Source organism: Cololabis saira, chromosome 11 (genome assembly GCF_033807715.1).
Source record: "Cololabis saira isolate AMF1-May2022 chromosome 11, fColSai1.1, whole genome shotgun sequence".
Lineage (NCBI taxonomy): Eukaryota > Metazoa > Chordata > Actinopteri > Beloniformes > Belonidae > Cololabis > Cololabis saira.
This window is the reverse complement of record NC_084597.1, coordinates 33134618-33278796: the sequence shown is the minus strand read 5'-3', so window position 1 is coordinate 33278796 and position 144179 is coordinate 33134618. Positions and strand designations below refer to the sequence as shown.

General features: G+C 40.2%; 1 protein-coding gene across 1 annotated transcript; it reads right to left on the bottom strand.

Annotated features, from left to right (window-relative positions):
* Positions 1 to 23853: 23853 nt before the first annotated feature.
* Positions 23854 to 101821, bottom strand: LOC133455377 (ephrin type-A receptor 5). The gene is made up of 19 exons (XM_061734376.1): positions 101570 to 101821; positions 96067 to 96131; positions 85390 to 86110; positions 64756 to 64911; positions 64329 to 64667; positions 49309 to 49433; positions 47353 to 47442; positions 47171 to 47240; positions 46964 to 47066; positions 44052 to 44119; positions 43686 to 43811; positions 42960 to 43145; positions 41445 to 41506; positions 38783 to 38850; positions 38559 to 38700; positions 36701 to 36850; positions 31538 to 31731; positions 29925 to 30089; positions 23854 to 29279 (listed from the first exon to the last, which is right to left on the bottom strand). The coding sequence occupies exons 1-19, from the start codon at positions 101667 to 101669 to the stop codon at positions 29171 to 29173; spliced, it is 3039 nt and encodes a 1012-aa protein (XP_061590360.1). The 5' UTR covers positions 101670 to 101821; the 3' UTR covers positions 23854 to 29170.
* Between the last annotated feature and the right edge of the window lie 42358 nt (positions 101822 to 144179).

Genomic DNA, 144179 nt, shown 5'->3' with positions numbered 1-144179 from the left:
TGAGCAGTATTCGAGTTGAGGGGGGATGAGGGGTGATGTGATGGCACCCCCCCTGAAATTAAAACGGTCCAAATCACCCCCCCCCCTGAAATAAAAACGGTCCAAATCATCCCCCCTGTAAAACTGCCCTCCCTCCTTTCCATCCCTTATGTCATTTCATCAATGAATGTGGTTTTACTGCTATTTCAACATTTAGAGTCATAACCAGAAAAATAACACCAGAAAAATAACTTATTTGACAATTTTCACCTGTTTCAAGTAAATTTTCACTTGAAATAAGTAGAAAAATCTGCCAGTGGGACAAGATTTATCTTTTTTTGCTATTTTGTTGAAAGTAACTCAAAAGTAATACACAAGTAGTGTAACGCATTACAATTCAGATATAGTAATATTGTAATGTAACTAATTACTTTCAAATGACAGTAACTAGAAATATATAATGTATTATATTTTGGATGTAACTTGCCCAACACTGATTATTTGTTTATATTTTTGTCCATATACGCTTATAGCACTGATACCGTAATTTGCAAATCTTTCCACTAGATGGCGGTATTTCCTACCACATAATCTAGGGCTAGGCGATTTGATAAATGTCTTTCAAATCCTTTGACCGGTGTTGTGACGGTTTATCACTTTGCCACTAGTTGTCATCCAAGTTGAAGAGAAAACAAGAACGATTTTCACATCAACACAGATGAAAAAGAAGTTAAAAAAGAAAGTAGAAAGAAAGAAAATGCAGCTCATCAGTGTTACTTCCACCAATGTCCTCACTGTTGTTTTCATTGCTGTTATTCTAAACATTGCAACACATTACGGTATATTTTTACACATTGCTGAAAATTGAATCTAATTGTTTTTCAATGAGATTGATAAGACACATTACAGGAGCTCCATCGTGATTAAGGAGCATCAATGCAAAAGCCTTCATCTGACTGTTTCTTTCACAGGTGTGAGTTTTATCCACTGAATTGTGGAATACTGTGTGGAGAAGTAGGGCAAAAAGCGATAAGGTTTTAAACCCACAGTCTTCTTTTCAGCATATTCTATTTCCAAAGTGCATGCGGAGGGATGATGAAACCTGGCAAACACAGCGCTCTGCTGCTTGGGGATATTGTGTCAAGGCTGATGTCAATATTTTTGACACATAAAGAGAATATATGAGTTTTCTGAGGAGGAAAGACGTTTTTTTTCCGAGGCATTCACCTTTGGATGAACTCCTCAAAGTGGAGGCAGGATAGAAATGAGGAGGAGGAGAAGGATCATGAAAGGTAACAAAAATAGAGGAAGGATGAGGAAGAGGATGAGGAGGAGAAAGCAAAGCTTAGCTCCAAGTAAATCATCTGCATTGTTCTCCTAATGCGGCTTGTAGGCAGTAAAATACATGCACGCACACACACACACACACACACACACACACACACACACACACACACACACACACACACACACACACACACACACACACACACACACACACACACACACACACACAAAGAATGTTGGACACTTCCTTGTTCCGTGTCTTAGTCTGTCCCTCATGGAAATGTTTTTCTTTTTCTTTTTTAAATGCACCATAATCCCCTCTTTCCCTTGAACGCATAAAAAAAGATATCCTTCAATCTTTGTAAATGGTTCTGACGGCCACCAGCTCATCAAAAACACACGCGCATGGGCCCAGACGTGCACACCCGTGGAGCTGCCAGCTCATCAACATGCAGTGATTCCTTTGGCAGTGAGTCGCAGGCTGTTAATTGGCTGCAAAGTAGAACGTGTGCGTTTGTGTGTGCGCGGGTGTCTGTACTGCAGAGCTGGGATTGCTTAAAAATTCCCGTCACGTCTCAGAGCCTCGATTAAGACGTTGCTCCAGTTTTGAACAGACAGACGTGGGGAGGAGGGTAAGAGAGGAATAGTTGGGGAGAGGATGCAGAAGGGGGGGGTGAAGATGAGAGAAAGCAGCTAGAGTGGGAAGAGAAGGAGGGAGGTGATGAGGCAGGACTTGGCAAAGGATAAAAAAAAAGAAAAAGTCAAGGCAGGGGTGTGTGTGTGTGTGTGTGTCGGAGAGAAGTAGAGAAATACTGCAGAGGTGTGTGTGAGACCTGTAACTGATAACGTAATCTATTTGGTGCTGCAAACCTTTCCTATGGATCACAAAGTTAATACAATACCGAGGTTAAAATACAGAGTTACAAAGTAAACAGATGTGCTCCAGCGGTGGAAGTATTCTTTAGTTTCTGCAGAGACACCATCAGGTGCCTGACACTAGAAAGATCACTCTTCTCGTTAGTCTTGTGAAGGGAAGCGCATGTTTCTGTGATTACAGAGTTACGGAGAGAAAACATTTAAACACTATGCTTCAACCTATTTGATGGTGTGCTAACACTTGTGATTCAGTTTTCTGCTCTGGATGAAAGCAAAAGCGTCTTCTTGACTTGCTTCACTATTTACGCTGGCATTCTTTGTGTGTTGAGCTAGAGATAGTCTTAAGTGCATTGATGGAAGCAGCTCCACCGATGCTGTTGCATTATTACATCCATGATGACACCAAAGGCTTTTCTACTCTTTTCTGTTCTAATATGCTAGAGAGAGGACATAAACTTGAGATCACGCCTTGACAGGACAAGTTTGTCTGACATATCATTTATTTATATCTTACAAATTAGAAAAGCATGCTTAAAAGCATGCATAAGTGTGTTTCTTGGATTACAACAGGCTATATTTATGTCAACAAGGCAGGACAGAGACCCTTTACAATAAAAAGGAGTTCCCGTGCAAGAAAACAATGGGAGCCAATGTTCATTTATATGTTTTTTGTGCCACATTTCAATCAAACAGCAGGGTTCATTCAGGGTTGATGTGTTTGTTTGGTGTGTGTACCTACAGTAGGCTTACTGGAATCATTTGCATTTCTTCACATGAGCTCAATTGTCAGCAAACATCCATTCAGTTTCTGCTCACATGTTGAATTCTAAAGCGCTGCTTCATGAAAAGTTTGAATTAGTTCACTTTCAGATTCTTGATGAGGTTTAGATAATGTTCAAGCTTAAAAAAAAAAAAAAAAAAAAAAAAGATAATGTTCAAGCTAACTCGATGGCGGATTCAAAGTGAAACTTGTCATAGTTTTGGCATCATCTCCACGTAGTCAAGGAGCAGGAAAACCAGTACAAATACATATTCTGCTTCAGTTTTTGATACATTTGCAAACCATGGGTCAATATTTGGTTTGCAGTTGGAGCAAAAAACATGAATGCAACATTAAATGACCCAACACCAATACAAGCAATAGTAGTGGACAGAAATCAGCCACATGACCACCACATTTCATCTTTGTGTCACCCCAGGACAAAAGACTCATTTAAAGTATGGCTTAAAGGAACTTTTTCCAATCTTTAGCTTAGAAGTTCCCTCTATAGCCTTGTGCTTTAAAGAGAGAGTGAAAGATGTACTCTTTTTAAGGTCTCTCACTTTTCTTAGTCACCTCTGCTGCGATGTCCACTTTAGCTCTGTGAGCCAGTTTCATCAGTGTTGATGTTTGACACGGAGCAGGAGTGTTAAACAATTGCTGAAAGAAAATACCAAGAAGAGGGTCCAAAGGGTTTTTGGGTTACTTTTTGGTAATGGTATGGACAACAGACTGCACAAGCTTGATAAAAGTAACAAAGTATTAATTGAAATGAAGCTGAAATGTATATTTTAACTAAAAGTTAATTGAGTTTCAGGATGGAGCCTCTTATGAATCAGACTTGTTCTGGGCACATCCAATGGAAGCTCATGTCTCTGTTCTGGGAAGTGTGGAGGCTTCGCTAAAGCACTTTTAGTCTACTGTATATTGTATTACCTGAGCTAAACGGATTAGCAGTGCAGTGGGGCTGTTTTCATCTAGTAGTGACTCATGGCCACTGGGGCACACTTGGTTTGCAGCAGCGCGTAAGTGGGTGGTACATGTCAAAGTAGCATTTATGTTATTGGCAGGAACTATGGGTTCCCAGTACTACATTGTACTCTAATCCAAAGTTAAAAAATACTTTAATAATCCAAAATTGAAGTTAAATGTAATACAAAGTGATCAATTACTTATTTTCTTTCTTGGTTTTAATGTTCACAGTGAAATGTTGCTAAAGTAAACAAAACAAACATTTTATGTTTATGCAAATCATAGATATCCATATCAATGTTTCTGAGGAGAAGGACTCAAGGTGCATTCAGAGTGCACCATGAAGTATAAGATGATCCAATTGGCAATGGGGTGTTACGGTGAAGGACATTCATGTTTCATACAGACCTGGCTTTGACCTATGACGCACGATTGAAAATAAAAGAGGTTTTGTCTCAATGCCGTTCTGTAATAGCGTTGGCATGTGATGAGCAGCGAGTTTCACCGCACAACTTTGATCAATACAAGTGGGCCGATCAAAAACAGCAGCTGCCATTATTTTCAGGGGAAGCTTTGTTGGATGTTTACTCATATTAACATAAGCCACTGTTACATTTCTCTACACTGATGCCTGTCATCTCAAACAAAAACTAAGCAACAGATTGATTGTAATCATACCTCTGATCTGATTGTAGTGGTTACTAAACACTTGATTCTCTCTGTATGGTTCAGGTGGTGTGAACAACAGAAGTTTAAAAAGGAAATGAATAACAATGGCTGCTGTGTTTTAAACAGCTCAGCCTTCTATTGTATTTGAAGCTAATAAAAATGACGGAGCATGTGGATATTGAAATAAACAAATTATGTTATAGGTATGTAAAATTGTAATATTATTTATCAATAAATAAATCATAAAAGGCCTGGGGTCATGATTCAAAAATTCATCTGAATAAATTTAAAGGATTTTCAATTTTTTAAGGATAAGTACAGGACTGTCTCAGAAAATTAGAATATTGTGATAAAGTTCTTTATTTTCTGTAATGCAATTAAAAAAACGAAAATGTCATACATTCTGGATTCATTACAAATCAACTGAAATATTATAAGCCTTTTATCATTTTAATATTGCTGATTATGGCTTACAGTTTAAGATTAAGATTCCCAGAATATTCACATTTTTTGAGATAGGATATTTGAGTTTTCTTAAGTTGTAAACCATGATCAGAAATATTAAAATAATAAAAGGCTTGCAATATTTCAGTTGATTTGTAATGAATCCAGAATGTATGACATTTTTGCTTTAGAGAAAATACAGGACTTTAACACAATATTCTAATTTTCTGAGATAGTCCTGTATGTATGCAAAGGTGACAAATATAAAAGTGGAGCAGGGGATTAAAGAATAAATACAAACACACAAAAGAAGTGGATGAAATTTATTATAGGCATTCAGCAGACTACTACTACACACGAAAAGATCTCAGTTGCTGGAAGGGAGACGGGTAATAATTTGAAGGGTAGAGAAGGGTAGACATTTTTGAACTTTAGGTTATGCCCTAATGAAGCCATGAGAGATGGGCTGTTTCTAGGTCAGACAAGTGCACAAACTCGATATCAGCTACATACACATATAGTACATGCATGTACACACACACTCGCTCTCTCTTTCTCACAGACACAGCAGATTCCCTTGTTATGTAATGATGCCAGAGAGGAAGTGAGTGAGACAGGACAAGAGGCACTGATCAGACACACATGCACACACTCCTCACAGCTGTCTGTCAGACACACTTTTCTGTTGTTCTTTTCAAGGTGCAGCTTTTCAGCTTCCCAGCTTCACCAGCAGTAGCAGCATGGCTAGTGCTATTCTTACCTAATTGTGCTCGCATGTACCTGTGTGTATCAGATAACAGCTGCAAGGGCAAATAATATAAAACTGATTTGGGAAAAAGTTACCCCGTCGGTCACGGACCTTTAAAGCTGTGTAGCTGATATCAGAACAAAACCAAAGCTAATACACTTCCTTGAATAATTACATAGTATTCCACCATAGTTCTTTGACTGCCACATTACAGATGGAAATATTTCACTCTGTACTTGGGCCTATTCTGTGCTACATTTGTCACTTATGACACAAGAGTTGTATTGGCCAGAAGTGGTCCTCGAGGTCACGTGCTGATGTTGATCAGGGTAATGGAAAGCCGTGTGAGGGCCCAGGCAAAGAAAATAAGGATTCAGGTCTTTGTAAATGAGCCATTCAATGACAAATGTAGGCCAAAGAAAACTGTATGGAATGTTTAGGCCAGACATTCTTTCCCCTCTGAGCTGATGCGATTTAACAGTGAAGCTATGGTTAGCAAAATCTTGTTATACTGTAGGTTGAACCGTGTGCAGCTGAAGTTTCATTGCAGATGTTTCGGGGAAATAACCCCCCACTACCTTCAAAACCCCATTCGTGGTTTAAATTTCAATGTTGCAAATGATCCAATATTTCATTCAAAATCCAAGATTAGAAGTACACTGTTCCAGTATTTTAATTGGGACTTAGCCTCTCAGATTTATCAAGTATCCAAGTCTTCCTAACTATAACTCAATGTAGTTAAGAGCAGCTTCATCTCTGCTTAACCAGCTAGAAGGGTGCTTGGGCTTGTAAGAGGCAAAGGGTACCACTCCCTATAGCCCATATAGGCAAACACAGTTAGGGCTAGGGCTAGGGTCAGTAACAGACATGGACATTCATTCATCATCAACACAGTCTAATGAGGAAAGCTATAGTAACAAAGCCATCATTTTGCCTTATTCCAGTACTGCATGGGATTGCTGTACATAGTATTGATCTTGGAGGATTTAGAGCAGGGGTGTCAAATCATTTTGCTTGGCGGGCTGGATTTGACCAATTTTTTTCTCGCGGGCCGCACGCTCAAAATAACCAAAACGGTGCGAATGTTCTTTTTTCTAATTCTTTTTTTTTTACTATTGTTATCTAATCCAATATCAGTTTAGTTAATTTTAAAGGAAATATGCACTTTGTTTTGTAATTATTCTTTTCTTGAAATTTCTCGGGTTTTTTTTCAAATTATGTAAGATAATTAAATTAGATTAATTAGATTAATATCATTTTACAAAGATAAACAGAAACAAGTATGTTTTTTTTATATTTCGCTTTTTTATAGGAAATTTAATCAAAAGCAAAATCTTTCTTATTACATCGGTGAGTGTTTCTTTGTGATTTAGAGATTTTTACAGAACAATTAAGTGTATTTATTTTTAAAAATTGGCGCGGATATTTACGCCAGTGTGCCGAAAAAGTCAGCACTTCTCTTTTAACTGTTTTACTTTGTCACTATCCTCATATTCAAAACTGAAATTATCCGAATAAATATCTTCTATAATCTTTTTTAGTAGTGATATAATAGTAGCCAGTTAATAAAAATAAACGACCGTCTACAAAGAAATAAAATCGTCAAATGTATTCTAGAAAACTAAAAAAAATTTAAAAACTGCTCTCTTTGTGGAATAACAATGGATTTGTAGAAAAAATTTATTATCGGATATGCCGCGATTCATGGCAATTATTTATGCCTTCCTTTTTAGTATATTAACATTTCAGCTTTTTGCGTTGGAAACTTCTCGCGGGCCGCATGAAAATCTCTCTCGGGCCACATGCGGCCCGCGGGCCGCACATTTGAGACCCCTGATTTAGAGGTAAAAAATCTACAACATTTAGCAGGTATGGTCACATGACCAAATGTTTTCTAGATTGGGATTTGGTTTGAGCAGAATAATCTTGTCAGATATTTCGAGTCCAACCCAACTGCTATTGTGACTGATGCACAGACAGGGGCCATATATGACAGCTGCAAAATGGTTTTGAAGCAGACAAATAAACAAAGCTGCATGCCCTCTGGTGCTTGAGACAGCACGCGTCTGAAGTGCAATGAGGTCAGTAGCAGCACTAACTTTAATTTCCACAACTAAAGAAAATAAAACTGACAATTTACACTGAATTACTAGAAAAACTGAATAATTATCTCTCCTTTAACTCACCTCATTTGTCACCTTTTTTTAAATATCTGCTCTGTACTCAAAGGTCACCTGAACAGAGTTAATTAAAAAATCTGCTATCTTTGCTCTCTTCTGAAGGCATTTGTGTCATGACCTTCATTTTTCATTTTTCTACGTTAAGTAAAATTGACCCTGGACTTCTGCAGACCGCCTCTTCCTCTTCGGAGTAGTGTGTGCAAATGCGAAGGACTTCAGAGCAAGCCAGCTCATGGCGCGATCATGTTTGTTTAATGGAGGATAATTAAATAGCATTAGAAACCAGCCGGCTCTCATCGCTATCGATTCATTTGCAGCACTCAGACACACACTCCCGCTCATACACACGCCGAAACACCGATGCTCGAAAGCCTCAGCTCTCTAAGAGGAGATGCCTGATACTCCCACATCAGCAATCAACAAACTTTCATGTTTCAGTGGGATTATTTAACCAAATCCATAGTAGCCCTGGATCTTTAGTGCTCACAGCAGGATAAATCTATATAGAAGGCTTCACTGAAAAGTGCTTGTTTGAAGAAAATCAAACAAACATTCCTTCATCTCGATTCCATTAATAAGGCTTAAGACAGTAAGCGCATTAAATTAGATGAAAAAAATCCAACACAAAACAAACTGCTGCGTTCTTAAGACCACAAATTAAACTATGACAGCAAGAAAAAATTAATGCATTATTTTATTTATGTCCAAGTATTTAAAACAGAGACATTCTGAGGATGATGCAATATGTTATCAACACTAATGCAGACCAAGAATCAGGAAACAGATGCATATAGGGGAAAAAACTAAGACGTGATAAAGATGTTTCTCCATAATCTGGGCCATTCTTTGAGGTAGTATTATTGGCACCATCTGACATCACTCTTTCTCCTAACAGATATGGAGTTGTATAACAGCAACTATTTAATTTCTATATTTAAAAAAGTAATCTTCTGTGATCCTGTCTGGTGGCAGCAGGAGCTTCGGTGGGATGTGAGCCTGATGACTTGTCCCCATCATCACAAGTGTAATTAGTGTTCTGTACAGCTGAAAAGTGGTTCAACTGTGTCCTAGTCAATATAAACATTAATTTACATTTCACAGCTTTACTTTTTGAATATAGCATCTGTTTCGCTAATGAAATAAAGCATCTTTTCTCATTTTACATCAGCGCCGTATAGCACATGTGCTCCTTTGTTCTCTGTGATGTGTTTTGTTTTGTCCGTATCTGTGTGACAATGATTAGCTCTGATGGATGATAGTGACCGAGTAATTGCGACAAGGACACAACATTAACATTGAAGGGGGGACAATGCCAGGACCGCTGCATGGGCGCTGCATTATTCAGACGGGATGGCTGATGTGTGGAAGAAAAGGGGGAGTAGTAGGAACAAGTTGGTTGCAGGAAGGAAGAACAGAGAGAGGGGATATGGTTTGAGCAATCTATGGAACGCTATGCAGAACAAAGACAGACGTGTAGCGCAGAGAGGATTTTGTCAGACAACAAAACATTTTTAAATGTTGAGTTTGGGAGACACCCGGCGATGGATCGTTAACCTGTCCACGGAGTAGCCCTGCCTTTCCCCTGAAGACAGCTGGGATAGGCTCCAGCTGACCCCCGTGACCTTGAACAGGAGGAAGGGGGAATAGATAGAGAAAGATGGATGGATTTGTGGCCTCTGACATATGGAGGAAACGTCTCAAATGGTGTCAAAGCCCTTCAAGAGACATAACTGACTTCTGAAGGGGAACTCAATGTTGGTTATTCTATATATTAAGAAAAACAAGGCTTTTTTTTTTATTTTGGCACAGCAATCTATTCAGAACTGTTATTTACTTAACCCAATAATACCAAATGAATCACCTTTTGCAGGTAATCTTCTAAGACCTCTGCCACAAAATCAAAGGTTTCCTTGAAAAAAAGTTTTCTACTATTAAAAGAGCATTAAAAATAAACAAGATTTTCAGTTAAATACCTTATGTGTGTATGTACATACATATAAGTGTGTTTGTATGTGTACATTCTATGTATACACACACATACACACACACATACATATATATATATATATATATATATATATATATATATATATATATATATATATATATATATTTCTCCCACTTATAAAGGAGAGGCCTGTCATTTTCATCATAGGTAACTTCAACTATGAGAGACAGAATGGGGGGAAAGGATCCAGGAAATCACATTGTAGAATTTTTACTGAATTCATTGGTAAATTCCTCGGTAAAATTAGCATTTGGTCAAGCAAGATTTCTAGCTTTCACAGGCCTGTACTTCTTCTTTAAGAGTTTCCTCTGTCCTCCACTCGTTACCTGTATTAATGGCAGCTGTTTTAACTGGTTATCAGTATAAAAGACACCTGTCCACAACCTCAAACAGTCACACTCTCAGGCCCCGTTTACACGGAGCAAAAACGGTGGCGTTTTCATGCGTTTTGGCCATTCGTTTACACGAAAATGAAGCTCTAAGTCACCAAAAACGATCATTTCTGAAAATTCCGGCCAAAGTGGAGATTTTCAAAAACTCTGTTTTCACGTTTGCTTGTAAACAGAGGGAAACAGAGATGTAGGCTTCAGAACGTCACATTATGCAACAGAAACGTCACCAGCATCATTTGTGCGACCTGTAGCCTATTTACAATTTGTTTGGCCACTGTCAATATTTTCTTGTATTTTACCTGTTTTATATTCTAAAGTCACACTTAAAAGTAACTCCACTTCTCTGTCACTCCAAACGAAAGACTCTCGTTCCGTCTTGGAATCAGCAAGGGCATTGAAGATGAAACGTGTCTGGGTCTTTCAGCATGACAATGATCCCAAACACACCGTCCGGGCAACAAAGGAGTGGCTTTGTAAGAAACATTTCAAGGTCCTGGAGTGGCCTAGCCAGTCTCCAGATCTCAACCCCATAGAAAATCTTTGGAGGGAGTTGAAAGTCCGTGTTGTCCAGCGACAGCCCCAAAACATCACTGCTCTAGAGGAGATCTGCATGGAGGAACGGACCAAAATACCAGCAACAGTGTGTGAAAACCTTGTGAAAACTTACAGAAAATATTTGACCTCTGTCATTGCCAACAAAAGGTATATAACAAAGTATTGAGATTAACTTTTGTTATTGACCAAATACTTATTTTCCACTATAATTTGCAAATACATTCTCTAAAAATCCGACAATGTGATTTTCTGGATTTTTTTTTTTTTCAATTTTTCTCATAGTTGAGATATACCTGTGATGAAAATTACAGGCCTTTCTTATCTTTTTAAGTGGGAGAACTTGCACAACTGGTGTCTGACTAAATACTTTTTTGTCCCACTCTACATATATATATATATATATATATATATATATATATATATATATATATATAAATATATGTATATGTACACAATAAACAAGTCACCGGTCCATCTCATAGGGCCATGTGAGCGATGTACGATAAAAAAAAAACAACATTGTTATGATTTTGCATTTTGGTATGATTTCTATAGTAGCTGTTGGTCTCCACCTGTGGGCCACCATTCTGTAATGGTCCATTGCAGTTACTCCTCTAACCCAGATCTAATGTTAAACCAAGTCCATCTATCCATAAGTTATAACCAGTTATTCTTTAGAGGGACATGGAAGGCTATCCCAGGTATACCCTGGACATTGGAAATTTAAGATATCAACATAAAATCCTCCCAACCGGTAGAAAATCCAGAGTTTTAAAGTCATGAGGCAACTGCTCTAACCACAGGAACGTCACGTTGCCCCAAAATAAAGTATTTTTGCAAAACTTGAGTTTGTTTTTCTGTTTTAATATCCAAAAAGGTCACATATAATCATGTACTGTACCTTCCAAATGAGTAATGCAAGATCAAAGACATACACATAATTCATACAATCCACCTTCATTGTCATAGGAGCAATGAAAACACAATGAGGATACCCAGATAAAACATCTATGGCAGAGTTCTGATGCAATCACTGTTGTCCTTTAACAAGGAAGAAGGTAAACATGACTCAGAGGACTGATCTATTGATTCTAATATATCTGTTCACTCTATCTTTGTGGTGTGCAAAAAAAAAAAAAAAAAAAAGACAACCTTAAGTTGTCGTAAAGCATTACACGTGCTGTGTTGATGTTTACATATCTAAATGATTATGTTGTAATTTGAAGACTTAATCAAATTCAGGTAAAATTTAGTTTTAAAAGGGTGTAAATAAATGTTTGTTATGTATTTCAGTCACTGCATGCCAGTTTTTGTCTGCATAGATTGAAATAAACATTTGGGTAGTGAGGTCAGGAGGTTCGGTTTTGCAGGTCTTGTGTTTGGTTCCTATCATGGTCTATTTTAAGTTGTGCTCTGTGTTAAAATTTGTTCTGTCTTGCCTTTGGTGTCAGTGAGCTGATAAAATATGCATGGTTTGGACTTTTCACCTTTCAGATTTTTATTCCTTGTATAAATCAAAGGAAAATGGAGCCTTTTATGGTTGGAGCTCATCCATGTTTGATGTGCAGCCAGGAGGGAGACCTAGATAATAGAAGCTATCAGAGACATACAGTGCTGTGTGTGTGTGTGTGTGTGTGTGTGTGTGTGTGTGTGTGTGTGTGTGTGTGTGTGTGTGTGTGTGTGTGTGTGTGTGTGTGTGTGTGTGTGTGCGTGCGTGCGTGCGTGCGTGCGTGCGTGCGTGCGTGCGTGCGTGCGTGCGTGCGTGCGTGCGTGCGTGCGTGCGTGCGTGCGTGCGTGCGTGCGTGCGTGCGTGCGTGTGTGTGTGTGTGCTTGCGTGTATTGGTGTGAGCGTGTATGAGTGTGTTCATGCACAAATGCGTGGCCTCTTTTGGATTCTGTTTCATTCAACAGCATTAATGGACTTGAATGTATTACAACATGCACTTTCAGACGGTCTGACATGAAGCTAAATGGGTTCCCATACACATGGCGATACGTACATTTCTATATATGCACATGTGTGCTTTTTATAATTGCATTCATAAAAAGCACACAGCAGTACATTTTCACAGCAGTAAATTGTAGCAATATTAGATGGGATCAGTTGTTACACCAAATATCTTCATGCTGTGGAGAATTCCTTTTCTTTCATACACTTGTTAAAATGGTAAAACATTTTAATTGTGTATTCTCTTATGTGTTCATCTTTATCTTTTACATCTTATGTTCCTTATCCAATCATATTAAAATATCAGTCCAAACTGTCATTGATTCTTTTATTGGGGAACGAACAATATAAAAAGAAAATACCTTTAAATGTATTTTGTGTGGTCTCAAAGGGAAAACTACAACAGGATCAAAGTAAAGCTGTGAGTGATTCATCACCTGCTGTGAATGATAATTTTCTGAAGGGATTATCCTTATATAAACTTCACTCATAGTTTGTATTTTGCCGTAGCCCTTGACAGCTAGGTTTCTCCATGGGAGAAAATCAATAGCCATTTTAGAAACATGACTTAATAATGACTTATTACACACTTTAGTGAGCACTGGTGGAATGAAGGTCAGACCAAAGAGCCTTATCCCTGAGATTTATGTTCATAGTGTATGTGCCCTAACTATTTTGTGTGTGCAACAATCACGTCACTGATAAAAACAGGCAAAGGACAGCACTTTTTTATACTCTGAACTGCAGTTCACTGCAACGTGCAGTGAACTCAAAGTACAAGTAAAGGTGAGCGTGAAGCTGATTGGATTTGTAGAGTGTGCGTCCTCACTGCACAACATCAGTGCTCAACTATGAACTATGAATGTGTGTGTGTGTGTGTGTGTGTGTGTGTGTGTGTCGTAGGGCATCTTTGACTGCAGCGTGTTGACCAGGTAACTGCTAATTACTTAAAATGCTTCTATATTTGCCAGCCAAAGAAAGATTATGCACTTGCTTTTTTTTCAGTAAAATTTGGCCCCAAAAAAAGTGTCCAACAGAAGAAGAGAGGACGATAGAGGGAGAGGAGGGAAAGATGGATGGAGTCGACAGAAAACAACAGCAATGTGAATAATACCACAGGGGTTCAGTACAAAAACACCCTTTACAAACATGTCTATAGCTGCAATTTTAAGTGGGTGGAGTTAGCTGCCAGGCTATTTGAAATTTGCATGATGAGAAATTAGGCTGAGATAAAAAAAAAAAAAAAAAGTTTCTATAGTACAGAAAAAAATGATATTTTTTTCTGTGTCTGTGCATGTCTGAGAAAAAATTGTGAAAATAATTTTCATATTACTGTTTTTTATCAAGCAAATAAAACAACTACTGTATAGAGATTTCTGAAACTGGTAAAGAATTGACCGGAAAAATAGCAATGAACATAATTTTCAAGGAAGAAACGCCATCAAAATAATATCTGGATTCAGAACCAATAATAAAAAAAAAAAGTCCAAAATGACCCTGTTCGAGACTGACGTGCACAGCAACGTAAGAAGAGCAGTAAATGGAGTGGCGCACACATTAGCCACTGTGCAAGCCCATGTAGCAAATATTAAAATTTGAGGCTGTTTATTGTTGGGATCTTGATTTATCAATGTCATTTGGCTAAAGAAACAAAGTCTGATTTACCGAGTTACCAAGATTTTCTATCAATGGGTTTTTATTTCCATGTATAGTACTAGCATATTCTGAAATGGCAGTGGCATGCGTCCTCTGGCTCAGATCGTGAAAAAGAGGTTTTGGGAGTATGAAACATATTAACTCATGGATTAGATCACCACAAGGCACCATTGAACATTTCTGAGATGGGGTGTGGAGATGATAGTACACTCTCTGACTCTTCCAACAAGTCAAGATCAAGCTTTAAAAAAAGATAAATGCAATTCTTGGTGAAAATAAATGTTAAAAATGCATTAGCTTTTGAAACTTTTTGGATTTGTCCCATCCTCATCTTTTCTATTTACTGTCAGATTGTATGGCAAGACACATCCTCAGATGTGAATAAAAGGCCAACTGAACATGGTTATTTATATTGTAAAGATGATATAACTTGTTGTGCTTTACCTGTATTGCTGAGACTGCTGTGAACAATTTTGGGTTGGCCTGAAAAGGTTTAAGTGTGAAGCTTAGTAAAACTCCTTGGAGCACCTCTCCCCTCTCACTTAAAGGCTGCTTAAAGAGGCTAAACATAGGACACCATCTGGACTACCGCTAACTCATCAGCTATCTTGCAGCAGCTTTCGTCTTTCCAGATTGACTAACTGGAGAACTGACTAACAAAATTCAAAATAACTGCAAAAACCAAACTGAGATCTAGCAGAAGTCTGTTGGGACCTGCAATTACTTGGGCCACAACTTGTGGGTTGATGCAGGCAACTGCAACAAGCCTAGTCCCGTTAGCGGTAGGCTGAGCAATGGCATGTCCCAGTGGAGCTCTGTTAGTCTTTGTTTCAGTTCTGGCAACACTTGTTTTAGATGCAGTTTCGATTGCAGCATTTGAAATGAGGATGTTTGAACAGATTTAATAAGAATGTAAAGTACTTGAACATGACAGGTTGGCATACACTTAGCCAGGTAAGCTAAAATAGCTAATCTGTGATAGTTGAACTCAGTGTTCCAGCTGACTTTCATGGCTGCTTCTTCCACACATTTTGTGATAGAAAATTCAGCCTTGGCTACTTGATTAACCCCAAGCTGCTGAGAGCAGCACAATAACAGCCAGACTGGGAGTCTGCTGAAAAAAGATTAACATTGACCTTAAAGATGTCTATAAAGGCCTATCAAATCAGTAGGCTATGCTTCCTCTGTTACGTTGTCATTCTGCATCGAGACGCCTGATGTTTGTTCTGACCCTTTTGCATGCAATTGTTTAATTACTGAGATCTGGATTGTTTCTCAAGTCTCATTCTTGGTAACGTAGACAAGTTTCTGTCCAGCTATTCACCTAGTTGGAAAGAACACATTGAAGAGCTTTTAGTGGTTTTTTCCACAACACATTTGCAACTTGTTGCCAAGCAGCAAGAGAAAAAAAGACTTCAAATGTATTCCTCAGAAACTCTATGTGACGTCACAGGGGGGTTTGTCCTGTTCTTAATATTGTCTATGCTCTATCCTGTCACTAAATGCTTGGTTAAGATGTGGAAGTACTAAGAGGAAAATCCACTCAAGTCTGTATGAATTTTAACCTGGCGTTTGTAATTTGGAATGAATTGGAATATAAATCGACTGAAGTGAATTGTGGTAATTTGACCATATTGAATTTGCTTGCTGCTTAAAGTGCTGTAAGAAGACTTTTGTTGTGAATTGGTGCTATACAAATAGAATGAATTGAATTGAAATAAGTTGAGGTTTAGGAGAATACACACCTTCGTAGCAAAGTGTATGGCTCTGGCTCATGAAGGCACCCACTATTCAAATTCACCATAAAGGCATTAAGGAAATTGCGCTTAAATGAGAACCCATTCTTTGAACATACATGAAGCGTAGCACATAATTCATGTCAAACTAACAAGTCTGCAGTGACAAATGAGGAAACGGACTAAGAGAGAGAAGCTGTGATAAACTGAAATAGTAGACACACATACATTCATGCTTTTCATGGAAATGCAATATTCAGGTGATGCATTGCAGTCATTACTGCGTCTGTGCCGAGCCCTGGGAATATTAAGACAGATGAGTTTTTTTTTTTCTTTACAGACGTCCAGAGATTCTCACAGCCATTAATTCAAGTTTATACGTTTATACGTAGAAGAACCACAATTTTTCATGGTCTATAACAGTAGTTCCCAGTGATTTTTGTTTTACTACAGTGAACCTGCAGTGTCACATAGACAAAATTACTCAATAAAATTATTTTTACTTTACTTGGGTAGAGGACTGAAACTGAACTTTTTACTGGAAACAGTCGGTTTTATGCTGATTGGATTTCAGTTTAACAATATCACAATCAACTGTTTTTAATGACCAGAAATAGGTCTAAACTTAATCAGTCTCCATCAAGTGAAATTTCTCTAATCTAAACTAAAAGGAACTGAGTTAACTCAGGAGATTTGTGAATATATCAGTCTCCAACATCAATAGATCAACTATTTAAAATGTAAATAGTCAATTTAAAAAAAGGGGTCATAATAATTCACGTATCAATGAAACTCTGGACAAAAAAAATCAAATGTCATCAAATATAACGTTTATGTTCTGAGTTTTTAAACAGTTTCTGGGGATACCATTCCCTTCTAACTCACATGGAACCTTTTTCTCTGCAATCAAGTGGACAACTCTGGTTTTCACTAAAGCTTGGTTAAAAGTTAATGGATTTCTGTTAACTCAATACAAGTAAGAGAAGAACATACCTTTAGTCAGCCAGGCTGATTACAAGAGAAAGGACACTTCCTGAACTACCACTTCATTAAGTTACTTTTATGTTTTCAGTAAGCATATTCAAATTAAAGCAGAAGAAAATTACACATTGATGGCATATAAAAACTGTGACTGTATCACTATTACAATTTGGTCAGATAATATGTTCTGATACTTAACTTGATTGTAGCTTTATTACAGGAGAGGAAAATGAAAGTTATCTTCAAGACACGCACGCACGCACGCACGCACGCACGCACGCACGCACGCACGCACGCACGCACGCACGCCGCACGCACGCACGCACGCACGCACGCACACTATACTCTTGCTCGTTGCCTCAACAAATGTATCCATGCATGGCAAGAATGATTATGGCAAATGTATGGCTGGCAGACGCTGTGGAGGGTAATTCCCTTCCAGCTCACAGTGGGTAATGTCAAAATAATTATCAGACGAGACAGCTCAGTGGGCAGGCAGCACCTCTTCATTAGAGCAAGGTTGAGGGGTCTAACAACGTCCAAATGTACCAGTATGTACACCATATAAGTCTTGACATAAGAATTAGCAGAAACTGTCAACTTTTATGCTTTTTAAAAAAAGATGTCTCTTCACTTTTCTAATTTCAAGTATTATTTAGGATGATTCCAACCTGATGTGTCTGGGTGCTTTTGATAGTCGTCTTAAATTGTTTTTATTTCTAAATGTGGAGCTTCATCATCGTTGACGTGTTAACTGTGGCAGACTAGATTATGTAACAGTCAAGGAGTGTCAAACGTGTGTTTGTGTATAATGAATCCGTGGAAAAAAGGAGGAAAGAGCTTCTGAGTTCAGTTCAAGTAAGTCTTTATTAAAGTGACAAACCTTTTCCGATGTTTTGTGCACAGCTCGTGTTTGTTGCTATAATACAAGTTATCAATAAATGATCGCCTTGTGTCTCAGGTTAACTGTGTTTTTAAACCAAACTTGACTGACCTTCACACAGTCATGCATGAATAAACACGTTCATGCTGGAACACACTTACTGTATAGATATCACACGAAAGGGACTTCAGACTTTGGAACATTTCTGCTCATATGATTGACTGTGTTGAATAAAGGACCTTGGAAAAACATCTGGCCAAGTGACTAATATGCCCCCCTCCCAGGCTGCTATTGTATGAAGGAGACAGATACATCGGGCAAAACGGCGATATAGGGAGAGAAAGAGAAAGAGAGAGAGAGAGAGAGAGAGAGAGAGAGAGAGAGAGAGAGAGAGAGAGAGAGAGAGAGAGAGAGAGAGAGAGAGAGAGAGTGTACTGTATGTGTGTGTTGAATTTTCTTTGGTGCCACACAAAGCCCTGCCAGGCTGCTGCTACTGGAAAGGGTTTGTACTGTATGTGTGTGTGTGTGTGTGTGTGTGTGTGTGTGTGTGTGTGTGTGTGTGTGTGTGTGTGTGTGTGTGTGTGTGTGTGTGTGTGTGTGTCTTTGCATGTGTGTAAAATGTGAGTCCTTGTCGGCCACTTGACATCACACAGCCCTCTCATGGCAGCTTTCTCAGATCTGTAGCAGAATGGATAAGGCTATTTACCAGCAGCTTATTTGGTCGGGGTCAGACCTCCAGTAACAGCTTAATAGGTGTTGAGGATAGCTGTTACACAGAAGAGTGGAGCTTTATCTGTCCCTGTGCACCTTGAGCTCAAATCTGCATGGAAAGGGATTTGAAAAAAAAAAAACATACAAAAAATAAATCCAGCAAAATGGTAACAGATACAGTACGCTTTCTTGGGGGGAAAATGGGAAATTTTGATTTATTTATTTTTAAAGTTGGCAATCTTATCTTGCAAAATCACACAGACTGGAATTCTGTATAATAATACAAGTTGGTGTGAAGTTCTATCTTCAAATGAAACTGTAAAGCTGTGTAAACGACTGACAGGCTTTCGATTTCAGTATCAAAAAAATATATATACAATTACTACACAAAGACACTTTATGAAATATAACAATAGGCAGCAATAAATAAAAAAAAAAAAAAAAAAGCTCAAATATGCATCTGCAGAAAAATGTGTGCTTGGACCCTTGGAGACAGCCGTGGTCTTACATATATTCTCAGTCACCCCCACAATCACACCTAAAGTGACAGCTAAGGTTCTGATGAAGGTCATTCATAATGATTAAAGAGGCATCTCTGCAATGATTTTCAAATGACCCTGGGGACGTCTCGACCACTGACACCTCTTCCAGAGAAAATTACTTTATCGTGCCCAGGGATACCTGACTTTGGTCTGACACGGTGACAGCCTCCAGCAAAACGTAAAGGAAAGCAGACAGACAGACGGTAAAACCTAATAGTCACAAACTAAATGGCATACAGACATGGAGATATATATTGCATGTGGTTAAAACAGAAACGGGCAGAAAGAGAGGTTTGTAAAGACAGAGAGGAACAGATCCCAGCCCCCCCATATCAGAAACTCTACCGTCCATACATCCAAAAACCATCCCAGTCAGCAGCAGTGGGAATAGGGCCACACACACACACACACACACACACACACACACACACACACACACACACACACAGATCAGGTAATTTCCTAAAGCCGCTGATACAGAAGTTTTGATAATAACTATGTTGATTGTATGATGGCTAATTTCACCTCCAAACACTTTCTGTGGGAATAAAAAAAAAAAACACCTTGAGGCAAGCAAGTGATGGATTTCCCAAGAGATCAGCTTGGTTCGATTTGACATATGCACAAACAGACAATAAACCGTGTTGATATTTACATATAAACTGCTCTAGCTTCGTTATCACTCAGTTTCACCTTCGCACAATGCAAGGTTATCACTCAAATCAAAAACACATGAATGAGGACTGTTTTATGTAAGAGAACTGAAGTAATTCCATTTGCTCTGAAAAAACTGCACATGCACCTATTATGAGAAGAATTTTCTGCAATATTGCATATTGTTCCATTATTTTTTATAAACAAATACCTGTACTTCCAAATCACTTGCAAAATATATTCACAACAATGATGGTCTTCTTAATAGATATGCAAGGATAGAGTAATACTGATGTGTAACAAACTCTCCAATACATGTATTGTTTTAGCAAGGTTTTCACCTCACTGGCTTGTTTGAATGAAAACGATAACATCCTCAATTGAACTGCTCACATCAGCAATTAATTACTCTGCATCTGACAGTCACATTATTGCCAGGACTTGCATCATCAGGTTTTAAAACATCATGCATTTACAGAACTTTGCAGCTAATTATCACAATAAACCAGTAATGATCTGTGTTTCCCTGGATTCTGTACAAAACACTGCTCACAATATGCTGGGCCATGAAGGCAACAAGAAGTGTTAATTAGGATGACTATCTTGGGCAGCGTGTGATTTTTTTTTCCTAGATCAAAAATTGTCTTTGTATTCATTTATCCATCCATCTTCAACCCTCCCCAACCCCCTCTAGTCTCCTCGTGCACACAGAGGGGGAAAAAAAGGGGAAGTTGCTCTCTCATTACCCTGACAGTTGGTATCACAGCCAATAAACCATGTCTAATTGTGTTGCCGGGAAGCATCTTTGAACAATTAAATTGTCTATCCAAATAAGCTGATCTCAGAGGAAGCAACTCGAGATAGATCTAAACAGGGCACATGTGAGTAAACTTTGCTGCCTGCAATTTGGCTAATAAAATGATGAATATGAACAGAAATAAAAGCAAAGGTGCAATAAAATACTGGGTGAAATATGTTGCATTCATTGCATTAAAAATGGGAAAGAATTTGTGAGTTTCAACAGAAACAATCTAGCCTGGTTGATGGCTTTTAACGCTTTTGATGCCTAACATATGAAATGTCCTTTTTTATTATTATATATTGAAATTAGAAACACCTTCAATTCTGTCTTAGTAGTTTTCTAATACAATTTTTTTTATTTATGAAAACATGAAGTCATTTTATTATAGGTTGAGATTTTTATTTATTTTTTCATCATAAAATCCTATATATGTCTTTTAATTGCTGTTTTGACCATGAGGCTGGTGTAGAAATGTATTTATCAAATATGATACATCAGGCATTAAGAGATTAAGTCCTTTTCAAAGAATCTGCATGGAATGAAATCCTATCACATTTTATCATATCATCACATATCTCAGACTTTTATAATGTTTAGGATTTTTTTTTTGTGACACGCCTATTAAAAACTGGAACATACACAGAAAAGTAATAAATATTCAAAAAACAATATACTCAAAATGAAATAATTTCCTATCTGTCAACTGAATTCTAAAAAACTCTTACACTGAATTATTATTAAATCAATGCAGAGCTGAGATGTTAACACACTCCAGCCTGATGTTGTTGTAGAAACATAATTGAACATCACAATGCAGGCCGCAGCATCCCTGACAGTTTTATTTGGTGCATAGTGTTTACCTGGCATACTCCCATACTCAGAGGATATACACTCTATAATGTAATGGGTTGATATTGTTTATTGCTTCCTCATGATACCAACTTCTGTCATTATTTCTCCTTTTTTACACTGTAGTAATTTTGAAGTGTTGTTTGCTAATAACTCATAGAACTAGTATGTCCTGTAACTCCTGATTGCAGTCAACTTTATTTGAAACTCCTGGAAAAACCCAGTACTGCTGCACAAAAAACCTTCATAACTCTTAGTGAATAACAGTTATTCTCAAACTGCTGTCCCTTTCTGAAAACAAACTACAGATCTACTGTAAGCTGAATAGTGAGCATGGACTCACACACATCTCAGAAAAAATATGATCCTCAGCCCAGCCTGTAGTTTGGAGAAACAGGAAGGAATGCAACTGCCATGACTGTAAAATACAATTTTACACAAAGCATCAGTTATGCAACACATTATTTTCCTCGAATGTTGCTCAAAGTTAGCTGTGGATACCAGCTTCTCAATATCTGAGTAGTTGCAGTGGTTCGGGTGGACGTTTATGGCAGAATATATGTGTTGTTTTAAAAAAGATGATTTAATGTTTTATGTTTAAAAAAAAAAGTTTGTTGGTTTTTCCCTAAAGAGGTGCATTTTATATGATTTTATTTTTTAACTAGCGGCCTAATAAAAATAATCTTGCCACAATCTCAGAAAAGCTGTTTGACAAAGCACATTTTTTAATGATGCAACAAATTGCTTAGAGTAATTAGGAAGGATGGTCATGATATTTGTTCTTCCCCATTTAAGTTAAAGGTTCCGTATTATGCTATTTTGATCCCTGTTCATATTGATCCACCAGAGAGCAGTTTTACTCTGACCGCAATTAAAATTTCTCTAAATCTGTCAGATTATGTAAACTAAAATGTCCTCAAATTTATATTTCTCTTTGTGCTCTATGAGGACTCTTTTGCACCCCTCTTTCTGCCATGATCAGTTACCTTATTAAACTAAATTGACACATTACTGTCGGTAAAATTGTACGTAAGACAATTAGCGTTCTTTTTCTTTTTTAACTGAATCACTAACCTAATGTGGGGGATAGATGCATGGGCGGGGCTGACCTACCCACTTAAATGAAACACAAAAAAAGCTTAGATTAATCATGCAACTCTTAAAATGGCAGCAAGACAGCCTGAAAAGTAGGCATATTACAAGTTAAGTCAATGTGGTACCTTTGAACGTCTGGAAAGGTACGTGGGGCATTTTACATGCTTGTTAGAATTTTAGTGAGCCAAGCGTTCCTGGAAACCTTTCTTCCTCAAAAGGAAAGGCATGACAAGAAAAGTTTGAGAAGCTCTGGTGTATTGAAAATCATGCAGACACACTTGGCCGAAGTGGAGAAATGCCCCCAAAAACCCAAGTTATGTGCTGCCTAGTGAAAAGGGGCTGTGTGAAGTACTTCTGAACAGCTAATGTCTTACCAGAACAGTGCTCATTTTGCAGAATCAGAGGAAATATGTGGGGTAGTAGGCTAATGCCTACTTAGGATGAATGTGATAACCTAACAAAATTTCAACATCTTAACTCAAACCTCAGAAATGTCATAGCAGTCAGATGAATGCTTTAAAACGTGCCCCTTTCTCATCAGTTTCAGATTGGGTCAAAACAACACCATCTACTTTTGCAACAGTGTTGCTACAAAGACCGTTTTGCACAGCCTGCAACTCATGTTGCAGCACAAGCCTTGTGTCACAGAGAAAGTGAGCAACCATCTGGCACAGCAGTTGTGTGGCGTAAACCTAGCCATAGTGTTTGCACAAACCTCTATGAATTTTTTGAAGTTTGATTAATTTGAGAATTACTTCTCTGTGGGCCTCAAGTCAGAGTAGCTAGTGGCATTAGCTGATCTAAATTTCTCCCTGTCGATTCAGCGTCACACCACGCAAATACTTTGCTCACGGTTTTTGGGATTACTGCTGATCAAAGAAAATTATACACAATAACTATTTTGACTATCGCCTGGGCTGATAAACGTCAGGGCCACCAAAGAAAGTGTTTTCTGCGTGTGCCAGAGCAGGGGACTTGCCTTCCTGATATTCCACCATTTGTTTGGCTGATAAAATAAAGTGAAACCTTTGTCAGGTTAAATAGGTAAAAATCTGTGCTGACGTTTATATAAAGGTAATGAAGCCCATAACTATGTGAATAGCAAACAGAGACACGACATTGAGAGTTGATTTTTTTTTTATTCATTTTTTATTGTAAAAATATAGAATTTGATAAGACACTACAAAAACATCAACACAAACATAATACACAACAGTCTCAACGACAAAACCAATAGCACATCAATAGCCAAGTATTTTTTACTGTGCTTTCAATGAATCACATGTCAGTTATTCACTTGTTCATAACTTTAAGCGCGAATTACTGATAACGTAATATTTGTTTATGATCTGACAAAACCTAATGACCGCAAACCTGTTTTTGTACAACGAGTGGAAGCTGCATATTTTCCCATGATCACCCAATTAGTTTTTTTTCCCATTTCCCGAGATCGATAATTGTGAGGTGGGCTGTAACAGAAGTTTTTTTCCACTGACAAGTCAAAGTTGAAAGTTTACTCCTAACAATATTTGTGTTAATGAAACAAACATGGGAGTGTGTGATTGCTTTTATAACACTTCACTCCAGACGTATTTTTCTTGAAACCCTCCATGACGTCTTTATTATATGGCACAAAATAGTACAAAGCAAGTTTGTGTGATGAAGATGCCTGCTAGAGATGTGAGATCAGTTCAAGTTTATTCCAAACATTCTTGCAACCAGGACAGAGTTGTACATGGACTCCAACTTCGTTTGCAGCTCATCTGGTTGGATGATTCAGCTGAAATTATTTTATTTCCTTGTCCTTGAAATACTCCGTAAGTAGTAATTATAACTATACCAACAGGACAATGTCAGTCCTGCTTGACCCATGACCCTGTCCCCTAATATAACCCACTATATTCATCAGGCTTTTGAAAAACAAAAAAAGCCCAAACCTGACAATCCCCACCCCAGGATTCTTAAGTATCTTAAAATCTTTAAGATGTCTCTCCATGCACTTGTGTATCGAAATAAAAGTTTTACTCTTGATACCGATGTGAGGCAGCATGTATTGGTTTTTAACATTTGCCTGAACCCATTCACGTGATGTTGTGCCATAAAAAGAAAATTGGGTCATACGCCAATTCTCGTCTTAAAAATATTACCAATACTTTTGTGCTTTACTGTCAAATGTCACATCACAGGAAGCATTGAAAATGTGAAATGTCAGAATCACCATCAAGGAACACAGTAATCGTATAGTAAATCTGGGAAAACTACAACATAAGCTTCGTATAAACATATCAGTCAAAAAAAGGGCAATCATTTTCTCATAAAGTGCAAATTAAATTGATTTTAACATACATACACTGTCTGACATTCTTCTTATTGCCTGTAGACATTGTTGGCAAACAGTAAATATTAAAGAAAGCGCGGGTACAATTGGGGCAAAGCATTTTCACAGGAGAGGAAACGGTGGTGCTCTTAAGATGCGAGGCACTTGTAAGGGTGTGTTATTCATCAATTGTTCATGCCCCACACATAGGTTTTAAGCTGGAGAGGAGAATGGACCACAATATGAAATTTTGTCAAAACCAAAACACTGAAAGTTCAGATATCTCATGATATTCATGTCACTCAAGATACATTGACGGAGAAGTTGCTGGTTGGTAATTTAGAGGGCACCCATTACAATTACTCTTTTGGTACATGCATTATGTTGTGCACCAGGTAACACATTCTTTCCCTTACCAAGTCAAATATCTGCATAGTCACAACAGTCTACATGTGCAGGTTTACAGTCCAAAATGACCCTGCATTTACATAACACAATAACTGCTCTTATTTAAAACAAAGAAAAAAAGATCAAATGTCATGTGGCTTATAACAAGGTACAAACAACATATGTAAAGTTCCTGTGGCTTCCATTCCCTGATAATTAAAACTAAAATACAGCATGCCACTTTACAAGCTGGAGCCACAACTCAGAGGTGATAAATGCAGACTACAGAGACTATGCACACATTTTTTCAAACAAAGTTTCACTCTGGCAAATCATTTCACCTCTCAGAGAATTTAAAACGTGTTCAACCTTTCTAACATTTTATCCTTTAATATCTCAACAGCAGAAGAAAAAGCTTTAATGTCTCATGTACAGCAACTTACTACCAACTAGGGGTGCGATACAAAAACGTCACGATACGTGTCGTGGAGGTGACAAACTGTAGCGCGATATTGGGTTATTAATATTAATGTATTGTGTTTACTAGTAACACGCATCGTATTGGTGCAGCGGGATCACGTGACGACCGCGCCTCGACCCGCGGACGAAAATCTTACTACGCTCAGAAAAACTAGTACCGTTTTGCGGTCCCGATCACGGGACTCTTGGGGGGTTTTGAAGCTCCGAACTTTTACTTATGAGGGGAGCATGAACCAATCTTTTTTCTGATGTAAAGATTGTGTCATCCCCAAAGGTGGGAGTGGGATGAAATGATAACGGGGTTCACCTTACAGCCTCAGCATGGGAGCATGTGGCTGAAGCTCTTAGCTCTGTCAGAAGATAAATAACTGTCATTTTGCATTTTGAGTTTGGGACTTTTCATAGTTTATTTATTTACTTTTATTCAATTTTAGTTGTTAAATTTCTGGAAAAGAAAAAAGTCAAATCATACATGAGAGAAACTATTCAGTTTGTGGCAAAATATTTGTACTTGTATCAAACTGAAGATGCATAATGCAAACCTGACATTTACTTTTAGTTCAGTTTCTGGAAAATAGTTGGCCTGGCTTTCTCTTTAAAACTTAAACAGTTATAAAGCATTACAAACTGTAACAATAGGGCACAGTATCTTTTTGTATTTTGTGTCTTTCAAATAAAAGAAAATTTTTTCCAGTCATATGTTCCTCATTCAAGGTTGTTAAAAAAATACTGCTATAATATCGTTATCGTGACCTTAATATCGTGTATCGTACCGTATCGTGAGATTAGTGTATCGTTACACCCCTACTACCAACCAACTCATTTTAACCTGCAAAAGCTAAACATGTTCTCTGGAAAAAAAAGAAATCCCTTCAAAACCTTACATTCTTGTGTGCTTTTCATAAGGTCAAGCGATACCACCTCTTAAAAAAAAAAAAAAAAAGACTACAATCTCATTTTATTCCAACGTTTTTTGCCCTGGCACTATATGGACCAAGAAAATATAAGTATGCCATCTGCAAAGATAGTTATAGTGTGAATTTCTGCTCAGGAGGATGCAGCAGTGAAAAATGGTCAATTTTTAGCATTAAAGCACAGAGAAGACATTGCTCCATACCAAAGTGAAGTACAGCACAGGCTTGATGACTGACATCATTGTTAACTGTTAAACCATACAACTGAAGCGCTTATCAGTCCCTAGGCATTCTTCTTACACAATCACCGATAACATAAGATGAATATCTGCTCTTTCTATGTATCCTTTTAGGGACCCTTATATGGGGGAAATGTGCAGGCAACCCCCATCTAACAGTCATGTGTTGAATAGCAGAAATGCAGATTTAGAATATTTGTCACTAACACTTTTGTGTACTACTCTGAGATGCATGATCAATACCGACTCGTCTACATGACGGTAGACAGAAGAATAAAGCTCCCTGCTTTAAATATATAATACAATATATACACAAAAAAAAGACATGTAGGCAGAGCTGCTTAGTAGTCCAAAAGAGAGTATTATGAAACATAACACATATTTTTTGCTATTTTTTTCATACAAGTGTAAATAAATAAATGATTATCAGGATGACCTTCTTATTTTCTGCAGTCCTGTTAGAGTGAGGTTTGTTGTGGTGTGGCAGTCATGTGAGCAAGAGATAGTCTGCGGCATTGTGAACAGAGTACTGAGGGTTCCCGGTGGTACCTGAAGTTTGTTGGTTCCAAGTGAAGGCTCAATGAGATCTGAGTGCACTTTTGAATGGTAAAGGCTGCTTTGGATTCCTTGCAGCAGTTTGGTTAGAATATCAGTAAATGGGCCAGTTGGATAACCCCACTCCCGAGAGACAGTTCAAATGCTTCACTAGGATTGACTGAACTTTCCATGATTTCCCTAAAAGGAATTTCAAAATCGATGGGGCCCACTGAAGCCCACCGTCAGCAACATTTTCCATTCAAAAACGTGTGACTGTTGAGTTCGGGTGTTTGGTCTAAAACTCTCCTAAAGATTCATCTGAGCTCGGGTGGAGGATGTGTTAGTGTCTGAGCAAATGTTCCAGTTTAATCTTTGTAAATAGTTTGACTCTGAAGTGAAGCTATGCAGGGTATGTGATGCTGTTCATTGACTTGAATAAAAAAATAAATAAGGTCAATGAAACATATAAACTGTGTGGTTAAAACAAAAAACAGTAGTAGATCAGAAGTCACATACTGCAGCTTTTGTGGTGATAGGTGGATGTGTCAGACTCGGTTTAGAGAATTTTACAATCTTCATTCAGTGACCGGTTTGTGGCACCTACAGTAACTGGTTATTGGCATTTTTATCAGTGTTACACATTCAGACAGAAGAGTATCTCCAGAGACTTTCCTCATGACTAAACATTTGCATCTTTTGACACTTTATGTTTCGATTTCCCTATCATTATCTTGATCAGACCCAGTTCTGAATTCCAGCATCTTTTAAACCGCAAAGTCTGCCTCATTTTCATCTGCTTTGTGTTTCTTTTGAAGAAAATTAAATGCACGACAGCAAATATAAATGTAGACCTTCCATGAGTTATATAGTGGGGCCGAAGCTGCAGTTTTGTGGCATGCAGACCAGTTATGAGACAAAAAACAAATAAACCAGAGCACATCAACATGAAAAGGATTGACAGTTAGAGGATTATGCTCTGTGTCTGTTACATTTGCCTTGCCTGAGGTTGTACCTCAGCTCTACAACTCCTGATGGAACTCTGCTTCCAGAGAAAACTGCCAAAGAATAAGCCATTTTTGTTCTGTTTTCTGCTCAGCTCACCTGAGACGAGTTAAAAAAAAGTTCAGTTCGAGCCTGCTGTGTGAAACTCCCTTTGTATTCCAGCCAAAAAATAAAAAAGATTGGCCAGATCAAGTGTCTTTATGTCATGTTTTATCTTGGAAAATCCTACCAAATTCACAAATTTTGGATAATTCGAATGAAAGGCATCCTTCAAGTGTAGCTCAGCTTGCCATCCTTACTCCTCCAAGGAGCACTACTCACTCCATTTCAGATTGGTTTTAGGGCAGCAATGTCCATTATCTCCAGTGGCACCACAAGCAAACTCCACAAAAACCACCAAGACGCGGATAATCCGGTGTAGATCCATAGATAGAGAATCCTTATTCTCAGAAAGTGCCAAGCCACGCTAGGTCCAACAGTTGTTTGATTACATACTAGGTCCATATATCGTCATGTACGTACGTGTGTATGGATGTGTAGATGTGTGCGCATGCCTGTACATATTCATCAGATGTTTACGGAGCTGGTGTTGTTCATATGAACTCTCATCTCTTGAATACTTGTGATAATTTTTTTCTGATGTCCAGCCAAGTTCACTCCTACTCTTCTCAGGTCTCTGAAAAACAGTACACAAACAAGATGGTGCATGGTTAAAGCAGCCTGCAAATAAAGAGGTTAGTTTCTGAAAACAAAGCCATCTTTTTCTTATGCACTCAATCCAAATACATATATTTTAGGCGAAACCTTTCGGTTCGTCAAATGCAAAATTCCCATTAATCACTGCGCAGTTGTCACACCAGGCTGTCATAGCGTCAACCTCTCCATACGAAGGAGAATGTTATTTATTCATCTTTTATAAAGGGATGCTAATAAATCTTTGATGCTGGGGTGGGCTATAGGACATTGCTTTAAAAAAATAAAATGGTATTGGAGTTCTTAAAATTTAGAGCAACTTTGTTTCAAGTAATAAGATAAATACACAAAATCAAAGATTTTTGTTCTTGCTTATTTAAACGTTATGGATAACTGTACACCAAATGTTTATGCTACAAGCTGCACAGAAGCATTCCCCTTTGTTAAGGGTGCTTTTTATTTCCCTACATTTTATAGTAATGCTTCTTTTACTGGAAAACAGCACTGCTGTTGTACAAAAAACAAAAACCAAAGACTAGACGCCTTAATGCCACAGGGTGTATACCTCATCCTATTTGTTGGGCCAAATGCCCAAGAAACGTATGTGTAGACATGTGAGTGGTCTTACTCTGATGTCATCTGAGCCACCGTTTCCAGCGAGGAGTATCCTCCCTGCATGAAGAGTTCACTATAGCGTCCCATTTTGATAGAGTCCAGCCAGTCTCCTACAGTCTGGCTCCGAGTGCTGCAGTCTCCCTCTACACTGGCATGCTCCACTAGCAGGTTGGAAACCCTAGCACACAAATGAAATGAAAATGAAGATTACAAATTTCACAAAAATCTGTCAAACACCATCTATAAAAATGAGTGAAAATGAGCTGGATTTAAAAATTACTTTTAAAGTCTACAGCAGAACTCAGCGCTGACAGTTACCTATTTTGAGGCATGATGTTATTAGTTTACAGACAAATTTTACACACAATTAGTGTTCACGTGTGGCTAAGCCAGGGATTAAAGCAAAAAAAAATCCCAGGACGGAAAGTTTTCAGACCCCCCCCCCCGTTGCGATTGAAGACGTAAATTTATAATCCATTCCTGAGAGTTCATCTTTTGATCCAGTGGCAATATCCGTGCTAGTAGATACTTTTTATGTAATAATGACAGGGGGTTCTAAACGAGGCACTGCAGTACAGACTCGCTACATAACTTTGAACAAAGCATCTGAAATTAAAATGCAGATATACAAGCTCACAGCGCGTCACATTCGTAATGCAACGTAGGCTTGTAGCTCCGCAGTGTTTACATTGCGGCACACCGACATGCAACGAGGTCTAGCGCTGAGTTATGGTTCTGCGTTACACCAACGCAGAACCCGGCGTAGGGTACGCGGCCGTACGCACCGTACGGCCGCGACTCACTCCACTGTCCGCCGGCGCGCGCCCGGCTCCTCGCCACGCCGACTCCGCGCTCATATATTTAATACATTTATGAAGCCCATATATTTATAAAGCCCCACCTGGCCGAGCCCTAACACTGAGGCCATGGTAGATTTAGGTTACACACGGACACGCGGCACTGTTGACTTTTTTTCCCTGCCGGCTCTGCTCACTGCCGCAACGTGTTGCCTCCAGTCATTTCAATGAGAAGCACACCGCACCGCAAAACACTGCATTGCATATTCAGCGCCGCACAGAAGCTCCCAAATGGAAATGATTTTTGATTTCTGAATGGATAGATACGTCGCTTATTTTTTGAATATTATGTTTTTCTTTTCTGGCCTGGTCCGTTGTTTGGGGAATTTTTTTTTTTTTTTCCCCCGTTCCGCGGAAATTTTTTGCTGAGACCAAAATCCGCGGAAGATTCTGATGCCTGATTGAAACACACGGTGCTTTACATGCAGAATAAAATAACAATCAAAAACACGTCGACGCAAACCACATGCGTAGGCACGGCGTCGTTTTGACGCAGAACCATAACTCAGCCTAGGCTGAGTTATTAGGTGTCAGGTTACGTGCATCTAAAACCAGAGGAGAACTTTACTGTGTGTGCACAGCCAACAGCTGATTGACTGCAGTGGGCGCCGTTCGACAAGTCACCGCGGCGCTACAGACACCCCGGTGTTCATATTTTTTGTCGGATTTGCGCTGATCTCATAAAAAAATATCCCCAAAAAATCCCCAGGACGGAAATCCGTACCAGGTACGGAGAACTTTAATCCCTGGGCTAAGCTGTCCACAATACCTGTGTGAGGAGTTGACCAGTTTTTTTAATGAGCTGGGGTTGCGAATAAGCTTGTCGAGTAGGCAAACAATCTCATCAAACTTTGGACGGTTGCTGCGTTCCCGCTGCCAGCAGTCCATCATTAGGTGATACAGGGCCTCAGGGCAGTCCATGGGACCGGGCAACCTATAGCTCTCCTCTACTGCTTTTATTACCTACAAATAAAGGATAAAGATAGGCAGGAGGAGACAAAAAGGGGGTCCGTTATTAAAAGTCAAAACAAAACAACTAGAACAAAAAAACAAGAAGAAAAAAAAAACATGAAATGGTGCATTGGAAATAAATTCCTGAAAGAGGCTTCAAACAAAAACGCTACTTCATTTTGTCTGCATACTGTAGATCTGCAAATGTCATTCATTTGTAGGTTACTGTTGTTTCACAGTAAAATAATGTAGTTTACTATACACCCAAATTAAAAGAACCACTTTATTTATTTTTTGGTAACTTTAAAATGACAGTCTGAAAATTCTTCTGTTGTTTCATTGACCTACTGAACGGGACCTACCACACTGTTGCGGCATGGAACTGCACAGTGCGATTTTATGGTCTAGCTCAGATCACTCTTGCGAGAACATGTACTGTGTTACGGCAATGTGCCGTACATAGTCAGCTCTCCATTCTCAGTTTCTGAATCATAGCAGAGGTAGCAAAGAGGATCAGATCAGAGGAAATGGTAAAGAAAAAATCCTGGACCTGTTATCAGTCTAAGACAGCAGATATGAGAACAAGTGTAAAGTTTCAGATTTGCTTTTATGCAGCATTGAACTTGTAAGTGGTGTCTTATTTTCTGTGTTCTTGCTGTGGTTTCTTTCCGTGGTTTTAATGCAACAATAACACTAATTTCGTCTTTGCCCGTTTTCCTGATCATCGACATCTCACAAATGTCTACACAACATAAGGAATCAACTCTGAATGTGATATTATCTAACGAAGCTAAAGTTTTGTGTATTGTCCTTTCAAGCTGTGTAGTGTATATTGACCCAATCAAGTTATACTGTGTCATGCGCAATTTAACCACCCATTGCTCATTCGGTAGTCTTTGTTGGTGTTAGCTTCACTTTTACGCTGGTTATACTGGGCTTCGGCTGATCTCTAAAGAGGCACACAGAGCAGAAGAGAGGAGCTGAGGATTTCTCCTCAGCCACCAAACCAAACTATCATTAACACACAAGCACAGACAGCACCAGAACTGTATCTCTACACTATTATCAGACAAACTGTGCCACCTATGAAAAAGGGGCCAAAAATATCTTCTTTAATTTGCTCACAAACCTTTTTTTTTTTAAAACATACTTTGCCTGAAGTTGCCAAAGGCTGGCTTTACTCTGAAAAATGATACTTTGGCAGCTTCCTTGTCTCAGTTCTATTAGACAGCTCTGCTTACTTCTTGACATGAGCTGCAAGATACAACGTGTCTAAAATAGGAGATAACTTTATTGTTTGAACAATAGGAGTTGACCAAGTTTGAGGTAAGATGTTGCAGACACATCTGCTTTAACATGACCATCTAATCTCAAAATGTTTGTCACTAAAACATGACCGTACGCAAGGGCTGCAACTAAATAGTTGATTAATCTATTGATTGTTAAAACGATTAATAGACTAATCAAATGACAAATTGCACTATAACTTAAGCCATTTTATTTGTAAAAGCAAAGAAAAACTGCTTGCAGGCATTTATGAGTCTTCATAGGGCCCTTTTGAAGTACAACCATGACCACAGACGTGTTACACACATGTTGCAGCTTTCACTCTTGCAACGGGAGAAAGGACGAAGTGAGACGTTTGCTCAAATTGAACTCTTTAGTGAAATAAAAAGGGTCAGCAAATTATTACAGCACGTGCAGCTATCAAAAGAGGTACAGCATCTTCTTCCCGCAACAGCAGACTCCCACGTCATCACGTCCACTTCCTGTATTTGCTTCTCAAAGCATCATGGGAAAGGTAGTCCATTTTAATGTCCTCTCAACCAAATGAACTGAAATTAGGTAATTCTGGTTTTAACTTAAATTTAAACATCTCTTTTATGAATTATTATCTTATAACTTTAACTTATTTATTCTCCAACAAAACCCGTTTTAACAAATAATATATGCTCTCAAATAAATTCTCAACAACACATATTTACAGTCTACTGTATGATCGCACATTTGTACCGTGAGCTTCTCACTACAGGTACTGGGGAGCTTTCCGATGGTATACTGTATGATACACAAGGCATTACAGTAAATGTATACTGAGCGATCCCGTAAGCTTCCAGCAGTGAGAGGGAGCCAAATGCTGGAATCACATGGCAGCCTTGCAGCAACGCACATCAGACTGTGTCTGATGCTTCTGGCAGGTGCTGTTATCATGGCTTGGGATTATCGAAGCTTTCTATAGTCGATCTGTCAACCCTCGTTTCTTAAGGTGCATTCTGGTCGTATAACACGCAGGCAGATGTCAGTTTCACTTTTGGAAGTTGCAATGTTGAGTAGAGGTGGGTGCAATTCAACGATGTGTCGATGCATCGCGATGCGTCACGTGACGATTTGTAATCGATTATGGTCCAGTAAATTTTTTTTTTTTTTTTTTTTAAGTTATCCTATCCAGATTCTAGACTGAATAAGCTGCGGAATCATTTCATTTTCAAGAATGCACATTTCTTATTAGTAACTTACACTAAGTACATATCTTGTTTACTTGAATTAATGAACTCATTAAATCCAGGGCTTGACTGTTTTCAGTGTTTTCGGCCAATAGAGGGAGCTCTCATGCAAGTGCAGCTTTCCCTGGTCAAAGAGCAAATGTTTACATAGTCATAAAATAAATTATTTTGTGTCTTTGAAAAATACATGTCAAATGTTCAAAAAACCTTGTTATTTACTTAATGAGTGTTGTTAGAGGAACTGAGTTAATTGATTGGCTATTTATTTACAAATGTAGCCACAGATGAAGACAAAATCAATCTTGTATGGAAAAAAGCATTACAAATCACAATAATCGAAGAATCGTGGCACCAATAATCGAATCGAAAATCGTTATAATCGAAGAATCGAAGCTCCAATAAGGTACCCTTGTTTGCACACCCCTAATGTTGAGTTGTGCTCCGATGCGTGTTCAAAATGACACTCTTTTGCTTTTGACTGGCCTCCATGTAAGGGTTCATTGACAAGGCTCCATCAGTGTAGACTCAACTTGATTGGCTGTCTAAAATAACACACACACACACACACACACACACACACACACACACACACACACACACACACACACACACACACACACACACACACACACACACACACACACACACACACACACACACACACACACACACACACACACACACACACACACACACACACACACACACACACACACACACACGATAAAAACCTCTCTCTTCTAAATGCTACATACCCCAGTTAGATTTCTGCAACTAAGATGCAGCAGCACAGCACTGAATCACAGGAAAAATAAATAAATATATTTATCTATTTATTATTTGGGGGGAGGATGAATAATGAATATACTCCAGCTCTTTCCGTTAGACCCTGCCGTGGAGAGCGGGCTGTGTTTAGATATTTTTTTTTACCCATGCAAGACGCTGCATGGAATCGATTTGTTGAAATCACGGCAGCCTTTGCTTGTGTTAAATTCACACAAAAGACCAATGTGATAGCGCTGCAACACACATGCAAGTGTGCTGGAGAAAAGTCTAAAGCGTCAGAGAGAAACACAGCATCAAATCATTGCTGCATGCTGAGATGGAGAAGAACACTTAGCGTACTGGCGGAGCGGAAAGATCAGAAACTAAGGAGGGGGACTGAAAGAGAGGGCGAACAAGAGGCAAGGAAGAATAGAAACACAGATTGCATTTTATAGAGACACGAGTAAAAACTGAAAAGGGAGAGGGAGAGATTGGGAAACATGAGGAGACAGCTTAGAGAAAGATTGTGAGTGCCTGCACTTTCTTCTGCAGATCAGAGAAAATCCAGCATAGCGCTTTCAATTAAACATGAAACCTCTTCCCCCCTTTCCTCTCATCCTCATCTTCTCTCCTCTCTTACTCATCTTTAGGTTTTTGAGACAGAAAGTCTAAGAACCAAAACAAGGTAGGAGTCTGACGCCGGGATGGAGAGGTCACTTCAGGGCTGTGAGCACATCTGTATTTTGCATGTGTGGCTGGAAGGCTGTTCTCTGTGATGTATCAATCAAACGCTCCACACTTAGAGCTGCAAATATGGTATCAACAAAATCAAACCAGTACAAAAAAAAAACAAAAAACAAAAAAAAACAGTTTGCATACTCTATATAGAGTACATGCACATGCCCAAATCAAAAATCAGAAAGTGTAAAGCAGGGGTGGGCAGTTCCTGGTCCTCGAGGGCCATGTCATGCTAGACACAACCCTGTTAGACATAGCTGTGTCATTACCAGGCATTTGTAGACCTTGACTTATTGATAACAATCTTCAATTGCAATCAGATGTGTTGAAGCAGGAAAACATCTAAAAACGTGCAGGACACGACCCTCGGGGACTAGGAATTGCCCACCCCTGGTTAAAAGCAATGTAAAACTCAGAAAACAATGATCCACCTTAAGTTTTATTGCAGATTATATGAGCCGGGGAAATTGTTCTGCCTCAAACTTTATTTAACTTGCTGATGTGCATCCACTTTTGCATTTCAAGCTAGCAACAATATTACAATATTATAAAAAAAAGTTTAGAACAGGGCCTGTGAGTTAGAGGAGGGGGGGGGGGGGGGGGGGGGGGGGGGGGGGGGCATTAACCATAGGTAATATCAGCAGACACGATTGCAATCTTTGTAAGGCACAGAGGCAATACGGATGAAAGACAAGTTTCTGAATAGCAATAGTGGAGTTTGACTCTGCAGTGTTTTAATGTATTCAAATTGGGACCCTAAAAGAGACATAGGAAAGCATTTGCATGTTGTATAAACAGTTAGCAGTTGTGAGAAGGAATCACAACACTATAAAGCTTTACTGTACAGGCCTTAAAATCAAAAGTAAAAAAGGAACACAAATATATTAAGCTCATAGTGTCTGCAATGAAACAGAAGTCAAAGTAACTTAAGCAATTATTTTTTCCTTATTCCCCAACTTTTTCATCAAACTTACATCTTGATTGGACATCTCCCAGTAGGGCCTCTCTCCATATGACATCACCTCCCACATGACTATCCCGTAACTCCATACGTCGCTAGCTGAGGTGAATTTCCGGTATGCAATTGCCTCAGGAGATGTCCAGCGGATAGGAATCTTTCCTCCCTGTAACAGGATAGAATGATACTTTTAAGAGGATTCAATTATTTGTGTGGACCTTACGCAGCAATCTCTCAAAAGTTTACGAAGACTGCTTTTGCGTCTTGTGTTGTTGCACTTATTTGATATTCAGCTGTGTTGCCAAAGTTGTTGAGTGGCCAGTTTTTGGATTAGAAGCCAAATCCGCCCATTTAGACGATTACCGCCCACCCTTAGCTAAATGTTTCAATGCTTATACGCTACTGCAGCTTCCAATTGTGGCTGCTTGATGGCTGCTGGTTGTGGGAATGACAAGCCTTGTTAGTGCTATATGTGGTTATCATTCAGTATTCTAAAGTTAGAAGAGCTTTATAACAATTTCATCATAGCTGCCAGTTCTCACACATTAAGCGTGAGACTCCCACAGCTCACAGTACTCTCACACCACATGTCTACATTTTCAGACAACTAATGAGGCATTCTTCATGACACCCTAAAACCGATCCACGCCAGTGAAGTTGGTTGTTTCTGGAACTTATCTAAGATGTCAGGCACTCAGGTAGGAAAATGTGTTTCAAACTACTTTGCAAAACATCTTTCTTTCCATCCAACAGTAGAGCTGGGTATCATCACTGACCCGATTCCGATACACTAGGTCCCAAAACGATACGATTTCCGATTCGATACGATATCGATATTCTGGTTACAATAAGGGAATAACATGATCCTTCCACGCGCCACGTCCGGCCAGAGAAGCCCCACCCTGCCTGGTGAAAAGAAGCAGCCTGCTCACTCCTCAAGTAAGGAGGAGACTTGAGCTCAGTGCAGGGCCTCCCGGGGTTGGTAGATGGAGCAATGCCCAGGACTGACTTAGGTAGGAGCACTGGTTGATAAAATGGGGGAAAAAAATCGGGATTAAAAAAAAAAAAAAAAAAAATTTTTTTTTTTTTTTTTTTTTTTTTTTAATCGATACTTGGATTTATGTATGACAAGTTTCACTTTCTTCCCCATTTAAACTGTCGGAGACCTGCTGCTGCTCTTTACTTGCACAGGAAAAACGGGTTTTCAGCTGACGTGCCTTGTGAAGTTAGCTCAGTGCAGGATTGATTAAGAGCGGCAAGATATCTTGGGGTCTGATTATTGACAAAATGTGAATTATGTTATTTTCACTTCTCAGGATAAGAGAATCTGATAATGACAGGGAAAAAAAAGATCTTGAAGACGTGGAAGTGAGTGACAGAATATTTGGCACAGAGACGGCGAGAGTTGGTGCTAATTAAGCATTGTGGAAACTGTGTCGAGTTGTAATGGGTCCGCTTCCTGCAGAAAGCGGCCTGTCTCTGTCGCTGACAACACCCCACTCAATCAAGGATACAAAACTCATTTTAAACCCTGGCATTGTTGTCAGTGTGAATGTGTGAATTCATAAAAAAGGTGCATGTTTTGGCTATGATTTCCCACTTAATCCAAAGTTTGATATAGCACCATTTAACTCAGACATACACGCAATATGTACACAAATGATTAAATATGTTATCTTTCTCCTCACACATCACTGCAGACAAAATTAGTTGATGACTTAATGCTTATAACATAAGCATTTTCTCTTCTTTCCATGTTTTAAATTGAATAACTTCAAATTCTCATCAATCACATCAAACAAGGAGGTTTAAAGGATCACACAAGCTTTAAATACTGCAGTTATCAGTTTAAGAGTAGCAATGTAGCGTCTTACCCGTGTGGTATATGCAGCCTCTGGGTCGTCCTCCAGGACTCGGGACAGACCAAAATCAGAGACTTTACACACAAGGTTACTATTGACCAGGATATTACGGGCCGCCAGATCACGGTGGACGTAGCCCATGTCGGACAGGTATCTACATTTACAAGCACAGTGGGAAAGAGTCAACATAAAGCACTGCATATGAAAGAAAGGGTTACGTGTGTCAGGATGTGTACCTCATGCCGGATGCAATGCCGCGCAGCATACCGACCAGCTGGATGACTGTGAACTGACTGTCGTTTTTCTGTCAAAAAGAAGGAACAAATGGAAAACGTTCTCAATGACAAAGTGTTTACACCTCCAGTTAAATCACTGGGCAATTAAACTGAAAATGAAATTAAAGAAAAGGTAGAAATTAACTAGAATAAAAGACAAAAGGAAGCCTGTCAATGCTCTTTCATCAAAGTAAAATAGTCAGTACTATGGAGCCATACTGAAACTAATGAAAATACCACGTAGTTAAAGCAACTGCCCTGCAAAATAGGTAAAATGTAATCATAAGCACAATGGCTCTTTAAAAACCATCTAAATAATCAACTTACAGTGTAAGTCAAATACACAGAGAACTCTACAAGTCTACCGTCTCAATTTTCTTTTCAAGAAGGACTTTGAGGGTAAACATGTTTGCATTTTACCCTTATTCATTTCCAGTTTCCACAAACTCAATGAGCCTCAAATGATCACAATTTTCTTACTGGTTCATCAAGTCCTCCAGTCATTTGTCAGTATGTTTAGAATCAGAATGCAACTTAGTCAAGCCATTTACAATTAAATAAACATTATTTACATGTATTGCTCCTGCCAACACCAACGGCAGAGTTTGGGATCTGTAGAATAGCATCTCTCCACCTTGATTCCCTGTCTCCACTGCCCACAAATGATCCATTTCATCCATCATACTGAGAGCAGAATCTACATCTCCAACCCTGCAGATAATTATCATAGGGAACCTCAAAGTAGGAATGTTTGGACATTGTGTGACTTGTGAAAGCAGATTATATGTCAAATTAGGTAAAACCTGGGTATATAGCAACTGAAAAACCAGCAGAGTGCTCATCTAGACACAGCTGACATGCTCAGTTGCCATCAGATTAATGGAGAGCAGCAAATGTTTAACTGGAGCTTTAGTTTTCTTCTGATGACGGCTCTTATTGTTAGTTTAAGCCTGAGCTCCTTCCGGTCCACATGTACAACTCTCAACCTTCCTCTCGTCCACTTTTTTAGTTTTCCACAAGATCCACACAGCTGCAGCAGAACAGTCCTCTTCCACTCAAGTTTCAACCCCAGTTTCCATCAGGAACAAAACTCCTTTGTCCCTCCATCCACAACAGAACATGCCACTTAGATGTGAAATTAAATGTTAAGCCAAAGATGTGAGTTACGAGGGTTCCACTACATTGTCTGGAGCAGTGACGGCTAATCCAGGATCCAGTCTGACCCCTGATTTTTTCATGCCTGTGTTATTCACACCGGCCTCAGTACACCAGCCATCCATGTAATTACTTCACAGGCACTTCTCTGCAGGTCTCCAACCTCCTCCGCTTCCCCTTTACCTGCCAGGTTTATGGCCAAAAACACTGTAGAGTCATGTCAGCAGTTTCTCCCGACCACACTCCTCTTTGTGTATATTGTCTCGCAGTATCTTCTGCTCTCCCACATAGACACACGAGAACATTACGTTCAGCTACAGTAAGAGCTTTGATCCTGTCCGCCTTTCATGCACTCTTACACCTCCCAATCATAAAAGCTTTTTTTGTTAATCTTTCTAACAGCCATCTGTTAGTGGAGTTTACTCTTTTCTCTCGTGCTCAATTGATCCCCAAGTGCAACCTGAGCATATTGGTATTGTAATCAGACTGAGGTGAAAGACTGAGGAGATCTGCCCGTCTGCCTCTTCGTCACAGTTCATCTTCTGCTCCCGGTGAAGTCAAGTTTGTCTGCACAGGTCAGACACCATTTCCAGCCTCCACTAGGCCAATGACTTTCACATTTTCTGACAAAATGATCTGCGCCACACTTAGGCAAGAGAATATTTCAAAAGTTGCAGAACCTGGCAAAAGCGAGTTCCATGCACGTACACGCTACTGCTTTCCGGATTATTTTAGTGCCATTCACTACTACCCTACTAAAAGTCCTTTTTCCCCAGAGTTTTTGAATCAATGGAGGAGTGTGATCACTGTCATTTGTTCGCAAGATGACATAAAAATCACAATGCTGAATTACATGAAACCTGGTGTAAACTCTGAGAAACAGAAGAAGATTCAATTCTGGTGAACGACTGGGATCACATCCATTAAATCTGTGAAATACAAGATTGAGTTTGGCAGAAGATGCACTCCTCCACACCCTGAACAAAGCATGTCCTTAAAGCATCTCTTTGCAGACTTCAAACACTGATGGCAATTTTGTTTTGTGCAGAATAAGAGCGAGACTTTCATGACTACATACTCATTTCAAATAAGCCTCTGTTTAAATGTGTATAATGAAAGAAAAAAACCCAAAGAAACAGTGTTGCATCTCACCAAAAAAAACAACTAACAACAACTTTGTTTTCCTTTCAAGTCTCCTTCCACCTCTGGATAACTGTATTCCCAGTTTGAGATATAGGTAGAGCCTCTCCATCATTGTTTGTATCCACCTGCATTGTTTTACAGCACTGGTTTCTTATAGCTTTGTGTAAAGTAAAATGTGTCATCAATCTCTTATCAGTATTTTGTCAGATTTATTTATTTATTTTTTAATACATTTCTTTCTCTTCCACCATGCTATCCAGTATCTGGCTCCTATAATAACCATAATGCCCTCTTCTGTCTCCTTTCATTTATTCATGTCCCTCACCTTGAGGAAAGTGTCCAGAGATCCGTTCTCCATGTACTCAGTGATGATCATCACAGGCTTGCCTGAGAAGCAAAGTTCAAAAACAAACTTTAATTCTAATATATATCATATATCTATGATTTATGAAATGACAACACAATAAAATGGCGTGCGACACATTTACATCAATTCTTCTCGTACTCTTTAGTTTCAAGTCTCAAATGATCTAGTTTTCAATTCTCTTTACTGTCAGAATTTACTAAAGCTCAGTGTTCTTCAACATCAGCTGTAACATTGGGTCATTTCTTAAGTGGTGTATTCATAACTGGGCCTGTAAACAGTGGTGATGGTTGTGTAACACTTATTGTATATACTAGATACACGAGCATTAAGAGCATAGCATATTCAAGACTGTGAATGTACTTGGAATAAAGAGAGGACGTCTAAAGCCTGGGATATCTAGAGGGGAAGGGTGTTTGGTGAACGACATTCTGGGAAAGAAAAAGAAAAAAAAAGAGTGCGTATGGAAACTTCCCGACATGCTGATGTGTTTGTGTCAGTCCCACTGTAAAAATAAGTTACGTTTTTCACAAAAAAAAAAAAAAAAAAAGCCTGGGATAAACTTGCAGGTTCAGACCACGTACGCATCATGGCCGCCACGCGTATCCTGCGTTCATTTGACGCGTCGACGTGTACGTTCTCAAAAAGACACTGAACGCGTACGCGACCTGCAGTTCTCGCTGTGACACAGTTTCACTAAAGTTCCCCATGAAAATGTGATTAAACACATCAATACAGCTCTATATACCAGGAAAAAACCTCCAAAATGTACCTCCATATCTTTTTTATACTTTATACTTGTTTAAAAAAAAAACTGTTTTTAGTCAATGATTGTAATAGTCTGTTAAGAAAATCATGTTTGTTTTTAGTAATTGACTTTTTGTTACAATTAAAACTCTGTAAACCCTAAGTAGGAAGACTATTTCTGCATTTCACTTTTAAGATTTCCTTACACTTAAGTGCGAAAGACACTAATTGGCTTTGGAGCGACAGTGGGCGGCTTTGCACATACAGTGTTGCGGTGGTCGTGGGATGATATAGAGCAAATAGCCCTCAAAGGATATTCCATTTGTGTAAGAAGCAAAATCAATTCCAATTATCCGCACTAATTGTGTGGACAACAAGAGCTGATTAATAAATGAAACCTCGCTACAACAGGCACCTCGGCTTCATAATCTGAGAATTATGTCTGTGTGCACCTAAGGCATTAAAAGGGTCTTCCTGCACTGTATGCCTTTCAAACTATATAATATCATCAACTCTGTTTGTGAGTCTGCATTTGGGCAAAATAAAAAGAGCCAAAATAATTCAGACAGATACATCAGAGAGTCTAGAACTACAAACAAAGAACTAGAACAAAGCATCTTAGATGTCTAAATGGAACAAACAGTTTTTTTCACATCGTGTCACATGATAAGAAGGGAATCCCCTGTCTGGTACCTAGAGCTAAAACACTGGAAGATGCTCATGACTCACTCTTGGTGACCACCCCCTCCAGACGGATTATGTTTGGATGGTTAAACTGGCCCATGATTGACGCCTCCCACAAGAAGTCCCGCCGCTGCTGCTCTGTGTAGCCGGCTTTCAGGGTCTTGATGGCAACCTGGATCTCTCTCTTGGCAGGCAGCCTCAGCGGGCCACTGCACACCTCCCCAAACTCCCCTGAGGCAAAGACACAAACTCAGTTTGGCAGCCAGCAGTTCAGGCAGCCTTTATTTGCAAAAAATAAAAACACAATCCTGCCACATGGTGAGTCAGATCTAACTGGTAACTTTAGCTGACCTAAAATTTCAACGTATATAACTTTATTTTTGAGGGCTTTAGCCATTTAATTTCCGTTCTTTTACTTACAGTATTACGACCAGTAAATGGAAAGTTTTCAACATTTCATAGCCAAAGTGCTTCTGAAGACAACAAATGTTGCAGATGTGCATCTTTGCCAGCATTTATAACTATGATCTTATTGTCTAAAAAACTACTTCTTAAACTAAATTTGACTTATAGCATTTTTCCTTTTTATTTAATATTCAGCTGTTCCAGGAAATTGACTATAGATGCTCACTTTAGTGGCTCACAAGGGGAATTCATATATTACATTGCATGATATATTATTACAACTATATTGGCCTCATTCAGCCCTGAATGAAAATCCATGTATCTACAGGGGGTACACACATACACACGCAAAACAATTTCACTTACCAGCACCAATGATCCTTTCAATGGAGATGTATGAGACGTCGATCTCCTGGGCAAATTCATGCACCGCCTGGTTGGGATCCTCATAGGTAAGGGGATCAATGTAAGTACGCACCCCAGGGAACTTTACTGCAGAGGCACACGCATAGCATCATTGTCAGTTACAAGTCATTTACCTTCATGTCAAATTTAAGATATGCTTGCATCCACAGCATAGCACATACATACATACCACATCTGAATGCATGCATGCATAATAATAATAATAATAATAATAATAATAATAATAACTAGACCGGGACTCTATCTGGAAGTTTGCATACAAAGACACACAGCTATATTAATGCTGAGGGGGTTTCCCTGACTTACTGTGACCGTTGTGGAAGTGCATCTTCTCCTCTTCTGGGTCCTGTTTTGCTTTGCTGTAGCCGCATCGCCTGAGGAGGAAATAGAAACACATCAGTGTCGGTGTCATGATGCAGACCTGTCTACAGTTACACCTATAGCAATGACTCACTGGTAACTGATAACTGAGGAGAAGACTGAAAACACATAATAGAAAAATAGACCTTATATCATTGAAATGTATACTTGACTGCAAAAAGGGTAGAAAAAAAACACGAGAGGATTTTCCAGCAAATACATGTTGAGATATCTGACCTGAGGGGGAAATTGTCTCGACAAATCATTTTCAATTTTCGGAAGTATCTTAGAATCCTTATCTTAAAATCCATTCTGCATCATTTGGTTGTACAATTTGTTGCAAAACAAAAAAACTACAAAACAACAGGATGTGTGTATAGTAACATAAAGTGACCAACACACTATCAAGCAAAGGGCCCAATCCTATTTGGCTCCAACTGTAAAATAAGCTTTTCATTTCCTCACAGAATCTGCAAGCACACGTTTCAAGCTTTTCAGAAGTATTGCAGAAAACGCATGGAACTACAAGGGTTTGAGACAGGACCTAAAGACTGCAGTTTTCATTTCCCAAGAAAGCCTCTCTCAACAAAATCAAGTCCTAGTTTTGGTGCAGGAGCAAGAGATCTGTGAGTTTTCAATAAAGGCTTTATTTTGTAGAAAATTAAGATTTTTATCAAATAAAAGTACTTTTTAGGGGTGTTTACATGTCCCTGTTATGTTCTGCAGGACAAAACCTGCATTGGTGTGTGTACTGTGGATGTGTGCACCATGCGCGTGTGTGTATATACGTGTGTGTCTGTACCCAAAAAGCTTCAGCATGTCAATATTTAGACAAATGGCATCAGAGATAATTACCCATGGCCCAGATTAAACAGGATGATTGCATTTAAATGAAATCCTTATTGCAAACAAACATCCCAAAGAACAAAAACAGACAGATTTTTTTTATATTTGTGAGGTTAATGAATTGATTAACATTTTAAAAAGTTAACCAAATGTTTTACACGGTGCAGTTAACCTCAGTTTATAGTTCTTGGAAAGACCACAAACATTTGCACAGTGATTCTTTCCAAGTTTCCCCCTTCATACTTTGCATAATCTCCATGCCCACATGGCTATCCTATGAAAGGCAAGCGTACGAGCACATGCACACGTTCAATTGTGCACATGTGCCAGTTTCTTTCCTCATTCACCTGAGTTAGATGCAAGCATTTGTCACATGGAGAGTAAAACATGATGAGGGATGGTGAGTGGTGAAAGGGTTGGTATAATAATATATTCAGAAATGTCCAAGCATTCAGCATATGTTAATATGAACAATTATATCTTTGCAGCATCACTTTCTCCATGATATTCAGAGAATTCTTGTTGTTTACTCATCTGCATAAGTCTGTAATAGCATCTGCCTGCAGACAGTAAACGTTCTCTGTGGGGGGAGTCATGTCAAAATGAGGATTTTCCATTCGAAAAGCAAAAAACAACCACTCTGTGTAGTGCCCATACTAGACCAGGAGGTTCTTACACTGGAAATTTTGATGAGTAATACTGTTATTTGTCACATGCAGTGCATAATCAAAAGATTTGCTCATTAGCTTGCCATGATGAGATTTTGTTTAATTACAATTGCATAAGTGCATAAGATTAGCAAAAGCATACAGTATGTTCTTAAAGAAGACCTATTATGGCATCTAATACCTATTTTTTACCTTGAATGTCTTAAAAACAAGCTTTTGATAGTTTTTGCTAAATAAATGAGAAATTCAGCCTCTGAGCCATGTCTTTATCTTCCCATTCTCTAACCTCATTATCTATGCAGGATTCTGAGTGGGCGGGGCTATGATAATGAGGCTCTGTGCTGATTGGCTGCCTGAATGACCCGATACACCGCTACGAAAAAATGGCGGAAGCTCCGGCCGGCGGAGTTAGTTGTGGCTGTGGTTTCACGCATCAGAGGCCAACCTGTGTAAATAGCATTTTGGTTACGTAACGAAAGGAGCAGAATCTGAACGGCTCGTAGAAGCCACATCAGACTGGACGGCTCATCCGGGAGGGCTGTACAGACACTGCAGAATTTGGTTGCTTTCCTCCTTCTCTGAGTTGGCAGGCTGAGGGGAGACCACTTTAAATATGTTAAAGCAAGAAAAAACCTGTTTTTCATAATAGGTCTCCTTTAAATGCTTACCATTTTGCACTTTGTACATATTTTAATTTGTTAAAATTGGATATAATGTACTTGATGAATAACATTTCTTTAGTGGTGAATATCCTGCTGCTGTCAATGTGAATGACCTTGTTGGACAACCAGTGGTAGGGTAAGCTTCTTGCCTTTATAATCTTCTAGCTCCAAGAATAGCTTAAGATTTTTTATTTTAATAGTCTAAAACATTATCGTCGTCTATAGGTCAGTTGCCAACACCTCGGTGACGCTGGGCATTTCATGCAGTCCCTGGATTTAGGTATATGGATTTGATTTAGCTGTATGTACTGTGAGAGACATGTTCTGTGTAACAGGTGTGCTTTATAGAGGTTTAAATTTAGATTGAAATGAATCAGCATTGCATACAGTTTTCCTGTATTCACTTTACCAGTTTAATCTCTTAAACTTTAAACTCATGACTGCTGTCATTTCAGCATTTTTAATTCTGCTGCTGTCGTGCAGAAATACACTTTTGCATTCTTAGCGTTACTGTCATCTATTTTAGAATGATAAAATATCCCAACATTCCTTTGTTTTACAGGACAAAGACACGTGTGGATGTAACCCCTGTACCTTCATGTGCTTACAAGTGCAAACACAGAAATATATACAGACATTCCCGGTGTATTTAAATTTCATTAGATGTGTATTTATGCATTACCGTCCACTGAGCAGAAATCCAGCAACCACTGCCAGCAGAACTAGAGCCAGCGTGATGGCCACCGCTATTATCGAAGCTTGAGCACGCTCACTGGTGGCAGTTACTGCCAAAGAAAAGACAAGGGATTAGATGCACGCAGTTAGCGCACAAAACCACACCTGGCATCTTTTGTTGACGGTATTGTCACGCTCTCTTCTGTGTACTCACAGTAAGGGCTTGTCTGGAATTCAAAACGCCGGCTAAATGCACCATAGCCTGCTGAGGTCCTGGCTCGCACCTGTGATTTATTATCAGAGAAAAAAATAACACCATTATACATGGAAATCTGTATAATTTTATTTATAATTGCTTAAAAAACATCAGACTTTGTATTATTATGATTGTGCTACCTGGAAAATATAGACAGAAGAGGGTTTCAGGGCTTCAACCACCATCTCAGTGTCCTTGGACTTTATAATAGTGTAACTTGAGTCTTGCTCCTGTAACAAGATGAAGAAATGTTGCTTCCATACACAGATTTGATGCTGTAAAACTGTATGTGCATGGTTTAAAGGTTACATTACATTTCTGCCTATACCCCTGTGCACTTCTGTAGCACCTGTGTTAAATGTGAGCATGAGCACTTTAAATCTGTGTGTAGTATCGGTTTCTCTGCTGCAACCACATCAGGTTTAACACAGCTAAACGTCTCTTCCATTAAGCCCGAGGCCATTAGCCAACCACTGACCACAAACTGTGCTCCTCTGTCTATTCTGACCTTCCAGAAAAAGAAGATAATGGAGGATGAGGGAAGAAAAAGAGGAAGGGCACAGCAACAGTGATCTGAATAACAGAATCAAATTACTATGCCAAACTAAAGCCATAAATATTCATTTATATCATTTTCACATGGATTTTTCTGCACCTCTAAATGTAATATTTCCAGCAGTCAAGTCAACAGACAACATTGTGTCCAGTAGAGCTCCGTTTTCAATTAGGGGATGAATTAAACGTGCATTTGCAGACAAAAATATTGAGTTCAACAACAAAACCGATGAGGAGGATTCTGTGGGCTGAAATATCGTCTATCCAATGGGAGGTAACATTTGCCTGGACCATAAAAGTTGACCCACCTATATTGTTTCATTGTTGAAATGATGCAACAACTGTAAAAGTTTGTCGGACAATACATACACAAGATATTAAAAACTGGCCAGATCTGAGTTAATGAAGTCATTCAATTTCTAATTGCATTCAATCTAGTTTGTTAACAAGAACACAAGTGTGTTTCCAATCAACCCCTCTCGTGGATTCAGCAGTAGATTTTTAGTTTAAGTGAGATACTGTACAAATGTAGAATAGGGCTGCTACCAACCACTATTCTGATTCTGATTAGTCGACTAATCGGAAAATTAATCTCAATGAAATAGCTCTTATTTAGGTCTCAGCTTTTTTTTTTTTTTTTTTTTTCTTTTCTATTTTTAACCGAAAACATGATGTCATTAGCAGCAACACGTCTAAAAAAATTAAAACAGGGACAACAAAAGTCTGGAAAAGTAACCGGCCCGGATTAAAAAAGCACCTGAAGGAGCATCGGTCACGTTAGCGAACAATAAAGGAACATTTCAGAGACGTAGAGATGGTTCAATCTTCAGCAAACCACGTCAAATAAATGTGGAAAAAATCTCTGGAAAATGAGAATCAGAGAATCCGGACGAATCTAGGTCAAAGGTCAAAAGGTCATCTCGATGAGGCCCTTGGTACCCTGTTTCCACCAAACTGGTTCCAGTTGTCTATTACTGTTTGTAACTATTTAAATTCGGGTTCAGTGAGCGAAAAAAAAAAACAAAAAAGCAAATTCCCTGTCTGGCATGTTCATACTTGGCCAATAAAGCTGATTCTATTCTATTCCAGGTTGGTTCTGGTTCTCAGCTTTTACATTTGAAATAATCTGCTAATTTACAATAAAATACTTCATTAAAAAAAAAAGTAATTTGATGAACTTTGCTGCCAGTTATGGTGGTGTTATATCGGCTAGGAACATATTTTTTACCTGGTGCTGTACTCTATTGTGCTTGTGCCACTCTCAATAGAGATAGGAAGCGAGGGTGATGCCTCACTCTTTTGAGGAATATGTGTGGTGACAATAGCGGCTTAATGCTATTGTGCATATGTAATTCTCAGCACAAATAGGAAGCAAGGAAGATGCCTCATTCTGCTGTAATTTTATTTTTACCCACAATAGTGGACAATTAAATTTGTTGGTGGCAATTTTTATCGATGTTGACTATTTGTTGCACGCCTAATGTACAGACATATACTCCTCTCACAGGCAGTAACTTAGAGGGGGCTATGTTTTTCTTTACCTTTTCAAAATATTTGATCTCATACTCTAGGATGATGCCGTTAGGGCGATCAGGTTCGGCCCAAGAAAGGGAGATACTGCTCTTCCCAGTGTGTCCTTTCCTGACCACACTGATCGGGGATGGTGCTGCACACAAAAACAAAACAATATTAAAAGGTTTTATACAGTTTCACAGTTACAGTTTATTGCTGTTTCATACAAAAGGAACCCAGTGGTTCTCTGATTCCCAGGAAATTAACTATTCAAGATAACACTGGTATAACATCCTGATAAACAATGGTTAAACACAAGACTAATGTGCGTAATGTTGTAAAATCTGCTGGGGCTCATCAGCATCCATAATGACAGATAATTAAATAACACCCTCACATGCTTTGATGTTTACATGCAAAAAAAGAAAAATAAGTTCTGCTTGCTGTTATTGATATTTAATATTTTATCCGTTGAAAAGAGGGTTTTCCCCCTGAAAAACAGCTGACATTATAATTCATATCTGTCACTGATGTGTCATTTCTGTATTTACAATAAATGTACATCATGTTTCATCATTTTTCTTCCATTCATGAGCTCAAACTCATCCAGAGATATTACTTTGGATTCTGAAGTCGTTCTACCTCTTAAGAATGCCTGCAATCTGGCAACAAGGTACATCTATGTCTAATTAAATAATCCCTTTATGTTTTGCTAATGAGCAGATGCGTGTAGAAGAGCCCTTGAGATCAGCTCAGTGTCTCTTCATGTCTGAGTTTGAACATCATGCGTACCCAATTTGGCAGCCTGAAGAGCAGATACACCATAAGCTGTGATGGCGAAACAAAACCAACAAACATAAGCTGAGCTAGGGCTGGGCGATATGGCAAAAAAAGTGATCACGATTTTTTTTCCCATATTGAACGATCTCGATTTTTAATCACGATTTTTTTTAAATCAGAAGATCCCCCCTCCCTTCTGGAATAAAATAGAAAGAAACCAGAGATTTGTTGTTTTTTTATTAACAAATAAAGCAAATAGCATGTTTTAACAAGAATCCAGAATGCTACCAGTGGTTCCACCGAAAAAACTAGGGATGCACCAAAATGAAAATTTGAGGCCGAAACTGAAGCGGAATAAAATTTAAAGACTTGGCTGAATACTGAGTACTGAATAGCCTACGGAATGCGGTTGTTCACAGTTTTTCATTTATTTTGCCATTTTTTTCACAATTGCATAGATAAAATTGCAATTATTAAACATTATTAAAAACAAAAACAGTAAACTAATATGATTTGAGCCACTGTCAAGCAGCTGGCCATGCGGTTGCTTAAATTGACCAACAGGGGGCTCTCTAACATCACAGTTCGTTTACTGTGCTGACTCTGACGCTGGTTGGTAATTAAGGAGTTAAAACTCACTCGCCACTTACAGGACTCAGTAGCCAGCAGAAACGGCAGTTTTATTACATTTATTAACTGTTATTATGCTATTATGAGAGGTTATTTCTCACAGTATTAGCCTAAAGGGACTTAAGGCTGATTTATGGTCCCGCGTTACACCAACGCAGAGCCTACGGCGTCATCTGCTGAGCTCTGCTTGTTGCCTCCGCGCTCCGACACATTCACTCCGCTGAGCGCGCGCACACACACGCGCACGCACACACACACCCATGTCGGGGCCGCGGAGTTTCTGAAGTCGGCGGTGATGAGTAATTGGTGGTACAAGCAGAGCGAATCACAACTTTAATGAGTGCGGTTCGAATACACAATACATCCATCACGAAGGGCATTTTGTGAATCCATCACACCCTCCTCCTGTACGCTCGGAAGAAGTTGTCCGGCGAAATAAATAAATAAATAACCGCTAACCGTGAGTCCCGGTCGGCTCGAAGCTAAGCTAACGCTAGCCTGCGGTTGTTGTCTTGTACCGTAGTTTTATTCTCTCTGGTCACGCTTGCTCCCACCAGTGCCGGGGAGGAAGATGTGACTACTTTACTGCCTATGGTCATGCAACTTGCCGCGGCAATTAATGCAGACAGCGCGGTGCCAGGAAAGCGGGTTGTGATTGGTTGTCGTGCACTTTGCTGCAGCATGTTTTGCACGTGATCGAGAAAGTAGACCCACAGCTGATCACCGTGATCGAACTTAATTTGATCGCGATCACAAATCGAGATCGTATAATCGCCCAGCCCTAAGCTGAGCTGAGCTTCAATTTCCTTGGATTTTCCTTTGTGCCACTTTCAAGTAAAAGCAGAGATATTTGTCTCTATCCCCTAAGTTTTCACTTTCATTTAATGTTTCTTTTTTTTGTTATTCTTCGTCTTTTGAAGTCATGTGAGCTCGGTTGTGAGAGTTTGCATCAATCAAAGAGCCATCCTGTTGTAACCTGAACTGTTGTGCCATCTCTCAGAGGGACAGTTGGAGAGTCTCTGACACATAAAGAGCTTTTAAACCAGCCAAAATGCTCCCTCAGGCAACATCCTGATAGTGTACGAGTGCAAAGATGTGTGTGTGCGTGTGTGTACATGTGTGCTATTGCCAGTGTGTGTCCACTGCAAATGCTAAATACCGTTTAGGTTTCAATAGCCTCAGCAGAACTCTACAGGGAATAAATCATTGTTACAAACACAGTAACTGTATCCTGAGTGGATGGTTGCACAGAAGTGTTATCTGCAACATCTTAAAAGCCTGAAACCAGAGACCGAATCTCACACAGACACAGACACAGAGACACACACACACACACTGAATGCTTTAAGGGTATAAATGCTGGGATTCAATCACGAAAGAGAGCTTATTTTCCCAGCAGCTTTATTGGTAACAAAGCACCAAACTCTAAGTTTAAATCCTCCAAAAATGGATGCAGTTTCCATGCAGTATTTAATCAAAAAGGTTGTATAGGAGGCTATCGTGGGGGCGCACACACTGCCAAATCCTAAACACAAGCTCCTGATTTTAGATTTCATGAATAAACTTGTTCTGGAAATAAAACATGATTTGGGAATTGGGGTTGTAGTTAAAAACTAAGAACTTTTAAAATGATCTGCAGATTTATGCGCAATTCTACTTATACATGGCCTAGATTACAACTATGGGTGATTTTCTTCAATAAAAAGGTATGTTGGAGATAAATTGTTATAGTATAATAGAAAAGTATCTGTTAAAGCACAAATTGTATGGAAAATATGCTGTTAGTTTATTGAAAGACGATATTGTCAGTAAGATAATGTCTGCATTGTTCCAGATGGCAGATTTTCTTCATTTTGTGCCCATATTAAATTTAAATAAATAAATAAATAAATAAATAAATAAATAAAATTTAAAAAAATAAATAAAATGATCATATTATAGCTCTAAAAATCTACAGTCCATGAAAGACTGAAAATAAACTCAGGGTTTGCTGAATATCTTACGCAAAACTCAAATGAGTTCATACTCAGAGTCTATTTAATAAAAAAGACAAATACTAATATTGGAATTGATTGATTTCCACCTTTTTCCTGCTTTGCATCAACTCTTCTCTTTCTATACCAAATGCTGCAAAACAAAAGTGCACAGCTCTTCTTGGTTGATGAATGTTGGGCGACAGTCCGATGTGAACATTGGAAGCCTCAATTTCAACTTTAAGGCCGAGCTCTGAGGCCTAACTCTCATCATCATCATCATCATCATCATCATCATCATCATCATCATCATCATCATCATCATCATTTATTTTAACTCACGACCATGATCACATGGTATGGAGCACAAACATTTGTACATTTACAGCAAGTGGCGGGCTGTACATGTTCAACTAAAATACTCAATTTGGCAAAATAAAAATCATTTAAACAGAGGAAGGACATTCTTCAAAAAGGCACCTAATTTATGAATAACATTTAACTTATTAGATTGAAGTAACAAAATCAATTTAAACATAGATGGTCGGTTTGTATAATACTTTGGTAAATATTTTTGTCGGAGATTCATTATATTTATTTATTTTTACATACAAACAAAATATGAAACTCATCTCCAATGCGGTTGACATTACAGAGTTACAGAATCTCTGGCTTCTATACAGACCTTTTGGTCCAGTGACTTTTGGGATTCTGGTGATATTCATCCTAAAATTAGAAATGGCCTTCTATAGTTTTGATTTTGACACAATAAGTACTGTTCTAGCTTAAACTCTTGCTTAAACTCTACATAAATATCACATGATGTCATCCTATAGAGTTCACTTCACCATTTTTGTAGAAATTGATCTTTCAACCTTTGCTCTGAGACCAGTCTCGATTTCTTACAGCTGACCGCATGGTCTTAAAAAAAAAAGGAAATTAAGGAATGACTCCAAAGCCCAGCAAGGTTTGCTGTTTATTGCCCTTAGAGGTGAAAAAAGGGGACAGGATGGAGGTCACGCGCAGACAGTAAGGACAGCAGACCCGTTTTACAGCAGGCCCTGCTGACGCGAAGCACGGCCCACTGGTGGTTAAATAACAGTGGCTTCCCGAACATCGTGCTCTTTTTCATCCAAGCTTCCAAGCTCTTCCACTGAGCTCTCTATGAGCTACAAATGGTACAAATGCTACATGTTCGCTAAACACGGAGACGAGGAGAGCAAGGAAAAGAGCCGCTCTTCACCAGGACCCCCTGCAGAGCTTAAACATCCAGCTGTTCACCAAGGAACGCTGGTGAAGGGAAACGTCTACTGTCCTTACGTTTTTTAAGGACTACACCTCATCTCCGAACAGCGTGACCGGCATCAGCTGAGGAGCCACCTGAGCTTGTGAAAGCCCACTCACCCACCCTTGTTACAACGGAGTTACCTGCAAACGTTCTGACACTTCGACGAAGGGAACGGGGACCGTGCGCAACGAGACAAAGTGACCGGGCTACAACGAGCAGGAAATGGGGACAGCCCGGCTGCCAGCGGAGCTGCATCATCTGTCTCTGACAGACAGAAAGAGAGAGAGGGAAAAGGGAGCTGCTCACAGCTGAACCACCAGCGGAGCGTAAAATCAGCAACCTGTGGACCGGGACCAGAACCACAAGTTCCACAACCACCAGGACAAATAGACTACCAGTAACGCAAAGCGATTAGCATTGAGTTTGCTGTTGTTTTGTTATCTTTAACATTACTGTGTAACGCGCCGACCGTCTCTCAAGCAGACCGATGGTCGTTATGTTTGTGTATTATATTGTTACAGGCCCGTCTAAGTGGACCCATATAACATGTTCCCTCACTGCCGAAGCGCTTCGTGCTCCTGTTTCCCTGTCAGAAGCTTAGAGCTTACAGTCCTGGGCTATACATGCCCCCTCTGGCCAACCGGGGCGCCAGATGGGGTGGGGAGGATCCGGCCGGAATAACGTGATCCTTCCACGCGCTACGTCCGGCCGGAGAATCCCCACCCTGTCTGGTGAAAAGAAGCGGCCTGCTCACTCCTCAGGTTAAGGAGGAGACCTGAGCTCAGTGCAGGGCCATCCTGGGGTTGGTAGAAGATGGCAATGCCCAGGATCTGTTAGGTAGGAGCACTGGGTGATACAATGGGGAAAAAACCGGGGATAAAAATATATAAAAAAAAAAAAAAAAAGCTTAGAGCGAGTGTTGTGGATTCAGCTCCAGACACTGACTCCTGAGTGGGAAACAGCAGAACGATAAAGGTACCGGTGGTGAGAGATCATGTTTCCTCCCCTCCTTACTAACTCAGACGAACAAGTTAGTATCCTGGCCATCAGGCCTCCGATACTTTCAGTATGGGTGAAGAAACCTTCCACCGCAGTTTAGAAAAGCGTGCGTGCGCTATCTCTCTTTGAAGTCTTACATGACATGACGTTGTTCTGACACACACACACACACACACACACACACACACACACACACACACACACACACACACACACACACACACACACACACACACACACACACACACACACACACACACACACACACACATGATCTGAAGTTTGTGTTTAATGTTTAGTTACTTGTTGTTTATGTGTAGTTTAGCCATCAGAATTCATCCCAAGTGATATTTTATTATCTTTTAACACTTGTGTAAATACATTCTAATTTGAATAAGAGAAGTTGTTTGTGTTTATTTTATACATATTTGTTACATCTGCTGGTTGCAAAGGTCTGTGCCCCCCGGGCAACAGGCTGACACGTAGGGAATAACAGTTGATTTTGCTGTTTAGTTATTATTTTCCTGATAAGTCAGGTGGTGCCCCGTTTTGATTGATTCATTTTGATAATTAATTTTGATAAGTAATCTCCTTTATTCATGGGCGTCAGTTTGATTTCAGAAGTGCTGGGGACATTTACCATAAACCTGAGTAAGGTTTGAAAAGTGCTGGGTACGAGCTAGGCCCATTACTTCCGAATTGAGGTTTCATGATAAATAATAGGGATTGCATTAGATGATGCGTATTGACGCGATATTGTCCCCATATTGAAAGCCATCTGCGCGGTCTTATTTAGGTCGTCGGAAACATCATATACATATTGCAAGCCTTTTATTATTTTAATATTGCTGATCATGGCTTACAGTTTAAGAAAACTCAAATATCCTATCTCAAAATATTAGAATATTCTGGGAATCTTAATCTTAAACTGTAAACCATAATCAGCAATATTAAAATAATAAAAGGCTTGCAATATTTCAGTTGATTTGTAATGAATCCAGAATGTATGACATTTTTAGACTCCAGAAAAATAAAGGACTTTATCACAATATTCAAATTTTCTGAGACAGTCCTGTAAACTTGTTTATGTCGTTGTGCTGAACCACTTGGGAATATCCATGGTTACTTTGTGTTAACGGAGCAGCAGAGAGCAGCGTCTTGCTGCTGCACGTAACTGCGCGCTGGAAGCAGATCAGTGACGGACACTGGCTGATTTATGGTTCCGCGTTGCAGCAACGCAAGTGTACGGCGTAGGATACGCAGGGATGCGAACGTACGGTACGCGACGCTGCGTAACCTACGCCGTAGGCTACGCCGTCGATTTAACGCGGAACCATAAATCAGGCACATTTGTCAGTTTTTTCAGACTTTTCGTCTTTTCAACTGAGCATGAAGACACATAAAATGAGGGTGCAATGCTGATGCACCCTCGTAGAACCGGGCCTGCGGAACGCAACTTTTAATTCCCAATTCCCAACTCCTACCTGGAGGTGAAGCTCAGTCCTCCCCGCAGCGCTGTCTGTCACACACATACAGATCTGGGCACAGACGCAGCAGGTGCTGTTGTCCCGCCACTAAGATTTTGCTGGCATTAATGTTTCCTGTGTTTTATTTTGTTCATTATTGATACATTTAGTGTTGATGTGTGTGTGACAGACGTGTGTATGGGGCGTTAATGAAAATACGGGACAAATCGCGTCTTACTTAATTATTATTATTATTTTTTTTTTTAAGTGGTGGGGACAAATCTGCTCGTCAGACAAAGTGGTGGGGACGCGTCCCCACCGTCCCCGGCGTAAATGACGCGCCTGCCTTTATTAATTATTAATAATAATTATCGTAAGACAATTATTAATAACTCTTTAATAACTGAACCAGCACCACCTTTGTGGCACAACATGAAAGAATGGAAAACTAACTGGTGGGATGTAAAAAAAAAAAGTGGGAAGTAAAATATCAGCGGCAACATGAGAGTGAGATGTAGAGAGAGTGTTGGCAGAGCCCCAGCAACACTTTTATTTTAGCAGCAAGTGTAGACGGTGTAACAACACTTTCTAGTTTGAACACTTCCCGTGCCTGTAAATCTGCTAATGAGCACCCGGAGTACAGTAAAGCAGGGCGAAAATCTGCATGAAATCCTGGTGAGCCGCAATTTCATCTATTTAGAAAAGATTTTGTTTGCCATCAGGCTACTGTTTGTAAGAAATGTTTCTCACAAAGAGAGAAAAAGGAAGGGGTTACAAAAGGGTGAGAAAGCACTTCAGTCGACGGGTTTAGACACTCCAGCGTAACAACTCTGGCCTCTTAAGCACAACATTATCACAGTGCTGAATAGAAGCCTTTCAGACTGCTATCTTTGTGCAGCATCACCAAAATCAATATGAGCCCTTCAACTATCTGGCTTATCGTCCAACAACTACCCTTGGAGAATGACAGAAAGATAGATTGAGAGACAGAATCAAAGACAGATGGGAGACAGAGATGCCTTTATTAGGGGCTTGCAAATTAACTTCTTGCGTGGTGGCTTTTTTGTGCCACGCTGGGAGCCTAGAAATGATCCATGGCCGCCATTCGGTTTATGCATCACTACCTGTACAATGCCTGAGTTGTTCCAGGATGCCAAAACATTTAAAAAGGAAACATTTTGTGGTATAGAGCAACATCTTCATCAAGAAAGTTAAAATCCCCTTGAAGTGGCTAGCACTCCCTGAGCAGCTTTTCATTGCCCCAAAAAGTTCATTCTGCTTCAATGGCCAGCTGTTTAAAAAAAAAGTATCAGATAGGAATTTAAAAATATACACTTTAAAAATAAAAGTTTTTTTTTGGAAAGCACATGAATGGATGTCAGCTTCTCCATCTTCATCTCCACTCAACTTCATATCGTATTCACCTTAACAGTGGGAGGTCAAATCTTTGCTTTACATTTTTGGTTAATGGTTAAAATCCCATCTGCAGTCATGCAGATGCGCGCATTGCTTTGTCGAATGTTTAATATATAAATTCCTACTGGAGTGGTTTCAGTCAGAAATACCAATTTTCCATTTGTCATTCAGTGTATTGAGAGTAGCACCACAACTGATACCCACATTTCATTTAAAATAAAACATACAAATACTTAGACAGATACAAATATGAGTTTGAAAATTGGTGCCCATATAAAGAACAGTAGAGTTCCTCATCAATTATCCTCCAGCTGACTGTTACATTACTTCAGCATTCCCAGTCAAGAAATGTTCTCTCTCCTTATCTACCTCAGGAAATGGTGTCAACTTAGTCTGATTTGAAACTCAAAATAAAGGCTATCTGGTGGCAAGAAACACTGTTGCCGGCAGAGGCCAAGGATTGAACCACCCACGCTCCAACTGGCAGATGAAGGCTCGACTGTACCTCCTGAGACAAAGCCGCTCCGAGAAAGATTTCAGTTTCAGAGTAAAGAAACAGCTCTACAGCAAAAATAAGATACAAGCTCATGGCACCAGGGATTTTCCAACAAGCACGGAGTAATGCATCATAATGTATTTGATGAATGGCTAAAAACAACAACAGCAATGTATGGCAGCACTTTGTGTGCAGTTAACACGCAACCGTCCAACATTGAACATACAAACAAAAACTGGAAATAAAGATAAGCACAGCTATGACCTACTGGGATACATCTGTAATCAAGCTTAGGGAACAAGTTATTTATGCAATTACTGCTTGTAAAGCTACTATTTTGGCAATCTCAAAGACAATAAATCCTAATTAAAAGTTTCACTATTCAGAAAAGGAATATTGTAAACTTCTCATTTTTCTTATGGAAACACTTACACAAGTTGGTTTAGTGTACTACCCAGGTGATATGAGGTGATTTAGGACCACATTCCCATATCATTTCCCACAGGTCTGATACAGGTCTGATTTAGGGGATTTTATAATACATTATATATTTGAGAGGCAACCCCCTTTCATTGACATGGAAAACATCTTTGTCACTGCCAATCAAAGTTTTGCAGTTTCAATGACGAGGTTTGAATACATGATAGTTGGATAAGATGATTCAATTACAACAGTGTTTTACTTTTTTAATATTTAACATTTATTTAAGCTTAACATAGTTCTAAAACAATATGTAAATGTAACTTGCATTGGTGTAAAAAGCAATGAAAAAAAGAAGCAAATGTTGCCATTTCCTTTTTCCTTGACCACAATTTCCCTCCCATCTTGTTCCCTTTTTTACAGCCTCTTTCTGTGACCTTTTCTTTCCTTATCACAAACTCCCTATCATTTCTCCCCCACCTTCCTCTACCTGCACACCATTATTCTGGACGCCTTTTTCCTGCCCATTTCTCTCTAGCGTTTCACCTGTCTTGATCTCCTCCTCACAACTACCAACACGTTGTTATTTCTCAGGGGATCATAGAGATACTGTAAAATCACCCATTTCATGGATCCCTTATTGCGCGTGACACTTTCCACACATCAAACAGCAGATCCTCAGAGTCAGAGAATTACTTTTGTCGCTGGTGTTTGTTTTTGCCTTTTAACAACCAAACACAGAAACAACCTTCAATCAAAGTCTCTCTAAAGAGCAAATGAAAGGAAAGAACAGCTGCTTACAGTGATGAACAAGGTAACTACATATGTGACAAAAAGGTGGGCTAATACTTGTAGGTTAAACTGCTGTTGCAATTAAGTTCTCACTGTTGACTAGACAACCATTTTACCTTGTATTCAAGTGCACGAAAAACCTAATTAAGAAGCAAAATGGTGGGGGGAGGGGGTTAGTTAAGAAGTTGAGATGCAATCATTTGCTTTTCTTAGCAAAGCATTCATTATTATTGCTATTGTATTGGCTTTGTATTAATTGCACATATTTAAAGGTATAGTCTGTGATCGTATTCAAAAACATTTATTGTTATACTGGGTGAAATGGTCCTTCCATCCTGAGAGTAGCCAGTGAATAATGTGTTCAGAAAAAGGAAAGAAAAAAATCTGACCTCTCTGACAGCTTTAATCCTGTAAAAACTCTGACCAATCGGTTTTTTGTGCACCGAATGAAACGGATTGGTCCAGGACCAGAGGATTGGCAGAGGGGAAAGAACCAATCAGATGCCTTCATTTTAAGTCCTGCCTACGCCCCCCTCTGTCCCATGCGCGCACTCGTCTCGTCACTGGGGGTCCGTGGCAGACCCCCAGTAGCGGAGCGCCGGTGTGCCGGTGCGGGTGGCAGTGGCAGTGGCTGCGGTGGCTGCGGTGGCTGCGGTCCCCTGCAGGCTCTGGAGGCACGGCTATGCCGCAGGGTACGGCGTAGCCTACGGCGTAGGGTATGCGGCGACGCGCACCATTCTGCGTTGGTGAAACGCGGAACCATAAATCAGCCTTCAGTGTGTTCTGTTCTGAACTTCTCTGTTGTGCTCATTTTGCTGGGACGTCGGGTCCCTCCGGGTCCCTCCGCCGTTCATTGTTGTGTCTAAAAATGATGCGCAGAGCCCACCCAATCAGAAACGGTACAGATATTCTGTGATATTTTTTTATATTTATAAAAAAATAAAATTATAAAAAAATAAAGGATCCCCATAACTTTGATTGGGTGGGCAGGATGCACGTTTGGGTGGGCACAGCCCGTCCCTGCACCCCCCCCTAAAACCGGCCTCGCATGGGGTAGTTTTGTTGAAAATGTGCTGTCCGAAATGTCCTGGAAAACTGGACTCCTGCAAATGCGCGTTTCCCAAAGTTTGTGGGGGCGTGGCTTTGGACGGAGCGCTGACGGGGGGGGGGCTTAGAGGAGGTGCCACTTTCAAATCTTGCTAGCTCTCCAAAATCAGGGACCCTACCTTTAACTTTATTGTTCAAGTGCCTTGAGATGACAAATTTTCCACTGTTCCCATCCACCTGCTATAAGGTTTAAATAACCACAGCACACTCATCATATTGAGGAGCACCCTGGCAGCTTGAAATGTTATGGTGGGACCTCAATGACATCATGAATTATACCACACTGGATGTACAGTACCGATGCAAATATAAAGAGTGTGTTGGGACTCTACGTCATGGATATGTCTACGACATTAAAGTGAGTGACCTATTTCTAAATGACAGCATGCCATCACTTTGAGAGATTGATGTAGTCATTAATGTTACATAAACCACCACTGAGAAGGGTGTCATTGTTGTGCAAATAGTGTATGCTCCAGCTTCAAACAGATGGACACTGAAGAGGGAGAGGCTGATTCTACCTGACAGTATATAATGGATTTAACACCATCATGTAAAAGTAAGGTCATATATTGCCATTTTCTTAGTGAATAAGTCAGAGATGTAAAGGCTAGGGTATGCGGGTCCGAGGCCAGGACATTTTGATTAGCAAATATTTAATTTCCTCCTATTTTGCAAATTTTATGGGAAATTACGCAATTTCGCATCTTTTTTTTGAGAAATCATTTTGCTGTAAAAGTTGTAATGTATTAGATGACAGTTATAGATGTAACTTAATGACCTACTGTTTCTCAGATTTAACTGAATTAATATCCGCTGCCAAATCAGCCATGGTTTAATTTAAAGAAAAGGACAATGACGTCCTCTTAATAGCATCACTCGAGACATTCTGGATAATGTTAAAAAAATGACTTACTTGGAGGTTAAGTTTTATTTTCAGATTTTATTCATGTACACATCATTTTCCAAATGTCTGTCTACACGGTCAACAAGATTCTCCATCTTTTCCTGCCGTGGACTTCCATGTGTGTCAGTGCTGCACTCATTAATATATTTATGTGAACTCTTCAACATGAGTTGATGCTATATTTAATTGGACTAGTCTCTGGAACGTTGTTTATGGTAATAAAATGGTATTTTAAAGAGCTCAAACAAAAAGTGAGAGTGAGAAAGTAAAGACTACAGCAGTGCACTGACGGTAGAGTGAAGGGGTCTCCCTAGCACTTAAGGCCCAGAAACCACCATGGACACCTCCAGCAGTGAATCTAGTGATGAAAAATTGTTTTGTAATTAGACGGCAAAACCAAATGTCCTCAAGCTAGTGTGGTTGCTCCTGATTTGACGCAAGAATTATGTTAAGCTGGGTATTTGTGAGGACTGGCTCTTGTCCTCATATGAGTGCTCTATCATAAGTGTATGTCGAAGATTTTGATAATTATGCAAGTCTGTTTCTGAACTTAAATGCACCCGATATAATTTGCTTGAAGAGTGTTGCCTGGACAAAGCTTTTGGTCTGAATTAGTGATGCACCGATTGTTCGGTAACCGAAATTGTTCGGCCGAAAATGGCAAAAAAACACTTTCGGTGTTCGGTGGAATAAGTGGGGAAAAAAAACGAACAATTAATAACAGCGTAAAATAAGGAAATAGACTGGCCGCTCCGTCCCGTAACGTTGCGCACTACATAAATCGTTGGCCAACCAAAAACTAACCCCATAAGAATTTTACCTAATAGACTGGCCGCTCCCGTAATAAATCGTTGGCCAACCAAAAACTAACCCCATAAGAATTTTACCTAACATTCACCAGGAGGTGGAACCAAAACAACATAAAGCTGGAAATGAAAAAAATTTCATTTTTTTATGTTCAATAAATATTTTCTACTTTGTAATTTTGTAAAAGATTTTTTTCTTTGAAAAGCATGCCTAAATCAAATGTATTTGATTTATGCCATGGTGAAAAAATTGGCAAAATAAATGAAAAACTGCTGAAGAACCATGTTCGGTATTGTTCGGTATTCGGCCAAGTGTTTATTATTATTTTCGGTTTCGGTTTCGGCCACAAATTTTCATTTCGGTGCATCACTAGTCTGAATTAAATACAACATTTTGGTTACAGCCCACATATATATTGTTCTTGATGGTGTGTGGATGAGAAGAAGCAAGATGTTGACCAACCTGTGCTCCTCTGCTTTGTCGTATTTGCTATACTATTGTATTGTATAGTTGTGGTCATTTTTTTACCAACTGCACGTAATGGCCCCAGATTTGAGAGAAATTAACTCATTCTAATTATAAACACCTTAAAAATCAATCACTATGTCCACATCTACAACAACTTCACCCAACAAATACCAAAGAGCATCACAGTTTATCCATGCATGACTCTGGTCACCATGTGTAATCTAACATAATCCTAAATCTCCATTTGGTCCAGTGACTCCCTAATCCAGCCACAACTCCAATAAACATAACTCCAGTTTTGTAGTGTGGAGTAATCCACTCAGTCTGCTGACAGCCAAAGTGACAAGGCAGTAAAAGGACTGTCAGCAGTCTTGACAGCCATCTGCCCCCCCCACCCCCCTCTCGCTATCTTCATATATACCTGCACCACACATACTGTATCTGCTATCTGCCCTATCACTACCTTTACTACTCCACTCAACACTGCTACTATTAACATCCACTTTCCTTCCACCATCAGTGTACCATCTGTTGAGCAAAAAGAAGCAAACTCAATCCTTCAACACTGCTTTTTTTTCTTCTGCTTTCCCTCCATCTGGAAGCCTTGGGGAAGAGAACAATATACTCATTCCTCTCATTACACTGTGCGCTCCTCATTTCATTACGAGCAAATTAAACTGCACGGGTGCATCATTCCTGAAAACAGGTTCCCAAAGCAGATATAAACTCTTATCTTCAATTCAAAGAGAGCCAAAAATACAAAATAGCTTAATCAACAACATAGATGTGAATTAGATTAACTTTTCTCAACATTTATCAGCATGGCTGGTTAAGTTGGGCCAGTTTGCTTAAGTGACATATTTGTTCAGAATTGATTAAAACAAAAATAATCTCTACTTCCCCACCTACAATCAACATGTAATCGGACTCATCGTGATTCATCAGTAATGACAAGTACTGAAAATAACACCTGCGGCCACACAAGAGCCTTCAAAATCAGAGAATTTCATCATGCCACAGGTTCCTGTTAATCTTCCTGACCGAGTGCGTTGCCCAAGCTGCTATTTTGATGACAGATCTGGATTCAGTTGCAAAAACAAAAAAAACAAAAAACACTATCGTGCTCGGCATGGATGGCGCCTAAGCGCAAATTAATACAGCGACAGATTTGTTGGACAAATACTGTGATAATTTGATCATCTGGTGTTTTTGTCATCAAACTCAGATCTTTGTGCCTAGAAGCAGTTGGGTTGATTGGTTGTAGCAGATTAAGTAAGGAGGTAAAAGGAGAGAGAAAAAAGAAAAGTCCAAAGAATCTGATTAATTTTCAATACTGCAGACCAAAATGGAACAGCTGGGTTTCTGTTTAGAGCACACATATCATTTATTCAATGGAAACTGTGCAGGAATGCTACATGTATTCCTTGCTTCTTGATAAAAAAAGAGTTTTAAGAGCATTAAGACAGACGAAGAAAGCAAGATCGATCTGGCACAACATACCTGCCTGATTGGTTGTCACATTGAGTGACACGTACTGTTTAGCGTGGCCTTTGGCGACCTCTGACACCCCGTTGACAGCCTCCAGCAGGAAGCTGTAGTTAGTGTGTGACTGCAGGTCCGCCACCATCACCGACGTGTTTGACAAGCCAACGCGCCGAGGCAAGAAGCGCACGCTGGGGCTGCACTCTTCCAAACCCCGACCGTCTGGCAGGACCCGTCTGCAGAGGATATTGTAGCGTATGTCTTTCCGACCACCGGTCTCCAAAGGAATGGACCACTCCAGAAAGACGCTGGTCTCGTTAACATTGGAAATGGCGTTACGAGGTCCAGAGGGAGGCCCTTAGACAGAGGAAGATGCAACCAGTAGTGAGAAACAAAGACTTGAATAGGAGAAAAAAAAAGTGAGTAAAAGACGTGGAATCCTCACGCGTGCAGGCCATGTTAGGAGGGTCAGAGTCAATCTTATAGTATCCCTCTTCACAGCTGCAAGCTGTGGCTCCCGTCTGCTTAGCCACGCTGTGAGGTGGACATTTACTGCAGGACGAAGACTCCAGCAGCGAGCGGTAAAAGCCCACTTTGCAGACTGAAAAGGAGGGAAAAGAGAAGTAGCCGTAAGGAATTTGTGGGTTGAAGAGAGATGAAAGTAGACGTACAAATAAAAAAGGAATGGGGTCATGGGGGGGGAGAGGGGGTTCGTAAAGAAAAAAACAACCCAGTTTTAAACAAATCTTTAGTGGTGGTTGTGCTTCATAGGGCTGGGCGATATGGACCAAAAGTCATATCTCGATATTTTCTAGCTGAATGGCGATACTCGATATATATCGATATTTTTTCTGTGCCATAATTGGGGTTTCCCCCAAAGCATTATAGCATAGCATCTCTGTTAGCTTCATTTTTTTCTGAGGCAAACCCTTAAAAAAACAGTCAGTTTTAATACAAAGCCTCGTGCCAAATGTCACACAGGTTCCTTTATTAACAGAGGTCTGCACAATATCAAAATGTATAAAACAAATGAAATAAAAATAAACTGCCTGCATATATAGAATAAAAATGCTGCTTGAATAAAATAAAACAAATATCCCTTTCCTGTATAACAATTAAATTAAAATACACTGTGCAATTAATACAATGTAGACAGTAGCAGGCAGACTTTTCCACTGAACGTTGACAGTTGTGCAAATGACAAAACATTTGTGCAAATCTCAAATAAAACATTCAAGTCAATTTGTCCCAAAATAAGCTATATCAAAATCATAAAAAAATTAAATAATCGATATAAACGATATTGTCTCGTACCATATCGCGTTTGAAAATATATCGATATATATTAAAATCTCGATATATCGCCCAGCCCTAGTGCTTCATTAATAGAAGTATACATTGGTTGGATTTTTTTTTCTTAATAATCACACACAATCTTACACCATCATTCAGGCTTCAGTGTATTTAACTGAGAATCGGTAGCAGACAGAACACTTGCATGCAAACACTTACACTGGCCTCACTTTCGTGGCCCATATGTGCAGCAGTTATAGTGAAAACAAATCAGACGAGCAAAGAAACGGGCCCTCTCTCAACACAAACAGACAGACAGCTGCTCTGAGGGCAGCAGGCAGACAGGAGGGCGATGCACTCGGAATGTTAACGCCCAACAACACATGAGCAATCTCTGTCCCCCCAACTTAATTTCCTTTCTGATTCCCACATTTCACCCAGACAGATGCAAAACACAGAGGCGGAAATACAAGGAGATACTAAAGTTTTCTAAACGCTTAAAAGGAAAATGTGTCTACATTAATAAATGACTAACTGGTGTTTCAATTAGAGGAGGACAAGCAAGAAGTAGTGAGGATACCAGATAGCGGTGCGAGACAAAGGAGCCGCACTTCCTCTGCCTTTGTCCACCAAAATTAAGAGCCGTTTCTTTTTTCTTCTTCATCCTTTGTTTTTAGCGTGGCTGTTGTTAAACCCACTCAGACTGCAGTCGTTATTAACAATTACATAATTAAACTTCAGGCATGAGGACGGCAGGATAAAGTCTATGAAAGAAGAACATACAAAAGGGAGAAGGGAGATAAAGATTGGAAAAAAATTGTATAATGATGGGAAGGGGGAAGTCACGTTTATCAGGATGAGACAGGGAATGGTGAGAGTAGAAAGGAGGAGACAAAAGGACGAGTGGTGGGAAGGTGTGTGTGTGGGGGTGTGTATGTTTCAGTCGTTAGGCAGCAGTGGCTCTGATTCACCTTGACAGAACCTTGGTCTGTTGTCATGGAACATTAGTCCTGAAAAATTCTCCTTCTGCCCTGGATCACTTCGAGTCTCACCTCCATCTCCCTCTCTCTTTTACACACACACACACACACACACACACACACACACACACACACACACACACACACACACACACACACACACACACACACACACACAAACACACACACACACACACACACACACACACCCTTCATCAAAACACTCCACTGACTATTCCTATTCATTTATAGCAGCAATGGTAACCATTTCATGCCTAATCCTAACCTCGATTAACATCTTATACCCGGTTTAATGATTTCTTACCACATTGGGACCAGGGCTCAGTACTCTTAAGGATCACTAGTCTCAACAGGACTGGTGTTTATGACATAAAGGCTCCAAAGGAGCACCAAAGAAGGATGCCTACAGAAACAAACTTGCACAGCCGTTTATTCTCTTGCCCCTCTGTAGAAGATTTACTGCCATTGTGTGGTCTGCAGCTCTCCTCCACTTCATCCTTCAAACCCCCATGGCCAAATCAATAAAAAAGGGGTGTCAGCTCATTTCAGTATACAGACACACAGACACACACAGTTATTTGGGATACTATGTGCTGAAAAGGAAACAATGTCACTATGACACATTTGTAGTATAGTTGCCCTGCCCCCCCCTCCCCCCTCTTTGTTGGTGAGTTTTCACATTCTGGTGCGTTGCACTGCGCTCCCCCATCCCCTGTCAGACAAACAGTATGGTGTGGGCTAAGTGAGTTACTAGGAAGGCTCCCTACAAGGATTTCTTGCTGAACAAGTTCCGACTTCCTATGAAATCTTTTTGTCTCGTCTTTTACTGTAGATACAGCTGTGGCCAGTTGTCACTCTTGCAAACAGGGATCCAGTTTTCCCATTTTCTCACCACACACTGGGAACAAAGGAGCTACAGATCGTTATTAGGGATGGGAATCGAAAACCGGTTCTTGTTGAGAACCAGTTCCCACTGTTTCAATTCCTTGGAATCGTTTGCCTTTTTTGCAAATGATTCCCGTATCGCAGGGCTATTCAAATGGTGGCCCGCGGGCCACATGCGGCCCGCCAGGAGCTTTTATGTGGCCCCTGGTCATATTTCAAAAAGGGGTTGTTTGTTGAAAAAAAAAAAAAAAAAAAAAAAAATCTTTTTTTTTTTTTAAATAATAGTGGTGCATCGAATGTTCGGCCGAAAATAGCAAAAAAAACCACTTTCGGTGTTCGGTGGAATAAGTGGGGAAAAAACCGAACAGTTAGGTAAGGTAAATCTATTTTTATTTTATTTTTTTTTGTAAATGAGTGATGGACATTGGACAATATGGCACACATTAGTTTGCACTACTGTACTTCAGTTCCGAGCTCGAGCTGTTTTCTTTTTATTTAAATTGTTTTTGAGAGAGTGCCAACTGCGCTGCGTAATTTTGTTGGTCCGCTGCACACCGCTGGCTGACGAGCCGCCTTGAGATACAGGCAGACACACAGGCAGACAGACATGCCAGGAATGCGTTCACACAAGGTGCGATTTTTTTGCAGAGAATGCATATCGCATTTAAGTTTAAGAAGCTTGGTAGCCTTTTTTTAGTTGTTTAACAATGCACAGTGTTTGTACATGTTAATCTCTGTTGGAGATGTTTTTTACTTCAGATTTTTTGCCAGTGTTGCACAGTGTTAATGTTTGTCACAATATTATTAACCTCCGTTGTATAGAGGACTTGTTGACATAGGCTTCTAGGATTGGCCTGACATTTTTTTCATTTGAAGAAGTGAGGACTTTGCATTTCAGATGGAACTTCTAAGCCTCCTATAATTTCATGCGATTGTTTTGTTTTGCTGATATAATGCACAGATGTGTCATTAATAAAGGAGCTTATGGTTAATATTTTGGTTCCTTATTTATAACATCAAACTGGCTACTATGGACTGAAATGCTAGTGCTCAATGCTTAATATATTATTCAAATAAGGAAATCTTGGTGGAAAGTGGTGCTTTGTCATTATGGCGTGTTTTATTGAAAGTAGGTCAATATCAACTTCATTAAGTTTGCACAATGCATGGTTTCAAAATGAACTTGCATTTAAAATAATATTTCTTTATCTGAATATTATATTTAACATTCACAATGACTAAATCTGGAGTCAATTAATACATAATTCATATGTAAACTAGATATATTCAAATGTATACAAATGTATTATATTTACATAAGTCTTCGTCTTTGAGTGCAAAATACATTTTGAAAACCCCCAAATTTTCAAATTGTGCGGCCCTCTCCATACAGTCCTTTTGCAGATGTGGCCCCCGGCCGAATATAATTGAATACCCCTGCCGTATCGATTCCAGTGGGCGCGAATGACGTCACCACTCACGCTGCGTGGTTACGCAATGTGTGCATTTGCGCCCAGCAGGAAAACATGGCGACAAAGCGGCATAAACACTCGAAAGTTTGGTTACATTTTACCAAAAAGGATGACAACAGGGCGACTTACAATACTTGCAATATGGACATTTCAACAAAGGGAGTAAACTCTTAGGGCTCGGCCGGCTGGTCTTTCCTCTGCAACCTGGTCGCGCTGGGAGCGTGGAGTCAGCGCAGCAGGAGCAGTAGCTCGGGGCGAGTTTGTTTTGTCTGTTTGTTTGTTTGCTTGTTGCTCTGGGCCATGTCATTTTCAAGTTCCCTGTGAGGAAGTTTTTTTGTACATCTCTCTGTGGATTCCCTGTGGGAGGTTTTGTGTTCTACAATTAAGCTCCAGTCTACCGCTAGCTTCTCCTTTCATCAAGACAGGGAAGAGTATCAGGCCAGAATAGATGAATGTCACCGAGCAGTGACTAAGTTTGTGGTGTTGAACATGTGACTGGAAATTCTTGTGTAATTGCCAGAGAATAATTTGTTGTATTTAGTTAATTTCTACAGAAGAATATTTACATTATTATTATTTTATATTTATTTTCAAAAATAGTAATTTTTTTCTGGGGACCTGCTGGCATACCATCGAGGAGCCCAAGGCTGGGGGCCTCTTAAGACCTCACTGTTGACCTCACTTTTGTTCAACGATATAAAACAAAGTTGATGCTAATCAACCTGTTTGTTGTCCTTTTTTCCAAATGAGAATCGATAAGAGAATCGATAAGAGAATCGAATCATTAAACAGAATCGAAAATGGAATTGGAAAAATCTGTATCAATTCCCATCCCTAATCGTTATGGTTTAGAACTTTTTCATCTTTTTTTATCCAGGGGAAAGAGTCGCAATAATATTACGTTACTTGACATTTAATGACATTCAGTAAACATGCAAACAAAATCAGCTTTTGTTTGCTGGAAAACTTATTCTGAAGTGGAAAGAGACATGCAGCCAGCCAGAGGGATGCACACTGGCACTGACAGACATTTGTTGATAATGCAGCAATGTCAAACACAATGTGGAATGCTCAGATTAAATAAAAAATAATACATGGAAATGTTGCTTCTCTCAAAGCTGCAAATTATTGAGAATTATATAAACATTTGCACCGAAACAATCAAACCAAAGTGGAAAAACAACCCCCCCCCCACCCCTGCATTCACTTCCTTAAAGATTATTCCAGCTGACTAATTAGCACCAACAGAGTGGATAAGATACTTATTATAAACTGTGGTCCATTTACATGTAGAATGAATTGAATCATCATGCTCTACAAGGAAATAAATGTGACAGCATTTAGTTATTTCATGTCAAGAACAGTATGGAAAAACTGGGTATGAAGGTCAGGAAAGGGTGCTGGAGGGTGAAACTGAGATAAAATGTTAAATATAGCGTTACTATGATGGTCGCCTAAGAACATATAGCTTTGGGATCTAAGAACAATTTGCAGTTTAAGGATTACAGTGAGATGCACCACATAGCTCTTTCAGAGTGTTGCCTTTGGTAATGTACTGCATATTTCTGCATCCAAAAAGCCAAACGAATCATCAAAATATATGAAGAGTGTTGAAAACCGATTTCACAAATTATTTCAGACATCTCATAACTGCAGGTCTGCTATGATTTGTTTAGGCTTGAAGTCATACATAGTCATACAAACATTTTTATACCTGAACACACGTAAACGTCTCCCGTGGAGAGAGTTATGGTCACGGCTGGATGACTGAAATTGCTCATTCTTCATTGTTGACGCACCATGAATCGACAGAGTAGATGGTATTAGCGTGTGCGCCCGAGTACGTATGCACGTCACCCCCCAGGAGAACTGTCTTTCTGATGCCCCGCGGCTTTTAATGCACAGCACAAAAGGCTAATAGGTAATTAATATGCAATACACACTGATGTGTCTGTATGGACTTGTGTGCGTGAATGCGAGGTTAATGCATCATTAATATGCATTCCACACTGGCATCGCGGGCAATTAAGAACCCAGAGGTGTCCGTTGATGCTTCTTAACCAACGTCCTCTTTAATTGGAAACATTTCACTGTGAACATCTTGATTTATATGTCTGGCTGTCATTTGGAGGGATTAAAAAGAGTAAGCCGTTAGAGCTGAGGGAGAAAGACATACCGAGAGGGGGAAGGGGGATATAAACAGAAGGTAAAGTTAAAGACCACATACTGTGAATCAACGCTGGATTTAAATCCATTTGTGTGAGCACAGACACATTATGGATCCAAATATTGGCTTAATACTTATAATACTTAATAACATGACAGCAGCATAGCAGGATGAAGTAGAACAAATTACATAAAATCTATACACTGCTGGTGCAGGTGAAAGTTTTACTCATTATAAAAAACTAAAGATCTGACTCTTCAATCTGCAATCTGTGAATAAACACTTCAGAAGCAAAAACTATAAATGGCACTCAAGCATTTTAGTGCATTTAATAGTTGCCCTCATAGGAAATGAGAATAGCACAATTAGACAAAGGAAAAGCAAACTACTTTTTTTACCATGCCATTGGTTATGTGATGACTACTTATACTTCCCTCACTTGAAATGAGCAAAAAGTCAGCAGGACCAATATAAAATTAAACTAATAGTGTAAATACAAAAAAAAAAAGCCAATGAAATGCCTGTATTGTCAGTTGATAGGACTATGAACTAATAAACCGGTGAAGGAAGCGAAGTAAATATCCTCTTCCTGCATTTGTCCCACAGCAAACTACTGCTCTAAGGAACATAAACACAACGTGCGTTGGTCTAATTCTGTGTGTGCATGCATGAAGGCTCCATAGTATCAGGTATTGTTGTTTTCATGAACGCCATTGCATGTGTGTGCACCATTCCTAACACATACTTGCAGAGATCTCTGTGTGAACACAAACAAAGACGGACAATAATACCATAATAATATACAATCAAGTCAATGGGTTCTTCCTGTCTGGGGGATAACAGAGTGGGTCATTGTTCAGCACCCGTTTATTCTCACAATCAAGCAATAAGCAGAGACTGGGGGGTCAAGCTGCTTCAATAGGTTCCGAACAAAAAAAGAAATTAGTGGCTTAGTGGAAGTTTAACCATTAAAATTCACAATGATGGAGAGAAAAACAAATCAAGTGACCAAGCGTGCAGGGTAATTAAACTAACCAGTCATCACTTTGTATCATTTAGCTATGTGAACACTTTGCTTTAGGTCTGCATTTACTTTCAGACATTAACGGTCTATTAACACTCCAGGAACTGCAAACAAAAGGCTCAATCATTTCGTTACATGCTAAACTGACCATGCGTCATGTGTCATCCTCTCATCACAAGATTTGCGGCTAGATAGAGATTATGTTCCTGGAAAAAGACCCTGAACTCCAAGCCCCTTTGACTGCTAGGCAAACATCCTTCACGCAGCTCCGCTGATGTTAGTTTTTGTGATGGCTCTGTTGGAAACAGGCATTAAACCATTGTAAAACTTCACCAGATTAAAAAAAAGGGACAATTTAGTAGCAAGTGGTAGCCATTTACCTTTTGTACTAATACAACCACAGTTCTTCAGAACTTTCATGCCTTTACTGTGAGGGCTATTGTCTATTGTCCAAGTCCGATAAGTTTCTTTGTTATATCTCACTAAAGATGTTGTCCTCTATATTCAAGCTTCTGCTTACATTCTTTAACAACGTTTTAGCTTGTAGTTTTGTACCTAGGGCAAATGGCCCATAGAAATGAATTTGTCGCAGTGTCCTGTCACAGAAACTTGAGCATATACCTCCTGTGCCAAATATCTAAAGCACTAGATTGATATGCCATAAAAATTAATTTGAATAATTAGTCAGCATATCAGTTTCACTGTCTTTCCAAATGCACAGAGAATATATACAAGCGATTTATATCCAAGTCCATAAATGTCACAGTTAGAAATTAAATAATTGCATGTGCGCACACACACACACACACACACACACACACACACACACACACACACACACACACACACACACACACACACACACACACACACACACACACACACACACACACACACACACACACACACACACACACACACACACACACACACACACACACACACACACACACACACACACCTTTTCATCCTCTGGTACAAGGAGAAGCGAATTCATGTGGACAACCATAGTTTATTTTATTATTTATCAATAAACTAGTATTATTTGGGAAACGTATCATCTGAGGTAATGCACTAGAAGAGTCCATAAATATCAGTCTCACCAGTCCTAAGCGCTGACTGGGACTCTGGAGACAACGGGGCTTTCATGGAACGAAGCTAGCAGTGCTGAATGAAGAATTTTATTAATATTTCACCAACTTCAGGACTGTGTTTCAATGTGAGTGTGTTAGCTCTTACACGTCTATCTTTGTGAGGACACTGCAGCTTAAAGCATTTCTTTAAAAACATGTCAGCTTTAAGGGTGGCGTCTAAGGTCGTTCTAGGGATTTTTACACCAGGGCAATAAATGAGCGCTAAGCATTCGCCATGGTGGTTAAGGCTCAAGTAAGGGGCCAGGTTAAAAGACTCAAAGAAGGTCCTCACAAATACTGGGGAAAAGGAAAATGTGACTGTGCATAAGCATCAATAGGGGGAAGGGTAAAAGTGGACGAAGCACTTCTGGGAAAGTCAGTTTACCCAACAAGCACTCAGGAAGCACTTTAGTTGTCATGACAGCATCACTACATTGAGATGATGGCGTGTTGTAGAGGGGGTTGGAAGAAAGGAGGAAGAAACTAAAAATGATGCAGGAAAATTGGGTGTGTTTTGTGAAAGAAATATTCACAGCTTCAAAATGAACGGACTGTAAAAAGATGAGTACATCTGTTTGGTTAATAAGTACAGCTTTTTATCATGAGAAGATTGCTTCCTGCCCCGTGCAGATTTGTATTCACCATGCTGAAGGATGGATCCATTTTCGATACGGTAATTGAATACAGTTTAGCTCAGATCAGAACAGTTTTAAAGACAGCTACAAGATGGAAAGCATTTTATGTACAATGCAACTGGATACGTCAGATCCACTGATTTCTGGTAAAATTAACAAGCACAAGGTCACATTGCTTATTTCCATCCACAACACAAACTGAATAACAGTGAACTAATACGTGTAGATAATATCTCACAGGAAATAAAGCACTAGGTGTGAAAGGAAAAAAATATTATAAATTGCATAACATGAAAACAACAACCAAAAAAACAAAAAACAATCCATGAGGCTTCGAAAAAAAATAACAAAATGAAAAAAAGAAACGGAAATAACTCCTGCACCAAAATGGTGCTAGAACCTATATCCTTATCAGAACATGCTTTTGAAATGACAGATGCTGCCAAGATCATGAGTGTATCTCTGTGCTATGCGAGCGGTTGCAACACCCTTGTCACCACATCATCGACCACAAGCCTCACATGGCAACTGTGAGCTGCGCCTTTCACTATCCCATAATTCCCCAGGGAGAAAGGGCAGAAAGAGTACTCATATTTGACTCCAAGAGGCAGTTTCTAATGGCAGCACCACAACTGTGACGAGATCAAGTTTGACATATGCTGCGGTGACGTCTGACAGGCACGCAAAACAAAGAGGAACATGAGGGATGCCTGAGCGCTCAAACAAAAAATTGTCAAGGGGAATCCTGCGCTACTCATGACACAATTAAACAGTATTATCTGAACAAAATACTTCAATGTTTCATTATTCCACCAGGGAAGGGCTATTTTTCTCTATTTTATTCAGACAAATTCTGTTAATTGATTACACCAACAGCTTTGTCTTCATTTCATTTATATTCCCCCCCTGCCCTTTTGCTTTTCCCTCTATGGCTGATCTTACCCATCCCCTCAATTTCTACTACTATCCTCCACAAACTTAGCTGCCCACAATCTGCCTCCAAGTCTTTTTTCTTTAGCCAAGGGAATTCTGTGTAGCCTGAATTTCCACATCACAAAGAGTTCAATCCCACAATTCCGTGGCACTCCTTTTCCATCTTCAAAATTGCTCTTATCCTCTCATTCCAATATTTTGGCCAGCCTTTTTTCTCCCCCTAGCACAAGACCCAGCCCTTTCTCAATTGCTGCAAATTCCTGTAAATCCCCCTCTCCATCGATCCATCATGTATGCCATTTAGCTTTTTAACCATTTTTACACTATTTCGCTAGGCTTGCATGGCTTTGAATACCAATATAAGTATTGGAAAATACCGGTCAACACTGATGAAAAAAAGAGGACATCAGTATTCAAATTCTATACACCATCTGATATACAGTTTTGATAAATGATATTCCGAGTCCTCTGTGTTGCCCTAAATGCCAACACAGGAAGTTACGCAGCATTCCCTTGCAGCTTCTTGTATTGAATCACCAGGTGAGGAAGCAGCAGCACACAAGTTATTGGATAAAATCATCAGTATAATCTCAGATAATTGGAGTAAATTTAAACTGGGACATGCCCCTCAGAAAAACTTTGAAATTTGCCTTACGCAAGGCTGTGGTTTTCAGAGGCGGCATGAATGTTGCAAAAACAATAAAACCAAACCTTATGAGGCATTTAAGGAACGATCTTGTGAAAAAGGATTAATCCATCAAGTCAAAAGGAAAGGGGGACATCCAACAGGAACAAACTAGAGTTTACTTTACAGACATGACAGCGATTCCCCAAAGAAAGCCAGAGACCCAGAACAACGACAGACAAATTTGTCGAATTCGTCTGTCAATGTGATTAAAAAAAAAAAAATTGGAAGTATTGGATTTCACTGTGTAATTAAGCACCTGGAATGATTGTATACAGTGCCCTCCATAATTATTGGCACCCCTAGTTAAGATGTGTTCTTTAGTTTCTAATAAATTCAGTTTTTTTCTTAATAAAATAGGACCAGAATGAAAAAAAGAGTAAAATCCAAGCTTTAATTCAAGTGCATTTATTCAGTAGGAAAAAAATCCTGAATAGCTGATGTTCATACTTTGTACAACCCCCTTTTGCCAACAAAACAGCATCTAATCTTCTCCTATACTGTTTCACAAGATTCACATCTAGTGACCTGGGTCCTCTCCTCTGCACTCTCCTCTTCAGCTCACCCATAGGTTTTCAATGGGGTTGAGGTCTGGGGACTGAGATGGCCATGGGAGGGGCTTGATTCTGTGTCCGGTGAGCCATTTCTGTGTAGATTTAGCCATATGTTTAGGGTCATTATCTTGTTGAAAGACCCAGTGACGACCCATCTTCAGCTTTCGGGCAGAGGCCACCAGATTTTGATTTAAAATGTCCTGGGGCCTCATTTAAAATGGACTGCGTAGGAGTCATACTAAAAGTGCACGTACGCTCAAAAGCCGAAAATGCCGGGCGCAAAAAAAAATCCGGATCAATAAAACCATGTGCACGCAGATTTGCACGCAACGTTCCTTTATGAATCACAGACCTGCGCAGCTGAATCCGCCTCTAATCCAGCCCTCTACACGCCCATAAATGCATATGGATGAGCCTACTGAGCATGCGCAGTGGCTTCCTGCAGCCTGTTTGGCGTCAGAATGAATTACAAGTAGCAGCCACCGTGACACTGACTTTCACGGAGACAGAGATGTTGTAGATGATGTGGAGGACAGAAAAACCACATTATTTGTTGGTCACAGTAAAAGTTAGAATAAGTATATAAATAGTATACAATAAAATAAAGCGAGTGAGTGGCAGCACGCCGTTGCTGCGCTAAACGCCGTGAGTTCCCCGGCGCAACAGGGGGACACACGTCCCCCCGTCTTTTCAAAATCATGTTTTTTTTCCCCCTTACTTTTTACAGTTTAAAAACTAACGGTAGGCTCAGCCTTAAATTGCAAATTATCAAGACACTGTATGAAAGCGATACGAGAACGGCCCCGCAGCCCCGCTTCACCCCCCCGCTCCTCCTCCTCCTCTCCCGTCTCCCCTCAGAGCTGCACAGGGCGGGTTTATGGTTCTGCGTCACCAACGCAGAGCCTACGGCGTAGGTGCGCGTCGCCGTGTACCCTACGCCGTAGGCTCTGCGTCGTTTTAACGCGGGACCCTAATTTAGGCACCATACACCTGCACGTAAAGGTTTCACGCGCGCGTAAAACTCATATATATGAACAAAAATCTGAGTCCCTTTAGGGGCTCCGTGGGGCTCCCTAAACGCAGCCCCTCATTTGTTCTGTCCTAAAGCGGGTGAAGAAGAGGCTGCAGCTCCAGCAGCACCAGAGTCCTGACTGACTGAGCTTCACACACAGAGGGACACGATCAGCGCTATTTTATTTTATTTTATTATTTTATTATTTTAAGTCTGATATATGTTGTGATGTGTGATGACATTATTAAGAGTATGACATGAATCTGGCTTCATTTCACCACCTCACAGCCTGCGTCGCCAGTTCCCCGTGTCTTAAGTAAATTCTTACGGGAGGGTCCAGGTTGCCGTAAAGATAAGCAGATTTTTCGGTTAGTTTTTTCTTTTTAGATCCGAGGATTTGCGTAGAAGGTGGCTTCCGCAACTTTCAGGCGCTTTTTCTGCGCAAGCAAGCTTTATAGATGAGGCCCCTGGTATTTCAAAGCGTTCATGATGCCATGCACTCTAACAAGGTTAGAGAAACCAAGAGAGGCCCACAGCATCACTGATCCTCCCCCATACTTCACAGCAGGCATGAGGTGCTTTTCTGCATACTCCTCTTTTGTGTTACGCCAGACCCACTTAGAGCGTTTGTTGCCAAAAAGCTCTATCTTCGTCTCATCTAACCAAAGCACACGGTCCCAGTTGAAGCCCAAGTGCTGCTTAGCAAACTCCAGGCATTTGCGTTTATGATTGTGAGTGAGAAAATGTTTTTTTCCGTGCATGCCTCCCAAACAGCCTGTTGGCATGTAGATAGCGCCTGATGGTTGTTTCTGAGACTTTGTGACCCCAAGATGCTACCATTTGTTGCAATTCTTTAACAGTGAGCTTTGGAGAACTTTTTATTTCTCTTACCATCCTCCTCACTGTGCGTGGTGGCAAAGTAAACTCTGGTCCTCGTCCAGGCTGGTTTACCACTGTTCCAGTTGTTTTAAACTTCTTAATAATTCCTCTGACGGTAGATATGGGCAGGTGTAGGCGAGTGGCTAGTTTCTTGTAGCCATTGCCTGACTTGTGAAGGTCAACACACATCTGCCTCACTTGAATGGTGTGTTCCTTTGTCTTTCCCATGTTGAAGAGAAATGGCCTCTGTGTCACGTCATATTTATACCCCAGGGAAACAGGAAGTTGTGAATTACTAATTACATGTTCCTACATAAACTGGTCAACTTTGTAAACTACCATGGAAGTTACAGGAATACTTTAATTTATTTATTTCTTAGGAATTGTTAAGGGTGCCAATAATTGTGGAACAGTTGATTTTATGAAGAATATATATTTCTTAGTCAGGGATTTGTTTTTCCCCTTTATGATTCACTTGAGTTGAAGGTTACATTTTTCTACAATTTTCAGTGTGACAGTATGCTTCTGCAATAAAAAATTTATTTATTTTAAGGCTTTTAACACATCTTAACTAGGGGTGCCAATAATTATGGAGGGCACTGTATTTCCCAAGGTTGCATGCAAAAGCAATATGTAAAATGTAATGCAAAAGGATCCATCGCATTATTCACATAGCAAAACAATTACTTTACATTTACTTAATGTATGATGTACACAATCAAGCAGATAGAGTTGGCCAAAAATGTATGATTCTGTGATACTTGTCATAAGCATTCACTTTTTCTAGTCTGAACTGTTCTTGAATTCCATCTTGTTCAGAGCTGAACAACAAATTACTTCTTGATTTGTTACAATGCCCTTTTCTGACAATATTGTCCTCAAAAGCTGGATACCAGTCACCGTCCTCTGCCCAGAATATTTCAGTTGGCTCATAATTCATACAGTCTCACTCCACTCAGCCATTATTCCCACATTCAGTTCAAGTCACATCAACAAGGCTGAGCTCAATCTGCACCCCCCCCCTCCCTTGTCATCATCATCATCATCCATCTTTTAATCTTTCTGCCCACTTCCACCCTCCGTTATTCTTCCTCTGTCACAATCATCCCCAAAACAACAGTCATTCATCTCTCTGCCCTCAAACCCTTTGGTGTGAAATCTACAATTTATCTTGTGTCCAATTGTTTAGCTCCCACTTCTCCTCTCTATAGTCATCCCTCGGGGCCGCAGAGCCTGTTGTTTTTAAAAGCAGGCTCAAGACTCGCCTTTTAAATTTGGCTTTTAGCTGATTCCTTTTTGTCTTTCTTGTATACCCTTTTATTAACTAACTGTTCTTGTTGTTTTAACCCAGATTTTATGGTTTTAAGTTGTTATTATGCTTCTTTTAGCATGTCTTGCTTTCTAGACCAACTTTTAGGATTGCATGTTATACTTTTAAACTCTTTTAGTGTGTATTTTAACCCCATAGCCTATTTTATCCTGCTTTCTTGTAGCTTTTATCTCCAGTGTTTCCTCATGGGGAGCCTCCATGCTGGGAGTGACTCTGGCCTGCAGGGGGTCGTCCTGGGGCTGGTTCTGGCCTGGATGGTTGTGGAGCTCTGCTCCACAACCATCCGCTGTGATGTGGACTCCTCTATCTGTCCGGGGGCGATGGTCTCTGTGGAGGAAACCCTTGTAGCAGCGGGTTATGAGACCTCCTGGCGTGGATGATACCTGATACCGTTTCCTCACCTGGATCCTCAGAGCTCAGCCATGTCCACACCCATATTTATATAGATGTAGGTTAGAGTTTGGGATGCTGTGAGAAAGTCTAATTATCAGACAATATTCAGGAAAATAAATAAATATTTATATAAATAAATATATTATACACAGACACAGCCACAGCCACACACACACACTTATTGAACAATTTACACTACAAGAGAAATGGTACTATCAATATGCTGTAAGCTGTAAAAATAAAAACAAAAATGCCCCAATGTTTAATTCCCAGCACAAAATGCGTGTTTATTTGTGGGAAGATGATTTGTTGTTGACTGAGCCACACATATGAGTAGTAAGAGCAAAAACGTCCCCCCCCCCTTCTAAAAACACAAAACACACCTCAAAACATCAGGCAATGTTTAAACTTGCAAAAAAGGTTCTCTTTGCAGACTGCACTCCAAAGCACAACTATTCACATGATTATTTCTCAGACCCATTCCAAATATGTCACATGACCAAGTATGTGACAGAAAAACACCAAATGAGCCATATGCACTGTAACAACTGAGGCAGTGAAGCTGCTTAATAACTGAGTTTAATAACTTTCTCCCACCAGCTAAGGTTTAAAACAGCTACAGCCTAAAATAACCTATTGGCTAGTATATAAGCCTAGGTAAGTTACAACACCTCTTCAAAATCCCCACAACTAAAGAGTGCTGTCCATGGTTCTGAAAAAGACTAAACTCCACCACGCCTCACGCTGCAGTCACTTGTAGCTTTGCTAATTTTCTATTTAGAGAAAAATATTCTAAAATTAGAGGCATGAACGCAAGGAACATTCTACATAAGGTTTCTAAAAAGAAGAAGAAAGAGCCTTAATACAAATCTGTCTTTTTCTCCAGATTTTCCTGATCTCTTATATTTTCAAAGTGGCAAAATTCAGCTTGAAAAATATTAGGCAGAGATTGTTTCAAAGCCTGAATTTTTGCACCATGAGCACCCTAATCCATTTATCCATGAATACTTGTACTATTCCAACCTTAAATCGGTTTCACAAAGCACATAGAATAGCACCCCCCCCTCCCTCCCCCACACTACACCCAATGAAGGTTCAATAAAACCACTCTGTATCAAAAATATTTAAGCTCTTACTTTCTCAAGAAGAGACAAAATACATGACTCCTCCTCACAGCATGAAGTCCAGACAGACAGCCTTTCAATGCCTCAAAATAAGAATTCAACACTTCACGCTCCAATGTGAGTGACTGAAATGCACATGAAAAAGTGTTTACTAAGGCAGTGAAGACATATGGTTACAAAGCTGCCGGAGGGAAAATCCTGCCATGCTTCTCTCTGTAGACACTTTCAAAGACAGTCAGTTTAACAGGCTAATCTGCATATGAAACTAAAAAAGAAAAAAAAAGTGGTTGCTTCATTAATTGTGAGCAGTGTGTTATACTCATTTGTTGCAAATATGGACCATTACACTCAAGATGTTTTTATCCCAAAAACATCCTTAATGACAAAAATTTGCATATCGCATAACTTCATGTTCTTGGAATGCAAAACACTCTGGAACTCATTAAAAAGAAAAAATAAAGAAAAGTAACAGGTAAGTCTGAATCTTTATTCTGTAACAGTCTCAAAATAAAATCCTCACAAACCTGAATTGAAGTATATGGGGAATTCCATTTCTACCTGTCTGTCTCTCTTAGCTTCAGTCTTACCACTGCTTCCCAGTCAGGCGCCACATGCTGCAAATCTCTTGTTGCAAGTGTTTTTAGTCCTAAATTGGAAACACCTGGAATCATTTAATTCATCTGTACAGACTAGAAGTGTAATCTTTGTTGTTTTTTTTTTGTTTTGTTTTTTTTAAACAGACAAATCTTGTGTCATTCTAAATTATTTGGAAAATGTATTACAATGAAAAATGTTTCAACTCGGTGGTTTTTGGTTTTACCAGCAAAATATGAGTCTTATATTTGCTTGCCCTGCCAAAACAAACGTATTCACATCTGATTGCATACGAATCAATCCATTCGTTTTGAGAATCATCCTGCAGCCATATTAATTGTACACAAAAGAGTTGCAGCCTACAGAATTTTATTTAAAATAAATATTTGCATGACAAGATAAACCTCAGCACAACTAAAACCAAACAACTGCATATTGCATTTGAGTAAAACTAAATATACTTCTCTCCTGGAGACTTCAGTTCACCCACTCATCAAGCCAAATTAGTCAAATGGTGGAAGTCTGTAATTAGCTCTGCTTAATTGTGAGGCAAGCTAATGGCTGGTAATCACAGCCCTGTTTGCAAGTTCTTTAATCTTTTGTGTCTGTTCCTTTCTCAGAACAACAACACTTTTCTCTTTGCTTCTAAATCTTCTTATCTATCCCATTATCTTGTCAAACCTTCTACCTGTGGGTGTACTGCTTTTTTGCTTGTGTCATACTGAGCTGAAATAGCGGAGGTGGTACCTTCATCAACAGCAAACAAGATATTGTTTATGTAAACTAAAAAAAAACACAAAAAAACAAACCTTTAGCTAAATTGGCTATTACTCCAGAAGTGTTATGCATCCTGATACACACAGGTAGTAGTAGTAGTAGTACTAGGAACAAGGGTATCATAACATAGGCATTGTCAGCCTTATATCAGTAACAATAGTCTGGGTGACTGTTCAGTCAGTGGCAGCATGACTCCAGGCAAACCAGCGGCCTACTGACAGCTGTTTCCTAATGATCTCCCCACAGAGATTCCCTGTTTGATGGAGTGAAAACTACTGCAGAGATGGCTCACTCTCCCTAAACAGCAGCCATGTCGTATTGTTTAATTGGCGGAAGCTGATCACAGCTTGGTTAGATTTTGGTTTTAAAAAAGGACTTTGTGGGGACCAAAGTCACAGTTCAGTCAAGATTTTGTAAAACGTATACTGAAATGCTGCATTAGGCTGATTTTTTTTCCTATTTAAGGTGATTATATATTGAAATGAAAAACACTTTCACCTTTGTATATAACAATTTCTAAATATTTTTTCCTATCATTATAAATACATTAAGTATGTTTATATATTTTTTATTTAGTTGTTTATATTGTATATTATATTATATATTATATATATATTATATATTATATATATATATATATATATATATATATATATATATATTATATTATATTGTATTGTATATTGTATACAGTTTATTTTTTTATATATTGTTTACATATGTGGTCCTGGCAACCAATTTTGTTAATGTTACAAAGACGTCCAATACAATCTCTTCTGATGACACAATAAGCTACTTTATTTGCAATGAAAATGACCTGAACTACTGTTTACTATAACGCCATACTTCATAAGTTTGTTTCAACTTTGTTGCCGTTTGACAGTTGTCATTTGATGAAAAGCCGTTAATTGTCAGATGGTATCAGAGGTGCTCATTTTCATGGAAGTTCAAGTAAAGACTCAAGCATTTTAAGATTGTAAAGAATACTTTGGTTAACATGCAGTTGATCATAGTCACTACATTGACATTACATTGTCAAAGAAATTCAAAGCATGTACAGTACTATCATCAGTGGTGCTATTTTCATTAATATCGTTCTTATAAGCTAATGACATTATAACATTACACTCCATAATAGATAAGCACCCAGCCTGTAGCTTAAGTTAAACCTTTAGAAAATGGACGCAAGAGCAAAGGAATAATTTAATGAGCCAAATGTTTCTATTGTTGTTTAAAAACAGCACTCAATGTAGAACAAACAAGCGTGTCCTGTAAATGAAAATTTGAAATAATCTTTAACATTTTCTAAATACCTGACTCGGCAAAATTTGAAATAATTCTAGCATAGAGATGTTATCGGACACCAGTCTAAGTTGCTAATGCTAATTATATAAACTGTTAACAACTAATCTCTTTTGAGGTTTTTGAATAAATTTAGATGTGGTCAACCCATCATCTTTGAATTCTGCAACTGCACACAGTTGGCACTTTTGTTATTTGCTTTGTGTATGTTTTTGCTGCAGCCAAAGAGAACCGTAGCCAAATGTCGGACAACAATTGTAGCTATTCTCATCGATGGGGCACAGATGCAGATTGTCATGTCTGATGAAAAGGAAGGAAACTACAAAATTTGGACTGGATATCCATCTATCCATTGACTTTCACTTATCCAATGTCAGGTTGCGGGGGCAGCAGCCTAACCAAAACGGCCCAAGGCCTCTCTTTCTCCCCGGCCAGCTTCTCAAGCTTCTCTGGGGGAATACCAGGGCGTTCCCAGCCCAGCCGAGATATATAATCTCCCCAGCGTGTCCTCGGTCTTCCACAGGGCCTCCTCCCATTTGGCGATGCCTGAAACACCCCCTGAGGGAAGCGTCCTGGGGCATCCTCACCAGGTGCCCGAACCACCTCAACTGGCCATCCTATTAGAAATCTTATTCTTTCGGTCACTACCCACAGTTGGTGACCTGAGGATAGGAACATTGCTCAACCAGGAAACATAAGACATTTTGGCTCAACTTCCTCTCCACCACAACAGGACAATAAGTCTGCATTACTGTACACGCTGCACCAATCCACCTGTCAACTTTCCAAGCCATTCTTCTCTCACTCGTGAATAAGACCTAAGATACTTAAACTCCTCCACTTGAGGCAGCACCTTGTTCCCTACCTGGGGAGGGCATTGTTTTTAATGGAAAAATTAAATAAAGATGTCTTTCAACTCTCCTATCAAGAGTCTGAGTCGAGTCTCTAGTCCTTGGCAACTCAAGCCCAACTAGTCATCACCACGGAATGACATGTGTGGAAAACCCAACAATACTCCACTAAACCTCACTGCTGCCGTGCTCAGATGTCCAATGCCCTCCTCCAACATTCAATTTCCATGTAAGATAGTCAAAAAAGGTAAAAAAAAATAATATATACATTATGCAAATATATGCATGTTTTAATATGGACCTTTTATATTTAAGTTAAATTGTGTCATTCACTGTGTCTGTGTTGATCTTAAGTAAGAAAAAAAAAGTGAAGAAAAAAAAAGACTCATGTGTTACACAATACCACATTTTTTAAATCTTTGTTTCACACAGGTTTATGATGCTGCAATGTTCTCTGGAATGTCTAATGTCTCCATTGTATTCAGAGCTGCTCTGGGTTGGATTAATAGAGTGAATGCAAGTGGGTAAAGTCAAGAAAGTGAAGAGTAAGTCTGGAGAGGATGCAAGGAGAAGAAGGGGAGGGAAACACAGAGGCCCTCGGTACCCGTGGAAATGGCAGTTAAGGTCGATGTTTGTTTGGGCACAAGTTGGAGCAGAACAGCGGCTTCAGGAGAGCAGCAAAGTGCTGCAGGACCCGGGGGAATACCCTCCACTAAGCAAAGGAGAAACAGGCTCGCACACACATACTGTAGGAAACACTCTTAGTGAAAGAATAAACAGATCAGTGCACACACCAGAACAGTGTACCAAAAATAAACATGTTCACAGATATGGAAAAAAGAAAGGATGAAGATAGCAACAAAAACAAATACGCACATCTGCCATCTCAAATCTAGGAAGTCACAAAATGTGAAATACAAAGTATGACAATTTAATTCATTAAAAAAATGTATGGAAAAAAAAAATAATAATAATCTTTGATTCACTCATAATGGAAATTGTCATTCCAGCACTGCTTAAATGATAAACTCTCACCTTGACACCATCCGCTAATTTCCTCAAATCCTGGCTTGCAAACACACTTCCCAATGGGCACCAGCCATTCTCCCTCTGTGCTGCAGTGCATCCGAGGAGGTTCGTATAAAGGCAGGGAGTGATTGACGCAGTGGCCCACTACCTCCACCAGCTGTGATGCCTCTGAGCCTGGGATGGTGTCGGGAAACTCAGCCAGGCTCTTCACCAATAATGGGCAGCGTTTGTAGAAAACTCTCACTGAGACTAAAGCGATGCAGGCCCCCAAATCCTGAAATGCCAAGTAGAAACCCTTTCGGATCAAAGGACCTAAATCACGGACTTCAGTATTGAGCTTCATGACGCGGTCTCCTAGGTCCAGCTCAGTGAAGCTCTCGTCAGCTGCTATGGTGTCAATTTTGATGTATCTGTTCTCTTTCATTGCCCTCTCTTCCTCCTCCGTCATGCCAACACCATCTCTCATCTCTCCATCTTCCATTTCGTCCTCATCACCATCTGTTTCATAGTAGTACATGTTAAAGGTCTCTTTGCAGGTCCCAACCCCCCCGGGCAGGCTGTTGCAGTCTCTCAAGGTGAATTTGAGCTCGATGTACACCCGCTGAGCACCCTCAGTCAGGATCCAGTTGGTGTGGAGCCAGTTGTTCTGGTTCTGCTCCATCACGCGGCACACTTGGTAGGTGTGGATGGGGGCATAATCCTCATCTACTTCACCGATCTCCTCCCACTTGGGCAGAAAAAACACAAAAGAACACGCTATTAGATAAAATGCTTTTTCAAGAAGCCATGAATGTAAAAGACATCTGAAATATGCCAAGGGACCCCAAGCAATCTCTTACATGTATTTATGGTCAAGATCAGCCCTAAACTATACATTTGGACTATAGTAAGCCTTTTATATTTTTTTCTGAAGATAAGCAGTTTTGTTCTGTATAGAGAAAAACTATTTATTTTGTGACAAATTCAAAGTACAGTATGAAGCAGTGTATCTATTGTATCCATTTTTAAAACTGTTTGTGTGAAGGAGTTTCAGTACTTCAGTAAACAAACTTATTCAGTTTGTTTTACACCAACAATGAATAACAGTCCAAAACCATTGTTTTTTTAACCATTTTTGTTGTTTTGTTGTGTTTTCTTGGCGGCGTATTTTTAATTAACCCAATCCCTGAACTTTTAGACAACAAAGAAACAACAACAAATAATAACGAGTATCAGTGAAGCAAAACATCTAAGGAAGTTCAGACACCATTGGGTCAGGTGAGGTCTGTTGCATTACAACCAACAGATTAATGCAAAGAATACAAAAAAAGTAAAAGTAACAGTAAAAAGAACATGAAAAACTGAAACACTGATTTTATGGCAGTTTCATCTTACTTGCATGCCAGAATCCTGTATCCTTAGATTCAGTTACAATTGTTTAGCTTTTACTGTGAATGATTTAGTGAGGTTTACAGTGTAGAAGACTGCTGTTACACATTCTAGGGTAAGATTTTTATTTTATTTTATTTTTTTTAATCAATTTCAGATTTACTTACATTTTTAATGGCACTATACATCACTGTGTGTACGTCTTGGTGAATGGGTTAAAAAGGAATTCACATTGATGTTCTTACATGATGACATGCCTATTGTAATATAGCTTATACAAGAGTAATTAAGACAAGTGACTCTTTAAAAGGTTTATTAATGGTCAAGGAATAAAACATTTTTAAAAGTTTGTATGCACATATGCCAAGATAGAGTAATCCTTATTCATTTTACCTCATATCAACTTACAGCAGCAGGCAAAAGAATGAGACGCTGATTACAAAAAGGTAGGCTATATATTAATTCATCATGAAGTTACTGCAAAAAAGTCGATTTGGAGTTATGGTAATCTGTATCACTATACCTCCAACAGTGAGTGTGGGAATAATTTCCTGCCTCTGTCTGCATATTTGCAAAACATTCTTTCAGTGTTCGAGGATGTGTGTGCACACGCACATTTGCATCCATGCCTGTGCGTCTGAGACAGCAGCATTAATTCTCTCTGCAAGTCTCTTGGGACGTGGCTATTATCTGCATCACTAGAACTCTCCCATGGCTAATTCAGGCGCTTCATCATGTCACCGTAATATGGCCAGAGGGACCAGACTATGATCTGGTGTTATAGCTTAATAGCCCATATTAATCAATCCTTGCTGGAGCCGTTGTATACAGCCCTCTGTCTTAGTCTTTTCTCTTTTTTCTCTCCGTCTGTTTTTTCAATCCTCATTGCTCAATGAGTATTTTTTGTTTTTGTTTAAACTGTAATAACTGTTCAGTTACTGAACTGTTTCTAAATGAATGTGGACATTCTTTTCCCTTATTATATATTTATGTGCCTTTAAATGCACAGGCCTTCATGATGACATCCGTATTGTATACATGTGTTTACCGTCGAGTGCTTCTAACTTTGTACAAAAAAGTTACGACATTTGTATCATCCAGTGAACAATGAACTGATTTTTAGACTTCCTGGTAAGACTTGCATTTAGTACATTGCATTAAAATGAGTCCTCACAAGATTCAAAATGAAATCTGTATACTAATGTGTGACAGGGCACCCATTTCTTTCAGACTTCAGCCCAGTCAGTCCCAGTAGAGACATTAAGCCTCTTACTAGTTAGATCACATAGATCCACCAGCCTGTTCTTAGTTGTACATGGCTCAACGCACACACACACACACACACACACACACACATACACACACAAGATATTATTGATAGACCAGCTGGGAATTAAACAGATGACCTTCTTTCATTTTTGCTGCAAACCAGATGGATTCAGTGTTCCTGTCTGGAACTGTGGTTGCCATTATTTCTACTCGCAGCCTTCTCATTATGCAGCTCAGCTGTTTTAAAAGTGTTTAATTACAAATGTAAACAGGATATTACACTAGAATCAGCCCAATTCTCTCAATTAAAAACACATATATAATTTTGCTCATTTGTAAATACTAACTAAAATGAGCGGCAAACATGAGCCAAACCAACAATGCCTCTCCTGTAAAAGTCCCTTAAAACGTCTAATCAAGGCATACCCAAAGTAAATTGAAAGCTGTTCTTGAACCGTTTGAAGTACGTGGATGGTTTTGGTCTCTTTTGAAAGGTAACACTGTCAGAATCACTGTAACTGCTACTAGCATTGAGTAATCCAAGTTTGAACACACTGAAATAGAAGGTTTTTATTTCAGTCGGAAATTTGTTTTGTAATCAGATGTCTGCAGAGGAGTGAATCTGTGACTTATTAGCTGGAAAACACAATGAGACCACAGCATGAAGCCTTATCTAGTGCAATTTCAAATTAGATAGCAATACCACAAAAAATTAGTATTTTACACGTTTTTGTAAGATTATGTCTAAACCTTTCCAAAAATGGCCATTTGGAGATGCCAAAAAGACACTTGGATAACCATGGGCATAACTCTTGAACCTTTCAACATACAGTCATAATTTTGGCCTCTAATGAAATGACACTTAGAGGTATCCAATCATATATCCAGACTATCAATATTGCTGAAATATATATATATATATATATATATATATATATATATATATATATATATATCTAATATATATACATATATATATATACATATAAAGAGTCAAAACACGGATGCACGTTTGATCCGAGCAGTGATTCCACTACTCTGAATTGAATTTCCCGGCTGTGGGTTTTATCCCCACCCCCTCGAGCCGCATATTGTTGTTTTCAGAATTTCATTGGCACTTCATTCAAAAATACATCTTCTTATGAACTTTGCTGCTGTGGTGATGCATCGGCAGCCGCCATATTGTTTACCTGGTGCTGCAATCTATTGACACGTGCAATTCAGAGGAGAGATAAGAAGAGAGGAAAATGCCTCAATCTGTTGAAGACCAATGCTCCTTTTGCACTAGTCTTTACTCGGCCCGACTCGGCTCGTCACGCCTCCACCCGTTTTGTCCCCGTTTGTTTTTCCACAGCCAGGGGAGAAGTGGGCAGGTTGGGGTGAAGCTGCTGTGACGTACTCGATTGCGGAACCGCTTTGTTCATGTCGGCGCTGATCAGAAATCAGCTGGAGCCGCGAGCGGCTGAGAGTAAAACAGCCTGTCTACATCCCTTTTTTAATTCTCTCGTCAGCCACCAGGTTTATGAACATCTGCACCTCAGAGTTGGATCATGAAACAGACATTTTGCGCTTTATAATAAAATCGCCGCGAGCCGCGGGTCGCTCTCGCTCTGACTCCCGCTTCCTGATTCAAACGTCTGACGGCCCCGCCCCCCGACCAATCAGTGGCGCGGAGGGTGGTGACCTCAGAAATAGTCCCGGCTCAGCCCGGATAGAACCTCGCCAGAATGGTTACAGAAATAGTATCGGCTTGGAGCGGCTCTACCCGTCTCAGCCCCTAGTGCAAAAGCGCAAGACGGGGCCGTGGCGGGTAGAACCGAGGAGAAGCGGGACTAGTGCAAAAGGGCCACAAGTGTGGTGACAATAGGGGCTTCACACTATTGTGCATATTATCAGCAGAGATAAAATGGAGGATGATGTCTCACTCAATTTTTCTTTTTGACAACAACTGTTGACAATAAAATGTGTTTTTATTATTGTCTTTTGTTGAAAATTTCGACTAATCCTTACATCCCTGTCTTACATATTGCTTTGTAATGTTGGAACATCAGACGTCTACCATTCACTCTCATATTAGAGCAAAGAACCATTGATGTCAGCATATCAGGGGTATATTTTGGTCTCAATCATTTAATTTCAGTCCCATGACTACTCAGAGAGGGTCATTCTTTTTTGTAACACGCCAGGAGAGTTTATATAAAAACATTACAGCAGCCAGAGGCTTGACCTTATGACTTCCTCATTCGTAATCGCTTAGCGAAGCAAACAGCAGTTTGTATAAACCCAGCGTCGGGTAAACGCGACTATCATTTTTTACTTTTGCCATCGTGTAAAACAGTATATCCTGCTAGATAATTCAGCTGGGTTCGGCTGGAGGAGCTGAGAGCAAAGCTAACTTTGATTGACATACAGTGGGGGTGTTCCTGACGGCTTTAAAGCAACGTGTCTGTGTCCCGTACAAAAAAACACAACAAGCTTCAAAAACTGGTCTTCAGAAACCAATAGATCACGTGACCTAATGCTTGGCCAATTTTTTTATATAGTCTATAGGTAGGATACAGTGCATCTTTCAAAAGCTGACTGAAGACTGAATGCTTCTCACACCTACATCTACTTCAGAACTGACTGGTTTTCTCTCAGTTTAAAGTTATTTATTAAGCATTGGGGTTTTTTTTAAAGCAAAATAATAAATATATATATGATTGTCTTATTATACCCGTTCAACTTAAATTCCAAGGAAAACACATTTTGACTCCTCTTACCTACATGTAGCCATGAAAGCATTTCGGGATCTACTGGGTTCCAGAAAATGGAAAACAATACCCTGGTGTTTCAGAAAAAACACAATTGCCCTAAAATTGGCTTAACTTGTGGTTTACTGTAAACAAGTAAAAAGCAAACAGTTTATTTCCAGTGTTAGTAAATGGTCCAAATACACAATCTTCACTCCCTTTTTTCCAGCCTTAACTGCTACATCATATCTGCATCTTCTCCCATCTACTGCCTGCCCTTTTCCTCTTTGCTCCCGACACAGACCTATCCCTACAGGCATGCCAGCAGCTCCTCAGCGTGCGCTTCTAGATTTATTTTTTATTTTTTGACAATAAATGTGTGGGTGTCTGTGCGACACATCCATCAGCAGACCCCCTGTGGCTGTACTGAGTGCTCTCCCAGCTCTAATTCTATAAAGCTGTCTCCAACTTATTATTACCACCCATTACCGTTGACCATCGTGACACTGTAATAGAACTGTTCCTTTTGCTCCTCACCCTGACAACACTCCCACTTCCCTAGTTCTGCCTCCATGTCATTCATTCTTCATATTCTGTCTTTTAATTTCCAATATGTCTATCATAATTTCCCCTTTGTGTTATCAGTCTTCCTTTTATTATCAAAACCTAAATCTAACCTAGAAACTTCTCCTCATCCCACTCCATTTTCACTTTCATCCAACTTGTCTTCCGCTTTGTCTTTGGTGTCTTCTGTTCTCCTTTTAATCTCTATTTCTCTTCTTATAATTGCTGTTATTCTCTTCCATTCTCCTAATCGTGTCTGTTTTTGTATTATCCTACATCATCCTTTGCCTTTCATGGTACTTTAAATCATCAAGGCAGGGGGAAAAAATAGACAGAAGTGGCAGATCGTAGAAGGAAATCCCTACCCAAACACACCTTGAAGTGTTTAAACACCTACTCTTTTCTTATTAGAAACAGTCGGTTTAGGATGACGACGCAAACCCGTCATGAGCCCTCATGCAGAACCCTAGATGACCTTATAGCTGGTCAATTCTGCACACCGAACCAATGGAGGCACGAAATGTAAGAGAGCTAAGAAGCTGTTCAGCCAGGCGGAACACTGATTACATCAGTACTGCTTGAATTTTAGTTTAATCTCCTTTTTTTTTCCTTTTCCTTAAAGGACCGTGTGTAAAACAGCTTTGCGAGATCTGATCGACTCACAATGTCAGGCAGGTAATTGCAGTTGTTTAATGTGAATAACAGGCAAGAATGTGTCTGACCAATGTTGTCGAAATCTCAGTTACATTTTGTGCAGCATATTTATATGTTCATGCTTTTCACCTGAACATTTTTTTAAATCTGCTCTTCAAATTTTTCAGTGGTGGTTAAAGTAAATGTTAAGTGAAAAATAACAAATCTGCAAGGTTTTATTATCTTCTTCTTTATAGTTTTAACTAGAGCAAGGCCAAATGACATGTTTCATTATTCCTCCTTTGTCACTACAAGGTTCCTTGAGGGTACAGGACTTTTGCAGACCCAGTAACCTTTTTTCTTCTTGAATGTTTAAATCTAGATGGAGAGAGAGATTTAGGTTTCATCAAAGTGATGGGTATTAATGGGCTGAAATCCAGCTGTTTTACTTATCCTCATTGAGGCATCTTTTAGTTCGTTTATGTTCGCTTATGAAGTTTGAAGCTACAGAACATAAAATAATCCACTAACCACATATACTCAGCAGTCCATTCCATCTCCAAGTGCACTCTTCTCCAATGCAAAGGGAACCGGAAGTGGTGGAAGTTTAGGAACCATTAGACAAAAGGACTGACAGCAAAATATTCAGAACCAGAAAAAAACAGGTTTTATTATCTTTTCTTTCTTTCAATTTCAATCTTTTTACTTAATGTATCTCACTTTTAGCAGTGATCTTTTTTCCTCCATGTCAAAATTGGACTTTTATTCTTATGGTCACAGGAAGTCTGGTTTCTCCATGTTGACTTGCACACTTCTAATCATCACAATCTGTCATTCTCTGACAGACTGCTTCTCTCCACCTTCCCATGTTCTCTACTTTCATCTCACATCACATTCATCTTCACATGGCCAGATTACCCAGCTACAAGATATCAAATAGATCTACTTCTGTCCCATCCAAGCTGTGATCCATTATGCCTTCAGATGAGTCTTTGTATTTTTTTCCCTTAAATTAGATCTGCATTTAAAGAAAACTTGTAAGTTCAAATAATTGATTGTCCATTTGCATTCTCTAATTTCTAGCCACTATCATACAGTACAATGCTGAGTGTTTCACTCTTGTACTTCATAACATTTGTCTGATAATTAGGCAGCACTTTGTTCACTGAAATGCCTCCAAAGTCATTAACATTCTACGCTAACCATAAAATCCCTCAAGAATTATTTTATCCTTTTTTTTTTTTCATTTAAAAGGCACGTAACTCTTCAAAGCAAATTTGAAGCTTCAGAAAAGCAAACTCAAAGGTACCTACAGGATGTAGTGGGATATGAAGAGGAGCTCATGACAAGGATAAGAAGAAACTGAGGAAGATGAGTCAACTTGGGATAGGAACACATTAGATGGAAAAAAAAGGAAGGGGGAAAAAAAGAGAATGGGCGATGGAGCAAAGACAAACAAGGGATCAAAGGAACCATCTTGAACACTCAAACTGAAACTGATAAAGTCAACCTGTGCCTCCTACAGGACTTATTCACCCAAGACTAGGGCTGGGCGATATATCGAGATTTTAATATATATCAATATATTTTCAAACGCGATATGGTACGAGACAATATCGTTTATATCGATTTAATTTTTTTTTTTTTTTTTTTTTTTTAATGATTTTGATATAGCTTATTTTGTGACAAATTGACTTGAATGTTTTATTTGAGATTTGCACAAATGTTTTGTTATTTGCACAACTGTCAACCTCAGTGGAAAAGTCTGCCTGTTACTGTCTACATTGTATTAATTGCACAGTGTATTTTAATTTAATTGTTATGCAGGAAAGGGATATTTGTTTTATTTTATTCAAGAAGCATTTTTATTCTATATATGCAGGCAGTTTATTTTTATTTCATTTGTTTTATACATTTTGATATTGTGCAGACCTCTGTTAACAAAGGTACCTGTGTGACATTTGGCACGAGGCTTTATTAAAATTAAAACTGTATTAAAACTGACTGTTTTTTTAAGGGTTTGCCTCAGAAAAAAATGAAGCTAACAGAGATGCTATGCTATAATGCTTTGGGGGAAACCCCAATTATGGCACAGAAAAAATATCGAGATATATATCGAGTATCGCCATTCAGCTAGAAAATATCGAGATATGACTTTTGGTCCATATCGCCCAGCCCTACCCAAGACTATAAACATCTGGGTGACTGCATGTTACAGATGGGCTGCTACAGTAGAAGCACTGAACTGATGATCAATTAAAACGGCAAATACACTCATGTGTACTATTAAATAATCACAAATTAAATCTGTCAGACACATTTATCCTGTGTTTTAGACAACAAGTTAAATATTAAGAGGGAAAAAAATAATCACCTTAAACAGCAGCTGAATAGAAACAGCTAATGGGGATATCATGATGAGATCTTCAGCATGGCTAATCATATCCTATTTCTTCTTTATCTTCCTTTACTGTAGTTGTTTACAGAGCTGGATACAAGCATGCAACATAACCATACCTTTATTAATATGGCATACACCTGATTTTGTCAGCATAATCTGTCCCATCTACACACGGTCCAGCCAGCCACAGAGGGGGTCATGATTTAAATACCCGGAGATGGAAAACACTGGTCAGCACTACTGCATCAAGCTACACATCTGCAGGTGGGAGTTGGGCCTATGTGAGGGATCTTTCCCATGTGGGTCAAATGGATACTTAAAAAAGAAAAACAATCTAATACAGCACAACTAACTCTACTGACATCAGGGGATTTGATTTTTCTGATGAGACATTGCACATTTACTCAAAACATCTTCTTATAAACATAAAAAGAAAATCTAAAATACCTCCAAAAGCACTATTTTGTTTTCATTAAACTACAGTACATCATACATTGAAATTACATTTTCACAACTGTAGTAAGTCAGTGCCTAATTAGCTTTCCCTTTAGGAATACTTGGAACTAGATATTCAACTCATGGATCAAGAATGATAAATTCCATGGTGACTTCCCATATCTTATTCATGAATTCAATTTACCTCGATAATGAACTGAGAGTTTCTGGAAATGAAATAACCTTTAACCTTGAGAAAGCAAGGCAAGCACCTGACTGCAAAATGCAAAATAAGGGGACAGGGTGTCCTCTGACACATTCTCTAAATGGGAAACTAAACTACTGGAATGTGAAGGCAGCTTTCTGGCTTAGTCAAACTAACGTTTATATCAAATGATCAGATCTTATATTAATAATACCTAAGATTTCACATAATTTGATCACTTCTGATGGTGAAATGACGATCTTCTGGAATTGGAAGTCGTTTTAATTTCATGCTGAATAGCTCACTAAAAAAATCAGAGCCTTATGTCATCAAAACAAAAAAAGGTCAAGAAACAATATAAGGATCAATGAGTACTTCACCATTAATAAAAAGGATTAAGTCAAGTACAGACTTTATGAATTTAGTGTAACTGGATTGTTGTACTGCGACACAGAGGGACATGACTTTCTTGTGACTGGGAGCTTATTGAGTTATTGTCAGTTCAGACTACGTGACTGATTGGCAGCAGGGTAAACACAATAAAAGATTCTTTCACGAACCTCAAATTACACATCCGTCATCCTTCATCAGTTTCAGCCGTCATAAACGTGACGCAATCAAGCCTCTTGTTGCCAATAATATTACACTGATACACAGATAAGATTAATTCATGGTAAATTAATCTCTTACGCTCATCTGGATGTTGAAGGGAACTGGATGTTTCTTTCCACGTGTCTCATAATTTTGTTTCTTAAATTTGTAATGATATTACATGGATTTAAACATGAAAGAGGCCTGATTGCCAAATGTTCATCTACTTTAGTAAGTCCTCTATTGCAACACGTTGTAAAACCTTCTGAATCATGTACTTGAAGTATAAACATACAAGGATTGATGACCGTTGATTGAAATCATATGCATCAACCTGGGTCAACTTAGGTTGCCTGTGATGTGCAAATTAGTTTTGCAAAGTGTGAACAAAGCTTTTGATGTTAATACAACAGCTGTAGGTTTACGTATTGTCAAATCTAACTCATTAAAAATTATTTTTATACATATTGGCAAGTTATACTCACGCCATTCTTCGGGTAAGCCACCCATCCTAGGTCTCCCATCACAGAACGGGAATCCAGAAGGTTTACTGTTGAAAATTAAAAATAAGTTGCAAAGAATCAATAAGACCAGGAGAGAACATGTACAATTTACAATCCAACTCATTTGACTAATTGCTTTTCGGTATGTGAATGACGGAGCTGTTTTATCCATTTCCACTTCAGTTGTACAGACATGAGGATATTTCAAAGAAAATTTGACAAAGTCTTGTTTCCAAAAGTAAGTAGAGAAACGAGGCAAAAGAACTGACATATTCCTTCTCGTGCTTTTTAGCGGAGCTGAATATTACTGCATCTAAAGGTTGAATTATGGTTCTGCGTCAAATCGGCGCCGTGCCTACGCCATCACCGTGACGCCGTCGTGAACCCTTCGGACTTCTCCGTCACTCCATTTCGCCGCGGTGCAGTACCCTCCGCGACCGCTAGGTCGTGATCTTTTCCTGAATGGTTCATCCGACTTTTCCGGTCACAGTGAATGAAAGAGATAAGGACAACTATTGTGCAAAAAACCAAAACCAAAAAAAAAATAAAATAAAATAAAGAAATCACACATACATGAAGAAAAGAGCGCTGAAAGTTCACGACTGCTTCAAACCAGAAACCGGAAATGCGTTGCTACCAAGCGAAACAATCACAGCCCTCTCGGTCTGCGTTTGGTCTGCGTTGCCTCGACGCGTAGTTACAATTTTTGGGAGGTGCGCGTCAGCGACGGCGTCGTTTTGACGCAGAACCATAACTCAGCCTTTAGTGACCAAAGACTCACTGTGTGAGCAAAACCTTAAACTAGTACTCAAACAATTCAGTGTCCGCATCACAACTAGAAACTCAAACAAGTCAATTAAAAACCACTTCCTGTTAAGCTTCTCTGCTGAAAGTGATTAAGTACAATTACTTTAACCACTCCATTCTTTAAAATCTCTTTCCATTTCCTCTTGTGTAGTCCTGGTAACAGTTGAGCCTCTTAACCTCTCTATCGGTGTAGTCCGAGTGCTTTATCTACAATAAAGTCACCAAGGCTCTTGGCAAGGAAAAATCACTTTGGCAACTGTGACCTAATAGTGTTTTTGGATACACTTGGAGGTAATATGCATATATAAACCAACTACAACGTTCTCTTTTCTGTCTGGATGGTTCACTGAAAGTACAGAAACATCTGATATTCAACAAGACATTTAATCAAGAAGTCAGTTGTTCTTGTGAAATATGCAGGTGTACAGACGTAAATGATTCTGACAAAGGCCAAAGCATCATTTTGAGATAACTGGGTCATAGCAAATGCTCAGCAACCTTTCAACAGGCCCCTCATAAATCACATGAAATGATGTCATGGCAACTTCAAAATGTGTCTTAGTGTGCGCCAATAGTGCCACAAACTTGACTCAAGTTCTTTTAGGGCGGAGTTCAGTTTGCTTTATCAGCTCAATGATAACGGTTGTACTACAAGTGCACAGTGCGTCCTCAATTAATAAAGAAGATAAGTCTGAGTAAATGATCCACTGAAATGCCTTAGGACCTGTAAGCGTTGGAGTAAGAGCAGCTTAAGAGCAAGACATTTGAGCATGTGTTGCCACTGAAACAGCAAAAAGTGTCAGTGTCTTAAATCTAGTTCTTTCGTAGTTTTAAACCAGGTTTCATTATGTAAATCCTCAGACACAGTCACTGTAACAGCTCATGAAGAATGAGGATGATAATTGAGACCGGATGCAGAAACTGTTTTGCCAATTGACCTTTAAAAACATGGAGACCACATCAGATCACCTTTCTGATCACTCTCACCTTTGATGTAATAAAATATCACAGTACACCGGCGATAAGCTATGATAAACAAGTACATAAAAACAGCCACTTCTCATTTGAGTCACTTCCAGATGTAAACAATGGATGGTCACAATTAAACCAAATGCACTGAGAAGGTCTACAGATGTATGCAGAGTAGGGCTGGGCGATATATCGAGATTTTAATATATATCGATATATTTTCAAACACGATATGGTACGAGACAATATCGTTTATATCGATTTAAAAAAAAAAAAAAAACTGTCAACGTCAGTGGAAAAGTCTGCCTGTTACTGTCTACATTGTATTAATTGCACAGTGTATTTTAATTTAATTGTAATGCAGGAAAGGGATATTTGTTTTATTTTATTCAAGAAGCATTTTTATTCTATATATGCAGGCAGTTTATTTTTATTTCATTTGTTTTATACATTTTGATATTGTGCAGACCTCTGTTAATAAAGGTACCTGTGTGACATTTGGCACGAGCCTTTGTATTAAAACTGACTGTTTTTTTAAGGGTTTGCCTCAGAAAAAAATGAAGCTAACAGAGATGCTATGCTATAATGCTTTGGGGGAAACCCCAATTATGGCACAGAAAAAATATCGATATATATCGAGTATCGCCATTCAGCTAGAAAATATCGAGATATGACTTTTGGTCCATATCGCCCAGCCCTAATGCAGAGCAAAACATAATGCAATACTCAGTTTTGTAACAAAAGACACACTCGCTCTGCAAGTCCTCCACACACACACACCTCGTCCCACTGCTCTGCAGAGAATAATAAGAGATGTCCTTAGGAGGTGATTAGACAACTAATTAGGCCATAAAGAAGAGATATGCGACATTGAACTAGATCATAAAGAATACCTTACCCCCTTCCCTCTCTCGCTTTCCAAGGATCAAACCACGGAACAAGCTGAAACTCAGCAATGACAAGGATCTACAGGATGGATTATGAAAAGTCATTGCCACTGAAGGAATGGAGCACCTTAAAATCTTGAGTGAATTACTTCACCAATTCCTGTGTCAGAGATGCTGAAGAGTAGGGAGATTTCCAGCTTTGGAAACGCTGGTAAAATTCTCCTTCCACTTACGGTATAATGAGTGTACTGCGAGGCACAAGACTCCTGGTGCATTTGCGTTCGACTTTTGGACACTTTTGACACCTGTAGTGGCTAATGGCCATTAGCTCCAGCTTTATTCCAGTGATCTTTAATACAATCTTCCCACTGGAACCAATGTTTAACATTTACTACATGCAATTTCATCACGATAGTCGCTCCCCCCATTTGTTCTTACCCTCTATGCACCTCCTGATATTTGAATGTGGCATTTACATGCTAGCTCTGATCGCTCTGGGATTAATGGCCTGCATATTCTCCCACACACAAAGATAAGCGTCACACATGCACTTCTCTCCAGCCCACTGCTATAACTATCCCTGTTTTATCAATAACATAACCGAGAAAAAGTAAAATGACAGGTTTTTAAATCCCTAACATGACAGATCACAAACCCTATATTATCCTCATACAAGGAATACAATTAATCAAATGCAATAATTGTTCGCACCAGATGTGAGGCGGCTGGCTCTGCATTCAGACATCCTCTGAAATTGATCAGTTTAATAAGAATGGATTAGCTTCAGGACAGGAAATTAATCAACGTGGCAAAATATGTACAGTTTCCCTCACAAATCATTCATCACTGCAGGAAAATGGTTTCCACTGTGGAAAGACCAATAATTCAATCCAAAAAAAAAATCATCAGGATTTTCTCTGCGCTGGTTTGATTTAAGTCTGATTGAAATAACAGCAAAGCTTCAAAATAAAAAAAAACTTGCACGAGGCAAGTATGCCATGTCATTTTAGGACACTATGTGATGCAGAGACTTTTCACTCTGACTAAAACAGAATGCAAGATTGAAAAGTTACCAAGACTTAAATATGTATTATTGTATATGTGTTGACCACTCATCCCAAGCAAATACTGTTTATTTTTTGTTAAAATTAAGGATTAAAACGAAAGAATAGTTTTAATTATGGGCTTTGCTTTTCCTTCAAATAAATGCGTGCAATTGTATGATTATACACTGCAATGCAAATATGTGCCAAATTAATCTGAAATTCAGCCTCTGGCCAGTGACTCTAGAGGGGTGGGTTGTTGAATACTTTTGTTAAGTAGAAATTGATTGGTTTTCAGGTCAAATCTGTGTGAGCCAGCTAAAATAGAGAGAGAAAAAAAACAAAAAACAGAGATGGGGCTTAATAAAGGGAGACAAAGAAAACAAGTGTGACTAATTTCTAGATGTGGGAGATGAAACATTGATGTGCTTTTGTGGGTGTCTGTCTCTTTTCACTGCGGCTTGGTGGCTAGCCTAAACAAAAGTGATGTTTTACCAACACAGCAATCAACGCAGGCACCAGCACTGGCCCTGATGGCCAACCTAAATAACCTTGAGTGATAAAAGTGGACCGTTCTTACAACTGAGACCATTTTCAGTCATTTAGAGAGCTGTGAAGCAATTGTGATTGATCCCATTAAGTATGAACTGAATACCTTAACCCCTCATGTCGTCATTTAATCCAGAAGACACAGAAAAACAAAGACATAACCTTCTCATAGTAGCCAGATTTTATGTGCTGCGGGGGGACGCCCTGCACACCCACCCCAGGACACTTGAACCTACCATGGCCACACGTTGGGAGCAACTTTTGTGAGTTAACTCTGACAAAATAAATCTGTCACGGGAATAATAAGCAGTTTGATGGATGTTTCTTTTTTTCCCCGGATATGCCGTCTAACAATACCATTCATCTGGAGTTACTACAATGTTCCCACTGCAGACAATGGCGTGGGAACAATATTTGATACACCGGTTTATCTCTTATTTTCCTTCCGTTAAATTATAACAGAGACTATTTTTAACACTTTACAACTGTCTACATCCCACATTTAGTAGGAGACATTTGGATGAGCACTGGTTCAGATAGGCCTAATATTTAAAAAAAATGCAGCAAATGTGAGAAGTTCTAATGTTAGTATTCAAAGAGATAAGTGGCAAAAAAAAACCCACTGTGAGTTATCTGAATTAACTGTGTAAGGATGGGTCTACTGTTGTATGCAGAGGCCAAAAGGAAACACATTTCACTAACACAACAAACTAAACCAAATGCGTTTAGATTTAAACTGAAACGATTCATTGTGTTTCGGTAAGACATAAACCAACGATACTCAAATTAATTCAAATTACAATGAGACATTTAGAATAAATCTAATCCAAGCCAGATCAAGACGGTGTTATTTCCTGCCATCTTTTGGGAAAACAATATTTCAGGTTGTTAAGGTCACTGTGATGTGACCACGGATACTTTTCCGTGGGATTTGGCAGCGCAGCGTGCGTCCATTGCTTATCTGGCAGAGGCATGTTCTCTATTCAAAGGTCTTTTTATGTCAGCTTTCAGGGTGTCGGACTACGGCTCGGGATCTACAGCTGTCATAAATTTACCTGCTCAGAATTATTATCCAGACAAGCTTTTTGACTGTCGCCTGGGGCACAGAGTGCATAAGGGATTCGTTTGTTTTGGTGTGCTTGGGACTTTTCGGTGCCAATTAGAGCAACAATCGCGTACTACCCATGATGAAGTGTCAATGAGCCAGTGCGCGCCTGTGCGCAGATTTACCTTCATTGGCGGGGATGCCCCACGCTCCAAGCCACAGCACACTCCAAGCCCACGTCCACGCCACCGACCGAGTGGCACAACTCCACGGACGAGGTTGCATGGCGTATCCACAAGAAAATAAAAAAAAACAGAACCGGTACCAGCGGCGGATTGGTCCTCAGCAACAGCACTCTGGGTCAACACCAGACCGTGGACCGCAGTGGAAGCATCCGTGGTGCGTGCGCTCGCTCGGAGAGGTGAGGGCGCATGTTCTGCTGCGGCCACGGGAACGTACTGAGGAGCGCAGCTCCGCTCCGGCGCGGAGCAGGAGGAGGCGGGCAGCGCGCCGGGAGGGGGGCGGGACGAGGCGGGACTATTGGCCAATCACAGCCCCCGCACAGGTGAACCCCTGTGGCTGCTGGACTGAAGCAGCGTCTCCAAATGATAATCGATTACTTGTCTCTTCTTCAGGGGCGTCAAGCTCTGCGTTGGCGTAACGCGGAACCATAAATCAGTCTTTAGTCAATGCGTCGCATCTAGCGCTTCTGTGTGCTTCACATCCAAGTCTCTTCGCGTCCCGCGGCATTGCTGCATGAGTGGCAGGCTGTGTGATTAAGTGGAAGCAAATAACGAGGCTGCTGCTGCTGGTTTAAATTCTAATGTCAGTCCACACAATCCTGACGTGCCAACTCAGGCTTGACTTTAAAAGAAAAAAACAAACCCCAAGGCACCCCGAGGGAGGCAATCCCATACCCTCCTGTCAAGAAGGCAGACTTTCTTTAGAATCAAGACCAAATGACCTGGCTACTGTCTTCGTTCAGGTTATATTGATGTAACAGTCTTTTGTAAAAGAGAACAAATAATCTCCTTAGCCTATGTTTATTAAAAGTGTTAAATGTAATATGTATCTACTTTGTGTAAGGCTTTTTCCTTTAAATGGATGTATTCTTTTGCTTTGGACGTTGATAGATAGAGTTTTAGTGAAGTCTTTGTCACACATTGGTCAATAAACCACACAAGATAGCACCAGCAGGTAAAATGATACATGTATTAAGAATGTATTCTACATACAAACTTTATTTTCAGCCTGCATTTGTGATGGGATGTGATTTGATGCAGGAACCCTTCTGTTAAGTACCGATGTGAACCACCATGCCACTTTCCTGCCTACTGTCCTCTTTATCAACTGATGATAGACGCCCTTTGGGAATTATTAAAAACACAAAAATTATATCTTGTTTTGAAACACAATGAGGCTGGTGTTTGTTGTAGTTTATTCTGATACACTTATATGAAAGTTACAAGAAAGATGTTTTGTCTTTTCTGTTGAAATATATCCAAACAGAGTGCCTGGTTTGAGCTCTGCACTCCAGCTTTACACATTTTCAGAAGGAGACCACGTGAAACAAACTGACAGGGTTGTTTTATGTCAGAGTTTTTGAACGTGTAGCCACTTCAGATTGCCCAAATATTTGTTTCCATGCTCATAAAAGAACATGTCTCTGTTCATAAGAATTTAAATTATCACATGGTTGTCAAATCAGAAGTCATAGTTTCTTTTGCTCCACTGATTCAGGCTGCTGAACTGGAACAGTCTAAATAGAAAATGTTAAACATTAAAAATAACTCTTAACTATTCCCCTAAAAGTCCTATGAGGTTTCACTTTTTAGCTGGACCAAATACACAAGCCAGCAAATACAGAAATATTATGTGTTCTTTGCTACTTTCTGGTTTAGATAAAACATAGTTCTTCTCTCTTTACGTAAAATCAGCTGTTTCATCATCACGATTTCTCAAAAGGATGTGAAATTAATTTACATTTCTAGGGAAATAATACTTAAAGATTTGCTTTGTTTTTCTCTCTGAATTCTTTTTGTTTGGTTTTTCTTTTGTGTTATTAGTTTTGTTTTTTCTTTTCTCCCCTTCTTTTTCACTCCCCATGGTATAATTAGAATGTTTGATCGCTGAATGGTTCTTGCTGATATTCCTGTGGCTCAACCCGCTGACACCTCCCACGCTCCTCGTGTATGCACAGACGCTATTTCACACATGCATACATGCATTCATGCATTGATTTACTGCTCTCTCTCTCTCTCTCTCTCTCTCTCTCTCTCTCTCTCTCTCTCTCTCTCTCTCTCTCTCTCTCTCTCTCTCTCTCTCTCTCTCTCTCTCTCTCTCTAGCAAGTTAGAAAACCTATTAATATTTCCAATGACCCCACTTCCACCTCCCCTAGTTCACAGATCTTCACCCCCTGTTTGTGCCAGAAAATTGTCATCATCCTTACATTTCGAGTCTTGTTTTCTGATAAATAATCCTTTTTTTTTGCCAAGCATAAACCTAACTGGAGGTGTATTGCCTGGGTGGTAGTGCTTTGTAGACGAGTAGGGGTCTGATCAGCCCTGACAGCGGGTGTGGAGGTGGTTCTGTTATGCCAGAAACTGTTGTTGTCTGATGGAGGTGTGAGTTTAATTTTATAAAAGGTCTGTAGAAGAAAGTGTAAGAAAATTTCACATTTTGCCATTAGCAGGCCCAAATGTACTGTATCTTCTTCCTTGCAGCATTGCAATGATTTCTTTGGTCATTTCCTTGCATCCTGGGGTGTTTGGTGAGTGCATAGATGAGGTGAGAGTTTTAAGATACTGCCGGTAATGATGAGGTCTTATGGTGCTCTAATTGACTTTTATTGAACAAGAACCGACAGATAAAGAATTAGAAAAATGTTTAGCATGAGCTACAGGACACCAAATCAAGAAACTAAATAGCAACACGTTTATTCTCCAAATGCACAAAAGTGCTTATGTGTAACAAAATTTCACTCAAATGATATGATCAGTGACAATTGGATTCATATAAAACAATCTTCATGGTAGTAACAAAAGCATTTTTTCTATATTTTTAATCAATGTAAATGTCTTATATAATTTGCTACACGCAATGCAAATTAGCATCTGAATCTGATTCTTGGTCCCCACCAACTTCAATTATCTGGAAGGTTTATCAGATCAGCTGTATTTATATAGTATAAAATCTGGACAATTGTCACTTCAAACCATTTCAAGCCATTTCGTAGCCATTTTATTTTCGACATCATAGATTAGCGCCCCCTGCAGTTATGGGGACGTATTACACTTTGCACACGCGCAGAACATACGCTCTAGTCGGGTTGGTGTGTTTTGGGAATATTCTTTTGACCAACTCGGGGAAGCGAGAGCCGAATTTCAGCCCGGCTGCTATTCTGCTTTTCTTATGGGGAAATTTATGAAGAAGAAGACAGAAGAAGCTATAACAGACAGAATAAGATGCAAACCAATGAATCGCCATGGTAATTCCTAAAGGGACTTGCCAGAAAATAAAGAATTTATGTGTCCTCTCACCTATACCCAATCATGTGGGGCAACATGAGATGCACTTCATGCCAGGCAGCATAACACTGGCAGCACAGCAGAATTTAGTTTTCAACAATGGACAGAAGTGATAGAAGTCAGTGGAGAGATGTCACCAGGAACAATGCACTCTCTGAACAATGTGTTGTCTGTCTCAATCAAATCTTCAATCTGAATCTGGTGCATTCACAGAGCTGATACATTCACATCAAAGTCCGATACAAGACACTTGTCGTGAACGCGATACATCAAGTCACATATTTACCAAGTCAGAAACAGCATCATTGAATGTGGCATGACTACAGACAATTTTTTATTATCAACAATCCCTATACCAAAAACAAACACTTAGATAAAGACTTTAAAGCTGGGGAAAATGTATTGTTCAGTTTACTGAAGTTAATTTAACTGCTAATTCCTTCATTTACTACCAATCCATATTAACACACTTTAGGTTTTATTGTATTATGCTTACTCCTGTGATGCGAAGCGAAGACTGTTTTATTCAACAGACCATTGAAGTCAAAGCCTGCTCTCACACTTTGCCCTATTTCATCAGCTGCATTGAATTTAGACTTGTGTACACTTGTCAGCTTTTGTCAAAATGCAGGTTTATATTGTCAGACAGCATAACTGAAAAAGGTTATGGCTTGTCCCTGTGTCTAAACCAGTAGGTTTTGAAATAACAAACCCCTTTTTTTTGTCTAACAGTACACAATATAGTTATGTCCTGTGACACACACAAAGAAACTGAAGTATGGTGTTCAAGTGAAAACTGAATCAAAAAGAGAGTGGGTTTTAGACAGCAGTGAAAGCCAGGTTTCAAAACAGACACCAACTCCCTCTTTATACCTTCCAAGTGTCAAATACTGCCACATCCAGTGCATCAAACCACTGCCACTGAAGGAGACCTTGTGCATTCTTCACAGACACTACTGGATTTGATAAAGCAGAAATAACAAGAAGAAACTGTTAACTGTAAAAGACAGAGCAACTACTGTATGTACTATGATGTAAAGTAAGAAAATAGGCAAATAAAAATTAGATTTTTATGTTGTTGTTTTTATTTATTTGTGTTTTCTATGTCACTTTATCTATTTAATAGGGCACATTAATACATTTTCCACATCCAATGGTTTGCTACGGTCACATGTGATGGCACCTTGGGGGCTGAACAGTCAGCTTTGATTTTGTGTCTATCCACTCATGACATTCGGGGAAAGGGAAAATAAGGTCGTCCATGGTCTGGGACACCACATGGCTGAGCCCTTGCTGTTGTGGGTTGACCTCTAGTACATGGTTGCTGGTTTCTTTTTATTTTTACATTTTTAATTATTTATTTATTTTGTTAGGGTACTAGTGGTCTTTATATTAACGAGTGAAAGGGAAGTGGACAGGGAGAAAAGGGAGGAGTCATGACGCAAGAATTCCACAGTACAAGAATTCATACCTGGATAAGCATAAGATATTTAATCTCCATGCATAGGGTGCCCACTCATCTAGCTGATGTGTTCAAATTCCTATGGAAGTTTAACAGGTTAAAAATTGATGTAATGTAAATGTGGAGACCTTTACTGTTCAAGCATGCATACACTTCCTTCACTCAGTATCTGTCTCTCAAAAGCAAAAACACCTATTTTGTGCAGACATTATTATCATTAGGGCCCGAGCACTTACAGTGCGAAGGCCCTTTTGTATCTGTAGGAATTTCCCTTTTCCTTTTTTTCCTTATTTTTTTTTTCTTCTTCCGACAAAATGAGGACCTTTTTGCCCCCCTAAACGTGCCCCAAAAGTCACCAAATTTTACACGCAAGCCAGGCCTGGCGAAAAATGTGATATTTAATGGTTGGCATTAATGAGCATGGCAAAATGTCTCAACGGCGCCCCCTAGAAAACTTCAAAATGTGCGTCTCCATCCTGCGACAAAGCGCATTACTTTTCTCAGTCAAAAGCGTTACCATCGCGACGCTACACGCCAAAAAGCGCGCCCACCCTTCATCTGATTGGTCCATATTTGATAGTTCTCCAAAAGTCACCAAATTTTGCATGCAAGCCAGGCCTGGCGATAAATTTCATGGTTTGCATTAATGTGCGTGGCCTAATGGCTCAACAGCGCCCCCTAGAAAACTTCGTGCCTCAAGCCCCACAATACGGTTTGACGTACATGCACGAAAATCGTTACACACCTGTATCAGGTCGCATCTTAAAGAAAAGTCTCTTGGCGCCATGGCCGGAACCAACAGGAAGTCGACCATTTTGAATGAATCGTGTAATTTTGGCGCAATTTATGCCATTCCTTCGGCAGTTAATACAGCCCGAACCGTAACGTGCACCCAGGTGTTATACATCAAAATGTGCGTCTCCATCCTGCGACGATGCGCATTACTTTTCTCAGTCAAAAGCGTTACCGTGGCGATGATAGACGCCAAAAAGCGCGCCCCCCCTTCATCTGATTGGTCCATATTTGATAGTTCCTACTTTCTGCCATAACTTCTGAATGGTGTGATATAAAGAGTCATGGGTGGTGTCATCGGAATCGGTATTGAGTACTTGACCTTCATTGTCATGAATTAGCACCGCCCCTTCTTCTGATTGGTCGATATGTGATAGTTCCTATTTTCTGCCATAACTTTTGAATGGTTTGACATAAAGACTCGTGGGTGGTGTCATCGGAATCGGTATTGAGTACTTGACCTTCATTGGCCTTAATTAGCCCCGCCCCTTCTTCTGATTGGTCGATATGTCATAGTTCCGATTTTCTGGCATAACTTTTGAATGTTTTGACATAAAGACTCGTGGGAGGTGTCATCGGACATGGTTTTGAGTCCTTGAACATAATTGCTGCAAATTAGCCCTGCCCCTTCATCTGATTGGTCGATATCTGATAGTTCCTACTTTCTGCCATAACTTTTGAATGGTTTGATATAGAGAGTCTTGGGTGGTGTCATCCGCTAAATGTCCAGGCCTGAAGAATCTACATGCAAGTCATACAAGCGCTTCCACTGCAGCAAGCCTGAATGTGCACAAGGGTGCGAGGGCCCATTCATCGCTGCTTGCAGCTTTAATCATTATTATTATTATTATTATTATTATTATTATTATTATTATTATTATTATTATTATTATTATTATTATTATTATTATTATTATTATTTTGCACAGTAAGAACTTCACGTGGCAAACTATAAAACTGGAACAAATTTACTGCTTGATCTTGATGTCTCTATTCACTAAGCAATTGAATAAGTATATCTTCATGTGGATTGACACTGCACATGTCAAGCACTTTTAATTTAGATATCTAAGGTATCATTTTCCCATGATGCACTAACACACATTGTCTTTTCTAAACCTCCCCAGACTGACATCTCCCTTAAAATCACCTAGTTTTATTTAAGATCAATTTTTTTGTATCATGGCTAGAGCTTAAAAATAACTTTTATATACATTTATACTCTTCATCACAACACAAATGAAAAACGCAACAATTTTTATTGACATATTAACTCCAAAAGGTTTTTGAATGTTCATTCAAAAGTTTGGTACCACCGAAATATTCGGACAAAAAATAAGCCTCTAAATGTACAGGCATATTTTCCACTAACATACGATATTGCTTGACCAATTTCTAAAATAATCCGCTTTGGAGCTTGACCAATTTGCCCTGGCTTCAAGGAACTGCAGGATTTTCTGGAATTCCAAAACAATATTTGGTGAAACATTGCAACACAAAAGGTTCAAAGAGAAATGTTTTCTTTTCGAGTCTTCGAGTCTTTCCTCTGACTTGACTTGGAAGTCTGAAGGCATGGCCGAGAGAAAATACATGCTCTTATTTATGACTGAGTTAGCAAAAGCATCAAAAAGAGTTGAATTGTTGTATTTTATATACTTTGCGAGGTATTTGACACCAGGAAGAGCCTGTGTTTAATTGCTAACATTAAGCATGGCAGCTTTCCTTTCAGAAGTTCCAGTTCCAGGACTTGACTACTGCGCACACTAGCTCACTGGCAAAGCTCACTGGAGTACATAAATAAAGCCATTATTAATTTTTTTCAGCTAAGCCTCTCTGTCCCTGAAAAGTGAACTGTGGGTTTACTGCCTCATTCACAGTGTGTAAGAGACTGTCCAGAGTCTGCCTTGCCAACCCCGGCCAACATCGTGCAGTAGAGGTAGAATCAGGGAGAAAGCATAAACTCTATTAGCTGTAGCTGATGATGAAACTCTTCAATTCAGATTTAAAAAAAGAAAACGTACCAGACAAGTTCATCACTACTCTGCAGAACTGGTTGCTTTACAAGATGTTTAAGCGAGACCCTGAAACACGCATACAGACTCAGGAAGAAACGATCACCTTCGCTCCTCTTGTTGAAATCAAAACAACCTGCTTTGGTTTACATAGTTTGCTATCTACTCGCTAAGTTATCAGCCCTGAAACAAAGTTCCCCATCTCAATTTTCTGGCCTGTATTTGACCCCTGAACATGGAGCAATTGTTTTGGGCTTACAAAAAAGAGAAGCGCACAAACACCCATACACACAGTGACACTGATGTGCTCATACACACACATATACAACCCCCTGGGCATCGTTAAGCCCTGCTTAGCAGCTCAGTGAAGCTGGCAGGCAGTGCCGCTTATATTCTTTCTTTATTTTGGCTGCTCCCCTCTGCATGCTGCTCCAAATCCTACTGCTCTCATTTCACACATTTTATCTCCCAACTCAAGATATATAGGGTATATACTTTATATGAAAAAGAGTGTTCAAGGGTTGAGGAATATACCAAAGACCAAATAGGACCAGAAAAACCCATTGTCAATAAGAGATGCTACAAACACACAAAAAAAATGCATTTGTTTACATGCAGCAAATGAAAAAGTTTTCATTGGACTCATATCACAGCAAAATGCCCTTTTTAATGGCCTTAAACGCCACACAGCAGTTTTATTTTATCTTAAAATATAATTCTCAATATAATCTGGAATATTTGATTTTTTTTAAGAAATGCTGTCTACCGTACTCGGTCTCCTGTCTGCATTATCCCCAAGATCCAGCCAGTGGATTGGATTCCCACCCCAGTGATCTCGTGCAAAAGTTGCATTTTGATTTCTGGCACTATGTTACTCATCAGTAAGAATAAAACTAATTCACATAGATACGCTGGTAATGATGAAAGAGAAAATTAGAGAGAGAGAACAAGCAAGATACTGAGCAAGAGTAAATCTCACCCTACATCATAGAGGAGCATCACAGTGGTGTTTGATGGTGGGTATGTCTGACCCTTTTGATTCCTGATGTTTTCGTCAGAACAATAAACAACAAATCAAATTTCTTTTAGATGCATAAGGAAGCCATTTGATCCCGGTCTGGTGGGCTGATTGCTCAGGGTAATACCCAGCTTTAACTTCATATGTCAACATACAAGTTCTTTGGCTGCCCCCATTGAACATGTCACTTGCTAACCATTTGATTGGCTGACATTCATTTCGCTGAACTTTTATAACTTTTAACATGAGCAGCCCTCCCAGTGCTGCAGCTGACCCACAATTCAGTACATCCCCTTCAATTGGTGCCCAGTAACATATAAAACACATACATGTGACCCACGGTTTAAGAGTGCTGCAAAAACCATTCAAACTCCATGTCTCTCGGAGGAACTGCTACATTGCAAAAGTTCCTTGAGGCCGTTGAGTATTTATCAGATAAAGGGTACAAAACTGGTCTTCACCATGGTGAAGGTGTAGACAAAAGCTGTGCCTGATGTTGCTTCAAGCTGAGGAAGCATAGTAAAAGGATTAATGAAGAACAAAAGAAAAACTGAGGCATTGACTACAAAGTGTGATTATGGGTTATCCAGGTTGCTAAGATAAATTGAAATAATAGTCAAATAATAGTCAAAATCAGGCAGGAGCATTGTTAATGCTTGACACTGAAAACAAAATGAAAACAAATGTAACTACTGTTGAGTAAATGTCAACTTTTCAGGGGGAATAAACAATATATCTGTTGGAGAAATGCATGTACATATGTTAATCACTTAACATACTAGCTGACCTTATCATCTGCAGTCAAGTGGAAAATTTACCGTGTCTCATGTCTAGTTGTGAAATCAGCTATATATCCTGTTTTTATGTCAGACCCGCTTGTGACCCCGAGCTAAAAAAAACTTTTGTAAAAGCTGTCTCACATGTGTACGTCACAACCCGCAAGGAAACATGAGACCGAAACGAGGCAAGTTCCCAGAACCAGAACACCCGTTTCAACACATACACATGGACTTCATTGAGCTGAACCAAAGCGGGCAGCACAAATATTGTCTAGTTCTGGTAGACTCCTTTTCTAAATGCGTGGAAATTGTACCAACTAAACATGCGGACGCTATATCAGTCGCAAAGGCGATCTGTAAAGTCATAATACCAACACACGGTATTCCAGAGATTATATACAGTGACAACGGTCCACACTTTGTAAACCAAGTGGTCACCTTGATGTCTCAGCATTTATGCATCAACCTAAAAAACCACTGTGCCTACCACCCACAGAGTGCAGGTTTGGTAGAACGGACTAATGGGACAGTAAAAAGCAGACTTAGAAAATGCATGGAAGAAACAGGCCGCCCTTGGCCCGAATGCCTGGACTTGGTGAAGCTCTACATGAGAATCACCCCCACATCAAGAGGGCTTACACCCTTTGAAATTATCCATGGCAGACCATACCGAATACCTATATTCTCAGCAGAAATAGAAAGAGCAATGCATGAAACCACATTAGCTGAGTATATGCGCAAAATGTTGAAAAATAAGGAAGTGGTAGATGCAAATTCACTGCCGCTAGATGCTTTTTCTCCACAGGACACGCCCATCAAACCAGGCGATTGGATCTTCATCAAGGTCATAAAGAGGAAGACCTGGTCCAGCCCACGGTGGGAGGGGCCATACCAAGTTCTACTAACAACCCCCACTGCGGTGAAGATAGCCGAGCGACCCAGCTGGATCCACCTCAGCCACTGCAAACTACAGCGAGTGCCTGAACCAGACATTTAGGAGGGACCACCCAGCAGGACCCCCTTTGAGTAGGTTGGAAGTCGGACGGTATCAAAACCTTTGTCCGCAGAAGAACTCACCTGAAACCTACTCACCAGCCACAAGGTAAGGTCAACTGTGGACCCAGGACGCTGGTCTCTCAACCACAGGGCAGAATAATCCCTGAGACCAGCTCCCGTGAGAGGTAGTCTACCCTCCACGTGGCAACTATGAGAATACTTATCCTGATGGGCCTCCTAGGCCTGTCCCAGCTCGCTACGACGACACCACTGCCCGCTCGGCAAAAAACGAGGAAGTCATGACATCGACCACCATGACCACAAGGACATTTCGTGGTGGTTAGCAGCACTCTGGATGTCCACCAGATATGTAAAATCTAGCTGTTATGTTTTGGGGAAACATGTTGTACCTGGATCCCAGATGGAAGCTCTAATATGACAGCTATACAGCAGCACCTTGATGACCTTCTGCGTCGACAACATGCTGAGAACTCAGGGGGGTCCACTTGGGATCCCCTATCATGGTTAACCAGTGGCCCCTGGTGGCACCTTTTGCTGAAAATTAGTGCACCGATACTGTGTGTACTAATACTATTCTGCTTATTCACCACCTGTGTTCTGCCTGTGTGAAATCCATGATAAAAAAAAACTATGGCAAATACTTTTGTCCAGTACCAACTGCTCCAACATGAATATTAAGCGTTGAAGCCAACCAAAGATAATTATGAGGATGTTAGAGAGGAATATGATGATGTTGTTTAAAGCCATACTTTATCTTTGATTATGATGTGATCATCGAAACTGTCCTGACATGTGATGATGTACTGATGTGTACAAGGATTTAGTATGTTAAATGATAAACAGGAGGGAGATGTTGGAGAAATGCATGTACATATGTTAATCACTTAACATACTAGCTGACCTTATCGTCTGAAGTCAAGTGGAAAATTTACCGTGTCTCATATCTAGTTGTGAAATCAGCTATATATCCTGTTTTTATGTCAGACCCGCTTGTGACCCCGAGCTAAGAAGCTATTTTAGCTAAAAGGAAGTGTATGACCTTTTATGTAAGTTTCTGTCTTGTCTGGAATAACAAGCGAATTAACAAGCTCAGCACTTTTGCCTAACTCCTATGTAAAAATGTACTCATGATGTGTAAAAAGTATACGCCCATGTACTGAATAAATTCAAGCTGAAGGGGGAAGCTGATTCGGAGTTGAGTGGAGACACCTTAGTGCTCTGAGCTCTCTCCCCTTTTGCAAAAGCTGAAAACTTTGAATTGTGTCTGGTTCTCATTTCTTTGTAGGGTAACACGAAATAACCCAACAATATCTACATTTCTTAGGGCCCGAGCACTTACAGTGCGAAGGCCCTATTGTATCTGTAGGAATTTTTCTTCTGACGAAAGGAGGGCCTTTTTGCCCCCCTAAACGTGTCCCAAAAGTCACCAAATTTTGCACGCAAGCCAGGCCTGAGGGGTATTCCAGGAAGCAGGTTTAGGGAAAATCCTGAGTTTGTTAACCCTGAGATGAGGGAAATCCGGAGTTTTCAGTTCCAGAAAGCGATGTAACTCAAACTCTGAGTCAGTTACTATGGCAACTGACCCTCTGAACCTAACCTGCTCGCTAGCAGGTTTACTTCAATAAAGCCTGAGCTTCTCTCCGTCTCCTCCCTCAGTGGCGTCAATTCAGCCAATGGGCCTTTACGCAATACGCATCCGTTTTCTGCACCACGGACAGCAAGCGGCAGAGTTAGAGAGCAGAAAAAGCGTATCTAACAAACGCAACATATTTTATTCACTATGTCAGTGCAACAATAACACTGGGACATCCGAGTTTAACTTCAAACAGTTAAAGTCCAAATGCAAAAAGGAGAGGGAGGGAGCAGAAGACAGAAATAGAGAGAGAGTAAAAAAAAAAAATTCCCCTAAACAGATTTATAAGAGGGTAGGGTGATTTGATATCTTACCTTAAGATGAACTTGCATAATTAATCCATCAGTGGCTAACAGCCTCGTTAATATTTTTTGCTGCTGGGGCAACATTGGACTCATCACTTGCCTTCTTTCTTTTTTTTTAAATTGCGTGGTTGTCTGCTTCCTTTTCATTTTTGTAAGTTAGTAACACTGCAGAGCGCGCTAAAAACAAGATTGATAGCGACCACTGTCGTCAGGGACGCTGGGACATCACATTTCAAGATATGAGGGGGGTACAAGTGTTGGGAAAGATAATAGTGAAATCCATCATGTGGTTCTGATATGCATTTTTAGTTATTTTATATGTATTAAGTAATAGAATAAATCAATACAAATAGACACAGAGTAATTCCATAAATGTATAAAAAAAATAAAAAAAACATTTACATTTTCCCCTGAAGCCGAGGTGTGGCGGCTGCCCCTGATCTAAATGACAATAAAATTTCATTCAATACCATTCCACCACTGTTTTCATCTGTAATACTATAAGACAGTGTGCTTAAATGTTAAATGAATACTGCATTCAAACTTACACATTGACTGCAGCAACTTTCTCCCACGCCAATTCTCTACTCGTGTTTCGTGTTTTTTTTCTCCAAAATATGCTCTCATACTCACCATACGCACGTATTAACACTTCTAAGCTGCGAATCTAAGTTGATCTGTTCAAAAATGATCCACCATAGATCCTAAACATTAACCACAAATTAACTGGTTTAATGAGTCACTGTTGGACTGCAAACCAGTTTAGGTTTCTAAGCAATAGTCTATAGTATTTACAGTATATTCGTAAATTCATTGAATGAAGCTGACAATAACCAAACTGAATGCAGTGCGTTGCCATGGAAACCCACATATTCAATTAAGAAATCAGAAAATTCATAAATCTTTTGTTTATAATAGGTTTAGATTTAACTACAGTTTACACTGATGATAGTACAACTATTAAAACATGGATGAGCAAAAAAATCTGATGGCAAAACCTAAACTGCGGAACTGTATTCATTTTGATTCGTCTATTAAAAAGCTGATCTCTAGGTGTCCTTTCTGATGAGAAAGTTTGATTTTACTTCTTAACTACTCTTAGGTCAAAAGCACATCCATTTAAACTTTATGACAGATACACATACTGATTTTTTCATGAAAAAAAAGATTATCAGCTCGATAAATATGTCCTGATCGTCTTTCTCTTTTACCCTGTTGGCAGTAAGAGTGTTGAACTTTCCCACAATTTATATGAACCTCAATTTTAGGTTTAAAGGTAAAACATTATATAATAATAGATTCAAGTCCCACTTTTATTGGAGGGCTCATAGAGTATGACTTTAAGGTTCTCTGGATCCAGCAAACACGAGGAAACCTGGTTGAACTCCAGGTTCAACTGATTTCACACTGCACCATACAGATTTCAAACACCCCTGCACATACACATAATTAAAAATATTAAAATATAGGCAAAATACAATAAAACAAGTAAACCAATTCTGACAGACAAGTGGGGTTTTGATGCACCCTTTTAGAGATGCTTCTGACCCTTCATCATCTATTATTTATAATGCTGACATTCCACTGTGTTTGAATTTAAACTTGTCAACCATGGTCTGTTGACATTTTAAGATGCATGAACAATGCTTCAGCTTAGGCTCAGATTCTTGCAATTCCATTCACAGGAGACGGTGTCTGAGATTTGATTACACAGAAGTCAGCCTGGAGGAGAGAGATGAGGGTGCTCCAGAATTCTGATTATTCTGAAAACCAGGCCTGCCATCTTGGAGTTATATAACACAAAACCCCCTCCTTTGCAGCATGTTGGCATCTTTTTCTATCGATTGCCTCTATTTCCCACAGGCATGGGCACGCTCTCCTATCCTTGTAATCTGTTTCATCCTTTTTGTCTTTTCCAGTCTACCCCCTCCTCTCACCGGCATCTCTGCCAGTCTCTCCTGACATCATTCCCTGCTTTTTTCTGTAACTTTGCTCTTCTCTTCTAAAGCTTTTATATAAAATACCTACAACAGTTTTTTTTGGCATTCTTCCCTATCATTTTATGGAGCCCATTGTTTTCTGTCCAAAGATAGAAAATAGACTCAAGACCATGTTTCATGCCAGCATAAGGATGAAATATATATTGGGCCAATATCAGTCGATATGAGAGGCACATTTTGTAATTTTTGTCAGTCCAATGAATAAAAAAACCTATTGAATAGACAAGTTGCTAGTGGGTAGCAACTCCGGAGCTCACACGCCAATCTGGTTATTTTTCTGGGTGGCAGCGGATGACAGCCTAAAACAGTAACACGGAGCATGGGCGTTCCCATGTAGCAAACAGCTAAAATGCTAAATCTTTAAAGGACTAAGAAATGAAAGTCATTGCACTTAGTTATAATCCTGTAAACCCCCTTAATTGAATTCAATTATTTGTTATGCATTATTTTGTTTTAATTGTGGGATTTGACATATCAATTGATTAAATAAACTTAATTCCTATTTATAATGTGTAGATTACAATTACAATTACAAAAATGTGAACAAAAGGCACTGGACACCAAATTCAGACCTTTTTACCGGTCTGGCGCCGTTTTCCCACTCGTTTGGACGTACAGTAGCCTACAGCTCGGTTTGCAATAGCTCTCTACCACTACCAAAAGTTTTCTACCACTTTTAAATACACATGGTATGTCCAAATTTTGGGAAATTTCTCTCCACTTTTGTCCCTTTTTATTGAGGTCACAATAGGCCAGCAGTCTTATATCCCACAGCTCCTCACACAGACTCACAGCCAAAATTATTTTTTCTTCTGATCGTCTCGGATCTACAACCTGCAAGTTTTTTTTCACCCTACACCACCTTCTCTCCTATTGGAAACTGCCGATATGTCGTCACAACGCGGCACGGTGAAATTAAAAAATGTTCAATTTGGGCGCAGGCAAATATTTTAAGATATTTAGATCATTTTAGATATTCTGCGGTGCAGTATCAGGCCAGCAGAGATCATTTTAGATGCTTCCCGTGCCCTGAATGCATTAAGTGACGGGAGCATTATTTGATAGGATGTTACTGGACTATCAAATTATGCTACCCCTGAAATATTGATTTAAAATGGATGAATTGAGGTATAAGAATGCTGAGATTCATCCTGCAATGGCAGTAAGGTGATTAGTATCTTACCTTAATGCATTAAGTGATGGGAGCATTATTTGATAGGATGTTACTGGACTATCAAATTATGCTACCCCTGAAATATTGATTTAAAATGGATAATATGAGATGTTAAGTATTTGATCCTTTAAAATACACGACCCATGACATTATTATAATTGCATTACATTTTGTGAACATTATATGATAAAGAGGAAAAAAAACAATTCTATCGCTTTATTTGATATTCATTCAGTAATTTTCCTTTATTTAACCAGGCAGGTCATTAATAACATATTCTTATTTACAATAACGGCCTGGCAAGAGACAAGAATCACTTGGGGGGGAAAGGAAGTGGTTTAGGGAGTAAAACAGTAAAATTGTAGCTCTACAAAAGGTAGAGCCATTAGGGAGCTTTTTCTGATAGGGTAGCAACACTCGACAGATAGACGCTGTCGGTTTATGCCGTGGTAGCATTTTTTGACGAAGCAGCAGAAATCGACAGAACACCGGCAGCAGTTTGCGAGAGACGGACCTGCCGAGGTGTTTGCGCTGCGCCTGCGCCCGAATTGAACATTAAGACCAGACGATTTTTTTTTTGTTTTGTTTTTTCAGATCCGGGGCTTTTGGAAAAACATTCGGGGCTTGAGCCCAAGTAGCCACCCCCTAGATCCGCCTCTGCACCAAAGTTCAACCTCAAGACTGGCCCTCCAAAATGAAAGGAAGTGGAGAATACAGTATGGCGTGCAAGATCAACATCAGCCCCAGGGTCAAATGCAGTACCATATAAGCTCTACAAGAACGCACCAGATGTTCTACACTATCTATGGAGGCTCATGAGGATCATGTGGCAGAAGGGGATAATACCAAAGGCATGGCGAAGGGCTGGAGGCATACTAATTCCCAAGGAGAAGGATGTGGCAGACATCAGTCAGTTTAGACCAGTCTGCCTTCTCAACGTTGAGGGGAAATTTTTTTTCAGTGTGGTGGCGCCGAGACTTTCCACCTACCTGGAGAAGAACAAGTACGTCTATACAGCCATACAGAAGGTCCTGGGTTCTCTGGTTGCTTGGAGCACACCAGTATGATTTTTTTTTCTACCTTGTCTGCACACATATTAATGATTGATACCATGAAGGTAGAAACCAAGGGTATATATATGTGCATTATTACTATATTTAATATATATATACATATATATACACATACATAAATATACACATACAAACCCAGTGATTTTTAATTTTTTTTTTGGGGGGGGGGGGGGGGGTGACGACATCCACTGCCAATCCAGGAAGCAGGAACACACGGAGACACACGTCAAGAAGTGGAAATCTGCAACAAAAAACCACAAACAAAACACGAAACCGGCACGGAGCCGACCAAAACACGAACAGCAATCGACCCAAATCTTGAGATCTGATCGCAGTCTGAGCTAAGCTACCGCTACCGCTACCTAACCCCAAAAACTACAAAAAACTACTTCAAAGTGAAGCTTGATTTATGGTTCCGCGTTAAATCGACGCGGAGCCTACGCCGTAGGGTACACGGCAAAGCGCACCTACGTAGGTAAGTAAAAAGTCTGAGGCGCCGCACGGCACGGAAAGTGACTGACAGCGAGGAAATTCGGACTGGCACAGCTGATTTAGCGGAGCTCTTTAATGCGGAAACAGAGGATGAGGACTTCGATGGGTTTGATTAATGTAAAAACTGAAATAAAGTAGCCTACAATCAAACAAAGTTTTGCTGCTGCTCTATTTTTAAGTACGCACACGTGTGTGCTTGTGTGTGTGTTCTGCGGCGCGCAGGTGTGTGTGTGTGTGTAGACGGCTCCTTTTCGGTCGGTGCGCCGTGTGTGTGTTTTAAATACAGAAATGACACAAAACTGAGGGTATGCCTTTCCACACGGCGCCCGTATGGTCGCGAAAATACGGTATTTATATATGAAATGTCAGAATATGTAATTTTTTGACGACACCCAGGGTGCCGCGACTCCCCGGTTGAGAAAGGCTGATGTAGGTCAAGAGACATTCATATTGATTTTCACACTTTTTTTTAACATGACCCCAGCGCAACTCACTTGCACAAATGCGAGTGAATACATATTTCTCTTCGCACCGGATGATTTTTATTCGCAAATCCGATGAAAACTGTCGCACTGTACAGCCCTGTATGTGGTCAGCTTTAAGCCTGACTCCGGGAACAGGACACCCTTGCCTCGCATAGTCCCATGGGCTGCACCAGCTACACAACATCTGACTGGGCATGGGACAGAAGCGCGGGTGTAATTAACCTGTCGCTGGCCAACATCGATGAGGGTGTCTAGTGACGAAAGGCCAAAACACCCCATGATTCTTTGGAACACTACTGATGATGTGTCCCAAATTTACATCTTTCCCTTCCCTGAGGTACAATCTCAACATCAAGATTAACCTCATGTGAGTACCATCCATTGGCACAGCGGACAGAATAACATCACGTCCAGTGTTTCTTGTTTCTGGGATGATATCTGTTGTATCAGATCACTAATTCTCCTGTTCTGCCAGATTGTCTACAGTAGTGTGTTTGCCTAGCTCTCCAGCATTTCCCAGCCTGTTTCCCCATTTTTAGATCTTGCCTGCCCCCTTAGTTTTGTCTGCCAATTCTGCCTGTCTACACGGTTTTGACCTCTGCCTGTTTTTTTAACCGGATTAAAACTTGGACTTCTTGGACTCTAATCGCTAATCTGCTTGATGTTGTGCTCTTGGGTTACAGGTCTTCTGCATTCAGGTGATTGTTAAGATGATGCCATGAGAGAGTGGGATGACCTATCATATCAGTGTTGTTGTTGCAGCACAACAATCTGGCAAAGAAGTTGGATGTTTTAGTGATTGACACTGACTATTGGTTATTCAAAAGTTGAAAGTATTTAAGACAGTTGTCAAAATTCCCAGGAGTCCCAGGAGGAGGACCCACAGAAAATTAGTCTCATGGTAACATCCTGCTATGCTTAGAAAAAAAGATAGAACAAAGGGAGAAAAAAGACCCTACATGTGCGCATTAAGGCTTTTAAGGTCGGGCCACACCAACCCGATAATTGGTTGTTGGATGCCGTCGGGCAGTAGGGCAAGGTTGGGGTAGGACTCAAGTCGGGTTGGTTTGTCTGTTGGCATCTGCGTTCATTTTGACCAATTCAACATGTAGAATCGGGCACTAACCGTCGGCCACTATGACCAATCTGATTGGTGGAGTGCTAGCCTTTGACTAGCAAATCAGAGTTAACCGGAAATGACGATGGTAAACATACAAGCTAGATAGCGATAGCACTGACGCTGTACTGTTTCATGGTATTGGTTTGCATTTTGATTGTGTTTGACTGTGTTGTGGACAGCAGTATTTTCATTATCAGCCATCGTATTTTTTATCCTTTTTGACTTGTATCGAAAATGAAAACACTGACTGATGACAGCTCTGTTCAGAACTCGAGACTGGAGCTATCCATTATTACCGGTTGTTTTCTTTCTGGGCGACATGCCATATTAGCGCCGCCTGCAGTTATGGGGATGTACTACGCCTCACGCACCCGCAGAAGATACGTCGCCGTCGGGTTGGTGTGTTCGGGTGTATTTTAAAGTCCACAACAGCACATATAGAGGAAACTGACCAAATATGGTTTGTTTGTAAGTGCTGCCAGGAGACTCTTCTGTGTAAAAAGAACATGGAAGCACGTAAGCACAAACTGAACACACCCCAAACCAGCTAGAACAATGTAATGTAGACAGAAAAGACCAAAGTATAATTGTTAACATTCAGGTCCCACAAGGAAACTACTGAGAAACGGTAGTGGCATGGCAACCACTATGGATTGGTGTTCTAGTCAGAGTGGTCTCACCAGAAGCACCATATGGCGCTTTTTTTCACTAGTAACTACTCAGCCCGACTCGCCTCAGTACGGCTCGTCACGCCTCGTCCCGGCTCCACCTGTTTTGTCATCGTTTGTTTTTCCACAGCCAGGTGAGAAGTGGTTGGGGTGAAGCTGCTGTGACGTACTCGATTGCCTAACCCCTTTGTTCGTGTCGGCGCTGATCAGAAATCCGCTGGAGCTGCGAGCGGGTGAGAAAAAAACAGCGCCTGTGGATCTGATCGTTCCTTATCACCCGTCTACATCCCTTTTTTAAATCTCTCGTCAGCCACCAGGTTTATGGACATCTGCACCTCAGAGTTGGATCACCAAACAGACGTTTGCGCTGTATAATAAAATCGCTGCGAGCCGCGAGTCGCTCTCGCGCTGACTCCCGCTTCCTGATTCAAACGTCTGACAGCCCCGCCTCCCCGACCAATCGGTGGCATGGAGGGTGATGACGTCTGATATAGTGCCGGCTCAGCACGCTTAGAACCTCAGCAGAAAAGATACAGAAAAAGTATCTGCTTGGCACAGCTCCACCCGCCTCGGCCCGTAGTGGAAAAGCGCAAGACGGGGGCGTGGAGAGTAGAAGAGAGCTGAGTAGGTACTAGTGGAAAAGGGCCAATAGAGTGGTTTAAAAGGGTCCTTGAAGCAACAACCACTTTACTCTTCTAAATTGATATGGTTGGAGGCTACTTTGGCACTGGACTGCAGCTAAAGCGCATCAGTTTCCATACAACAGCACTATTGCCAGCTACACAAAACCGAATTATTGTTCTTTATTTTTTGTTGGAGTCTATTTTGTACTTTTGTCCCTGTGCAGTGCTTTTTGTTTATAATACTTTCTTGTATACTGGCTGCCTATGGGCCTCCTGCATTTGGGTCTTGAAAACTCTACTCATGACACATATGACTGCATATCAGAAGAATTCAAGGAAAAAGTCAGATGTTCTTTAAAAATATTCTTTGCTTATGATGCACAACTGTACTACTGTATTTGTTTTCCTTCTTAATAAATCCTTCTTAATAAATCCTGTTTTCTCATTTAGTATTTGTAAATCTGTGGCTCTAAATATCTCTGCTTGCATGTCAGCCTCTGCTGGTCTGAGGAACTATAGTTGTGAATGCTTTGATGGATAATAAATCATGTTTTCTTTGTGGTAAAAGTTTTTTTTTGTTAACAGCTCCCACTGGAGCCATGTTGCTTCAGGCACAACTCTTTGTTGTAAATTTCCCTGCCCCTGACCCACCAGATGGGGAAAATTGTCGCCTCACAGCAAGAAGGTTCTTGGTTCAAGAGGCCTTCTTGTGCACTCTGGGTATGATCTCACTCTGCTGCAGGCTCTCTTTCTGACAGTCCAAAAACAAGTGTTTCAGTTAGTATGAGTCTGACAAGCATGGGCTTTTCTCTGTGTGTCTGTGCATGGTGTGAAAAGCAGGGTCCAAACTGATTCTCTCTCTATGACATTGAGGATAGGCTACATCACCTTCCCATGACCCTGACCAGGATAAAGTGGATATGGAAAATGGGTGGGTGGGTAGATGGATTAATGAACCACCAGAACAGAACTTCCCCTGTGTTATGTGCCCTAATTTAAAGATTGAGCCCTGAGAAAGAATCCGGAAATGCTCTTTACTCTCATTCAGTGTTTGGTCAAATTTAAGCACACAAATCTGGTTAGGTTTTAAAAGTACATGGCTGGAATAAATGGAATCAATAGAATAGATGTCTATTGTCATGAACATGACAATAGAATCCTCTCAAAACATTTTACACAAAATTAATTTTCTATGGCTTGGTGGGTAAAAAGTTACTTACTTTCTTACTGACTGCACAATGTGCAAATGGAAGTTCCACAGATATAGAATATATTTCTATCTTATTATCTATTTCCATGGGTTGGAATCGTTCTGTCTCTCCAACTCACGAAGCCGTAGACACACACACACACACACACACACACACACACACACACTCTTACAAGTACAGAAATTACCACACGCCCAATGTTTAGGGTAATCAATTGGTTCAATACATATGTGTTGATAAAATGCTAGGCTTTTATGATTTTTTAAAGTATTGGTTATATTCATATATTCAAAACCCTGTTTTCAAAACAGTAGAAAGTCAGCAGCAAAGCGAGAGAGATGGCATGTCACCATTACATTATCAATAACATTGATCAAACTGATGAATCGTGTGACCAAATAAAAAGCAAAAATCCAATCAACACAACACAACTTGATCATCAACATCCTCATCTTGTCAATGACAAACACAGACAACACATTCTCTAGTTCCTAATGTTACTATCTCCAATGTTAACTTGATTGTTTTTGAACAGCTTTATGCTTAATTTGAGTATATATGAAGCAGGTCATTTGTGGTTTCAGGGGAAGAGGAGAGGATCAATTATATTACTCCTAAAAGATAAACCTTATTTGCTACAATGTAAACAAACATAACAGGACAGCAACATGGCAATATACATCATTTAGTAAAAGGGAAGCAGCAGAGGCCATCAAAAGTGCAGAATGGCATGCAGCAGTCAGTATAATAAATAATGGCACGAACAATAAACATCAAAGCGCATAACATATGCTGAAAATATACAGAAATGAAATAGATAGCAAAGAGTAAAAGTATAGTTAAAAAACTAGCAATCTAGACGTAACACTTGGAAATGTAAATTTACTTTGCCGGTATATCTTCATCCACTGGATTTCAGGTTTTGCGATGGCATGAAAGATAGGGGTGTCAAATTAGTGCGTTAATTGCGATTAATCAATTACTGGCATTTTTAGTGCGTTATTTTTTTTAATCGCTTGATCTATTTTTTAATTTCTAACTTTACTTTTTCTGTTTTCGAGTTGCCTTTTTTATGAAAGCTGTGTTTATGCAGTAGGTTTCTTGTGCATGAGTTGTGGGTCAACACCAACGGTCCGTCACACCTTGAAGTGGACATTGATTGGCTGTCACTGTGTTTGGGCGTGTTTAGCTACGCTGGTAGACTCCTATTGTAGCTGGACAGGTATGGGGAGAAACGGTGAGTAGCAGAGAAGAGAAGTGAAAATGGAGGATTATATGAAAGTTGTCGGTTCAGTGGATGGGGGATTTACATTTCTAAAATGCCCGACGGCACCATTGATAAAGGTAGAGTGATATGTGTTGGACTTTGTGGAAAGGACTTTGCTTACCACCGAAGCAGCTCAAGTTTAGCCACATAAAAGCAAAGCACCCAGTTGCGACCGCAGCCACAGCTAACATTAGCAGCAACAATGTTACCTATTTATGTATCTACAGCAACGCTTTTCACAAAACTAAACCCGAGGAGAACAGCCTGCGCACGTCTGCGACCGTGAGGCTGGCGAATGTTCTTGCCAAGTGGATGTAAATGGCTAGGACTGCATCTGTTGAAGTCTGTTAAAAAATAAATAGATTACTTTATAAAGTCATTTATTTGATCTGCCACAATAATGTAATGAATTTAAAGGAAAACACCTCAAGGTGAGGGCTTTTCTCAGCAATTTTCGGTGAGGTTAAAAAAGAGATTATTAAGATTAATTAATTACAGATCTTAATTAATTAATCACTCAATTTTTTTTAATCGCTTGACAGCACTAATGACAGACCTTGTGATGGGAGCTACTGAGAAGATCTCAATGCAAGTGAAGTGAAGAAGGCTGGCTGAAAAAGGAACAAAATCAATAGGTGAGAGGGCAAAAGCCTTAGGTGTGGCCAAATGAACCATTTGGTTCATTCTTAAAAAGAAAGAAAGCACTCGTGAGCTGTACAACATCAAAAGGCCTGGAAGACAACGGAAGTGGATGATCAAAGAATCCTTTCATCAGAATTCAAGAATACTCTGGAGAAGGTGCAAGTATATTTTTGACAACATATGCATATTCTAGAAAGGCTCTGTGATAGACCAGTGACCAGTCAAGGCTGTGTCCCACCTCTCGCCCTATAAGAGCTGGCCTGGATTGTGGTAGTTATGAATAATAGATGGATGGATGTTTGTAGCAGCTAAATCAAAATTGTAGCCATAATGTAAAGTCTTGACCATAAAACCAAAAAATGTCTTCAGTTGTGAACATTAGACCATTATTGAGCAGTAATTAAGTTAGAATAGCTACAGCTCTGTATGACGCTTTAAAGTACTGTATGTAGGTGTGTAGAGTAGCAGTTAACGAGGTAGATGGGAAGATTGTGATGAAAATGCTTAAATCCAGTGCCACTCAATATGCCAATCACTTTAATTTGCTCTTTCACTTTGAAGAAAAAATATAATCTTTGATTTTCAGGTGCAATGTGCACAAGCATAAACATAGGCATGGCATGAGACAACTGACTTTTTTTTCCAATCATAATTCAGTTTTCATGACACTTCATTTATAAGAGGAGCAGGCTGGGTGAATGGAAAAGTGGGAATCTTAAAGGAGCTGTCTGTAAGAAATGGCCAAAACTGGTACTGCAGTCACTTTCCAAATATTGTTGAGCGGCGTGTACCCTCCCCCTCCTCCCCCCGACCAGAGGTTGCCAGGTAGGCTGCAGAATGCAGCAGGAACGTAGGCTGCCATGGCTGCGATAATTAGAGCCGAGCTGGCAACCCGGATGCCGAAACAATACTGACTTGGTGATTGGGAGATAGGTGGAGGGTGGAGCTTCAGAAACAATACTGACTTGGTGATTGGGAGATAGGTGGAGGGTGGAGCTTCAGAAACAATACTGACTTGGTGATTGGGAGATAGGTGGAGGGTGGAGCTTCAGAAACAATACTGACTTGGTGATTGGGAGATAGGTGCAGGGTGGAGCTTCAGAAACAATACTGACTTGGTGATTGGGAGATAGGTGGAGGGTGGAGCTTCAGAAACAATACTGACTTGGTGATTGGGAGATAGGTGGAGGGTGGAGCTTCAGGCCAAAACAAAAAATGACAACATAAACATCAGTTGAGGGCTGCAACTCCTCTTTTTAAACTGGAATATCCTGGCTTGAGTGCTGTTGTCAGTGACATAAGTATTTGAAATGAACATGATTTTTAAATGTCTGTTGACATATCGGGGTCATTTTATGATTCGTTTTATTATTGCTCTTACATACAGCTCCTTTAATATCTAAAAAATATTAATGATGCTCTAGCAAAAAAGGAAGAGATAAGAAAAAGAAAAAGAGAAGTAACATGACAATGACACAATTTTGTAGTTTAAGAAGACTTCACAAATTTGAACTGACTTTTATTTGGATTGTTCCAATTAAAAGGTTTAAGAAAGGATGAAGTTCAGTTTTTTTTTTCATTTCAGGCAGTGTGCTTTTGTTCACAAAACTAAATGCCTCATGACATTCACATACTGCTGCCACAATTAATTCCTTCTCCCATTTCCATCATAAGATGATGCCTGTACCAACCTCCTGGCCACACGTGATAATTAATTTACATGTTATGTGGGAAAAACAATGAGTCCCCAAGGAGCTTTAACAGAGCGGGTGGTAGAGTGTTGATGGGTATAAAAGGGTAAGTATGGAATTTCCTTTGAGAAAAATCATGATTTATATTTGCCTTCCACACAAGAATTAAAAAATATATTCCAGGGAAAGAAGTTTCCGATACTGTCGATGTGGAAAAAGGAACAAATCCATTTGTTTTGTGTACTTTCCATTGTCACTGATAGTGGATCAAACTTTGTAAGAAAAATAAAAACGAGGAAAACCAGAATAAAAAAAAAACATCTCCTACAGATAAAATAGTACTGTAAGTGCTCGGGCCCTAATAATAATGATAATTAAAGCTGCAAGCAGGGATGAACGGGCCCTCGCACCCTTGTGCACGTTCAGGTGTGCTGCAGTGGAAGCGCTTGTATGACTTGCATGTAGATTTCTTAAGACCTGGACATTTAGCGGATGACACCACCCACGACTCTCTATATCAAACCATTCAAAAGTTATGGCAGAAAGTAGGAACTATCAGATATCACCAATCAGATGAAGGGCCGGGGCTAATTTTCACCAATAAAGGTCAAGGATTCAAAACCATGTCCGATGACACCACCCATGACCCTTGATGTCAAACCATTCAAAAATTATGGCAGAAAATAGGAACTATCACATATCGACCAATCAGAAGAAGGGGCGGGGCTAATTTGCACCAATGAAGGTGAAGGAGTCAAAACCGAGTCCGATGACACCACCCACAACTCTATATGTCATACCATTCAAAAGTTATGGCAGATGATAGGGACTATCACATATCGACAAATCAGAAGAAGGGGCGGGGCTAATTCATGCCAATGAAGGTCAAGTACTAATTATGTATCTGTAGGAATTCTTTCTTTCTTTGTTATTTTCCTTCTGACGAAAGGAGGGCCTTTTTGCCCCCCTAAACGTGCCCCAAAAGTCACCAAATTTTGCACGCAAGCCAGGCCTGGTGATAAATTTGATATTTCATGGTTTGCATTAATGGGCGTGGCAAGATGGCTCAACAGCGCCCCCTAGAAAACTTTGTGCCTCAAGCCCCACAATACGGTTTGACATACATGAACGAAAATCGGTACACAGCTGTATCATGTTGCAACTTAAAGAAAAGTCTTTTGGCGCCATAGCCGAAACCGAACAGGAAGTCGGCCATTTCGAATTAATCATGTAATCTTGGCGCAATTTATGCCATTCCTTCGGCAGTTAATATAGCCCAAACCGTAACGTGCACCCAGGTGTGTTATACATCAAAATGTGCGTCTCCATCCTGCGACGTCTCGATCGTGTGACTTTTCTCTTTCAAAAGCTTTACCGTGGCGAGGCTAGATGCCAAAAAGTGCGCCCCCGCTTTATCTGGATGGTCCATATTTGATAGTTCCTTTTTTCTGGCATAACTTTTGATTGGTTTGACATAGAGAGACGTGGGTGGTGTCATCTGACTCGGTTTGGAGTACTTGACCTTCATTGGCCTGAATTAGCCCCGCTCCTTCTTCTGATTGGTCGATATGCGATACTTCCGATTTTCTGCCATAACTTTTGAATGGTTTGACATAAAAACTTGTGGGTGGTGTCATCGGACTCGGTTTTGAGTCCTTGAACATAATTGCTGCAAATTAGCCCCGCCCCTTCATCTGATTAGTCGATATCTGATAGTTCCTACTTTCTGCCATAACTTTTGAATGGTTTGATATAGAGAGTCGTGTGTGGTGTCATTTCTAATATGCTTATGGGAGGCAACTTTAAAGAGCTGTATAATTATTGTAAATCAACTGAGTTTCACAGATTATTTTGATCTTTTACAAACAGGGCTTTTTCGGTGCTTTCATGCTCATATGTAGGTCCACATGTATATACTTCAACACTATTTTTGAAAATATAATTTTGGGCAGTGGTCCTAGCACGGATGGCGAGTACCAGGATTTACTTCTCATTCACAGATTCTGAGGACTACAGGATGCTGGGCACTTTTGTAAGAGTAACACTATTGTCTCAAAGACTAACACGTCAGAATTGAACATATGTTATCGTGTCTTACTCTTTGTGACAGTCTGACCCCCCCCTGTCACTGTTACATGGCCAGAGCAACAGGCCAGAGTAATGGGACGCTGTGCCTTTAAGAGGAGATGCAAGGCTGATCACTAATGTGACACTAATGAGGCCTATTTGGGCCATACCAACTGGAGGATAGTCTGGATCACAGAGGGATACTGGACTTCTATGAAGAGGAATCATATGGATCATGGAGGGATTCTGGACTTTCATGGAGGAATACTGGATGTTATAGAAAAGACTGAGTACAACAAAAATGACATGAAATGAACAATTCTACAGTGCTGTTGTGAATGAACTATTCTGACACCCCTCTCTATGTGGGCCTGTCAATGTGGGTGGAGCCAGGGCATCTTTAAAAGACAGACAGAGATGGCAGCTCACTGTCCAGAGTGAACTGTCTGTGCTGGTGTCCGGGCGTGTCTTTGTTCTCTGAGGAGATTTTGGTCCTCTTTTGTATTGTTCACATACTATCACTTGGGGGAATAAAACCATTGTAAACCTTGCCCACTTGCGTGCCTTGCCATCTTTATGTTTTAAACCCATACCTGAGCCAGGGGTTTGACATTTGGTGGCAGTGGTGGGATGGCAGGCCGCAAGGGTTATTCATACAAACCGGGCAGAGGTAGAGCTCGTAGTGGTTTAAGATCTCAAGTGGCAGATGTGACAATGCAAGAGGGGACTGAAGATGGGGCCATCGGAGGTGCCATGGCGTTCGACGAGAAGACCACTGCGGAGGACGTCGAGTGGAACACGGAGCCGGAGGAGGACGTCGAGTGGAACACGGAGGTGGAGGAGGAAGCTGCACATTCTGTGGATATAGGAGGTGCTAGGAGCAAGATCAGAAGAGGACATGGAAGGGTTAGGCCGTCTGAGGAGCCACCGTGGCCAGGTGAACCGTCACTGGCTAGCATGTTCAAAGACTTTCTGCTAGGGCAGCAACAAAGAGAAGCTGTCCTTGTTCGTGAGCTCCAGCAGCTGAAATCCGCAATTACAGCGCCTAGCGCTACGCAAGCACCCTCCCAACCGGCCCATGTGGGTGAAGCTAGCCACGATGCTAACCCTACAACTAGCCATGCTCTCCGTTTGCCATCGCCCGCACCCAGGGCCCGGCTGCCTCTTAACACTTCGACCGCCGAGCATCCATCTTCGCTGCCAATAGCTTCTTCGCAGCCTGTAGCCCACAGCGACCTGCCCATGCATCAAGGCCCAAAGATGCTTCCTTTTCAACAAGGTGAAGACATTGAGAACTTTCTTGTTCGCTTTGAGCGTATCGCTCGCACTTGGGGCTGGCCGCCAGCTGAATGGGCCTGCAGGCTTGTTCCTCTTTTAACAGGGAAAGCCCTCGATGCCTACTCCTCAATGGAGGAGGATGCTTCCAACATCTATTCTAACCTTAAAGAAGCCCTCCTTGCCAAGTTTGACATCTCTCCCGAGACATACAGACTTCAGTTTCGTTCAATTCATATTCCCCCTGGTGAATCTCCTAAGGAGACTTAAACCCGACTTAAAGGTCTCTACCGCAGATGGGTTAAGCCCGAGCAGCGGTCCAAAGGTGACATTGCAGAGATTTTCATTCTTGAGCAGTTCCTTCGTATGGTGCCTATTGACTTGAAGACTTGGATCAAAGAACATGAGCCAGATGATGGGCTTACTGCAGCCAAACTTGCTGGGCAGTATCTCAACGCCCGTAAAGGCCTGAGGCCGCCGAGACAACAGAAAGGGGTAGCGTCCCAAGAAGCAGCTGACCCGCCACAGAGAGGAGACCGCAAAGTGAGTGGTCAAGTGGGTGGTCATGCCACCGTAGCGGAGACGAGGAGTGTCTCCAAGTCGGGTCCAGTGAAAGAGTTGATCTGCTACCACTGTCAACAGCCAGGGCACTGGGCCGCAGTCTGCCCCCTGAAAGGTCCTAAGCTGTCCGGCCTCTGTCATGTGCCTCACCCATCTGTTCCAGCGTCAGTCATGGCACCACCCCTTGTGCCCGATCCTGAATCTGAGCTTGAATCTGACACTGAGCCGATCATGATGCCAGCTCGTGTCAATGGTCAACATGTGCAAGCACTGCTTGACACCGGTAGCTCTATGACCCTCCTTAACAAGTCCTTTGTTTCTCTTGGCACTCTTGATTACCGGCATGCCACAGCTATCCAGTGTGTTCATGGAGATCAGAGGCCATATCCCGTGACAGATGTGACTATTGTCGTTGAAGACCAGGCTTTCTTGCTCCGTGTTGGGGTTCTTGACAACCTGCCCCATGACATGATCTTGGGCCGAGACTTGCCCGTTCTCACTGATCTTATACGTCAAGCCCACCGGCAGCGAGGGAGGTCTGGTGCAACCACAGCCATACAAGAGGCTTATCCTGTACTTACCCGGTCTCAGAAAGCCCAGCCAGGGCTGGAGCCGCTTCCTGACTTGGACCCCTCCCTATTCCAGGGTGGACGGAGTGGTCCCCAGAAGAGTAAGCGCCAGCGCCGCCTGGAGAAGATGCGTGGTACTCCACTGTTAGGTGATCTTCCTGACATGAAGCCTGATGAGGAGTGGCAGGTACCTGAAGACATCAGAGGGCTCCAGAAGGCTGACGCCTCGCTAGCACCATTACTGGCAGAGCTAAACAATGCCAATGATACAGTACAACACAACCAGAGTGAGAAGTATCTCTTGGAGGAGGGAGTCTTATGTTTGGCCGATCAGCCAGAGAACCGCTTGGTCGTCCCTACAGCTTGCCGGTCGCTGGTTCTTCACCTGGCTCATTCCATCCCCTGGGCTGGTCATCTTGGACAAGACAAGACTCTTGCTCGAGTCAAAGCTCGTTTCTTTTGGCCCTTGATGGTCAAAGATGTTATAGAATATTGTCAGACTTGTCCCCAGTGCCAGAAAACGTCTCCCAAACGTCCTAAGAGAGCTCCGCTGCTACCTCTTCCTCTCATTGATGTTCCTTTTCGGAGGATTGCAATGGACATTGTTGGCCCACTAGAGAAGAGCAGTACTGGCCAGGAATATATCCTTGTTCTATGTGACTATGCAACCAGGTTTCCTGAGGCCTTCGCTCTGAGGAGTGTCAAGACACCCAAAATCATCAGCTGCCTTGTCCAGTTCTTTTCTAGAGTTGGTATTCCTGATGAGATAATCACTGACCAGGGAACCAATTTCACCTCAAAGCTTATGAAGCAGCTCCACCAACAGCTTGGCATTACCGGCATTCGCACCACTCCTTATCATCCACAAACTGATGGATTAGTGGAGCGTTTTAATGACACCTTGAAGTCCATGCTGCGAAAGTTTGTAGATGACACTGGTCGGGACTGGGATAAATGGCTCCCCTTTGTCCTCTTTGCCTATCGAGAGGTACCTCAAGCGTCTACAGGCTTTTCGCCATTTGAGCTCCTTTATGGGTTCCCTGTTCAAGGTCCCTTGGACCTCCTGAAGAAATCTTGGGAGTGCAAGCAACCCACACCCCAAGGTGTTCTTTCGTATGTGCTGCAGATGCGTGACAGGCTAGAGCAGTACAGAACCGAGGCCAGGAGAAATCTTGGAAAGGCTCAGCTGAAACAGAAAACCTGGTATGACCAGAAGGCACGACACAGGCTGCTACAGCCAGGTCAAAAAGTGTTGCTGTTGCTTCCAACCTCCAGTAGCAAGTTGCTTGCCCAGTGGCAAGGTCCCTTTTCTGTGCTAAGGCAAGTCGGACCGGTGACATATGAGGTTTCACACCCTGACAAAGGAAAGGAATCACAAGTGTACCACATTAACCTCCTGAAGGAATGGAAGGACAGAACGTGCTCTGTGGAAGGAACTGAGGATGGAGAATGCTCTGAGGAAGGAATGGACATCCAGGCCAGTCAATCACCTACTCCGGAATGGGAGGGACAAGTGGAAAAGGTGATGCTGGCACGAGAAGTGGAAATGGAGGATTCTGTGGAAGAGACTGATCTGTCCATGCTCACAACTGCACAGCAACCTGATGTGAGTCACCTGTCTGCACAGTCTGCCCATGAATTCTTGCAGGTGTGTGGGGAGTTCCCAGACCTGTTCAGTGGACAGCCTGGGAAAACAGACCTAATAGAGCATGTGATTCATTTGAAAACCCGCACACCTATCCGCCAACGTCCTTACAGAGTCCCTGAGCGAATGGTGGAGCCCCTCAACAATGAGATTCAAACCATGCTGGATTTAGGAGTGATCGAACCTTCCAACAGTGAGTGGTGTAATCCCATTGTTCTTGTTCCTAAGAAAGACAATACTATAAGACTCTGTAATGACCTACGCAAAGTAAATGCAGTTTCAAAGTTCGATGCTTATCCTATGCCACGAATTGATGAACTTCTTGAGAAACTGGGCAAAGCTGTTTTTATTACCACCCTTGACCTATGTAAGGGATATTGGCAAGTGCCCTTAGAGAAGGAGTCAAGGGAGTACACAGCCTTTCGTGGTCCAAAGGGGCTCTATCAATACACTGTCATGCCGTTTGGGCTTCACGGGGCCCCTGCCACATTTCAGCGGTTAATGGACCGAGCTCTTCAGGGGTGTGGCCAGTTCTGTGCTGCTTATCTGGATGACGTGGTGGTCTTCAGCACTTCCTGGGAAAACCATCTTTCCCACCTACGTCAGGTCCTGCAGCGGATCCATTCCGCTGGGCTCACCCTGAATTCCCAGAAATGTGAGTGGGCCAAACGAGAAGTTTGTTACCTCGGGTACCATCTTGGTAACGGGCAAATACGTCCCCAGGTGGACAAAGTGAAGGCCATCAGAGACAGTCCTAGACCGCGGACAAAGAAACAGGTCCGGTCATTCTTGGGTCTCTCTGGGTGGTACAGGCGATTTGTCCCCCACTTCTCCACCATCACCGCCCCTCTGGTCAATCTGACTACGAAAAACTCCCCTAATCCAGTGAAATGGACCGAAGAATGTGAAACTGCCTTCACAAATCTCAAAGCTCTCTTGTGCTCTTCCCCTGTCTTGCAAAGTCCTGACTTTAACCAGAGATTCCTTGTTCAAGTTGATGCCTCGGGAGTGGGCCTTGGAGCCGTACTAGCACAAGGACAGGAGGGTGAAGAGCAACCACTTCTCTATTTGAGCCGTAAATTGCAGCCGAGAGAAACTAGGTACTCGGCCATTGAGAAAGAATGTCTTGCCATTAAGTGGGCATTGGACAGTCTTCGCTATTATCTTCTCGGAAGGACCTTTGATCTGGAAACCGACCACCGTGCATTGAGCTGGATCAATTCCATGAAGGATAAAAACTCTCGTGTCACAAGATGGTATCTGGCGCTACAGCCATATTGTTTCAATATCACACACAGAGCTGGGAAAACTAATCTCCTAGCTGACTACCTGTCTCGTCTCCCTGAACTTGCCGTCGCTGGGGAGGAGGGAGGTAATGTGACAGTCTGACCCCCCCCTGTCACTGTTACATGGCCAGAGCAACAGGCCAGAGTAATGGGACGCTGTGCCTTTAAGAGGAGATGCAAGGCTGATCACTAATGTGACACTAATGAGGCCTATTTGGGCCATACCAACTGGAGGATAGTCTGGATCACAGAGGGATACTGGACTTCTATGAAGAGGAATCATATGGATCATGGAGGGATTCTGGACTTTCATGGAGGAATACTGGATGTTATAGAAAAGACTGAGTACAACAAAAATGACATGAAATGAACAATTCTACAGTGCTGTTGTGAATGAACTATTCTGACACCCCTCTCTATGTGGGCCTGTCAATGTGGGTGGAGCCAGGGCATCTTTAAAAGACAGACAGAGATGGCAGCTCACTGTCCAGAGTGAACTGTCTGTGCTGGTGTCCGGGCGTGTCTTTGTTCTCTGAGGAGATTTTGGTCCTCTTTTGTATTGTTCACATACTATCACTTGGGGGAATAAAACCATTGTAAACCTTGCCCACTTGCGTGCCTTGCCATCTTTATGTTTTAAACCCATACCTGAGCCAGGGGTTTGACACTCTTAAAAACATGAGGATCATGTGTGATATAAGGTTATAATCTGAGTAAACGTAATCTGAAATAACATTGAGCTATGTTTCCACAAAAAAGGTTTTAATAAATTAAAAAGCAAATGATAATGTCACGGTGTGGTAGAGTTGGACCCAGATGCAGGAGACCAGGAGACAAGAATTCCAAAAAAGGTGATTTATTGTGCCAAAAAACAAACTAACTGTTACATACAGTAAGCTTAAGTTTTAGAATTTTTGTCAATTTGAGCATTGTCATAGATAAAATTTGACAAATCCAGAATGAGTTTGGTTTTCTAGGCCTTGGGTGCCTTGCAAAAATGCAGTTTCAGTGCCAAGACAGAAGTTGTGAAGACAGAATATTTTGTATTTGTAAAGATTTATAAGGTTTTGAGCCGAGAGGCTGCTAATCTTTTTTTTTTAATATAACAGCACTACATGGGCATACAGTTAAACAAGAAAATGTAAGCTAATAAGCATTAGGTTTGACATGTATATAAAAAAAGAAGACTGCTTTACGTAGCTCGCTGTATATGCAGTTCATTTCAAGCACAAGACTGTGACACAATTTGCCACAGTCGCTCCCAAATCCATGATTGGCTGTCATTTTCACAAGAGACTGCCATTTTCCCGTATGTTGCTAAACTGATTCATTGGGCTTTTGTGTAGTAATTAAGGGCACTGTAGCCATGTCAGGGGGTCAACTTCCTCAGCAAATTTACTTCTTACCTTGCTTTTGAGAGATTTTATTTCTTCTTTTATAGATGACATAATCAGCTTTTTTTCCCTTGGAATGTCAATATTGCAATTGACTTTCGGATGCTGAGACCGACAAGGTCAGACTGCACTTGATTTGGATATGTGAGATGCTAAAACCTCTTTCTCTGTCTTTTAAAGCATTATTATAGATGGGTGCAATGCAACACATCCCAGTCAGCTCTATTTTATGTCATTTATCCTTTTTTTAAATGAGCAGCATGAAAAAATACTATATTGCTCAATCTCTGAAGCTTTTGAAGAGCAAGAGCTCTTTTTAAAAGGATGACATACATACTACACTGGTGTCGCTGCCTGATGCTTGCAGACACAGATGGTTTTGCCACCATGCTGCCTGCCAGGAGAGAGCTGGCACAGCTGCTAGACACTGTAGAGGCTCTATAATAACAGCTTGTTTATGGGCTCTCTGGATGTTCATCACCGAAAAAAAAAAAACTCTTTTGTGCCCATCTCATCATTTATTACTCTCAAGTTTACATATTCTAGCATTGCATCTACTCCACAACTTAGATAATCAAATATTTGGTTCAAATAAAGAAAACTGTTCTGTTTCTGAATATAAGAATTGGCAACCAAGCCTACCGATTTCCTTTCTTTGATGTTTAAAATGTAAGAGCACCATTATGCGAAACACCCACAGCACGCCCCGCTGCTTTGAACAGTTTTAATGACCATGCCAAAAATTCCTGACAATCGGCATGACAGCAATTTTCTTCCTTCAGATGTCATGCATGTGCCATATGTCAGAACACATTACATAACTCATATTCAGTGTTAAGTACAGTTACTTGGGATGCGGAAACACACCTTTGCTTCAAAAGCTGACATTACGATGCCACCTCACTTCATCAGGCCTCATCATTTACCTGCCTGGGGAGCATTGGCACAGCTGGCAACACTAAAGCGATGCTGGGCGAACAGACTGCAGCCAGACATATAGGACAGCAATAAAAAGAGACATAAAAAGGACATGAGGATTTTATGTTTCTTTCATACGCTGGGACACACTAGCCAAAAATGCTGAACCCATCTATTTCAGTCAAGGGCACACTTTCAAACACCTTCATGCACCCGCATGCAATGTGTTTTTGTGAAAAGGCAACCACTGTTTTATAAAGGGGTAATGCAAGATTACTGGACGCATTTAAATAAGGTTGACTATATCAAAGTAACAAAATAAGCAGCAGAAGGACAGAAATAAAGCATGCCGAGGTAGCAGAACAAGTTTATTTTATTGTCTTTCTTCCCCTTGTACAATGTTTAATATTGCAGTGTACAGGAAAAAAAACATGATAAATACAATCATATTTTTTTAACAATATTATAAACAAAACAGGAATGCGTTATGCACAAGTGAATAATGTAAAAGGCCACACCCCTCTGTCAGGTTGCTGTCACTGTTGGGACCTGTGCTTGTTTTGTATTACCATCATAATTAATATTTGACACTTTTACCATGTAGAGGAAACTTATGAGACACAACAAGACAAACCCATGTTATTTGGTACATTTTTGTAACTTAACCCCTAAAGATGCTAATCATGGCCTTTTATTTTTTCTTCCTTAAGACTTATCATTTCTTTTGTAGCAGCTTCTTGAAATGCCAAAAGATCCCACATCTAGTTATTTTTGAGACCTATTGTGACAATAACACAAAGTTGCCTATAAGATTGCATAACTTATCGAGATTACAAGATTCTGACTTTCAGCTGCTCTAGGGTTTTAGCGGGTTTGGGTTTTCCTGTCTTCTTAGCTTTCTGTGTTTTTGTGCTCTTTTGCCGCTTTGGTTCCAGGTTTTTGTTTCTTGTCATCTTCTGGATTTTAAAGATTAGTCTGGATTTTGTTGATCTTAAGACTGTTCCTCAGTTTAGCTTTAGCTCTGTAGGCGGGTGCAGTTATGGTTTGACCCCAAAAAAATTGCAACAAAAGGTTTCTCAATGGTTTATTGTAGTATCAGGTGTACTTAATAACATATCAAAAGTCTGCCAAAGTCTGACCACTAGAAAGGTCCGATTTTCAAAATGGCCGCCGCCAGTCTCTAAAAATACCATTATTCCCTCATTATTCATCCTAGACAAGCAATCTTGGTGTCTAACCCCATGATTTGATTATCTAGAATTAAAATAAGCATATACAAATCATAGTGAAGTGATCGAAGTACAATTATGTATAAAAACAATTGACTATAAGCGAATATGTAATGAAATATGCAGTACATAGACATGAAAAAAAACAAAGAAAAACATTTCAAACATAATCTCCTTTTTCCACATGCCATAAAAAAAGATGTCACAATGCATGGGGAAATGAGGTTTCTCTCAATTCACATTCTGATGATTTCTGGAGATTAATTTTTATACTAATGAGGAATAAATCAATTATTACTACGTGGTACTGTGAAATTAGTCTAAACAGGGCTGCCATGTGAAGGTTCAGTACCGCTAGCCCCTTTTTTATTTTATTTTTATTTATTTTTTTAGTTTTTTTTGTGTTTTTTTTCTTTTTTAGTTTTTTTGTGTTTTTTTTTCTTTTTTGTTTTTTTTGTGTTTTTTGTGATTTTTTTTTACCGTCTTACTTATATTTTTTAATTTCCTTTTTTCCACTCCGGAGTAACAATTAGTCATCATCACACTCTTCCTCCCATAATGCTTGATTATGTGGATTCTCACAATTTTCTACTTGGCATGATCCACAGGCAGGCATGCAGGGCAGTCCATATCTTCTACAACTACAACGTTGTGTACGGCAAGCAGTTGTGCAATTACAGTGGACCATCTGCAAGAGGCTCTCTGGGGCAGCAGCTTTTTTTGTCATAACTGGCAGAAAACGATTGTCCTCCAATTTCCATCCCCAATCAACAGGATTCATATCACTATCCATTTCAGTCCACACCATGATCCGGTAATAAACTCTTTGGCAATGATATTTCGTTGAGGACTCTGTAGGAGGGAGATGTTCTGGGGTAACAAATGCCTTCGCAGACACAATTTTCTTGCTGAGAAGATTGTAGCGCAAAGATGCAAGTGCATCGGTATTCTTGCCACCAAACATGACTGCCATCGCCTTGCTCCCAAGGTCCTCTATGGCAGCTTTTGCTTGCTTTGGTAGTGCAAATCCATTCGCACATGCCTGGATGGTCGTTTCCCCATTCACAAGTTTCTGGAAAGCAGTTTTCTTCCCAACACCAAAAATGCGTCATCAACTGACAACACAAGTCTTTACCCAGGACCTTTTGCATCTCGCTGATGTCATACACCTTGGGTACTTTTGACTTATCTGAACGAAAATAAAGGCCTCTATTGCTCGTCTCACCATAGTAGAGAAGAAGAACAAGTAAATCTGTATCTTCCCCTATCAAGGTTGTGGGCTGATGTTGTGACGCTTGGACTGCAGCCTTGACAATGTCCACATCTGCATCCCCTGGTGCATTGATGACAGTACAGCCCTTCTTCTGCAGTTCCTCAGTGACAAGAAGAATAAGCCCTTGTTTGTTACTGGATCTGGATAGGAAGTCATCCTTTCTTCCCACAAACTCAGTATTTGTGTCCAAGCTAATAACCCGGTGTGCATGTTGCCCGCGCCGCTGATGTGTATTGTCTTTGATAGAAGGACCTTCACTATAACCATCAAAGACAACAATTGCTTTACCATAATGCTTTATCGTAAAGTCTGCATATGACTGTGCAATGGCACCATAACTGTCACCCCTCTTCCATGGCAAGCGATGAATCAGGGAGCCACCATCAAGGAAATACTGTTCAGTTGGTGGTATAGAATCCAGGACACTTTTCTTTGACTTCTTGCCTGTAAATTCAGCGACAGCCTGTGCCAGTTGGGGCTTGTAGGCTTTACGGAAGATTTCTTTGGCTTCGAACAGTGCTGCAGGGAATGGACTGAGCTCATAGCCCATGACATCTTCAAGTGAAAGTTGTCCTGTTTTTGACATAATCAGAAAACGTTGGAACAACAGAGCAGGATCAATGGTTCGGTCTTGGGTGATTTTGATGCTGCAATCATCTGCAAGAGTTTTTGCCCTGTCATTGCGTTTGAATGAGATTCCAAAAACTGGTTTCCCAACCATTTTCCCTATGATCTCATTCCCAACAGACTCAAACTCATGAACATTGACATCAGGTTTGGCGACAACACCGGTAACAATGTTTCTCAAAGCTGGTTCTTGAGAGAATGGTTTGCAAAAGGAAAGTTTTTCCTTCATTCTCTCCAGGTCAGCGTGATCTCGTTTGATCCTTGCCTCTGTCGATTCCTTGTGTTGCTCACTGGTCGTGTAGGTCAGCTCATTGAATTCCTGCATGGCATCGTTGTACTCGGACATGATGGGTGTGGGCATGGTCCACCAATAGGGCAAATACAAAATATTGGATTTCATAATTATGTAAGTGTATCTCTGCAGTTTGGACAAGACCAGTGGATTCCCAGGCCTCATAAACATAGGGTTAGACACCAAAATTACTTGTCTAGGGTATATAATAAAGGAGCTATAGACATTATAGGGTGATTTTGACCATCTGGGACGCCATCTTGAAAATGACACCTTTCTAGTGGTCAGACTTTGGCAGACTTTTAGTATGTTATTAAGGACACCTAATGCTACAGAAAACTGTTGAAAAACCTTTTGTTGCAATTTTTTTGGGGTAAGGTGCTTTTTTTTCATATCTGCACCCGCCTACTGCTTTATCTGGTTTTTCATGTGTTAACCAGTGGCCCTACTTCCCGTATTATTTTGAAAGCGTTATTCCCTGTGTGTTGTTCCCTTCTGCCCTCATCATTCACACAGTCTCAGGGTCATCCCCCTGCATCTATATTGTCCTGCTTGTCCTTACTCCCCTGCTGATTCATTGTCATTTAATTCGTCTTGCTCCCTGTACTGCTTTGTATACCATTTTTCCATATTATCATTCTCTTCAGAATTTTAGATGTTTGGTTTTTGCATTTCCTGGTTTTGCAGTGCTTTTGTTTGAAATAAAAAGGACTCTTGCATTTTGGGTTTAATTTCCCTTCAACATGTGAGGACATGGCAGATTTTCACCACAGAGAAGAAATTTTGCCTAAATCCGACTGATCCGACTATTACGACACCTTAGTTGAGTTGTAGAAGAACCAAACTGAAGTTCTTTAAATTTAGCTATTAGAGCCCAATAATGTGGTTCTAAACCAAGATATTCCAGCATGTATATGCAAACCACAGTTAGCCGAGCTATTGACTGGGCTTGGACTCCCCCTTCCGGGAGTGATGAAACTGAGGTGGGAAAAAACAATCACGGCATCAAAACAAAACAGTAGCAGAAGAAGAAAGCTACTGCATTGTTGGCATAAATCTGCCGTGTTTACTAATTGTTTCAACTAAAACAATAACTTTTAGTTAAAACACGAAAGGACGCGAACGGACACCATCCGTTCGTGTCACGTGTTCACAACCAACTACAACCTCGCTCGCATAGCACATGAGGAGAGCACGTCGTACCGGCGGTAACTGGTTGGAGTATGCAGAGCCAGTTAGAAAAGTAATAAAATATTTGGTACTAGTAGGCTATAATAAACCAGCTGGTGGAATAACAGATAAATATACAAATCAGCAACACTGGATGAAGAGGAGACATAACGAGCATGACTCTGTATCTGTACCCAGGACTGTGTTGATTTGCAACCAGCTGTTTTGACACGTATGTTTGTCACTGTTGCGATGTCGATCATAAATGTGAGGATAACAGCTGCTCAGCCTCTCTGAACAGCAAGTATATTTGCCCCCTTACTGGCCATTTGTGCACAAACCCAAACAAGTCATCACCTAAGTCAAAGATGTTAGTTTAGTAGGTTGGCGTTAGCACACATTCTCTGAAAACCTTCACCTGTTTTCATCACCTGACTTCCATACTAGTGCAAGACATAGCTGACAAATATTGTGTAGATGGTATTTTTTTATCTCACCACCGACTATAACTGGTGGTGTCAAGCGATTAAAAAAATTGAGCGATTAATTAATCAAGATCTGTAATTAATTGTGTGGCTGCGCTCGTACCTGGGTGCTTGCATTTATGTGGTAGGCTAAACTTGAGCTGCTTCGGTGGTAAGCAAAATCCTTTCCACAAAGAACACATATCACTCTACCTTTTTCAATGGTGCCGTCGGGGCGTTTTTGAAATGTAAATTCCCCTCACTGGATCGACAACTTTCACATGCTCCTCCATTTTTACTTCTCTGCTACTCACCGTCCCACCCCCCCCCCCCATGTCTGTCCAGCTACAATGGGAGTCTACCAGCGTATGCTAAACAAGCCCAAACACAGTGACAGCCAATCAATGTCCAGTTCAAGGTGAGACGGACCGCTGTTTTCCACCCACAACTCAAGCACAAGAAGCCCACTTTACAAACACAGCTTGCATAATAAAGGCAACTTGCTAACAGAAAAAGTTAAAGGGGACCTATTATGGCATTTAATGTATATTTTAAACAGTCCTTGAATGTCTTAAAAACAATCTAAAGCTTGTTTTTTCTACATAAAACAGAAATTCAGCCTGTGGGCCATGTCTCTATTTTTACCGCTTCTAACCTTCTTCTCTGTGAGGGATTCTAAGGGGAGGGGATGCTATGATAATGAGGCTCTGCGCTAATTGGCTGCTTGAATGACGTGTAGCAGGGGAGGGAACAAAGCCTCTCCGGCCAGAAGAGCAGCGGCTGCGTACACAAAGCGTGTCCCATGCGAGGGAACTTCGGCAACAAAATAAATTCCATTGCTTTATTTTTTTTTGTATTGGACTGTCCTAACTGGCCGCGAGTTTAACGGTTTCAGTGTGGACAGAGAGCGTCCGATGTCACGCAGCTCGACGCGATAGTCGGACGCTCGCATGCAGTTATGACACGGTGTAAACGGATCTTAAGCCTGAATTACGGTTCTGTGTTAAATCGACGCGTACCCTACGCCGTAGGCTCTGCGTTGGTGTAACGCGGAACCATAAATCAGCCTTTAGTTCCCTGAAGAGGAACCGGGTCACCTCGTCTTCACACTAATTCACACAGGAAGATTTAATTGAATTCTAAACAGGTACACCACAGTTATTTACTCCAATTCCTCATCATTTCATTTCTTATGTTACAAGACAAATGAATCATGTTAACTGTAAAGAAATCACAACACAGAATTTTCACAAATGGCAACTTTATTGTTAAAAAATAAAAGAACATAAGTTGTATATAAATAACATGTATACACTATTGCTGGCTCAAGGAAGGACCGTGCGTCTTCTGAAGGTTTCGTTGAACAGCTTCAGGTGCATTGCTTGGAAGATCTGAAACCATAAACAGAAGAAAAATGTATTACTAATAGAGCTCCGGTGTTACCTAACACTCCGTTAGGGAACACTGGAGCTGCACCGGTCCGGTCCGGTGAGTGGCCCCGGTGCTCCGGAGCTGAGCTAAATACTTAGCCCATGCAAAGATCATACTTGTAGACAAATATAAATAACATCAAAAAAATAACGTCACTTACCGCTGACCCGTGTGCAGTTGCCGGGTCCGTACTGTGGGCTGATCCTTTTATGAGGGTAAGTGTCGATGCAAAACCTCATTTTTACTGTTCCCTCGCTGTGGAAACAGTCACCGCTTCCAAACAATGGCGGACGCTCCAGCCGGCGGAGTTGGTTGTGGGCGTGGTTTCAGCAGCGGAGGCCGACCTATGGAAATCAGCGCCTATTGTAACGTAACGACAGGCGCAGATTCTGAATGGCTCATAGAAATCACATGACACTGGAAGATTCAGCCGGGCGGGGTGTATAGACCCTGCAGAATTTCATGGGATTTCATGTTTTCTGTGTTGGCAGGGTGAGGGGAGACCACTTTATATATGTTAAAACAAGAAAAATCGTGTTTTTCATAATAGGTCCCCTTTAAGTTAGAGATTAAAAAATAGATTAAGCGATTAAAAAACACAACACGCTAAATATGCATGTAATTAATGAATCGCAATTAACACGCTAATTTTTCACTTCCAACCCTTAACACCTTAATACCATGATGACCTGGAAGTAAAATGACTTTTTGATGATCAGAATGTTTAAGTGCCACAAAAACTAACTATATTTTTGTGATAAGATTGTCATCCATCCATCCATCCATCCATCCATCCATCCATCCATCCATCCATCCATCCATCCATGCATCCATCCATCCATCCATCCATCCATCCATCCATCCATCCATCCATCCTTGTTGGGTCTCCTGTTCCTTTTTAACACATCTAATATTTGTCTGAACCATCTGAATAATGGGTCACAGAATGCAGATGATTAAGTAAGTAAATAAGATAAACATAAATATCTACCGATTCTGAAAACAGAAGAATTTATGAGTTTCATAGCCTTGGGTATTCTTTCATGCAGTAGTTACGTAACCATGCTTAGTGTTTCCCTATTCATTACCCAGCATGATTTAATCCACATACAGTTAAACACATTTTATTGGATTGGAAAGTACTGCATTGCCTGTATGTAATCATATAACAATCATAACGTGAACCTCTGCCTCTTTTCCTCTCCCATTTGCTGCATGCATCCTGAGCAAACATGCTGACAGTGAAATTAAAACTTCAAAGGAGAAAATGTTGGTAGAGATAGAAAATGAGAGCACGGACCCCCGACTGCAGTATCAACCCCCCTGGCGGTTGCCTCATCTGGTTAAATTGGCTGCTATTACAGCTTTGTTAGCTGTTTCTGTATTTTTTTGTACATGTTCATTGTGTTGGCATGCATTTTCCAGGATATCTGACTATGTCATTATGTATATGAAGTTTTATTTTGGTGTTTATCTACACACTATTTAAAGGCATACATGAGTCTGATTCCAGGACGTATGTCTTTGTGTTTATGCAGATACATTTTCAGCCATGAAATAGCAGGTATGTATCTTTGTATGTGTGACAGCCACATGCTATTC

Excerpts from the sequence above, each read along its gene's own strand:
- LOC133455377 (XM_061734376.1), bottom strand. The coding sequence starts at position 101,669 with ATGCAACCTCGTCCGTGGAGTTGTGCCACTCGGTCGGTGGCGTGGACG. Across the intron at positions 41,507-42,959 it reads GGAGGGGGTGGTCACCAAGA|GCAAGCCTGTGATGATCATC; the intron begins GTGAGTCATGAG and ends TTTGCTTCTCAG. Across the intron at positions 29,280-29,924 it reads GTGGCTCAGATGACATCAGA|AGACCTGAGAAGAGTAGGAG; the intron begins GTAAGACCACTC and ends ACTGTTTTTCAG.